Source organism: Balaenoptera acutorostrata, chromosome 1 (assembly GCF_949987535.1).
Source record: "Balaenoptera acutorostrata chromosome 1, mBalAcu1.1, whole genome shotgun sequence".
Lineage (NCBI taxonomy): Eukaryota > Metazoa > Chordata > Mammalia > Artiodactyla > Balaenopteridae > Balaenoptera > Balaenoptera acutorostrata.
The window spans coordinates 21,096,980-21,223,061 of record NC_080064.1 but is presented as its reverse complement, the minus strand read 5'-3'; the positions used below and the strand labels follow the sequence as shown (position 1 = coordinate 21,223,061).

Genomic DNA, 126,082 nt, shown 5'->3' with positions numbered 1-126,082 from the left:
CTTCCGCTCTGTTTCCTGTTTCATTTTCTGGCTGCTGCTCCAACTGGAAAACAAGGAAGCTGAATCTTGTGCTCTCAAAGCTCTGGCTTGTCAGAATGGAAGAGGACTAGGTGGGATGGGAGGGGTTCTGGGCCTTCAAGGCTGTGAGTAAGTAGTGGAGGAGGCAGCTCTCTCCGGTCTGCTTTTAGAGTCTGCAGCTAAAATGGAGCCTGCGTCTACACAGGGAGCCAGCTGAGCGGCCAGCACTGTGGGAGAGCCGGAGAGACAGGGACGCATCCCAGGGCTCCCAAAAGATTCTACACCGCCCAGCCACTTCCATAAAGAAGCAAATATGCCACACCACCAAGAAACGGTTTCATAATACAAATCCCAGACTAAATTAAACAATGTAAGCAGTGCATTGCTGTTTCTAGACTCCTAGAATGTAAGAGACTTACACCATTTCTGTTTCTGAACTTGCCTGGCTCTGCTCTTGCTGTTTCCCCTGTTTGAAATGCTTCACTGCCGACGACTCTTTGGCCAACGCACTATATTCAGGTCTCAGCTGAAATGTCACCTCCTTGGAGAAGCTTTCTCTGTCTACCCAGCCACAACTGCCACCCTGTACTATTCCATCACCCTGTTCTGCTTTCTTCATAGCGCTTATTACCACCTGGTTGTCCTGTCCATGAATTTTACTCATTTCATTGTCTGTTTTCCTCTTAGGGAATGTAAGCTCTATGAGAGCAGGGGCCTTGTTCACCAAAGTGTTACCAGCACCTAGAACAATGCCTTGCACATTGTGTGTACTCAATAAGGAACTAGTGAATAAATCCGTTTGTCTAACCTGATACCTGCACTTTATGGATGAGGGAACTAAGGCTCAGAAAGAAGTGACTGGCCTGAAGTTACACAGCTAGGGGCAGAGGTGGGATTTGAATTTAGGTCTTCAGCCTCCCTGGCTGTTTTGTTTTGTTTTGTTTTTTACCACCCCACAGTATTTTAATCTGTCTCAGGTTTACCTCTTTCCCTCTCTTCCTTTCTTTTCCACACAACTAAGAGTCTTTACGGGCTATGCTGAGAATTCTACATAAGGCACACCAAGTCTTAACAGCTCCTACCTACTCTTTCCTCCATTAAATTAGAGTTTTATCTTTTTGATTTATTCAACGAAATAGGAGTGCCTACTATGTGACGGGGATGAGGCTGTAACACCAAGCAAGACAGACACAGTCCTTGTCCTCATGGAGATGATAATATCATCCACCTTATGGATTTTATAGTGCTTGGCACAAAGTGCTTGATAAACATCAGCTGTTAGGGACTACCCTGGTGGTCCAGTGGTTAAGAATCCGCCTTCCAATGCAAGGGACACGGGTTGAATCCCTGATTGGGGAACTAAGATCCCACATGCCGTGGGGCAACTAAGCCCGTGCGCCACAACTAGAGAGCCTGAGTGCCGCAACTACAGAGCCCACACGCTCTGAAGCATGCACGCCACAACAAGAGAGAAGCCTGTGCACCGCAATGAAAGATCCGGCGTGCCACAACTAAGACCCGGCGCAGCCAAAAATAAATAAATATTTAATTTTTAAAAAAGGTGGGCTGTTACAACTCCCTGAACAAAAAAGGGGAGCAAGTGATTTTCCCACTGAAGATGTGAAGGAAGTTTGGGAGTTCTCATGGAGCACTCACTTTCCCTGGAGCAACCTGACGACTCATTTTTTTCTGTAGCTGCCTTGCTCTGCTGCCACATCTGGAGATGGCCTTGGCCATCTCTCAGTAACTCAGTTTCCAGACACCAAACTTTCCGTGGTCCTAATCCTAGGGGAATGATGGAGTAGCTGATCCTGATCTTGGCTTTGAGGCCAGGCCATTATGGGACAAAAGTGAGCACACTGGCCTCTGATTCTGTCACTGCCAGCTGTTAGCAGGCAGGGCTAATGCCTGTGATGACAGGCAGCTGTACCTTACCCAAACTTTATGCTACTTCTTTTCGTGGGCATTCGTTGGCAGTTTCCAAGGATGCTAGATGACACTTAATCCATCCTGAAACTAGGGGTGGCACCAATCAGGTCTTGGACATTTACCAGAAGCATCCTTTTTGGCTCTGGCCATACATATCACTTGAGGATGCCCATCCACCCTGGGACAAAGACCCCGCCCTTCTTCCCAATTTCAGGAGCCAAATGCTGATCATTTAAAGGCCACGGATACTAGGTGTTTTTCACCCTTTCTTCGGTGTTTGCCTTTCGGTAGTCAGAAAACCTTGACCCCACCGAGAGGCCCAGTGGGAAGGGCCTTAGCCACTTGGGGGTGGTAGTGGCCGCAAGGCAAAAGAGCCAATGAGGTTGAGAGTATTGTTTAGGCTGGACTTGGCTGCTCTCCAGCCTTGAAAGAAGGTTACGGTCACTTGCGGGGCTGGGGAGGGAGGAGCCTGGGAAAAGAACTACTTACTGGCCACACCCCTGGGTTCTCTACTGGCGAGGTTCTATTTACTTCTCAAAAGCAAATTACTCACAGCTCAGTGGCTAGCAGCTCTTTCGGCCTGCGGTAACTCCAATCAGAAACTGGACACCAGGCTAGGCTCCTCCTGCATTGCAGGAGAGCAGATGAAAAGAACCCAGGAAACCAAACTCCTAGGCAATGCTCCACACACAGCCCAGAAATGCAGTTTCTAGACTAGAAATTGGAGTTTCAGAAGCCCAGAGCAAAAATAGCCAATAGCAGTATTACTCACCAAAATATAGATATGAAAAGCTTGCCATTTAGTTTTTTCCAGAAGAGTCCTAGGAAGGCATCTTAGTTGACAAAGGTTAGCCAATTGTCTCTATTTCCCCCTCTCCCAATGGAGAAGTATGAATTATTCATTCCTGTCCCTGACCCAAATATTAACAACCACACTTAGTTTGATGAACACTTGACTGAAATTCCTGGGACAATTTTACCTCATGCTAAACACAGCAAAAAACCAATCTTGCCTGCTGTGCTCCACAGCTGGGTCCAGTTACTCCTGGTTGTCCTTCAACCCAGGAAGGAGGTGGAGTGTGGTGTATTAGGAAGAACACGGGCCTTGGAGTCAGGGGGACCTTTGTGTTTGAGCTCAAACAAGCTGCTTTCCTCAGCTGTAAAATGGGAGCCAGAATACTGACCTCACAGGCATGGGACTGTTGTGGAATTATTTGATGTACTATGTCTGGTACACAAGTAGGTACTTAATAGAAACCTTTTGTTTTGTTTTGCTTCTAAGTGTCCACAATAATAGCATTTTCTCTGTTACTGCTTCTGGTTTCTCCATTGTTTCCCTAAGGAAGGAGATGAATAGAGAAGCTATATATTGCAATATTAGCCTTATAAATGTAACTGCATCTGGCCAACATCTACCATTTCATTCAACAGCTACTTAGTAAGTGGCTACTATGTGCCAGGCTGTTCTGTAGGACAGGGATATAGCAATGAACCAACCCTGCCCTCAGAGAACTTACATTAGTTACAGTGGAAGACAGTAGGTAACTACAATATACAGTAAGCCAGATGGTAACAAGTGCTATAAAGAAAAATCAAGCAGAGAAGGGAAATGAGGCAGGGGAACAGATTGCTATTTTATTATTTTTTCTGGCCGCACCACGCGGCATGCAGAGCTTCCCCAACCAGGGATCGGACCCGTGCCCCATGCAGTGGAAGTGCAGAGTCTCAACCACTGGACCGCCAGGGAAGTCCCAGATTGCTATTTTAAATAAGGTGGCCAGGGAAAGATTCACTGAGCTGATTATTTGAGCAAAGACCTGAAGGAGATGAGGACTTGAGCCATGCCGTTATCTGGTGAAAGAGTATTCTGGACAGAGGGAACAATAAGTGCAAAGGTCTCAAGGTGGAAACAGCTCTGTATGGTGGAACAAGCAATGGGGAAGAGAGGACCAAAGAGGTAACGGTAAGATAGATAACTGAGGGCAATGTAGGTCATTACAAGGATCTGGACTTTTACTCAGAGTAAGGCTGAAGCACTGAACGATTCTGATCTTAGGTTTTAAAGGGAGCATTCTGGTTGCTATGTTGAAAATAGGCTCAAACACGAGGCAAAGCAGAAGCAGGGAGGCCAGTTTGGAGGATATTTTGAGTTCAAGAAAGATATGATGGTGTCTTGAATTACAGTGGTAGTAGCTGGACTGAGGATTATTTTTTGAAGAGAGCTAACAGACTGGATGTGGAAGTGAAAGGAGTCAAGGATGTTTTTGTCCAAGCGATGGAGTTGCCATTTCCTGAGAAAACTATGGGATAATCAGGTTTCTAGGGGAAGACAGGGCATCTTAGGCATATTCAAATTAAAAACTTTCAAGCAGAGATGTCAAGAAGGCAGCTGAGGGCTACCCTGGTGGCACAGTGGTTAGGAATCCGCCTGCCAATGCAGGGGACACGAATTCGAGCCCTGGTCCGGGAAGATCCCACATGCCATGGAGCAACTCGGCCCACACGCCGCAACTACTGGGCCTGCACTCTAGAGCCCATGCGCCACAACTACTGAAGCCTGTGCGCCTACAGCCCATGCTGTGCAACAAGAGAAGCCACCACAATGAGAAGCCCGCGCACCAAGATGAATAGTGGCCCCGGCCCCGCCGCAACTAGGCAACTAGTCCACACGCAGCAACAGACCCAACGCAGCCAAAAAATAAATAAATAAATATTTTAAAGATTAAAAAAAAAAAAAAAGGGCAGCTGAATGCTCTAGTCTGGAATCAGGGAAGAGAGCTGGTCTGGAGAAATAAATGGTTAAGTTGGAGGCTGACTCCAGATAATAGTCTTTTTAAATATTTTTAAGAAAAACAGAGATCCTCCCTTTGCCAGCTATTTCCAAAAGTTTTTTCCTAGAGTATCATCAATTTCTTTGGCTACTTAAATCCACTTTACTTCAAGAGGCTAACAAGCTTTTTATGCCTAGAACTTCTTCTTGCAGGTAAAATCATCTCTAGAGCTTTCTTGAAGTCAGACTTACACTGTGGAAGGTCAAGTGAATATGGTGCAGAAATGACAGGGTCCAGGATGCCACCATTTAGGGAGAGAGTATACCAAGGGGGACTCGCAAGAACAGGACTAGCTCCTCAACACCCCCAAAAGGGTCAAGATTTTAAACAGTTTAAAAATAAAAAGCTTCACAAACGTCTTACCAAGATTTAATGTACATTTATTCTTAACACGTGGAACATATAGTATAAAGATTTCATACTGAATAAATGATATTCATTAAGCCAAAAAAGGAAAAAAGGAGGAATTTACATCAAGTTTTAGCTACATTGTTTGAAATACAAATATGCAGATTTTATCACTGAAAAAATCTCAATTGTGTTTCTTCATCAGGAACTTCAACTGAACCTAGAACTTTTTCACACCTCGATTAGAAAGAAAACAAAACAAAACAAAAACCCAGAAAAAAATAAACTATAAGTTGATTGGCTGCTGAGACAGCAAGGACTTTTTACAGAGACCTGTACAGCATCGCACCAAGAGGGGCGATGTCTGGCAAGAGATTAAATAGCTGTGTCTCGCTTTGTGCAGGTCACCAACTTGTTAACTCGTCATACTATAAAGGGGTAGCTGGGAGGGGAACCAAACTGTGGGGATCCAAGGGTATGTGCAATGTACAACGTCATATATATACACACGTGGCAGCGCAGCCGCTGCAGCTAAAGGTTAAAACCAGTTCTAAGAGGTGATCTCAGGGTTATTCATACAATCAAGGAGGAGAGAAAGAGGTCAGGGTGTTGTAGGTTCACACATGATACTTTGGGGGAAAAGCCTTTTTTTTTTTTTCTCCTCAACGTTTAACTAAAAACATTTTTAAAAACTACAGCTTGCTGCTGACCCAGCGTTTTCTCTTGTTTCCATGTGAGACATTATTATTACAGTATGTTTACAGTATCAGGTGTACAGTACAGTACATGAAAGGGTCTACACTCTACTGCACAGGCCTCTCCAGTGAACAGGGTTTGTCCACAACTGCGAACTTCTCGGTTCCTGCAAGATTGTGAATGTACAACGATAAACCATACACAGTTCAGCAGTCACCATTTTTGTCCTTCAGGGTTTTTTTTGTTTTTTTTTTTCCTTTTTTTTTTGTTTTTTTTTAAATTTTTTTTAACCATTAAAAACATTATGAAATGTGGCATCCCCTTGATGCAAGGACTGGGAAAGCCATTTTTATTTTTATTTTTTTTTCCCCAAACTCACTGTAAACGACAGTAACTTTGGTTAAAATAAAAAAAGTCTTCTACGTAGGCAGAGCTTTGTCTTTTCAAATAGGGCAGGGTCCTGAGGGGAGTAAAGTGAGGACAGGGAATAGAAAGATGGGGAGGAAGAAGGGGCGAGAAGGAAGAGGAAAGAGAAATAGGAGAGACTTTTTTTCCAAGGGAGAAGCTGGACAGCACAGGGTAAACTGGATTCTGAGGTGGTTTTGCATAAATAAAGGGCAACAGTCAGTTTCTAAGTTCTCCACACACGCACACGCACACAGGGAGGGAGGTGTCCCACGGCTGTCATGACTGGCCAATCAAAAACAGTACATCGCAAATGACTTGTGAAACCAATGAGTTCATCAACGGTGATACCGAGATGTCCAACAGCCGTGACTCGTACAGCGTGAACTCCGAGTGGTTCTCGTCCACCTTGGCCAGGGCCAGCAGTGCACGGGCAGCCCGTCGCATCATGTCCACACTAGTTGGCTCAAAGGGCGGGTTCTGCATGTGGAGCAGGCTGGCCTGGCTCTGCTGGAACTGTGTGGCAGCAAGGCTATCCTCCAGGAAGCCCAGGAGGTTGCCGATGCTGCCTTTCTGCACTGCAATGGCACGGGCTGCCAGGCTGTCACCCTGTGCCAGGTTGGCTAGCAGTACTACAGCCATCTCCCGGCACACCGGGTTCTTTCGGTCACTGAGGAAGCGCACCATGGTGCTATACAACTTCTCCAGGCGGCTGAAGGGGGGTGTGGCCAGGATCAGGTCCACATTGTTGTCCTGGATGCTGAGTTTGCTGAGGGTTTCCAAGACCAGTCTCTGGGGGGAGAGGACGGCGTTGGGGCCCAGGGTGGAGAAGGGGTCCTGGGCTTCAGCTGAAGGGCAGACTGCCCAGTGTAGGAGTCCATCCAGGACAGGCAGGCAAATGCTCTCGGGGTATGGGGAGAGGTCCAACTGCCCCGAAATGTTGGCGAGCGTGACCAAGGTGTTTTCCCGAAGCATCTCCAAGCAGTCCCACCACCACTCCACTTTGTTGCAGCTCACCCCTTGGTCCTGCTCCTCCTCCTTCTCGTAAGTCAGTGGCGCCTGCTTCCGTTCTGGGTGCTTGTGGTGCAGAAGGATGAGCTTGCCCAGGATCAGCAGCAGCCCCGGGTGTTTGGACATCTCGAAGTCGTTGCCTGGTACAAATGACAGACTTCGGATGGTATTGGAGACACAGACGCAGCGTTTGGCAAGGGAATCCTGCCAGTCCAGAAGGGTACACAGTGGGGTCTCATCTTTACTGTGGGGTTCATCCTCTAGGATCTTGATGTTCCGATGGCTCTGTGCTGGGCTGATGCCAAATGGGAACTTGCTGCTTTCCTTGGTGGCCTCTACACTCTTAGCTCCCTCCTCGGTCAACGTGCTAGACCGGGTGGACAACATGTCATCCATAGTGGCTGTGATCCGTTTTTCTGGAGGGCCATCGGTCGGGGGGCCCTCCTGCTCTGTTGTCCCTGGTGTACCCGCTACTGCTGTGACATACTTCCGAGTGACTGGTGGGCAGGGTACATGAGGCCGGGAAGGCAGCAGCTCTGTTTTGCTCTCAAAGTGGGTCTGGATATGCTCAGTGGTGTCCCCCCCACCAATCCGCCAGTGCAGCAAGCCACTGTCAAACTCCTGCACGCGCCCAAGCTTATCTGAGCAGTCCACCACAAACGGGTCATTCTTTTGCACGATCTTTACTGGAAGCCTGTCAAACTTACTAATCAGTTTCTCCTCACTATTCTCTGAGGCGGCTTTGTCCTTGCCCGCAAAGGCCATCTCCTCATCATTTTCAATTACTTCCTCCTCTTCTTCCTCCTCTAGTTTAGGACCTAGAAGGTCTTCCTCCTCCTCCCCCTCCACAGGAGCTGGACTAGATGCTTTGCTGAATCTCCCAGGGTCCAGTAGTGTTCTCTGTCCTGGGTCACCCACCTCATACTCCTTTAAAATGCCAAAGATCTCAATCAGGCAACGTCGGAAATATTCCACAAGGAGCTCTAGCAACCCTGGGAGCTAGAAGAGAAAGAACAGGAAATAAATTAAGGGAGAAAAGTGGGCTAAGGAGAGAATCCTTGACTTGAGAGGCCTGCCAAGGTTTTCTATCTAATCTCCCCTCTTCCCTTCTAGGTCAGATGTCTGTATCACTGGGAGAGTCAGAGTTCTCCTTTCCCAAAGGCCCTCCACAAAGCAAGTCACTTGAACTCTCCTCTACTTAGCACAAAGTTCTTCCTTCTGCCCAAATAATCTTCACACAAGCCTGCCTCAGCAGATGGATCACTGACCAGCAACTCTGCACCTCACCTACGAGTGCCACCCACCTCTCAGCCTCACCTTTCTCAACCAATTTCTGCTTCTCTTCACCAGGCCCAGCTTCCTACCCGTTGGTCACTGCCATTGTCCCTCTTAGGACGCTCTCTACATTCCACTGCCAAGTGGAGCCCAAGGCTAGGCATGATGGGATAACACCTTCCAACACAGTGCAGGGTGGACAGATGTTCATCTGCTCTCTTCCCCAAGCTCCCCAACTTTTCCAGGAGGCTGGACCTCTGTGCATCATGTAACATAATGAGTGGGATGAGGTTTATATTCTCTAAACACTGTTCCAAGCTGGTGCTAGACAGACCCAAATTTCAGCTTAGATCCTGTACAGGCCATTTACTACTCCTAGCAGAAAACATTAATCTCCAGTCAGATTAATCTCTTGGCTAAAGAGTATAGCAGAAAGGAAAAAACAGGGCTTTAGACTTAAAAAAAGATTCAGGTTTGAATTTTGGCTTTTCTAGGAACTATCTGTATGATTTAAACTCTCTGAGCTGTAGCTTTCCTATCTTGCCACTAAAAATGATGCACATTCCTAAAACTTTACAGGGTTGTTCTAACGTCTAAATGGAATATGTCAAGTGCCTGGCTTATGGAAATTGCTCAATCAATATTTGTTCCTTTTCCTTCTCATGGGAAGCAGGCTTTGGATTCAGAAAGACTGCTAACAGCTGTGTGAACCTGGGCAAAGATAAGACTCTGAGCCTATTTACTCATCTCTAAGAGGCCACATCTGCCTCAGAAGGCTGCAGTGAGGATAACACAAAAGAAAATATGAAGTACCTAGCACAAAGTGAGGAGGGCACAGTAAATGGGAACTATTAATAACAATGCCCCCCTAGTCAACTCCTTAACAGATGGGCTGGTAGGTGCTGAGGATGATCAAAAGAAAGAGTAGGATATTGCAGCAGAAACTCTTCCCAGCTGAGAAAACTCCAGGTGCGTGTCTATGGAGAAAAGGTCTGGAAAACCACCTCTGCATTAACTGCCCCCCCCCAGCCTCCGCCCAGCAGCGTGCACTTCTTTACACTTCCCATTCTACACCTTAGGAAAAATGGGATCAAGAAAGACCTCTTCTATTCGGAGTGGATGAAGAAAGAAAGGGAAAATAAAGAAACTGCTCTACTCACTGACAGAGACCATAGGTTCTTCTTGGTAGTCTAGAAAATATGGTGTCCTTACTGACATCAACAGAATCTGCATTTCTTACCAACACCAACAAGTTTCTCTCTCTAAAGTCAATCCTGATTGACTAAATTACACAAATTATTATTGTTCTCAGTATTCTAGGCCCATGGCTGGTGGCAAAGTACTGGCAGAGAAGGTATCAGACAGCAAGTGAGAGAAAGGAGACCATGTTGGCCAGGGTGGCTTAATTCCCTGGTCACTTAGCATCATCTACTTCAAGAAGATCTCAGGCCCTCCCAGTCTTCCCCGGGCTCCTGTACTCACCTGACTGAGGTTGAAAGTCATGATGCTGTTGTCATCATACAGCAGGATGTTAATGGTGTCTAATGCCCACGTGCTCTCTGCCAGCAGCCCAGACTTGAGGGACATCATTACCCGCCATGCCTCCGGGGTTCCTGAAATAAACCTCCACGTCGTCCATCCACCAAGCCCAGGTTGGCAGGAGGCGCCCCCCACCCCAGAGCTGGCTCATCAGTCAGGCTACTCTGAAGAGAACACATGGTGAGAGGCAGTTCCAATCTGGGAGATGACACACATCTGCCCCTCATGGCTTCTAGGCTCTCTTAGGACATCACTGTGTGGCAATTCCTTTAGTAAAGCCTGACATCAGCTGATTTCTTCCTTACCCAAAGTTCTTTGGCTCTATTTTAGTCAACACTGGACCAGATTTTAATTCATCCAGAACATCAGGATGGAGACAGAACAATGAACAAGAGGTAAAGAGGCAGATTAAGCAACCCAATCAAGGAGGTCTCCTTACCGATGTCTTTCATCGTGAGCCGCCTCCTCTGCTTCAACACAGGCTGTGTTGCTTCAACAGAACCAGGTGGGAAGGTGATGTCCCGCCGAATCATAGGGGGCTGCACAGGGGCAGGTGCTATGTGTGAGGCAGGTACTGGGGGACCTGCCTTCTGCATCTTCATCCCAGAGTGCAGGAATGGAGACTTGCTAGGAGAGGTGCGGTTCTCCATTGGCCGGGGCAGGGGAGCAGGGCTGGATACCTGAGGAATGTGATTCTGCATGCTTGGTGGGGGCTGGTAGTTGGATGGAGGGGGCCTTGTCATGGGGGGCACGGGGGCAGAAGGACCATATGGGGGCTGGCGTGTGCCATGGGAAGGCCATGGGCCTTCATGGTTGGCTCTCTGATCCGTGTGCAGCATTTCCTCTGTTCGGTTCACGCCATGATAGGCAGCGCCTTGCGGGGCAGAGCCCGTGCTCTGCCTGTTGGCGTAATTGTAGGTCATGTCATTACGCCCCTGCCACATGGTGCCTTGCTGAGCAACCTCAGCCGATGCCTGTATGGGGCCGCCCATCATCTGCGGTGGCATGTTCTGTTGGGCACTGGAGCCAGGGGGTGCTGAGACACGGTCTCGGCCAAACTGGAATGGAAACTGGTTCTGGGGGCCGCCTGCTGGTCGGCGCTCAGTAGCAGCGGCGGCAGTGGCAGGATAGGCATTGCCATACTGGTTGTACACGTCTTGCTGAGGGGAAGGCTGAGCAGCTTGTTGCTGGCTGGCAGGCTGGGGCTGGGCCGGGGGCAACTGCTGCTGCTGGGGCTGCCCCTGCCCCGTGCTGTACGGCACACTGTACATCTCCCCTTCGTGCCGCTTGGCAGGAGGGCCGTATGTGCCATCCATCGGCCGCTTGTAATTCTAAGACGGGGACAAGCAGAGGAAAGGTTAATACTCTGCACTCAGGGACACAAGACCCACCGCTGCCCAGATGCTACACCAGACACCTGCTGGGCTTACTTCTGCCCCTCTAGAAGAGAGGACACAGACTCCAAGGGAACAAAGGAATCACCTTTATGAGCTATCTTTTGAAGTTGTTTCTGAAAGCAAGAATCATTCTCTATTCCCTCTGGCTCTCCCTTGCTCTAAGTAGAAAAATGTGGAAAAGTTCAAAAATCAAAATAAGGCCTGTTTCTAACCCTTTTGGAGAACTAGAGACGGGACTAGACTCCAAACAGGGAAGAGACTGAGGGCCTGGCTCTTCAGACAGAACCGGCCGTCGGGGTGGGAGAAGAACACCAAAGAATCTAAAGTGGGCTTCACAGACTGCACAACTTAGCCTTCTAACTGGCTCTCGGGGGAACCTGTGTGTCAGCTCACCGCTACCCTCCTCACCTGCTGCTGCTGCTGATACATTGTGGTCTGCTGGCTGGGGAAGGGGCTGCTGGAAGGGGTGCCTTGAGCGGAGAACTGATTGCCATAGGAATCATGTCTGGAGGAAGGAGAGAAACAGAGGATCAGGGTGGGAAGTGGGGAAGCCTGAGCCCCAGTGGCACTGAGACCAGGCTTTACTTACCGTTGCTGCTGCGGCTGCGGCTGCGGCTGCGGCTGCGCGGGGTAACGGCTAGGAGAATACATCCCCGAGTCTGGGTTGGAAGGCATGAGATTCGGCTGTGGGGCTGCAGTGCCCATGTTTCCCTCGGGTCCTATTCCGGGCTCCGTCCTAAACAAAATTGGAGAAGCAGGTTGAGTCCATGATAGCTGTGGGGTGCTGGTGCGGGATGGGGGTGGGAGGTGGGGCGTGCTTACCTCACTCTGTCATAAGGACCTCCATAGGGATAGTGCTGTCGCGGTCCCATTGCCACATTTCCCAGCCCAGGGCCGGCAGCTCGACTGTAGGGGTCCCCCATCCCGCCGTTAGGGCCCTGACCTGAGGACATGAAGGGATCACTCCCTGGAGCTAAGAGCAAAAGGGAAGACGGTGAGCAAACTGGTTGGTCAGTAGGTCTAGCAGCCTATACCTTGCCTGCCCCAAAGACCCAGGCCCTCTTCAGAGCTCAGGTTTGTTCCAACTAACAGGTCTTTAACAGAGATCTAAAAAGGCCCCAACCAGCAAAGAAGACATATTTATAAAGGGATGACAAGGTGAGGCCAGGGAGAGGGAGACAAGAAGAGAGGGTGGCTTGACAAGAAACCTTAAATCACTCTCAAGATTACCCCCCGCCACCCACAATTCCCCTGTCCTCAAGGACGTAAGGCCAACAGCAGTTGGTCACCTTTCCTCATGCTGCCATAAGGATCCTTATTTGGCTCGTAGGACATGCGCCCCATCATGTCAGAGGTATTCATACTGGGCTGGTACCCAGGGTTTGGAGTCATGGAATTCCGCTTTTGGAATGTGGGGTCACTTCCATCAGGAAAGGCATCCTGGATCCCGACCGAATTGCTCCTGCTCCAGAGTGAGGAAAGCCAATTAGACCCCAAATAAAGGAATTCCTCCGATAATGCAAGGCACATGGGAGTCACTGGTTGGACAGGCAGAGCGGGGACCGCCCTGGGCTGCACAGGAGCTCATACACTTCTGTCCAGGGCCCCCCAAACCACCTGTCGCTGCTCCAGGCCTTACCTCATGCCTGGCAAGGGGGGGATCTGGCTGTGTGGTGTGGATGCTGGAGTTGGTGGCTTCAGGTCTCCCCCTTCTGCCATGGAACTGCTGGTTGACTGAGGTGTCTGTGGCCCCTGCATTGACCCTGATCCCGCTGTGGACAGAGATGCAGGGTGAGCAGGAAAGTGTCTAACTCTCACAGCAACACACAAATGCCCTAGGATCTCTTTGAAGCAGATCGCTATAAGGCTAGAACTAGGGTTCTTTAAGACCTAAATAACCCTTCTCAAGAGAGGATCTGCAAGGCCAGTAATAAAGAAGGAAAATAGAGAGCGCTATCGCTTTTTGCGGCTGTTCACATTTGGAGACCAGGAGTGGTGTGGCGATGCCATCAACATGCTGGTGATTCCTTGAGTCTGTCAGCTTCCCTGACTACTTTTCTTTACTTCCCCCAAGGACCCTACCTAACCTATTACACCTTGTAATGCTGGTACACAAGCTCCCAGTAAGAGGCCCTGGAATGCTGGGTGGGGAGGTTCCATCTTGCCCCAAACCTGCAGAACACTGTAGGAGCCCAGGAACTCCTATTCTCAAGCATCTAACCCAGTGTCACTGTGCAGTTTCAAATGTTCCCTTAAGCTGATGAGCACAGAACTACCCATAATTAATGTCTCCATTAGCTACCATTCCCAGCAGCAGATATCCCACTGCTTAGGCCTCCCCAGCTGATGAGTCATCTCAGACACTCACTATACCCTCAGAGGTCAACACCAGGGCGCATGTGTTTACACCCACCTTCTAGGAGCCCTGGCCTTCTTCCCTCCCCATGCTTGTCCAGGCCCCATCCTCCTCTCAGAAAGGAGGGTGGGCAGAGGCACTCCCAGCAGAGAGCTCCATTCATGTTCCCTCCCCACCCCCTCCTTCCCATTCATTACCATCTCAGCTCCCTGGGGAATTCAGGGCTCTAGTCTGAGCTGCATTCTAAGGCGCTGACATCAGTGAGCCAAAGCTCCCAGATGGCCCTGCCTCACTGCTATTTGTCAGATTTCCCGACTCCTTTGGTGTCCCTCCCACTCACTAGTTTACAAACATTTGGCAAGATGCCAGGTGCACAATGAAAATTAAAACTTAAGGGCTGCTGCAAACTATCTCCCAAGGGAGTCGCCACTGCCCACTCTTTAGTCTGCCAACCTGTTAAGCTCTGTGGTAGGACAGGGCAAAGCACACATCCCTGGTGGCAGGCACTGGTGAATAAGAAACCTGGACCCTTGAATGCTACCCTTTTATTTTTTTCATTTTTTTAAAACATCTTTATTGGAGTATAATTGCTTTACAATGTTGTGTTAGTTGCTGCTGTATAACAAAGTGAATCAGCTATACATATACGTATATCCCCATATCCCCTCCCTCTTGCGTCTCCCTCCCACCCTCCCTCTCCCACCCCTCTAGGTGGTCACAAAGCACCGAGCTGATCTCCCTGTGCTATGCGGCTGCTTCCCACTAGCTATCTATTTTACATTTGGTAGTGTATATATGTCCATGCCACTCTCTCACTTTGTCCCAGCTTACCCTTCCCACTCCCCACGTCCTCAAGTCCACTGAATGCTACCCTTGAAGGGTGAGCCTTGGTGAGGCTGCTCACCCAATCCTTACCAGGAGAGGGAGGCTGGATCTTGGGCTGGGACTTCTTGGAATCAGCAGCTGCAAAGATGTCTGGGGGAGGGTCTTCTCCCCGTTCGATCTTGCACTCAAAGGCATAAAGACATTGGATGTACTGCTTTTTCAAGGAGCTGGCAGCACTGCTCGAGGTGCCGACATTGAGGTTGGTCGCAAGTTCCCGCCATTTTTTGTTCTTGTTGACCTGTACAACCAACCAGAAGAGTTGGGGTACATCTTCCATCTGGTCTTCCTGCCCACATACCCCAAACCCCATCAGGCTACCAGGTACTCATCTTGTGATATCACAGTTCTCAGTTAACCACAAAAGTTAACCTTGCTTGGTGGAGAGTCCACAATAAACATTAAATCCATGGCTTCCCTCTACTCTCAGCAGGTTTTATCCACAGATCACTGCAACTGTCAGACAGTGCTTATTCAAAATAGGGCAAACTTTACATCATTATTAGAGAGAATGGAATTCAGAAGGTATGGGCTTTCCTTTACACAAGTGTACTGATGAGAAATGATGTGCAAATCACCATCAGATCCAAATCATATTTTAAATGCTCTGATAAAAACTAACATTTTATAAAATGGAGACGTGTGGCAATATCAGCGACCACCCTGCTTGACTTTTACTTTGTCAAACCGGGGGTTTTCATATCTGATTTTTTTTCTCAGTGTGGGGCTCCTTGCAGATTTGATATTCTTGCATCACTGCTCCCTGCATCTCAATGACATAACTACAAGCCCCTTTCCCTCAGCACTGTCTTGATTGTCCGGGAGATGCTTCAGGCCCTATGACTTCTTTGCCCCTTCCCAGCGGCCGGCCTACAGTTCTGCCTCCTCTCCTCAGCTTCAGCACACACTGAGCAAGACCAGTCCCCCAGTCCCTACACTAGGTCTATCTGCTTTAGCCAGGCAGGTCTCCTTCTTCACGTATTCTTTTTTTTTTTGGCCGCGCTACGCGACATGCGGGATCTTAGTTCCCCAACCAGGGATGGATCCCATGCTCCCTGCAATGGAAGCGCAGAGTCTTAACTACTGGACCGCCAGGGAAGTCCCCTTCATGTACTCTTATGTTTATTCATCCACCATGTGATAAGCCTGTCTCTCAAGGTTAGAAACACTGGCTTCCCAGTCCCAATCCACGAGGAGTTCAATATGTTTTGATACCTGCTGGTCTGGTACCTGTGACACCAGAGAAGAGTGATAAGGAAGCAAAGAAAGGAACAACCTAGATGAACACTTCCTAGAGCAGGCAATATCTGAGCAGAGTCTTGAAGGTTGGAGGTGGCACTGGTAGGGTATACTCCAGACTCTTTCCCATCAGCATGCCATCTGGGCCAGTCAACTGGAATGGCCCCCGCCTCTACCTAAACCCTACTGATCCTTCAGAAAAGCTCAGGGCTCATCTTTTGCCTTCTTGGAGCCTTCAGAAACTAACTTGTAACAGCACTCTTTCTCCTCTGAACTCTGTCTTTAGAGTTCAATCACATCACTGCATCTAAAAGGTTGGCAACCTTCTGCAAACTGGAAGACAGACCCAGGCTTTGGGATTCCCTCTATACCTCATCTTAGGTCCAGTGAATCCAGAAGCCCACACAATCAACAGTTTGCCAAACCTAACCCAATGCCCCCTTTCCCTACAGGTAGAAGAGCCCTGACTACAAGAGCTCAATACCAGGGAGAATGGCAGGAATGAACCCAGGGTCACCTCAGAAGCCTGCTGTGGCTCGGCTTCCCACGCTCGTTACGTGGTGGTGTGCACGTGTCTTGTTTTATTTTGTTTTCCTTTTGTGGGGGAGGGGAATAAAGCCTGAGGGAGAAGGAATTCATAACTGACTGTTGGTTGGCTTCATTCCAATCATTTTCTTTTCTGCTGGTGACAGCTGTTTTCTCTTCTGATTTAGAAGGTTTGGAATACACCCCTCCCCACGACGCCTCCCCCTGAGCTCAGCCACACACTCAGATTCAACAGCAGGCTCCTGGTATGATGACTACAGAACATACATAGGAGGAAAGTTTGCAAGGCACAGTGGGCTGTCTGCCAGCGTTGCCTCACCTGTTTGACTCCTGGGTTGAGTGTAAAACAAAGATATAAGTTATTAGGGCAGGCCCAAGGCTCAAGGTGGTGCTCAGTTCAGAGGCTTCCAGTGGAGATTAACCCAATCACTTAAGTCTCCCATACAGAGTGACTAAACACAATTTCCCACCTACTTCTTCCTTCATAAACTATTTCTATTTAATAGCTCCTGAAATTCCATCTCCATTGGGAAGCTTTCTAGAATGAAAGAATCAGCAACTACTCTGGCTTCCCTTGTACCATCTTGTAGACCAATTTATGTGGCAGAAATCTTGCTGAAAGCTTTGTTTGATTATCCCCAGCTTTCGACAGTCTTAACAGGATACACACTGTCCCTACATTACAAATAAGAAAAACGAGGGCTCAGAGTAGTTTTACACCTTGATTAAGGTCACATGTATCGTAAGTGGCTAAGAAAGAATTCAAAACCAGACCCATCTCTGAACCTTGCCCTTGTCTACTACTCCAAACTGCCTGCCATGGAATCAGAATGCCCACAGACTTGCCCGATTTTTGCAACCCAGGGGGACTCTGGACACATGGTAAGTTAATGCTAATACTTTACACTACCCACGGAGGTCTCAGCCTCCTCCCTTTGCCTTATCTTCTGGAAGGCCCGAGCTCTCTGGTCTGTCAGTATGTGACTCAGAGAGCAGCAGGGGAGGGTGATGTGCCTGCGGGATGCATGGCACCAGCGATGCCACTGAGTACCTAGAGAGAGGCTTGTCGCAACCACAGGGGAAGCCAAGTGCCAGGCACTCACCTGAGTCAATCCACCAATTTCCTTCACAGACACATAGAGGCGGTACAGGTCCAGAGGTTTCCTACCCACAGCAGGCAGATTTGTCATGCCCATGGCCTTCTCCTCCGTGAAGGCCAGATAACGGTCCACCCACATCTTCCTCTCAGGCTCACCACCCAGCTCATACAACTTGGTGATCTTCTCATTGGTTGTAGTAGAAGAACTGGATTTCTGAAAGGGGCAGGTCAAGATTCTTAGGAACTGGTCAGATTCAAAGCCTATGCTAGGGGTCTTAGAAATCCCTTGATTAGGGCAGCGGTAAAGCTTCTCATTCTGGGGTGGTCACTAACATCTGCACTGCCTTCACAAAAACCAAAAGGGAGCTAGATGTTCCTGTAAAGAAAGAAAGCTAACACTGCTTATATATGTTATGTATTGAGTGCTGTGCTAGAGGCCTTTATACATTAGGTATTATAAATTATTCTTCTCTTAAAAGATAAGGTAGCAGGCACAAGGAGGCCATGCCTAAGATCTCATAGCTCTTAAGTAGCAGGACTGAGAGTCAAACCCTTGTCCACCTGACATCAATGTCACTACTCCCATACTACTACCCAGGAGCCTGGACACACTTTTACAGACTGTTTCAGAGAACTCAAGAAACACAAAACATGACCTTGAGACAGACAACTGACTAAACTGAAAATGAACTCTTCCTCCTCTCAAGAAAGGAAGGGTCCTGCTTGAATGGCTTTGGATATCCTATCCAAGACATGAGGATGACTAAAAGAGTCTGGAAGCCAGAGGTGAACGTCCACAAGAGGTGGCAGCTATGATTTTTATTTCCCCTACTTTATAAGCTGGGGAAAATGAGGTATGACAAAGGGCCGAAATATTTTAAATGACTTAAATACTGAGCAGGTCCCCAGAATGCCACACAGCCCAACCAATCGCACACTCAGGACCAACCTAAGAGAGGCCAAGGACCCAAACCCCACCTGCCTCGTCTCCCACTTTATAGAACGTAGGGCACCAACCATTCCTGCTGTTCTGAGTAAGGTCCAGGAAGAGAAGAACTAGTGCCCCATGGCATACACCATCTATCAGCGCATAAGGACAGGGGTCACAGTTTCAGAGAGAGCAGTGCAGAGAATTCTACTCTGCAGGTCTGGCATTTCCTCCATATCAGACAGCTGTGAGAACATGTTATTTACGTTAGGACCCCTTAGGCTAATTCAAACCTAATTCAGTGAACTATTATCCTGGGACCCTTCATGGTAAGAAGAGGCGACAGCACCCTTTTCCAAGATTATCTAGTTGGTGTCATAAAAGGCTGGAATCTAATCACCCTCTCTTCTTTTTCCTTCCCATCACTGAAAGGATGGGACAGAAAGTTGAGGGGTCAAGATATAAATCATTACCTTGGATTTAGATTCCGTCTTGGGTGTCCCATCTGCCTTGTTGTTCATTTTGGTGGCTGGAGTTAACTTGACATCCCCAAGACCCATCATCTCTGGGCTGGCTGCCATCCCTATAAAAGAGAAAAATGTCCAATAGGTTGGTGACATGAAGATCACTTTGGAAGAAATCCCTGGGGTGAACAATGACTAGGACTTACCTGCTGAATTGTTGGCCATGGTTCCACCCATGGGATATGGGGGTCCCTGAGGGTTGATCATGCCAGCCATACTATTAATCCCTTGTCCATAGGGAGGTCCAGTTCCCATTATGCCCCCTTGATTCATATTGGGGTAGCCTGGTGGCCTGAGGAAGAAGATGCAAAGCGTGAGAGAGAGACAAGAGTTAGAGACACTAAGCTTTCAGATTTGGACTTGAGCTAAATAGGGCTGTGTGAGCCAAGATCATCTAGTTAGGCTTACAAGGAAAAAGTTTATGGCTCCCGCAAACCACAAACATGCACAGAGATATTCTTATCTTCTACCACCCACAAACGGTTCTAAGAGGGTTCAAGCTCCCAAAAGGAAATCATAGCTCAATTTTAAAGGATACACTCCTTGAAGAATGGAGTCTTACGGTGTCTCTTAAATACTGCCTCCTTTTAAGGCATCTCCAAAGTCAAGCTGTGTTTGCATTTAAGGGCCCTCACTATGGCAAAAGGCCTAGATTAAATGCTCAATTTTATTACTCTTGTCATGTCACTCCAACCAAACTCACAGCATGGCACCTGTAGGGGCTTTGCATTCTTTATTTTATTTTATTTTAAAAATTATACCTCAAAAAACCCTTATTTATTTATTTTTTGGCCGCGTTGCACGGCTTGCGGGATCTCAGTTCCCTGACCAGGGACTGAACCAGGGCCACGGCGGTGAAAGCCCAAAATCCTGAACACTAGGCCACCAGGGAACTCCCCTTTGTATTCTTTCTTGATGGGCCTACTGCAAACTTTGTGCTTCCCTCATTCTGAAGTACTACCAAATCCACCTTTTTATAGTCAATCACCCTATTCTACCGTGGTTCATCAACATCCCAGGAAGAGTCACTTTAAGAACTGTAGGCACCAACAATGGGGTACACAGACGGAGTCCTCAAAAACAGTAGAATCACAGTTACTGAAGTCAGTGGCCAAGGAAGAAGAGATGAATCTTGAAGTCATTAAACCAAATCACATGAGCCTTCTGCACTTTTGCACCAGAGTCAAATACACAGGACCACACAGAAGAGTAGGAGAAATGGCAAACCACAACCTCACCATCCTCCATTTCTTACATTGTAGATCCAAATCACGTGAATCATTAAAAATCCTTTTGGAGGGCTTCCCTAGTGGCGCAGTGGTTAAGAATCCGCCTGCCAGTGCAGGGGGCACGGGTTCAAGCCCTGGTCCGGGAAGATCCCACATGCTGCGGAGCAACTAAGCCTGTGCACCACAACTACTGAGCCTGCACTCTAGAGCCCGCAAGCCACAACTACTGAGCCCACGTGCCACAACTACTGAAGCCCGCGTGTCTAGAGCCCATGCTCCGCAACAAGAGAAGCCACCACAATGAGAAGCCCGGGCACCGCAACGAAGAGTAGCCCCCATTCGTTGCAATTAGAGAAAGCCCGCGTGCAGCAACAAAGATCCAACGCAGCCAAAAATAAATAAACAAACAAACAAAGAAATAAATAAAATTGCATTAAAAAAAATCCTTTTGGAAACCAAGAAGCTAGACTGGCAGAAGAAATAAACTCTGAAGACTTATTTTACTAATCAAAATAATGTATACTTTATAAAGTCTTTTACATATGATATCTGGTCACGTGACATTTGATACCAATCTAAGATGCTTACGAATCAGCATTTCTGCTGTATTTTTCACTGTAAAGAAACCTGGTTTTCTAAAGAGCTCTCAATAAAATGCATATTTACCAAGATAACATGATTTAGGTCCAGAAGTATCTCAACAACCTAAATGACTCTACAATGAGTTTCCTAGCACTGATACCCTCCCTCTTCACTTCCCAGGCCTTACCTGTTCTGGATAGAGTTGGCAGCAACGTGCATGGCGACAGCAGTTTCTTGAGTTTTCCGGTTCATGCCCCCTGGTGGGGGACACATCCCTGACCCAACCTGAGGTGGCATATTGGCCATGTTAGGGCCATAAGGCCGGTTGCCCATGGAGGCATGACTCATTCTCCCTGGAGGGAGTGTGCCGTAAGGTGGGATGCCAGGCTGCCCATGCATCTGACCTCCAGCACCCATAGGGTTCATGCTTCCAGCCATGCCTGCACTGGGGTAGTTAGCATTGGGCAAGGCATTATAGTTTGGCTGCCTGGGGTAGCCTCCTGGGAGGGGAAGGAGAGAAGATGCAGAGACTTGGTTAGTGACTCACTAGCAACTCACTAATAACACTCAACTCTAAAACTCCAAAGATAACAAACAATGGGAATCGTTCAATATTTGGTCTGGAAAGAGACCGATTTCATGGTCTCTTTAAACAACAACAACAACAACAACAACAACAAAACTTCATGATCCATTTAAAAACAAAAAAAGTGGGGGGGTTGGGGCGTGGGGCCAGGAGTATTTAAAGGCAGGCCTCGGTCGTCCCCTCATCTTAGGAAAGGACAGCACAGCACAGAGCAAGGCTGTCTGGCAGGCAAGGCTGGCTATGCTGCTATCCAGGCCCTTCAACTCCCAGAATTCTTTCCTTTCTACATACTTGTCTTCCATGCTCTGTGTAAGAAATTCAGCTTTAGATCCATATAGGGCTGAGTTTGAGCAAAGATCTACTCTAGTAGGACTAATTTACTCAAAAAAGTTTAATAACCAATAATTACCATTTACTAAGTATCTGTGCTCAGTCTTGGGCTAAATACCTTATCCCCATTTTACAGATGAAACAGAGGCTCAGAGATATTCAAGGACTTCCCCATGATGACAGTCCTGCCCTACTTTAGGGCCTGGCCTTGGTGGATTTAAGGCAAAGGATAGTTCTACTCTAATAACCCAGATAGCAGCATATCAAACAAGGAACTCTTTTCTCGTCTCACCTCCATGTACTCCTACGGTAGTATACTCACCCTGTGGGCCGTACTGACTCCCCTGGGGACCATAGCTCCCCATGGAGTTCTGCTGGTAGGAGCCCATGCCTGTGTGCATCTGTCCTCCAGAAGGCTGACGTGGAGATAAGGCCGACCCGGGCTGGGGGGAACTGTACTGGGGCATCTGGGGGTTCCTCTGCATGTAACCTATTTGTGGGTAGTGTCCATACAGTTAGTACCTCAATACAATGGGAACAAATGCTCTCCCTTACCCTAGGACTTCACCATCTATGTTTTCTTTAGCAAATACTTGCACGGGGGCTCTTATTTGCTGTATAATTATGTGCTCTTTTAGGCACCCTCAAAAGTGACACAGCCATTAACCAGGGCATACCAACTGTTTCTACTAAATGGAGGTTTGAAAAAACAAACAACAATGACCCCACTCTCCCCCCAAAAAGAGGTAGGATTTAAAGGGTAAAGATTCAGTGCTGAGTATTTAGTATTTGCTGACCAAATTAGGCACAATGTAGGGGGGAAATCCATCAAAACACATGACCAACAAAGAATGACTGTGGGGGCACATAATTCTGGAGCCACCAAGATGGCCAAGCCCATCCTAACTTCACAACCTGCTGCTGAGATTGTCCTAAGCTTCATGGTCATACAGTTCTCCAAAAGCTGTTGCACAGATAATCAATCAAAGGTCTGCCTCTGCCCTGCTCCCCCCTCCCTTGAAGCCCAGCCTCTCACCTCGATCTTGGGCAATGCTTGATTGGTTCATAGAAGGATGCATGATGCTGTCCGACTGGCCACTGGGTGGCCGAGGTGGCATCTGGTTGCCTGCTCCAGAAAGAGAGAGAAGTAAGCCAATTATGGCTAAGCCTGGAAATTCTAGCCAGAAGGTCAAGTTAGAACTGGAAATGGCTTCTGAGAAGGCCAAGAACCTCCCAGCATCCCATTCACAAAAGGATCCAGCAAAGGGGCTCCCATCTCCCTTCTCCAAATGCTGAAGGGAGACTCTCTGCCAGTGGAAGGCTGGGGCTCCCTAATACTGCTGGGGGCCAGTCCCCTTTCCCTCTCCCTGAAGGTCAGCACCCGAGGGTACCTGGCACTGCAGCAGGCGAGAGTGGTCCTGAGCGAGACTGAGCAACACTGGCAGGAGAGCCGACTGGGGACGGGGAGGGGCCTCGGATGCCAGGCAGGTGAGGGGAGGTATGGGGAGAAAAAGGAGACTGAGCTGGATTACTCTGCTCCCCTTGGCTGCTTGAAATCCCTGATGTGCTCACTCCAGGGCTCAGAGCTCCTTCTGTCCCCATGGGGAGATCGTCTATTGAACCAGACAGATCCTGGAACATACACACAAGGACATGGATTAGCAGTATTAGGCAGAAAGATTCTTTTTTCAACAATCCTACTACATGATCAACATTTTTCTTAAACAACCCAAAGTAAATATACTGCACACATTTATGCAGTCGTGATACTATAGCTTACATACAGCAAACTCTCTATTAAGGGCCAGAGAGAAAATACTTTAGACTCTAAAGGCCACACAGTCTTTGTCACAACTATTTGACTCTGCCACCAGAGTGCAGAAGCAGTCACAGACAACACATAAACAAATGGATGTGACTGTGTTCTAACAAAACATTATTTATAAAAACAAGTAACTAGGGACTTGCCTGGTGGCGCAGTGGTTAAGAATACACCCGCCAATGCAGGGGACACGGGTTCGAGCCCTGGTCCGGGAAGATCCCACATGCTGCGAAGCAACTGAGCCCATGTGCCACAACTACTGAAGCCCGCGTGCCCAGAGCCCGTGCTCCGCAACGAGAAGCCACCGCAATGAGAAGCCTGCGCACCGCAACGAAGAGTAGCCCCGACTCACCGCAACTAGAGAAAGCCCACGCGCAGCAACGAAGACCCACGCAGCCATTAATTAATTAATTAATTAATTTAAAAAAGTAACTAGCCCACAAGCTATAGTTTGCTGACCCCTGGTCTATCTACCAGAAGCACATCTAGTACTTTCATCTTCTTTCCCAGCCCCAACTTCTACAGTCATAAGAGAGCAGCTCTTTCAGTGAGCCTTTAGTTCTTTTCCAACGGGGAAACTTAACAAAACACTGCCAGGACAGCATCAGGAGCTATAAGAAAATGTTAACAAGCTTGGGCAACGTTCACAGATCCCCTCTCCATCAAATTATTATAACCTACATTTACCAAGAACTCACTCCAAGTTACCATACTTTAAAACATAAGGGGTAGGAGGTAAGAAAGGGATATATTGCACAGACAATTCTTTAACTGCCAAGAGGGTCTGGAACTACATTCCTAACACCTGGCCAACAACAGGGATGAACAAATGTTTGCCAACTGAACAAACCCAGTTTTTTTCCCTAGTTTTAAGTGTTTCAATGAGAATTTGGTATTTATTTGGAGGTTGTGCTTGTCTTGAATTAATCGGTAAAGAGTTCACTCTAGGTCAGTAAACCCCAAGATTAGCAATCAGGAGCTCAATATGAAAAATATTTTAAAAAAGAAAAAGGGACTTCCCTGGCAGTCCAGTGGTTAAGATTCTGCACTTCCACTGCAGGGGGCGCGGGTTCGATCCCTGGTCAGGGAACTAAGATCCCCTGTGCCGCGTGGCACGGCAAAAAAATAAAAAGAAAAAAAGAAAAGTATTCACCCCAGGAAATGCACCCCCAACCCACCCCCAGCCCCAAGTTCACTCTCTAGCAATACCATGGGCTCAACATCACGCATTAACTTCAGGCTGGGAACTAACTGTACCTTGAAGAAAGAATGAAAGCTTTGGGTACGGGCTCAGGTCTGTGAAAACCCTAATACTCAAATAGTTAAGAAAAGAGTTCTCTTAAAGAGACACATCTGAAGAGGAAGGAAATCCAAAATGGCCTGATTTGAGTCTATTCCTATTCCCACAACAAGCTCACCTTGGAAAGATCAGTTCGAGGTGATTCTGACCCTGGAGTCGGACAGTAACATTGGAGATCAAAGAGCACCTCTTAGGCTCTCCCCTAAGTATCCAGGTTGGTTGGACCTTTTGCAAACCAGTTGGTTATTTCGCTAGGCTGGGAGTATTTCTGCTGAGTTCTGTGGGAACAAAGCTTGCCTTGAAGGCAAGGCAGGTAGGTAGGTGTGCATTTGTGTCTGTGTTCAGCTCTCAGTGTTAGCTGAGAAGTCAGAAAATGCTAGCTTTCCTACAAGAAGCAGACCCAGTACACCATAGCATGCTTTCAAACTGCAACTAGAATTAGTCCCAGCATGGAAGAGAACTCAAGAAGCCCTCCTCTAGGTAACACCAGAGGGCCTCTTTCCTCTCAAAGGACTAAAGTACCTGGAGCTATGAAGAACCCTGAGTTCATCCCGAGAGTGGAGGACTCCTTCCCCACGTTGAGGGCTAAGCTGTACCAGGAACACCTAGCTTCTGAACCAAGGAGAGTAAACTCAAACAGGCAGCAAGATGACAAGAGGAGCCAACTGTGTAGGCCAGAAAAGGCCTTGAAAGCCACTTGTTAAGCCCTGGTTTATAACAGAAACCACAGCCCAATGCTCTGTTTTAGGCACCAGTAGCTTTCCTCAGCATTCCCACCTGCTGTCTCCATTCCTTACCAAACCACCAGCTTCTAGTAATAAGAGCTACTTGCTTAGAGGAAAAAGAAATCAGCATATTTTGGAACAGAACAGGAATTGAAGGTCTATCCATAAGACAAGAACTCTTCAAATGGCCTTGAAAAATTAAGTGTTTTAAACATTTCTGTTTTTGATTAAACAAGTAAAACATGAACATTCTCATGGTAAAAACAGTTCAGATAGTATAGGTAAACTTAAAGTCCCCTTTGCTCTCTCTCTGCTGCCTTCAATAGAGGAACCCCTATGCCATCTGGTGTACATCCTTGGAGACCTCCTGAGGAACTGAGGAAGAAAAAAAAACAGGATGTTCAACCTCACTAACCATCAGGAAAATGCAATTCAAAACCACAATAAGCCTCACGTCTGTTAGGATGGCTATTAACAAAAAGACGAAAAGAAACAAGTATTGTCAAGGATGTGGAAAAAAGGGAACCCTCATGCACTGCTGGTGGGAATACAAATTGGTGCAGCCACTATGGAAAACAGTATGGAGGTCCCTCAAAAAAAAAAAAAAAAAAGGAACTACCACATGATCCAGCAATTCCACTTCTGGGTATTTATCCGAAGAAAACCAAAACACTAACTCGAAAAGATACATGCACCCCCATGTTCACTGCAGCATTATTTACGATAGCCAAGGCATGAAAGCAACCTAAATGTCCACTGACAGATGAATGGATAAACAAAATGTGGTGTACACATACACACACACACACAGACGAATATTATTATTCAGTCATAAAAAAGAATGAAATCTTGCCATTTGTGACAGCATGGATGAACCTTGAGTGCACTATGCTAAGTGAAATAAGTCAAACAGAGAAAGATAAGTACCGTATGATCTCACTTACATGTGGAATCTAAAACAAAACAGAACAAAAACCAAGCTCACAGAGAAGATTGGTGGTGGCCAGAGGTTGGGGGGAGAAATCAGAGAAGGGGGTTAAAAGGTACAAACTTCCTGTTATAAAACAAATAAGCCATGGGGGTGTAATGTACAGTATGGTGACTGAAGTTAATAATACTGTATATCTGAAATCTTTAAAAAGTTCTCATCACAAGAAAAAAAAATTCTGTAACTATACAGGTGATGATGTTAAGTAGACTCACTGTGTTCCTCATTTCGCAATATATACAAATACTGAATCGTTATACTGTACACCTGAAACTAATATCATGTTGTATATCAAATATATATCAATAAAAAAAAATAAAAGGAAAAAACCCCACCAACCCACCAACCACTGCTATGGGGTCAGGGCGGGGCCTACAGATGCTCCTTCAGCCACACGTCTGTTAAAAACCAGACTCTCCAAAGATACACAAGCAAACGTCCTAGCCCAGCTGAGGAACCCCAGGAGCCTGAAAATAACACTGGCAGCCGCTGGGGTTGGGCTCTCAGGACCCTGGAGGCACCTGTGGTGGCAATGTGGTAGCTTCCTTCACAAGAGGCATTCTGAGGAGAGCTGTCAGTTTTGGTAAAGTGCCCTGAGCCTCATAGAAAAAAAGTACTAAGTAAACCACTGTCAACAGCAGTCCACGTGGGCTGGGATGCCTGGGCACAGAATAACTGGAGGGGAAGAATCAGCATTAATCTTCTTATCTCTCTCATTTGGTTGGTTTGAAGCCAGTCTCTCAAACTGTCATTTTCATCAGATGGCAACTGGTTAGCATGGGGGGAGTTGATTTAAAAAAATATTAAGAACCAGAATGTTAGCATAGGAAGTAACAGATCATTTATATTAATACTAACAGTAACTATCATTTGAGCATCTACAATGTGTCAGGCATTTTATGGAGTTACTTAATTTTCTACAATTCTTGGAAGTAGGTACTACCACCACTAACATGTTGAAAAGGAGCAAGCGGATGCTGAGAGACGGGGTTACATGCCCAAGCCATCCAGCCAGTAAGTGGCAGAAATTAGACTTTGAACCCAGATCTGCTGAACCCCAAAGCCTATGTTCTTTCTCTTTCCACTATGCTGTGATACTATATAGACTGAGGAAAAAGCATCATAACCTTGAGTTAGGAGACCAAAGCCCAGCTCTTGGTACTTATCAGTTGTGACCTCGGGCAAGCTAGCAACAAGCTGGGCTTCAGTTTTCTCACTTATACGACGAAAGGACTGGACAAATCTGAGTCTGTTGACGCCCCTGTGGCATCTGCAAGAAACTCTACCGGCACCATATAGTCAGGGCCATATGGAAAATGCAATACCAGCAGCAATACCCCGAATGAGAGATACAACTGCACAAGGCAGTATAAGATATAAGACATACCCATCAATCTGAGCGGCTAATCACAGTAAATGTTTTTATTGGGAAGTGAGAGGGAATGGTAAAGGCAGAAGACTCCAAAAGAAGTCTCCCTCCTCTATCTACATGAACAGATATTGCTCTGAACTCCACGTCCTTTTATTGCACAGGACACACCTCTGCTTTCTACCCTACAAAAAGCCAGTTTTTCAGGTCTTTTGTTCCACAAAAAGCCGGATGTCTGGTTGTTGAGTCAGACTTCAATGTGCCTAACAAGTACAGCTTTCTACAGCACACATATCACACAGACAAAGTTCAATCAATCCAAGCCCCTACTCTCTCTCCCTGGTGGGGCGACCTTTAGCATTTCAGGACTCAGGTTCTCAGTTCTCCCAAAAGAGCCCACCTAACAGGTGTCTTCTAGGAGGACTGCTGAAAGAATTGTAGCAATGCCCTGTAAGTGGAAAGATCTCTTTTCCCGGGCTTGCATTCCGCCAAGCATAATCCTGCTGAGAGATAGGAGGTGAGGATCAGCCCACTCAGTGCCCTGCCAGTTCCAAGGAAGCAGCAGGGCCAGGGAGAATTTCCTCACGTGTTTCCAACGTGTTTCATGCATTTTATTGCTCATCTACCATGCAGATCAAAAGCTCTGGAGCAGGTCCAACTATTTCACACAGAATCTCACACTCCAGGCTGGCTACAGCCCCGAAAGCCTTCGTTTCTTCACTTGAAATACTGCCCAATGTTATTTTGGGATGTGACCTGATAGAGGAAGCCCATAGGGATTCCATGACGATAACTGTTCCAGCTGTGATTGGTTGCCCAGCCCCAGCGAGTGCCAGCATGGGTCTGTCAGGCTCTGCTGACAAAGAGAACTCAGCAGCTAACACCTCTTCACACCACAACAAAACCATGCCCGAAATCACACAGTCCATACCTCACTGGGGGTGTGTGGGGGGGTGGGGGTGGGGGTGGGGGGTGTTTGTAGTGCTCTCACAGGAAGAGCTACAAATTCTAACATGAACTGGCTGCCTGATTAAGTACATTTTCAAGCAGGAAGATACCAGATCAGGGTTACAGAAGGGGGGGGGCGGTTAAACAATCTTCTGACAGAGACTCACAAGGATGACATCAGCTCATTTTGCTGAGCAGATTAAGCAACATCAATAAGGAAGTCTAAAGAACGAGCTCATGGCGATGCTCAGATTCAGGGTTTTCTCATAAATTTGGCTGAATCCTCGAGAAATAGAGCTTTTGTTAACCCCCAGATGGAGTCCTCATATTCCTTCAGTTGTGAAGAGCTTTTGCAAAGTTGTGCTGACTACTGGCAGGGAAACCATCCACCCCAGGTAAATTCTACACACATACTTGCTTAGCCTAACAGATCCACGGTCACTGTGGGAGGCTGCTCCCAGGCTGGAGAATGGGAGGAAATCCTGAAGAACACAGAAGAGGTTGGGAAACTTAACCTTTGATGAAAGGCAGATGGTAGGAAAGGAGGCAACAGTTTTAACAAACTTCAAGGAAAAAGACAAACTTAATTACTTCAGAACTACTTAAGGCAAATAAATTTTGGGGAGAGCTGATTTTTTCATAAAGCCTTCTTTAAGCAACATATTTGTCAAGGGTCAGGGGAGGAAGAGGCTACCTCTATCAAACACTCACAAAAAATATTCAGTACAATAATTCTCTCTTTCTTCTCCTCAGTCTTTGCTAAATGTAAAGATGGGCGATCTGACCCACCCAGGCTAGAAGGGACTCCAGAGTTACAGGACTGCTGCTCTGTTGTTCTAATACATGCTCTTAGTCCAAGAGACCAAATGCCATCCCTCCCTTGAGAGCAGGCTAGCGGTGCTGGCGGAAATGCCAAGAACGAATCAACACACAGAAGAGGCTGCCTCTTACTTCCAAGTCAGGATTTAAGCAGGTGGTAAGGAAGGGGAAAGAAAAGACACAGAGGCTGGCAACTATCCTTGCAGCTTCGGACCAAGCGCCATCTCCTGCCTGGACTACACTCACCGTGTGGGAGAGAAGAAACTGCTCTGGGAGAGGCTCAGAGAACTCGTATTTCTTAACCCCCCACCCCAAGTTCCCAAAAACCCCTCACCAAACTCCCACTTCTCTTTTTCTACAAGCTTTTATTTTGGCGATGGTGAATCATTTCTTCTTGGTACCTTCTGGCTGCCTGGTGGGAAATGCACAGTAGAGAAAGGTCAGACTCTTCTTGTCTCTAGAATGCTTTTCAGGGGCCCACTTGCAAGACGAAATCCCCTACACATACGCATCAAATTTCATAAAGAAAGCTCGGGGAGACCAAATCTCCAAATTCAAAGGATGTTGGAAAGAGGAATAAAGCAAGTCCCTTCGTGTCTCCCTCTTTAAGGGACTCAGAACTGACACGAATACGTGACTATCATGTGTTCAACCCTAAGGTACGTGGCTGTCTCACATTTCATTCTCACCATCTTCTGAAGTAGGTATCATCCCCATTTTAACAAAGCAGCAAGAGGCTCAGAAGTTAAATGACTTACCCAAGGAGAGAAAGCTATTAAACAGAAGAACTGGGTCTAAACCCATATTTTTGATTCCAAAGCCTGCACTCTTTCCACCGTAAGGTGGAAGTTTGCCACTATCAAAGGCTAGGCTCCATGCTCCAAACAAGGTGAGGCAACAGTCTGTCTCCAGACACAGCAGGTGATTAGCTACATGACTCTAAGAGGCCAACCTCACTAGGCATCACTTAGTTCTTCTGCAGAAGGAAAGAATAAAACTAGATAATCCAACTCTACAAGTCTACAGTGCTATGTGTTCCTCTCTTTCCTAGCCACTCTTCCTTATAAATCACTCTTCCTTTCTAAACTTTCTTTCATGGTTATTTCAAGTCAGCCTATAACTCACTTAATCTAAACCTACTTTTTCTATACTAAAGGGTATAGTACTTTTCCTCACCTCTGGGTCCTTAGAAGGATACTTAATGTACAGGGGTGAGGAGGGAGGAGAGAGTGACTTAGAATCTAGGGAGATAAGCAGGAAGTTAAGTCCCATGAAAGTAGGTGTCTGATCTTTGCTGGTATTCCTGTGCCCTAATCCTATTACCAAGCATAAGGGTGTGGCCCAGAGAGAGAAGTCAAAACACTCCTAGCCTCTAGGCGGCCTCATCTCGGATAATTTCACACTTTCTTCCTCACCCAGCCCTGCAGCCACCGTTGCAAACTGCAGAACAACTGGGTCTTGTTTAGGAGCCCCAACTCCCGAACTACTCCTTTCCGGGGGCATGAGCCAAGCAACCTTCAACCCCCTGCCCACAGCCGTGCTCCAACAATGGGGCAACAGAACTCTCCTCTAACACAACAGCGTAGCCCATTTCCCAGCTATCAAAGAGAACTGGGTGGGAGGAACAGTTGCTTGAAGTTGCACTATAGGTGTAGCAACTATAGACTAAAATTGTTTTCTGCCTTGGGATCTTCAAAGATGAGAACAGCTTTGTGGGGGCAAAGCCTCCACAATCACAGTATAACTACCCTGACCCCTCACCCTCGCTCCGCAGGCAGAGCCCAGAGTCCCTTCAAGATCCTCTAGACCCAATGTTCAGGACTGATGGTACTGTGCTGAATCTGCCTTTTTCCTCATTAGCCCGAGGAGCTATATTCTCCTATGTTGTTAGTGACCAGAAAAATGCTAGGCACACAAAAGACTATAAATGCTTGATAAATATTACTCAAAAGCATCCTCTTTAGACCCAATCTCTATTTAGTCTCTTTCCTTTAATAGTCATTCCCCCACCCTAACCCTGCACACCTCCACTCTAGACCTCCACAATGAAGGAGGGACTCTTGGGTTTTGTCATCAAGGGAACTGACTCTCCTGCCTAGAACTGAGAAGTGCAATCCTGAAAGGGCCTCAGCCACTTGATAAGAGCTCTTGATAGAACTGCAGTGCAGGGAAGGAACGTCTGGCAAGGAGGCTGTCGGGAGGCGGGGCTCTGTGTCACTGGAGAAATTTCAATCTAATTACAAAAAACAAGAACCTGCTGTTCTAATCCACCTCAGCAAAATCTCTTGAGGTAGGTCTGACCCTTTGGGTGGAGGCTGAGGGCGCTGCTGAGGTAAAAAGCAGGGAGAAGAAAGAGTGCTGGGCTGCCGGCATTCCTGCAGTGGGCGCCCCTTCAAACAGCAGCTCGGCCACTGCAGCAGCCATTGATTTTCCAGGGGTCGATATTCTGCTCCCACAGATCTGCTCGGCTAGAGGTTTAATCACATTGAGTGCTTCTGCTCAACATCTCCCTTGCACTTCCCCCTCCCCAAGCCAATAAAACAAACACCAAAAACACAATAAGAGTTGGCAACAGATAGATGGTGTTTCCCACAGCTGGCCCCTAAACCCAGAAAAATTGTAAGCACCAGCTCAAGGGAACCAAAGCTACATGGGCAATCCACAAGAAGCTGCAGGGGCAGACCCACAAGCCTCAGAGAACCTTTTAATCCATTGCCCAGCATCCCCATAGAGACCTTTCTAATAATTCAGATGTTTTACATAAAAAAACCCAGATTCCCAACTTGTGAAAAGAACAGATCCTAGAACTCCCAGAGGCACTGATCGATTGAAACCTTGCTTTCTAGTTTGTCACAGACCCCACCAGGTCTGTATAATACCCATGTTACCTACCTGACCAGCCTTCTGACACATACCCTTCCCCTGCCAAGGTTTCTCACTTAGGCATTTCTCATTAGAGAATGTCTCATTTAGCCAGAAACCACCTCTTGGCCAAAAGTGTACAGAGTGTTGTAAGGGTCACTAGCTGCTAAGACTCAAATCTGAAAAAAAATGAAACTAGGTCAGAGCTGGGCCTGAGTTAGAGCAGTCAAGATCAGTGCATATTTATGGAATAGGGCTATTCTAATCCCAGCAGGAAATGAGTACTGTAAAGCTAGAGAAGGCAAAGAAGTTAAGAACCCCCTACTTTCTCCAAGCTTGCATTCCCTGTCAGGAAGGCCAATCACACAGACCATGTTCCATCATGATCATCAGCTTGGATCCTAGAACTTGAGTAAGGAGAATAGGAAAAGGGGGAGAGGAAAGGAACACAGAAAAGACGGCAGAATTCTAGATCTGAGAAGTGTAAGGGGGAGGGGTACTGCCTTAGGCTTCACCTCATTTGGCTGCTCCTCAGAAATACAGCAACCAGAAAGCAAGGAGGACGTAATGTGCACAAGTAGGGAAGGTAAAGTTGGCACTGTGCTGAACACAGCGTAGACCAAGGTCTAGGGGGCTGGATGGCCTCCTTGGTTTGATATTTAAAGCCCTAAATTTATATTTGCCAGTGGTCTTCCCTACCATGACCTATGGGTCTAGATAAAATCCAAAGATTTGGGGGGAGGGGGTGGGACAAAAAAATCTGAGAGTGGGAAATGGATAGACTCCTAAACCAGAAAAGACAGCCCTGAAGGCCTTTAAAACCAAAAAAAAAAAAACAACAAAAACAACAACAACTCTGTACACAGGGAAAGACATAGTCAAGTCCTAAAAGCAAAAGACGAGGAGGGAAAAAAACGAATATTCTTGATGACAGTTCCTCTGAATACAGATGCAGTGAATTTATTTGGAACTTGGTTTCTCTCCTACCTTCCCTCAAATATCAGGAAATTACCTTCACTCATCTCAGTAAACAACAGTCAATATTCCTCCCACAACACAGCTGGCCTTAAGGGACAGATTTGCTCTCAGTCTGAACCTTCAGCCTCTAGTTCCCACCTTCAACAAAGCATGGCTTCTTAGCTCCCTTGGGAAAGGTCAATGGGAAGCAAGCTAACAGCTTGGAGATGAGCTCCGCCTCACGGCAATCAGAGATGATATCACAATACCAGCCAATTCCATGCTGACACCAGGTGGGGAGGAGAAATAGGTTCTGGCCACGGAAGTAGATGGAGCAAGAGATCAAGCACTGGCCCCCAAAGGGACAGCACTAGATCACATACCAGTTTCATCACAACTTTCAGGTAGAACACCAAATATCTTAGAAATATGAGAAAAAGACAACAGAGCTGATTCCATGCTTGATTTACCAAGTATGTTAACATAGTTCACACCTATGGGCCCTCCTCTCTGGACCAAGATTCTCACTCTGGTGCAGGGGGGCCCTAGTGGTTTCTGTAAGTATAGCATTTCTGGGAGGACTTTGTTCAAAAAGCCCAAGCTACCCCTCACCCACCTTCCCCGGAAAGACAAGAAACAGCTGGGCAATCCCAAATCTAGGGGCTAGCTTTTGGATTTTGGTTGGTCTTCTTGGAGAAGGACAATGGCAGAACCAGGGCATGTACTTCACCAAGGTAGTCTCCCAGACAGCTCTGCAGGTTATAAAAGCACTAACAAGAGAGAAGGAGAAGGGGAGATAGATGGAGGAAAGCTACTGTCACCTAGGCAACTGAGTTCATCCATATGTTGACTCAGGAATTTCAAGAAATTCTAGCTTTTGAGGTTTCTTCCTTCCAGAGTAAATGCTTCCTACATCTTCCTATGGAGGAGACCCAAATCCAGAAGGTACAGTATCACTACCTTTGCCTAGAAGTCTCAACCCCACATCTCTCCATACCTCCTCCTTCCCTTTCCCCAAAGAGAAGAAAATATGGAAGACAAAGTCTGTTTTGTTTTTTTTCTTTAATTAATTAATTAATTAATTAATTAATTATTTTTGGCTGCGTTGGGTCTTCGTTGCTGTGCGCGGGCTTTCTCTAGTTGCGGCGAGCGGGGTCTACTCTTTGTTGCGGTGTGCGGGCTTCTCATTGCGGTGGCTTCTCTTTGTTGCAGAGCACAGGCTCTAGGCACGTGGGCTGCAGTAGCTGCGGCACGTGGGCTCAGTAGTTGTGGCTCATGGGCTCTAGAGCACAGGGTCAGTAGTTGTGGCGCACGGGCTTAGTTGCTCCGTGGCATGTGGGATCTTCCCGGACCAGGGCTCGAACCCGTGTCCCCTGCATTGGCAGGTGGATTCTTAACCACTGTGCCACCAGGGAAGTCCCCAAAGTCTTGTTTTCTGAATATGGCACTCTTCCTTCCCTTAAAGGAGCTTTTTACTCACCCTTTATAGGAGTTTGTCCTAGTAGTAAAAGCAATGGGCTTTCACTATTAGGAAAGCCCATGTTCTCATTTACTGAATGACCTTGGGCAAGTCCTTTAACCTTTCTGGGTCTTGGATTCCTCATATATGTAAAGAGTGGGGTGAAGGGGGATGGTGGTGTTTGTGTTAGTGTGGTGAATATGCTGTGGAGTAGCTCATGCTAACTTCATTCTACTCTTTTCCTAATTACAGAGGTTAAAAAGCTAAAAACTACATTTCCCAGAATCCCTGCAGATGGGTTTTGGCTATAATTCAGGTTCTGCTAATTAGAATCAGACTCAAGATTAGATCAAAGTATGGCAGTGATCATACTTCTATCTCCTTCACTTGTTTCTACAGGAGTATTTTGGTGTCATCTTCCAGTTAACTGGGTGCTGGTTCTGGTAGCAGCAGCTGCTGCTTCTTGATTCCAGCTTACTGACCCCTAGATAGCAGATTTAGAGCACTCAGTCTGATAGTGACTCACAAGCAGGAGTTCCCTTGGTGGGTCAAATCTAGGTCTAGATCCCGATTCCTGGAGGACGAGCCTAGAACATACTCCCCTCAATCCTCTTAACAATTTTTAAGTCCAATTCCCTATATTAAATCCTTCTCTATTAAACATACCTAGGGTTTAGCATGGCCTAGGTTCGGTGTAGAAACCACTCTATCTGACACAGTACTGTCAGATGATCCCAAGAGAGTAGTTGTGAAGGAGAAAGAAGAGAATTATTCACAAAGCATATTCCCTGAGTCAGAGTCTTCTGGGGAAAAATGGGCAAGATGGGGAAGCCTAGAACTTTAAAATACATTTGCCCAAGACAACCTCCTTCACTTCTTCCCTTTTTACAACCTGCCTGTACTTTCTCCCTCCCACTCTAAGCTCTGAGGGGTGTTGAACTGCTCACATAAGTAGGAAGGTTGAGTCAGCACATGCTTTCCTTTCCATCCCTATATTCTCTGTAAGCTTTTACTCTGCTGAGGAGAGCATTACCTGCCCAAGCCCAAATAAGTATTCTCTGGGCTTGGGCTAGAAAGGGTACCAACTGTCTTCCTCAGCAGCAGGAAATATGTTTACATACTCCAGGTGGTAAAGAACCAGGGCACAACAGTCCTGACAGCCCTGCACTGCTAATGAGTGAAGACACATTTGGCCTACAAGATCCCAGTTCTTATACCAATTTCTGGTTGAAGTAACGAACCACCAGCTTCCTGTAGCAGGACTGGGGACAAACTGAAAAACAAGGTCAAATCCAAGTGACATGCTTGGTGGGAATGGGGTACTTCCCACCAGTCCTCAGTAACGTTAACTGAGCCCAGGAGCCATCACACTAGACATAAGGCTCAGTTAGTTTTCAGAATGAAGTTGTTCCGAAGAAAACAAAAGGTTCCAGCGAGAGGAATCTGTGTGAGACACACAGGCAGGAAGCAGAGCTGAGCCACCAGCAACTAGAATAGAAACAGGAAACGGGCCCAGGAACAAGCATACAGTAATCTGCTGCAAGCAGCACAGGCTCCAGCAGGCGCCAGGCAGTATCAGGGCCAAAGCAGCGTGACTAAGATGGAGAAGCAGATTGGCTAGTCCTGCCAGAGAACCGGCGTTCTAGAGAAGGGACAGCTACTTGCACAGGGTACAAGCTGCTCTGAGCAGTCTGGGCAGATATGTGAGAGGGGGGTGGGGATTTCCTTTCTGAGACTTTCTAAGAGCACCTGGATTACAGTTCAAGGGGAGAAAGCATAGATACACAGTCAGATTTAAAGAAAACAGGTCACCAACCTCAGAATGGCCCAGCTTCTCTGGGTACCAAAATTGCTAGTGACATTTTCTGTTATCCCTTTAAAAATAAGCCATCGAAAACCTAGGCAAAAACCGTTGGTCCTGCCTCCTTTTACCATGAAATGTGACGAAAGGAAACACTAACAGTGTAAAATTAAAATCCTTCAAACATTCCAGTTTTTTAAGCCTTTAGAGAATTTCTGTCACCTCCCCCGCCCCTCACCAATAAACCTAGACAACAAAAAGCTGGTGCCCAAGATCAGGTAGGTAGCAAGAACCTAGGGGCTAGTCAACAAAGGTTTACTAAGTATTTGCCTAACACAGGTATTAGACACAGGCCTGAGTGCTCAAGCAGAAGTACCAGCATAATGCTACGCCAACATGAAGAAAATGGGAAGAAGTCCCAGAGAAGGTATTTCACAGCTAGGTTTTGAAGCCAAAGTAGGAGTTTGCTGGGCATTTAAAAAAAAAAAAAAAAAGTGGGGCGGGGGGGTGGGAAGCAGAGATCACACACACACCTTAAGCAAAAGGACAATGGCAGGAAGGACCACGGCTTGTGAGGAGCTTAAGGCACACCCGAGTGGCCAGAGGTGAGGTTGCAGAGGTATGCTGGGAGCTGCAGATGGCCCCATAACAGGGTCTGGACTGTAGGCACAGGGAGTCAGGGCCCCAGAGTACCCACAAAACAACTGGTTTACTAGACACGGTAAAATTTATTGTATTCCAAAGTCTCTGGCATGATATTTTATTTGAAAATATTACTCTCAGCTTTCAGGGCCTAACTCCTCCTTGCTTCAGAACCATAAGACACATGAATCACCTGGAGATCCTGTTAACAGTGTTGGATTCAATAAAGCTAGTGTGGGGCCCAAGAATCTGCAGTTCTTGCAAGCTCCCAGGTGATATCTGTGCTGCTAGATAATGGACCACATTTTCCCCAGTACCAAGGATCTAACTGATTAAAGTTTTAGCATTAATCAGGACACTGTTTTTATAAAAAGGCACAGGGACTTCCCTGGTGGCGCAGTGGTTAAGAATCCACCTGCCAATGCAGGGGACACGGGTTCTATCCCTGTTCCGGGAAGATCCCACATGCCGAGGAGCAACTAAGCCCATTAACCACAACTACTGAGCCTGCGCTCTAGAGCCCGTGAACCACAACTACTGCGCCTGCGTGCCTCAACTACTGAAGCCCACGTGCCTAGAGCCCGTGCTCCGCAACAAGAGAAGCCACCGCAATGAGAAGCCCACGCACCACAACGAAGAGTAGCCCCCGCTGGCCGCAACTAGAGAAAGCCCGTGCATAGCAATGAAGACCCAACGCAGCCAAAAAAATAAATAAGTAAATATTTTTTAAAAATAGATTTAAAAAAAATTTTAAAAGGCACAGAACAGGCTCCCATACAACACAAGGAAACCGAAGAACCACTTTTGTCAACTTTTCACTGTTTGAGGTGATTCCCTAGTTGGTTAGTTCCTCCAGCAGGCCTGACCTATAGATTTGGCCATCTTCCCTCCCCCACTCCTCCCTGTGCCTTCAGTTCACAATTCATCTATGCCTCCATCACAGGCAGGTCTGGGCAAAAAAGGGAAATGGAAATCCATTTATACTCTTCTTTTAGGACAAATCTAGTAAATGTTAAATGACAAAGGGTTGAGGCTTTTGGCTAAACATTAAGAGAGAATCAGATTGTCCATGCCTTTCCTCTGCTGGGTGGGATGCTAAAGGAAATATTTCATCTAAAATATCAGAGAAAGCTGGATTCAAATCCCAATTCCGAGCCTTAGTTTCTTCTTATGTAAAATAGAAGTGATTATTCAACTTAATACATTTCAATTCCTGCCCTTCCAGGAAGATTCGTTTTGGCTGTAGATCCTTCCCTGGCTTCACTCCTGCCCTCTAAGATTCAGATTCTACAAGAGTTCCCTCCCATTTCCTCTTTCCAGATCACTATAACCCAAGCTCTCAAGATTTGATAACATCACAGTAGTAAAGCATGAGTGCTAATAGCTACTTTGTTGTTAAGTAGAAATCTAAAGAAGGGCTTGGAAATCCAAGCGATACAACAATATCTTTAGATAATTTAACAGACATTAAAAATCCTACTCCTGTTCACCTCACTCCTGGCATCAACAACTTCCACTCCTATCTAACCAGAGCAAACAAATATGGTTGAGATCTTCAATGGCAGCCTCCGAGACTTTTTCAGTCAAGGATATAGTGTCCCTTTTAAGCTAACCCAGTGTCCCTGATTCCCTTCTCTCGCAACTCCTGGAAGACGTGCCTGTTTATACCTTCCTCATGTTCTGCCAGCAACTTCACCATTCTATACCACCTATCTGCTTTATACACATGTGGGTCTTGAGATGAAGCTGAGGAATTCAGGCCGATTCAGCTGCCTCCTCCTTCCATGCCTTTCAAGAGTGCTCGCCACCCTTACACCTTTCCCTTGCTCATTTCCTTCCCTCCAGCCCTCAGAAATCAGGTCTTCTCCCTACCTCAGAAGGATCCCAATAGCCTGCTTCATGACAAATCTAACTTTATATTCCTTGAAAATACTTTAGATGCACACCATCTTTGTCCCTTCCTTGGCTTCCAGAAATATGGAAATATGACACAATCCTGGTCCCCCTCCAATCTCTCCAGCTACGTGTTGGGCGCTTCTACTCAGTGACCGCAGGCATTGTCCAGGGCTCCATCTGGCTCCTCTCTCCATGCTGCATGGTCTGGGAGGTTTAACTATTCCATGGTTTAACTTCATTCCATGGTTTAACTATTAACCACTATGCAGACAACTCTCAAGTTCTATCCAGACTCAGCTCTTACCCAAGTTTCAGTCTCCTATCTCCAACTAGTAACTAAGCATTTGTTTTCCGATATCTCACTATATGGAACTTAACTTCTCCTCAAAAATGAGTTTTCCCATTAACCTTTCTATTTCTGTCAATGAGATCCCCCCACCCCCGCCCCAACCCAGTATACCAACACTGTTAAATTTTCCAGCCAGTAGAATGCACTTATTCTCAGTTCTATAGATTCTTTCCCGTGCATCTCACAACTAAGACTAGGTGGTTATGTAAATGAGACAGAGGGGTAGAACTCCACTGAACACCAGAACTATTTCAACGGTTGAACTTATCCCCTTGCTTGCAGACTATCCCCTTTTCAAACTATGCTACACACCAATGGATCATTTTTGTAAAACATTAATTTCATCATGTTATTGCCCTAATTACATATCTGCAGGCCTATGAGATCAGATCCAAATGGCTCACTTATCCTACCAGGGCTCCAGCCCCTGTGATCTAGCTTTCCATCCTGTTTGTTACTCCCCACCCCAGGAAGCCTGATCCTGACCAGCCCCCCTAAGTGTTATCCACACTGCATCCCACCCCCACCTAGCCTCTGCTCAGGCTGTACTTTCCTTTCCAACCACCCCAATACATCTATACCTAGTTCATTCTAACTGAACTTCTGCCATGATGTCTTCCCTCTACTATTTAGACAGAAATGGATCACTGAGTTCACCAAGCCCTGACAGCACTCACTGTAACATTCAGGCACACATTCTTCCATCTATTTTACTAATGAAACAGAGGAGGATCCTTGAGGGTTGCAACCATGTCATATTCAGAATCACCAACTTAAGAGTTCAGGTTACCTCAGAGGTCATCAAAGTTCAACCCTTGTCTAATGCTTATTCTGCCTCCTCTATGACAACCACAGCAAACAGGGTGCCAGGTTTTACAGGTAAGACAGGGAACTTACCTACTTTTTTCTTTTTAAAATATCCTCAATCCTCCAGATCACAAAGGAACTTGTATGTCACACTTGGGCTTAAACCTATAGGCAACAAGTACCCAGAGGTTTTAAAACAATAGTGTAACTTGCCAAGGTTGATTTTTTAAGATGATCACTCTGGTGATTATGTTGAGGACAGACTTGGAAGGAAAAGAAACAGGTCAGGACTCTAGCAAAACACCTGGTGAGAGATAATGGGGGCCTGAAAGAAAGGCAACGAGGAAGGACAAGGGATTTAAAAGCCATTTCTGAGGTAGACTAGGATTTGGTGAACAACTTATACAAGGGATCCAGCAATGAGTGCCACAGAGCTGAGAGCGCCCAGGGTGTGCTGGCAACGCAAGGGCTGCCCTAACCTCGGAATAAACTGCAGGGGGCACAGCTGCAGGCAGTCTGTCTCTGCCAAGTCTCTCTTCCTTCATTTTCAACCCACAGTCTTCCCGCCAGATCAAGAGTCAAACGACAGTGCAAGTCACCACTATTATTCAAGTTGCCACTGTGGCTTCCTAGTCTAGCCATTTTTTTCTTCCCTTTTCAAAGGACTACCAAAGCTCATTGTTATTCAAGTATGGTCTTTAGAACTACAGCACCACCTGAGAGCTTCTTAGAAATGCAAATTCTTGGGTCCTACCCCACAACTACTGAATCAGAATCTCTCTGGGTAGAGGTCAGTAATCTTGTTCTAATTGATCTCCAGATGATTCCTAATGCATGCTGAAGTTTGAGAAGCAGTGATATAGCTAACCTCTACCACATCAAGGCTTTTAATCCTATATCCAGTTTGCACCACTGAATGGAAACTCTATCCCAGGTACGCTTTCAAGACTAACATGTAAATTTACAAATGCGCTGCAGTAAGAAAAATTTGGGAAGCAGTCATTACTCCAAGGGAACCACATACACTTGAATGAATCACTTAAATAGAAGCTTTTCAAGATGCAACTCCGAGTCATTCTCAAAAATGACTATAATCAAAAGTCAGAAACCAATTTACAGATGACTCCCTTACAGATTTTGACCCAAAATAAAGAAAACTGAAGACTTAATGAAACACCTAGAGATTTGCTCACCCACCCCTTACAAGAACCTTCTTCCTTTCTTTCTTTCTTTTTTTTTGGCTGCACCGTGTGGCATGCAGGATCTTACTTCCCCTGACCAGGGATTGAACCGTGCCCCCTGCAATGGAAACACAGAGTCTTGACCACTGGACCGCCAGCAGGGAAGTCCCAAGAACCTTCTTAACATAAGGTGAAGTGGTAGCTATAAGATAATGACAAACCCCAACCCCACTTCTTCCTAAGGCCACTGTCAGGAAGCACAAATAAATTAATCTATCCTCTAAAATGAAGTTTGGGCATTCCCATAACAGTCTGTGATAACCGCCTTGCACTAGCAGTGAAAACAACAATCTGGCAATATGGTCATGCTGTCCCCTCTCAGCCATACACTTTTTGGATGATCAATGAATCTGCTCAGGTTTATTTGTTCAATGAGTTGGAACCTACTATATGCCAGGCACTATGATGGCACTGAGCAAGACAAAGCAAGTCTACTCTCACTAAGCTTGGAATAAGTAATTGAAATTACCCTTGAGATAAGCACTGACAAGAAGCATGGGCACTAAGATGGTCTATTACAGTAAAGGAACCTGACATAGTTTGGACTAGTGGATCTCTACAGGGGCTGTAAATCAGAATCACCCAGGATAGCTTCTAAGCATACCAAAGCCCAAGCCTCACCCCATATCAAACAAATCAGAACTCTGTGAACCCTTGCCATTGGTTTTAAAGATCATTTGCTTCCCAGGTAATTCTAACATGCAGCCAAGGTAGAGAACCACTGGTTTTGGGTATAATGCGATAGGTGTTATGGGCACAGGGGTCAATAATACAATGCCTACCCTCCAGGAGCTTTCTGTCTAGTGGAAAAGACCCAACAACGTAGAAGTATCAGCAAAATACTCTAGCAAGATGGAGCAAAAAACGCTCAGATACAGGATAGTGCTTCTCGGGGCACAAGGGTGGGGAAGTGATCCCATTGGGCTATATAAGGTGCTTTTACCTGTGTCAGCAAGGTTTGGTTTCTAAAGATGGGTACTCAGGCAACTAATTATTTTTTATACCTTTTCATATATCTTAAATATTGCAGGCTTTTAAAAAAATAAAATAAAAACTGCCTTTAGGGACTTCGCTGGTGGCACAGTGGTTAAGACTCTGTGCTCCCATTGCAGGGGGCCCAGATTCGATCCCTGGTCAGGGAACTAGATCTCACATGCATGCTGCAACTAAGAGTTCACATGCCACAACGAAGGAGCCTGCCTGCCGCAACTAAGACCCAGCACAACCAAATTAATTAATTAATTAATTTTTAAAAAACTGTCTTTAGTCAGTGAAGGCATCATAGAAGTTATTTAAGCTGAGTTTTGAAGCTTGATTAGGAAGGAGTTTTCTGAGGAAATTATCTTGAAGATGTAGTCTGAAATATGAACGGGAAAAGTTAGGAGGAAAAGTGTATTAGGCAAAGGGAAGATTGTGTGCAAGGGGCTGGAAGCAGAAAAGGCATGGGGCCTTACAGAAAGTGAGAGAGGGCAGACAGCAAAAAAGGATGAAGCAGAGGTTCTCAAAGTGCCATCCTTGGTCTAGCAGCATCAAGAATTTGTTAGAAATGCAAATTCTGAGACCTCACTCCAGACCTACTAAACCAGAAAGGGGGGGGCGGGGAGGGGGGCGGAGAATAGCCTTCGTAATAATAAGGATTTTGGATTTTATTCTAAGATTAATGAAAAATAATTGAGAGGTTTTAATAGAGGGATAACATAATCAGGATAACAGTAGCTGAATGGTTTGGCATTAATAGCTGAGCAAAAACTCCTCAAAATCTAATTTTTGTAATAATCAGGATCAGAAACCATACTGAGCCTTTAAGTCAAGGGTCACAATCGTAATGCCTTTAGGGCTAAGCCGGAAAGGCGAATGAGTGAAAAGAGAGACGTGGAACACTGATGGGGCTGCCCTCCAGTCAGCATAGCATCTGCTCTGGAGTCAAACAAACACGTGCTGAGTGGAGGGATTCACTGGCGAACTTAGGGCTCCCTTAACACACTTGCTTAAGAAAGGAGTGGGCCCCTTGCAGGGAATCCAGCCTTCTCCCTTCTTCAGATGTGACTATTTCCCCAGCCTGGTTAGGCAAATCTGGCATCAAACCAAAATTTCGAAGAGTAAACCACCTTTTGTTTCTTTGTCCAAGTAGCAGAGGGATAAAAAGCAGTTCAACAAACAAGATGCCAATAACCCAGCCAGCTCACCTCTCACACGGAGCTTCTACTACAAAGCAAATGAACCATTTGTATGAATCTACAGTAGAAGCCTGAACCTGGGAATGCTCCTTGTGATAGGCTAACCCAAGAACAACCCTCTCCTGGGCCCAAGAAGCTACCAGTGTCTTTACTTCGGAAGGTCAAATCAAGCTCTTGGATTTAACAGTATAAGGCCCTCAACCCTTAAAAGACACACTACATGTTTGTATGCTAGGTTTCTCAGGACTGAAAACTATCAAATACAGTTCAATCAAAAGGTCACTAGAAACAAGCAGAAATTTTTTGATGAGGAGCAACTTACAGCACTGGTAGAAATCCACCGATCTGGATTCTTGCCACAATAGTACCTCACCCAGATTCAGCCACAGACCATAGATGATGAGGGAGTGGTTACACAGTTCTGACTGAATCAGGTTAAAAAGCACATTCCAGTGAAGTTCAGGATGCAGAAAAGGATTGCAACAGACATTAATGAGAAGGGAACAAAGAGTGATTGCCTTATTCAGACACTTCCTCCCCCAATTCCTCAGCTGAGAAAGTCAACAGTCTCAGAAGTCCCATCTGACAATAACTATTCATCCTGGCCTGGGAAGCCTGAATTACAGGTGCTGAGGGACTCCACAGACCTTGCCCTACCAAGGTTATGGCTCACAGATCTTCAGGGGAAGCCATGGAGGCTTCATGATGAAGTGAGTTCCTGCCTCCCACCTATTCCTTAAAGATCCCAAAACCATTTTCTCCAAGGTCAGGATAAATGAAGAGACAAGCTTCAAATCCAAGTAGAATCAAAATTTCAAAAGAATCTTATTTGCACCTGTGGCTGAATTTCCATTTCCTAAACTGAAGCCAGATTTGTAATGAAGGGTTTGCTACCTGCAGTCTTACTAGATTTCAGAACATCCCATTTTATTCCTGTGCCCAGCCTAAGTGACTTGCTCACGTGTAGTGGCAGAGCTAAGACCAAAGGTAAATGTTCCCAGAACCAGCCTACTATTAAATAGTTGGTGTTAACTGCCTTTGAGTATCAAGTATAGTCCCTCTAAGATGATGATGATAACAGGTGACATTTATGGAGCACCTACAAGCACCAGTACTCTCTTTATATTAACTTATTTAATATTAACCTCTCCATGAAGTGGGTACTTAAGAGGTTCATTTCACAGATGCAAAAACTAAGGCATGGAGAGGTTAACTGACTTGCTCAAGGATCCAGAGTTAGTGGCAGAGTCAAAATGCAGACCCAGGAACTCTGACTCTAGAGCCCAAGCTCTTAATCAGCAGACCACACTGTCTTTCTCAGGATACTGTCAGTCCATTCTGTAAACACTAATCAAGCATCTGGGCACCAAAAACTCTACTGGACAAAAGCACCTATTCACACAAAACAACTAGAAAATTTGCTTTTACTCCGCCATGCTCAAAGTGACAATCCATGCTGAATGCACCCCAGATCCTACCTCCTAGCTTACCGCTCAGACAAACACCTAAAAATTAAGCCCTCAAAAGTAAGATGAACAAACAAAAAAACTTTAAAACAGTGTTTAGATCTCTAAACAGAGATCACACACATATTCTTCCCTGGGCAGGCAACCAAAACAGACATTCTATAAGGTCAGTCCATAAATTCCTATTCAGAATTTTGAGCCTGAATTCAAGGAATAGCTCGTCATTCATTTAGCTCAATACCACCGAAACATCCAATCAGAAACTGGTTTTCTTTGCTTTTCTCTCTGCCCCCATCATCTTTTAGAGGGTGGCAGAAATACTCACAGGCAAGCTTGAAGGTCTTGACTGAAGACTCAGGTTCATATCTTCTTGCCCTCCCTTACTGGAGGTCATTGAGGGGGCTGAGGATGCCTGAGACCCAAATGAATCTTGAGATAACTCCTAAAACAAGAAAAACAAAAGCCGTGAGAGCCTGGTATTGATAAACCAGGCAAGCTTGCTTCATGATGAAAGGCCTATGGGACTCTCTCAAACAGGGGAAGCTAGGTGTGAGAGACTGCCCAATCACACACAATATTATCCAAAGGCAGAAAAAAACAAGTTGTGGCTCTTAAGAATGTCAACAGTGGACATAAGACTCTCTGATGGCACTCTTGACCATTTATCACCACCCACAGAAAGCTGTTTCTTGGGGATAAATGCTAAAGTCTAGCTAACTACAAGTTATATCTAACAAGGAATGAGACCACCTGATTCAAAAACACCAACAAAACACTCACACTAGGACCTCTGCATTAAAATGAGTACTGCTTCCTTTAAAGATATTTATTCCAACAATGCCACCAATGCACAAAATCTTTAATGGACCTGTCATCACTCAGTCATTCTCCTTTTTTTGCTCCTTAAAGAATAAAGCCCAAATTGTTATTTTTAGACTTTATCACCTACCTTGCTCATAGACATGGCTACAAATGAAATTTAGCTATTTCCCAAAATCAAATCCACTCTCAAAAAAAATAAAAGGATTTGCTACCACTGAGAATATTCTAAAGAATGTGATGTCAGCTCTGACAGCAATTTCAAATGAAGGGCTCCAAAATATTTTGAGCAATAGCAGAATGGAACGGCAGTTGGATGAATGTACAGTACAGCCTCCCAAAGCGACTGTTTTAAAAAAGACCAAACTAACTTGGATGCACAAGTTCTGAATTCTGAGTTAAAAAAAAAAAAAAAAAAAAAAATCAGTACCGTTATCTTTATTTCTTTTCTGCCTATGCAACTTTCCATTGCCCTATTTCATGAGTATGGAGAGCTACAGGTTTTTATGCAGTTATATCTTAATTAGTTCAATCAGAGAACCAATTCTGTATGGCAAAGTTCTCATGACACCAACCCCCAAAGTCTGCGGTCACACGTAGGGAAGGGCATGAGGAAGAGGCATCTTACCTGTGGTGGAGGGAAGCGCTGCTGAGAATAGGCAGTTTGCTGTGACTGCTGAGACTGGGGCTGAGGGTACGCAGCCTGCTGGGAAAGCGTCGAGGATGCTGGCTGCTGAGGTGGCGGCTGCTGGTAAGGAGACTGTGCCTGCGGCTGTGAGTAGGGGGGCTGGCTCTGGGGGTGCTGCTGGGTGGTGGACTGCTGGGTGGGGTACGGGGTTGGGGACTGCTGATGGGGGGGCTGGGATGGCTGCTGGGAATACGGAGGCTGAGAGGACTGGAGCTGCGGTGGCTGAGACTGAGGCTGCTGCTGATATGAAGGCTGGGCGTGAGGGGTCTGGGATGGTGGCTGCTGGGAGTAGGGCTGCTGCTGCTGCTGGGGGTGAGGGCTTTGCTGGTTGTAATACGGAGCCTGGCCCTGCTGACCATACCCGCTGGGGCCTGGCTGTCCATAAGGTGGAATCTGTAAAAGGAAAGGATACTTTTAGCACTGACCCTTCTGGATGAAGAAAGGTGATTATGTCAGAAGCCATGCCCTGAAGGTGGGTATACAACAAAGCCAGCAAGCCAAGCCTCACAGTTAGAAGGCCCAGGGTTTTTCTACCAACCCTGTTAAACTGAGCCAGGAAGGACAGCCAGGCTGGGTTCCTATTTGGTTTGTTCTGAAGTGGACTACATTCATTCGCAGAAAATTTACACTATTTAATAAAAATCTGGTCAACTTACAAGAGTTCAAGAACAGCTGTTTTCACCAATGAGTCTATTCTTTTTATCATGGCCCAGACTGTTTTTATAAGCGCTAGGAATCTGTATCCTAGCCCCAACAAAGAGTCAAGAGCAGGCTGGCTCAGCTGACTGAAAACCTAGGGTTTAGAATCCAGATGGTATGCCAATCACTAAACTACCCTGGTGCTCTTTTTCATTTAGTCTTCATTCAAAAAGTATCTGACAGCCTACTTGCTTACTTGTACCAGGCACTACTCTAGGCACCAGGGATACATCTGGCAAGGAGGGGGGAAAAAAAGACCAATAATATCCTTCCCAACTCGCCTCCATTTTCTCATTGAAAAAAAAAAGTGATTTTATATAAGGGCATACTTTGCTTTCAAGTATTAGAAGTAAAGTTACATCTTATATTCTATCCCTCACCATTTTCAGTATGAATATCACTCACATATAAATGGTAGAAAATGCTGTCAAAACAAAAAATGGCCATAAAAAGATGATGGTGCGGATGGTCAGATAAAAGGAGATGAGTAAAATCTTAACATCTGCAATAGCACTGTTAGCATCTTTACTGCTCAATCTTCCCTTTTCCTGCTACTCCCAGTCCCTTCTAAACATTCACTGTAAACCAGACAGCTGTATGTTGAAGGCCTTGAGAACATGTAGGGCCTCTTCTCTCCCCAGGGCACATGGTATGAGTGGTTTTTCTTGGTAGCAGTGGATTGGTGCTCAGCCACTGCCTTTTTCTTTCTTCCCACTTCCTTCAGAGATCGCCATTCAGTGGGTACAAGCAGGCCGGCCAGGTCAAAGAAGACAGATACGTATAGCAGGTGGCCAGGGAGCAGTTTTTCCTTCAAGCATACATGCGATGGCGACCACAACCTTGGCCTTGTACGTAGCACAGTGAAACTAACTGAGTCAGTTGGCCTATGTTCCTTTCAAGAGGTTTGGAAACCAAAGACACATTCTGATTCTACAGCTGAAGACCACATCTTGGACAGCAACAAGGATTAAGGTAATCGGAGTCAACATCTACCTGCTGTGCGTAAGAGAGGCCGCCCATGGTACTCTGCGCTCGGCCCTGCATGGTCATCGGGTACCGCTGCGGGGTCTGGGACCCATATGGCTGCCCTGGGTACCCATGTCCTTGCTGCGGTCCTGATGGAGGTCCCTGTTGTTGCGAGTATGGGTTAGTCCCGCCGTATGGCTGAGGTCTCATCTTGCCCATCTGATCCATTGGACTGGATGGCTACAAAATAAAGAGCATTTCATTAACCTGAAGCTTTGATGTCCTCTAGCCAATATGAACACAAACCTTGGCATACAGGTCTGTATGCCATAAAGGAAAACAGTTACTATGAAATAAAGTAATGGTACAGACCTAGTAACCCTTGAGCAAGTCATTTAACCTTCCTCAGAACCTTGATTTTGTCATATGTAAAATGGAAACACCACCAGTTTGTGAAAGCATCTTCTAAGCTATATACTACTTTATAAGTGTGGTACTACTTGAGATCCAAGGAACGGGCCAGGTGTGGAGCAATGAATACACGTACTCTATGGTACAGAAAAATGAGAACAAAGGCCCTTCAGCTGGGAGGGGATGGTGCTGCTATACTCTGCCATGATCCTGTTCAATAACACCAAAACTGATGCTTTAATACTGCGGTAGGGAATTCAAATACACAAGCATCTAGATGTTTTTATTCTTTAAATAGTGGAAACTTATTTCCTTGCACATCCAGAGCCCAGTTGTGCTATGGCACGAGGACTTAAATTTATGCTTTCTTCCAATTGGGTATCATAGCTAAGTTACAGTTGTTGAGGGAATTTTGACCTTGAATTTATTTAGAGCCTTGTACAACTCAACTGAAAAGTTCACCTTCTTTAATATTCAAGAACTTGAGGGTATAAGGCGGGTAGAGATTATGTCTCTCTAAAAGACAAGATACAGAGGTACCAATAATGGAACCTCAAAGCTCATAGGTATTTGGCTACAAACATAACTTCTAGCTCTTTGTGGTGCAACAGGATCAGTCAACTCATTCACTTTCTGACATAATTTTATCTTATTGGAGCTACGTAGAACAGAGGCCCAGCACACTTTCCCCTCCCAGAGATGCCTACCTATATCTATTGGTGGTGAGAAGGGAAGGAGGGAGTATCTCTAAGCACTGAAATAGATACACCCAAGTTGCCGAGTAGGCCTGGACCTCACGTAAAACTTGAAAACTGAATTTTAAATTGGGGATGGGGAGTAGATATTAAGGAATTCAGTGGTTCTCAAACTTCAGAATACATCAGAATCAGCCGGAAGGCTTGTTAAAACGCACACTGTTGGGACCCATCCCCAGAGTATGACTCTGTAGGTTGAGGGGGGTGCCTAAGATATGCGTTTACAGCAGTTCCCAGGTGATGTTGATGCTGCTGGTCCAGGGACCACCATACTTTAAGAACCACTGGCCTCGATTACACCTAGGGTCCCTTCTGGTTCTATCATTCTGTAATTAATAAATTATTCTAACCTTAAAAAAACAACAACACAAACCCCTCCAAAATAAGGGGAGGGGGACACTCAAACAATTGGTTCTCTGTATGTGTGTGTGTGTGTGTGTGTGTGTGTGTATATATATATATATATATATATACACACACACACACACACACCTTTTTTTTTTTTTTTTTTTTGCAGCACACTACCTAAGTGTTTTATAATAATGAGGAAGTCGAGCTGTCATGAGGAAAATGGATAAGATAAAAAGCCACAGAGACTATTCTTCTAAATACTAGCAGAAAAAAAGCAGAAACGAAGTTCTCTCTTAGGCTGCAGCTGAAATCTCACCTGAAAAGGTTAACACTGAAACCTCCAAGTTTCTAAACTACGAGAATCATAGTAAAACCGTGTCCCAAATCACTACTACATGTCAATATTATTAAAGTGCTATTTCCAACAATCATAACTAAACAATTTTTGCCCAGACCTGCCTCTGTACCAGAAGCTCCAATAACATTCCCGATCATAACTTTGGAGTCACGTGGATTCTTTTGGGCCTGTTTAGGAAGTTCAAATTCAACAACCGAACTAGTGAGTAATAAATAGCATGTGGTCTTCCCCAGATACACCTGGCAATGGAGCCAAAACATCACCATTCTCTCCTACAAAAAACTCAGGGGCTTACACGGCCACATCATGCCGCAAATAACAAGGAGATTCTCATCTTGTCCTAGACTGCAGCTGCTGTCCATGTGGCCCCCAGGTGAAGAGACTACATTTGCTGAACAGAGACCAGCCCACTCTGGGTATCTCTGTCAGTCTAGATCTCCTCAACACACAAGGGGCAGTCATTACCATGGTTACTACGGAGCTTCTAGAGCAGCAGCTATTAACCACAGCTACAGATCAGATGTGAGAAGCTTCACAAATGCCCGGGCCTCTCCCTAGAGATTCCAATTTAGTGGGTCTAGAAAGGCTTGGGCTCCCTCCCCCTAAACCCCTTAAGATCCTTGGATGATTCGTTTGTGTGTGTGTGTGTGTGTGTGTGGCAATGCATGGCTTGCGGGATCTTAGTTCTTAGTTCCCCAACCAGGGATTGAACCCAGGCCACGGCAGTGAAAGCGCCGAGTCCTAACCACTGGACTGCCAGGAAATTCCCCAGTTCTAATGTATATTACTAGCTGAGAACCAGTGATCTAGAGAAACACTGCCCAATAAAATTTTCTGTGTTGTGTGACTATTAAGTACTTGAAATATGGCTACTGTGACTGAGGAACTGAATTCTTTTTATTTACTTTTAATTAAATTCAAATAACCACATGTAGCTGGTGGTTATATTGGATTGCACAGTTTTAGAGCAATACTCACAAATCATTTTCACCTCTCCCTGCTCAACAACAGCCCCAAACTTCGTACCTACTACATCATGTACAGTATCAAATAGAAAGAGCAAAGAAAGTAATAAATCGATAGACTTGGGTTCAAATCCTAACTGCCTGACCTTGAGCACATCAATTCTTTAACTAAAATGCACATAACTGGGGCTTCCCAGGTGACGCAGTGGTTAAGAATCCACCTGCCAATGCAGGGGACACGGGTTCGAGCCCTGGTCCAGGAAGATCCCACATGCTGCGGAGCAACTAAGCCCGTGCACCACAACTACTGAAGCCCGCGCACCTAGAGCCCGTGCTCTGCAACAAGAGAAGCCACCACAATGAGAAGCCCACGCACCGCGACGAAGAGTAACCCCCGCTCACCGCAACTAGAGAAAGCCCACGCACACCATCAAAGACCCAACGCAGCCAAAAAACAAAAACAAAAAAAACATAAAACGCACATAACACACTTCACACAGTGCCTGGTACTTAAACGCCCAATGAATAGTAGCTATTATCAATAATGATAAATAGTGCTTCTGCCTGGCTCTAAAGTCTGCCACAGTGCTCCGGTTCTACGCATTTTTCAGCCTCATGCCAGACTTCCCACATGTCCAGCTCTACGCAATAGTACCCTGCCCTGCCCTCCTGTCCACAATGGCTTCCACCAGCAGAAACCCAACCCTTCAACATGAAGCCACTTCCCACTTCTTTAGCACATTCTGTTCTTTCACACTTCTAAATGTCCTATTGTAAAATTAGTCAGAATCATAGGTTTAGCACTTAGTTGTCCAGCTAACTGACTGCATCTCTCGAGACTAAGTTCTCGGAAATCGGAGATCAGGTATTTTATCTTCAAAGCGCCCCCAAAGACCCCAAGTGCAGAACTAGGGCTCAGGAACTTCACTGTGCCAGGCTGCCCTACTTTAAGAAGTGGGTAGGGGATACTATGGGAAGAAAGCCTAGATTAAACCACCTAGCCAAAGGGCCAGGGACACCCCTAAGCCAGGTTATGACTTTGAGGGTAGAAAAAAATGGGGACTGAACTGAAAAAGCAAAGGGGAGGGTAGAACAAACAGTCAAGGAAGAATGAGCACACCTCTGAGGAGAATCTTAAGCGCCATCCTTAAGTGCCTCTCTCCTACAACCAGAGAGGTCGTCAAACCACACAGGCATCCACAAACACACTGCTTAAAAACAAAAGGCTAAAGGCAAGTTACTCCCCCCTACCAGCCACCCCCGCCCCATCTCTCACATCAGGATGCCTGCACTCCCAATTGAGGACAGCTACTAAAGGGTTCAAGGATTCTTCCATTAACTTTAGAAACTCCTTGCAGACTAAAAATAAACGCAAGTTAAAAAAATTCTTATTCTAAAAAATGAAATTAAGACATTTCCCTTTCCTGGACATCAGATTTCTGACCCTTTCCCTTCACTAAAGGGTTATAATAAACGGAATACACAGCTTAGCAACTAAAATATATTCAGTTCAACCAGATTACTCTGGTCTCATGTCAAAGTTAAACATCTGCTCATATCAGAAGGGGAGGTAGGCAGGGACTGAACTCACACTTCTGACACTTAAAACCACTGTGAAAGATTTGTGATTTGCAGTTATAGATGAAATGTCATCTTCCAATCTTTCATAACGGAGAAGGGGCCTTAAATCTTCACTAATCAGTTTTTTTGGAAAGTAGCAATTTCAGACCAGAAAAATCCCTACTACATACAAGATGGAAAAACCAGTATCAGCAGTCTGCAGGCACCAAGGAAGAGGCAGAGGATGGGAAACACCAAAGAGCCAGAGATTCCACTCTGGGAAAGACAGAGAGGAAATCCCTTCAATGGGAAACCACAGGAGTAGATTACTGTGATTACACTTCAAAAGCAAAGGCTCTGCCACAAAGACACATAATTGAGAGGAAAATGCTGCCCCCTTGATCAGGGAAGTCGGGCCCCCTGCTATATACTCTCCTGCATTCATAAAAAATAAAAATAAAAAAGAGGAAAAGAGCCATAAGAAAACCCCCGTCTCTATTCACCACTTATCTCTTTCCAGATCACTGGACGTGTTACAAACTGCCTGCCAAATGAAATGCATCAAAAGTTGCAGTTTCCCTAGGCATCAAAGGCAAGGATGCCTAGCAGGCTGGTCCCTTTGAATATATTCAGAACAAACAGCTTACAGACTAACCACTGCACAGAGTTTCCCTGCTCTAAGCAAATGGAATTAAAAGCCCCTCCAGATCAGAGGGCTAATGGAATCCCTTACAACTTCTTATTGCACCAAGGAAAGCCATAACGACCTAAGGGGTTGCTGAGATATAACACACTGGACTTCAAATTCTCCAACGTCTGATCACAACTGATTGAGAAGAGAGCAGAGAAGGCGGGGCCAGGGACTCCAACCTCAAAATGAGAGATACTGTTCACCAAAACGCACCACACCACATGCAGTGGCACCAGGAAAGAGAAACTTCTTAATTTTCTTGAAATAAAAGTCCAACTGAGGAAAGTTCCAGGCTTCAGTCCCAATCCAAAGATGCAGAAAGGAAGTGACCGTGTAGCAAACCAAAGGAGCCAGATTTGGTACCCAAGGACCAGCAAGAACATGACTGGAGAGAGATGGACCAGGCTGCCAAAAATGTGTCCATCAGAAAGCAGAAGTCTTGACTACCACTTTTCCTGTCACCCTAAATGCCAACTAGTTGAGGCCAGTAGAAACCTAGAATATTATTTCTTACTCATTGCGCTTTCAATTTATTCCTGGCCAGATTTGTTGTATGACTTTTAATAATAACAATTAAAAAAAGCAACCCTGGCTCTTTAACCAAAAGAACCACCTAATTGATTCCCACAGTAATTAACCTGCATTTTACCTCAGAGAGCGGTAGTTAAGGAAGTCGGCACTGCTATTTATAACTCATCTCAAATTGAGGGCAGACTGCCTAAAATCTAACACATCCCAGCTGTACTCCTGTTTGAACTGGGGCCAAGGGAATTTTTTAAAGCAATCTTGGCACCGAATGAATGACACCAACAGTATGAGAGCTCGAGCGGTTGTGTTGTGGTGACGTAGCACTGGAGGTGGAATGGGAGGGGGCCAGTGTACTGTGATCCCTCTCGTGCACGCCTGCTGCTTGCTGAGTCCCAGTACAGTAAGCTGGGAACCGCCCACTGAGAGCCAAACACAGGAAAAGGCTTTTCCTGTGGAACGCCTTGAAGTGAGAAACACATGGCTAATCTGCATAAACGCGAAGCCACACCACCCCTGCCAGGAAGGTTAGTGCTCGTAATCTCTGGCCATGAAGCTGGCTGCCTGGGAGGACTTGGACTGGCGCCTGATAACCCAGAAAGAGCCGAAAGAACAGATGGGTAAGGACCCCGGCAGAAAACAGCCCCAGGTCACGTGACTCGCCACATGGCCCCGCCAGCACAAACTATTGTCTGGCTGTGGAGCTCCCATACAAAGGCACCCGGCCTTGGCTTCCTGTGATTACAGGGACAGGCGGCAGCTGTTGATCCAGTTCCCCTATGGGACGCTCCCCTATTGAGGAGCATTCCAGGGAGGGATAAATACAAAAGTTAAGGCCTCTCCCAACCAACATGCTCTCAGCTTCCTGCAAGCTCCACGTGGCCCCACACTCAGTCTGAGGAAGGACAGAGTAGATTCCATAGAGAGAACCACCCTTTGCACCCCGATACACGTGAGCTGACCAGCATAAATCATTCTCATAGTGCCCCCCCTCCCCAGCCACACAGACATCTGTATCCTCATCCTGTTTTTTCTCACTCCTCCAGTACACTTCATGGCTTTGAAGACTGGTCTAGGGGCCCAACCCCAATCAAGGAAAAACTGCCCAGAAACCTGCGTTTAGTTCTATCCCAGACCCTGCCTCCTAAAATAAGGAGATTCCTTCCCTTCGTTTTGTTTTGCATTTAAACAGTCATGTGCCCACTGTTTATGTGACCCAGGATAATAAGAGATTCTTCACTTCCTATTTGGCCTCACCAGAGACATCACTAACGATCTCCTGAAGCTATACTAATGATAAGAAAATAAAAATCTCTCATCAGATGTACCAACACCTGACCCAGGAGATCAACCCACTCAGCCTATGTTTCTTACCATTCATAACCTGAGAATAACACCCCATTTTTCTACTTCACAAGAGACTGAAAACAATTCTTTCATTTTAGTTCTAGTTCATTCCAGTTCTCAACAAACTGGTCATATGCCTGTGGTGAGAGAGGAATTACCAACAACTAGTTTACAACTACCACCCGAAAGAGTTTTTTAAAAAATTCTTTCAACGTTCCGTAAGTGTCCAAGTTGAATATAAATAAAGAATCCAAAGTCAATTAAAAGTTCTATCTACCCCATTCTGTTTACAGAAATGATTCTTGAAGATCAGGGCACATTCCCCTTTGCAGCCTTAAGAGCCCATTTCAAAGACATTACCTGAAGCATCAAGCTGACCGAACTCCTAGGAGGGGCTGCAACCTGACAACAGACTCAGGACCTTCCAACCCACACTGTCTCTAAAGTGATAGAGAACAAGACAAGATGCCTGGCTCTCTCCCTGGCTCAGAGATATTTAGGCTACTGTGCTCCATCCTTCCAGACCAGAAAGTCAGAAAAAAACTCACTAAGGGTAGAAAAAAAGAGACCAAAGGGGGAAAAGTCACTGAATCGTCCACAAAACTCAAACAAATGATGAGAGCCAACCGTAATAACCACCTCGCAGCTGTCCGCCCAGAAGAGGCGTGACAGAAAAACCACAACCAGGTGGCTGGCATTTCTTTATTTCTTCGTTGGGTCCTGAAAGAGCTCTTCAAATAAAGCAAGTAGAGCACTAAAGTAATAAATTCCCCAACAAATGATAAAGTTCTTCTCATCCAGAGCACTTTCATTAGCCACCTTTCAAAGAGAAAGTGCTCTTCCAAAAATGATGATCACTTTTTTGGAAGACCAAACTTAGCTAACCAATTTTTCCCGATTTCCAATGAATTACAAAAGCCTCTAAAAAAGACACATACCTTCTTGAGAAAGAATTCTTCAGGTACTACTTAAAACCCAGGGATATAATATATAAAACAGTAAGGCCCCAAGACAATGATTAAACAAGAATGAAATGCCACTTGATAAAATTAAACATCCCCTTGTTTACAGCTTTTTAATCTCAAGAGTAAGGCCGCATTACAACACGGTGAAAAGAGTACACTAGACTGAGAGAATGCCTGGGTTTCAATCCCAGTTCTCTGACCAGCTGGGGAGAGAGGGGTAGGCACTAACCAGGTTGTACCTTAACCTCCTCAGCTACACACTTGAATCCCGCCCTCTAGATTCTGAATCAGCAGCTCTGGGATGGGGCCAGGAATCTCCTCAGGCAATTCTCATGTCCAGTCTGGGAGCATTTGGGCTGTATGGCCTCCCTCCAAATCTCCTCCCATCTCCAGCACAGAATGACTCTAGAACTCAGATGCACGTTCAGCTTCCTTAGCCAAACTATGGTCTGAAGAGGGCAGTGCCTGGCCAATAGAGAAAAACCAGGAATGGACCTCAGATTCCCAAATAAGCAGCATTCTCAAAGCCAAGATTTCCCAAATTCTTATACTTAATTCCCGACTGTCTTGTTCACCTGACCACCTATTACTAACAATACTATATGCTTTACTTATTTACCTTGTTCACTGTCTGTATCCTAGACTAGAACATAAACTCCGGGAAGGTAGACATCCGTGTGTAAAACAAACTTTCCTACTTTAAAAGAGGAAAAGAAAGGGGACTGTGAAAGAGAAAGTGGAATTCTAGAGGTCTTGGCAATTCCTAACCTCTTTCATGCTGAGAGGAAATGCTTTGGTTCAACACAGTAAGTCCTAAGAGCTCTGCCTCCACAATGCCTTCAACTTCTCTGTCCCTCAGTTTCTACATCAACAGAATAGAGATGGCAGTAGTAGCACCCTTAGGGTTGAATGAAGTAAGTTAATACATTAAAATGAAACAAAACATTGTTCTTCAAACCAGCTGGACATGCTCCAGCCTCAGAGTCTTTGTATTCACTGATCTCTCCACCTGGAATACTCTTTCTTCTCTCAGGTATTAGTATAGCTCTCTCACATCAAATATCACTTCAATTTGGCCTCCCCTGGTGTACCCATTTAAGATTTCAATCCTGCACACTTCTTACAGTTGTTCCCTGATTAACTTTGCTCCTGAGCACATATCACTAAGCATACTATATGCTAAAGTTTACCTATTTATCTTATTTAATGTCTATATCCTAGACTAGAATATATAAGCTGCAAGGCTAGAATACAAGGTATGTGTCTGTGTTTGATTGCTATATCCTCCAGCACCCAAAATGTTAGCTATTATCATCCTACACAAGTCCCAAATTTCTAAGCAATAAAGCTTAGAAACCAGACCAAGGTCTGGTCCCACACACTCAAGACCAGAAACCCAAAGTGGTCAACTAGAAGTTAACTAACAAATTAATTACTTCCCCCTCTCCATATTCAATAGGAGAAAAAGCAGAATGGAGCTGAAAGAAGTGTCAAAATACCCACTTAAAAAACAAGAATACAGGACTTCCCTGGTGGTGCAGTGGTTAAGAATCTGCCTGCCAATGCAGGGGACATGGGTTCGAGCCCTGGTCCAGGAAGATCCCACATGCCGCGGAGCAACGAAGCCTGTGTGCCACAACTACTGAGCCCGTGAGCCACAACTACTGAGCCCGTGTGCCTAGAGCCTGTGCTCTGCAACAAAGAGAAGCCACCACAATGAGAAGACCGTGCACTGCAACGAAGAGTAGCCCCCATGTGCAGCAACGAAGACCCAACGCAGCCAAAAATAAATAAATATTTTTTAAAAATAAAGACTTAAACACAAACACACTCACACACACACACACACACACACACACACACACACACGTTAGACACCAAAAGGGTTGACCAGTCCAGTTCTCAAGCTCTACCTACTTTCAGTCTGTTCTCCCAAAGGAATCTGTTCAATAGCTCCTTCCAAGAATCCTGGCAGTAAAGCCCAATGGTTTTCAACCAGGGCAATACTAGCCCTGAAAAGTGTTTGGAAACAAAGTACGAAAGTGCCTTTTCGGTTATCACAGCGATTCTGTGGTATTACTGGCATTTATTACCTGGGGAGCAGGATGCCAAATGTCCTGCAATGCATCTCCACACAAAGAAGAGCCTCACTGAGAAACAATGGACTCTAGCCCATTACAAGTCCAATCTGAGATGGAGAATTTCCTGTAACACTTGACCCTGGAGCAGTGATGGGAAAGGGAATCAGAACTGACTGGTACCTATCCCAAGAGCCCAACAGTACAAAGTCACCCACTAGCCAAGGTAACCATAAATAAAAATTTACTTTATAAAATAGTTGGAAAATAATTTACTGAAGGCAGTACTTCCCCAGTGCATTAATTACAATTATAATTATATAGTTATTTGTAATTATTTATTTATATCTTTCCCTACTAGAAAGTACTCCATGGCATTATGAATCCTGTTGCCTGATACATTGTAGAAGCTCATTAAGTAGCTGTTACATTACTGTAAGCAACTGCCAAATGGTAGGTAGGTACTCACGTGTTTTTCAAAAAAAGTTTTGCCACAAGACTTCTTACCAGACTGGCAAGTCCCAACTATTGTATGCTTTAAATTAGACAATATTTCAGTAACAGGACTGGACAATTAAGTGAGCTAAAAAAAAGTTCTTATCCTGAAAATTCTTGAGAAATGGGGCATATGATCAAAGTCCAAGAAAACTTGATGGTATACAAGGAAAATAGGTTGGTATACTGCCTTCCAGTATATGCTTAATAATTAAAAACTTAACAATATACAGACCTTACTACCCACACGAGGTGTTACAGGTTGACATCAGAAAAAAGTATTTCCTCCCACAAACAATCCTTTGGTGTTTCTACTAGGGAAAGGACCTTATTGTGAATGGACCACAGCCCAACTGAGTAGGTTAAGAATGAAGCACTAAGTAGGTTTAGACATTTTCTTCCCTACCTATTTGTCATTAATCAGGAATTGATACGGTACACTTAAGGGATACATGGAGAGGCAAGGGTCACATAGCCTTTCAAACAGAGCTTTACCCAGGAGAGTGTATATCAACTTTTCAGTGAAGACAACACTTCTAAATCACACCTAGTTCTTTTGACCTAGTTTCTAAAATACTACTCCCTCTTCCATATGTTAAATTGCTTTACAGATAACTGCTCAAAAATAGACAAAAAAGGCAAAGGCAAAAACTGCTTCTAGCCAAAAAACTTTAAGGCCTCCTTGCCTTCTCCTTTAAAAAGCTCTCTTTTCCCCCATTCCTTTTACTTTATCTATAATTCCAAACTTGGTCTGGCATGGGTCATATAAAAAGGTTCTAAATTTCTCTAAGTGCACAGTTCTACATTCTGCCAAAGTTTTTCCTTCTATACTAAAAAAGGTATCTGTGACACATCACTTAGCTGTAGGAACTTGACTTACATGCAGTAGGGGAATCTGTTTGCCATCATGCTTTGATTGTAATCAATCCAATCAAGTACTATATTTTGATAAAGACACTGAGAAGCAGCAGCCATGGCACTTTCATTAATTCCTAGGTCTGCCCTGGACCACTTTCCAAAAATGCCAGCCTTTCCCTTGGTCCCCCTATGTCCACTATAACAGGCACAATAAAATAAGTTAAAGAATGGCCAAGGGCACAGCCAACCTTGTTAAGATTATAGATGCTTCCAAATCCTCAGGCTTTTTTAAAGTCAGCAGTTCCCTGAATGAAAAGCCATAGAGTACTATAGATTCTCCTATTCTTTTCAGAGCTCCAAAAGTACATTGGTACCAACCTCCTCTACACCACTGTCCACACAAATGTGTACAGAAGAGCCTGGCTTCATCATTTATACCAGAAATGCATGAGACTAGACCAAAGTTACCAGCTGTCTTTCCTGCTATCTCTGGCCAGTATAATCAAATTGGGATGAATACTTGGCACGCTAAGCTACGGAAATCTAGCTAATATTTATCCGTACCCCCCCACCAAGTCTGTTTTGGCTCATACACTCTTCTGAGATTGCTGTGTTCACTCACCCAGACACATTTACCAAAGGGAAATTCTGTGTGCCTTGAATAAGGCAATCTCAATCTCATTTTATTTTAACCCAAAATACCATAATGAGACCACATATTGGTCACTTGAGGTTTTATGTAGGGGTTTTAAAGAAGCCAATTCAAAGCTGCACTGGGAAAGCAGAAGATTCAAATCACAGACTAGAAAGAAAAACAAGAATGTTACAAATCTGTCTTAGACCAACAGAACCCCCAAAACAGATTAAGGAAGGCTAAGAAAGTCTCCAGACCAAAGGCAATAAGGTGAAAAAAGAGAAGAGGGAGAGATCATCTAGGAAACTTCTGTTTCTTAGTTTATTAGATAAAGACACATCCTGCCTCTAGTTAGCCAGGCCATTCCAACAGAGGTAAGCAGATACCAGGAATCTTCACTGAAACGATGTTGATCTGAAAGTGGTATAAATGGCCTCTCTGGTTCTCTTAAGACATTTTATCAGCTCTGGTGTGTTAAAGTTACTGAAGTCTCCATGTGCTTTGCATTCTACTAACAGAGTTAGAAACCAAAGGAAAGAATGAAAAAGGAAAAAAACAAGAACAGAGAGAAAATAAAGCTGAATGGCAGAGGGATGATAAAGTGAGTCTAGAACACAAAAACACACACACGGAACATATGACTACCAGAGTATTGTCTGTACATACAAATATCAAATCACAGATCAAACTGTCAGCATTCTGCCTCCTGGAAGCCTCTGCCTTCATCGCAGCCAGGTCACAGTGATCACAGCTTCCCTTCTCAGGCAGGAGGGAAAAGAGGTCTGGTACAGGAAACATGTTTTCAATGGGAAGGATTCAGAAACCACATCAGGTTTTCAGAAAGCCCCCATGCACTACAACACTGGTTCTCCACTTGGTCTTTGCATTATTAATGTTTATTATCTGACCATTTCTGTAACTTCCATTTCTGTGCCAAGCACAATCCTTATTAAGTCATACAACTAGGGACAGGTTTTGGCTCAAATGTCCATTCCTCAAAGAGACCTCATCCACTTGAGAGATGGGGTAACTTGTCAGGAGTCTTCTTAGAGGGTTTATTTACTAGGACTTCACAACAAGGGACACAAGGAAAGGAATCACAGCAAAACTCAAGGTGGCCACTGGGGCACTGAGGGGTGGGGGATGAGAGATTGAGGGAAGTCATTAAGAATTGTCTACTCAGAGACCACCAGATTCTCAGATCAGCTGGCCATCAACGAGCAGAAAGGATATCATGGCATTTAATTAAGGTTTCCAATACTAGCCTCTGAGGAGCATTTTCAAGAATGACTTTTTGGGCAGTTTTCTCAACTGGTCATACTTGGAGGCCACCATAGGCCATCATCCTAAAATGAGCTTTTCCACCTTCATCAAACCAGAACCATCCTCATGCCACGCCACCAAAGAGCTAAAAGAAAGAGAAACAGAGGGCAAGGAGTCCCCAGGTCCTATAAACAAACAGAGTTTGTCATTACTGTATAGAAGATCCATCTCAAAAGTATTTTCTTTCTTCTCCCCCAACCCCTAGCACTTTTAACCTTTTCTCCAACCAATAACACACTTTCAACATCATGGGAAGGGCAGATACATCTGAAACATTAGCCTTTGGTATAATTTGGAAGAAACCCCTCAGGTATTTCAGATATATTCTGTAGCCTAGTTGAGCATAAATCCAGTAGTTCTCAAACTTGAGTGTGCATTATAGAGGCCTGGAGGTCTTGTTAAAACATACTGCCAGAGTTTTGGATTCAGTAGGTCTGGATGAGTATTTGCATTTATAAACAGGGCCCAGGTAAAAATGCTATGGGCCCAGGTAAAAACTATGGGATAGGGCTTCCCTGGTGTTGCAGTGGTTGAGAATCTGCCTGCCAATGCAGGGGACATGGGTTAGAGCCCTGGTCTGGGAAGATCCCACATGCCGCGGAGCAACTAAGCCCGTAAGCCACAACTACTGAGCCTGCGCGTCTGGAGCCTGTGCTCCGCAACGGCAGAGGCCGCAACAGTGAGAGGCCCGCGCACCGCGATGAAGAGTGGCCCCCGCTCACCGCAACTGGAGAAAGCCCTCGCACAGAAACAAAGACCCAACACAACAACCAAAAATAAATAAGTAAATAAATTTATTTAAAAAAACAAAGAAAACAAAACTATGGGATAGCTTTTAATTCAGCACAGACTAATGCTGTCTGTCTTTAACCACTCAATTCTATCCCCCTCTCAAGCAGGGGCCTCTACCAACTAGGAGCTGTGTTCGAATTTTATTGGATAACAAGTAATACTTTCATGTATGTTATTTAACGTTTACTACAGCTGCAAGTAGATATTTTTCCTTATTATACAGTTGAGGATACAGATTCAGAGAAGTGACTTGCCTGAAGTCACACAGCCTAAGGGAACTTTAAACCTCGCTTTTAGAGCTGACTCTGACATGAAACTGTGTGAGGCACTTAACCTTTACGTGTTCACTTCCCTGAAGCGGAAAATTAAGACAATAATCCTCATCTCTCCAGTGAGTGCTCCAAGTTCTAGAAAGTAAAATCACTCTGCAAATATTTTCATAATGCAAGTTACTCTCATTTAGGCCACAGTGAAGGGCTCTATCTTTGAGCCTGAATCCTACCGCTATCCCCATTCTCAAAGAGAAAAGGGCCTAAGGACCAAATCCTGCCAATTCTTACCATTGGGATCATACAGACATTCATCAAAAACCTAAATAAAATTCTAAATGGAAGAGATGGATGGGACAGAAATCTAGGCATAATGTCAAACTGTAACTAAAGGCTTTTCAGTCTTTCACCCCATTTAAGAGTTCTAGGGACTTCCTTCGTGGTCCAGTGGCTAAGAATCTGAGCTCCCAATGCAGGGGGCCCGGGTTCCATCCCTGGTTGGGGAACTAGATCCCACATGCACGCTGCAACTAAAGATCTCGCATGCCGCAATGAAGACCCGGCACAGCCTAAATAAATAAATAAATAGTTTTTAGAAAAAAGGGTTCTAGACTATTGCAAAAAATAATGTCTCAACGAGGTCTAGTGCTTGAATAATTTATTTTGGAGAAGCAAACTTAGTATTGTATAATGTTTCACAGCTCTGGAGAATCAGACAAACCTTGATTCAAATCTGAACTCTATCTTTTACTAGTTTTTTGTCCTAGGGCGAATTTCTCATTCTTACTCTACTTCCTCATCTGTAAAGTGGGAGGAATAATTCTAGAACCCATCTCTCATGATTGTGAAGATTAAATAAAGAAATTCCTGGAGAGACCCAAGCTTAGTGCTTGGCACATAGCAAGTACTCAACTACATGGTAATTATCATTAATATTCACCCCCAACACACCATCACTTGAAAACAGGGAACTCAGTGAGGTCCTTGGCCTACCCCTGGCCCAGGACAAAGTTGTGGACAAACTACCTACAGAATTGATCCCCAAATCCTTACTAATATCTTTGGCAGCCCAGATTCCTAAACAGGTAAAAAGTTAGAAGTCTGGAAACGAAAGGCAGGTTATCCAAATCTGAATCAAGAGTTTCACACTCCTAAACTAATGCCATGAAACTCCATCACCTTCCGACCAGAACAGAATCTTGTCCAAAAGGCAAGAGAGAAAGCCATCTGTATTCACCAGAAAAGATGTAGTAACAAAGAGCAACCAATTCCCAGCATTCTGCTCAGGTCATTTGTTCTCTAAGAACAACAGAAAGCTGTAATAAGGTCTACCCCAGAGAGAGGGGAAATCACTGGGCAAGAAGAGCCCAAAGACATATCTGTTTCCTCTAAAAGGAAGCACCCAGCATGATGTAGCCTTTAATCCTCTACCACGTGGCTGAACTCACACTCTTCTTAAAGTCAAAGTACACCAGGCACCAGTCAGTTGAGAATAAACAGCTGGACCCAGATGCACTCATGCAAGTTGTGACCTCAAGGAAAACAGGAGGCAAAATAAAAACACTAAGCACACAGCAAATGGGTTTTCAAATATCACACCAATCCCTAAACTCCCCTGCTGCCGTCACGCTGGTGCTAGATCTTGAGGGGGGAGTTCCTTTTAACAGAGATGTCTATAAACAAGCAAGCTGAAAGCTAACAAGTTTAAGAGGGAAAAGCATACAAAAATCTTGGCTGCTGGTGATGAGCCACAAAAAAATCATGAATGTGCCAGTGCCAAGGGAGGAGGAAGTCTAATACCTAACATTGCAGACTTAGGAACCCAGAAGCAGTGAAGCCATAAGGAAGCCCAAATGCAGAAGAGAGAAAAAAAGCACATGGCACATTTCCTCTTCATATTCAAGCAGCACTCTGGGCCTGCAGAGCACACAGCCCAGTGCCCCAAGCCCCTTCGTATTTCATACCAACATTAACTTCCTGGAGGACGACAAAAATCTGTCCTGGATTACTGAGTGATTTCTAATATGTACCATAACCAACACTAAGTCAACATTTTAGGGATCAAATTTCCTACTCTGCAGCATGTTGGAATGCATTCTTGGCATTAGACTTCTTCCCACTGCAGTCCACCCTTAGAAAATGCAGAAGCCACTGGGAAATACAGACTCAACCTGTCCCAAGACCATCTTCTAGTATGCACAAATGACTAACAAAAATAAAAGTTCACTCAGATGTCCCTTCAAATTCAATAAATACTAATGCCATCCATTTAAATAGGGGGAAGAGCAAGTTCAGGGAAGAATACTCAAGGCAGTTAAGTCAACATTCACCCCAACTTGGATTCTTAAAACCTGGACTGACTAAGGAGTTCATCTCAAGCCCCTACACACTTTCTGGTGAACCACTGTGCCCAATTCTGAGTTACTGGAAACTCACTTTTGCAAAATGCCAGAATGGTAAGGTAAAGATGGTGGAAGAGACATTTCCAAACTAGAATCTGCATTCAAGACTCCATATGTTTATACTGGAACAGTGCAACCCACCCTCCTCTTCCAGGTGGAAGCGCTGCAGTAGCCTGGTACTGGACACTCCATGCATCTTCAGCTGTTAAGCATCCACTTACCATTTGAAAAGGGCCAGAAACCACATGTGATCCAATCACACATGGACTAGCAGGTAAAGAGAAACCAAAATCACTACATTTCAGAGGCTCCCATAAAGAATAAGCATGTGTTTGCAGCATTTATGAGCTTCTTGGCCACAGGCAACCTAATCAAAAACAATATTAAAGGCCATTTCTGTGAACAGATGGGCAAACTGCATATGTGCAGGCTTACCCACCCAACAACCCTCAATATAAGGTCTGATCCAAGCAACTCAGCTTGAGCACAGCTCCCAAACCTTCAGAAACAGCAGCAGCCTGAGTCCAGACAGGTACCTCATGGCTCCTGTTTTAAGAAAGGTCAACTAACTTTGCCGGAAAAGAAAAAACTCAGGCTCTCTAACCAAAGTTGAACTGTCACTGTAGAGTTGTCCAGGGCACACAACTCTGAAGGTGACACAACCTTCCAAACCCAAAATTACTACCAAAGAGCCTCTGAACTAGCCAAGAACTTGGCAGGTTGTACTAAAGGCCCCACATAACCACAGGAACCACTAAGACCCTGAAACCACTCTCTTTCATGGAACTGGTTACAGTCCAAATTCTCAAAGTCACCAGAATGAGACAACTACAGGTCTGGGGGTGGATGTGTAATTTGAATTCTGTAAAGCCCATGAAACTCAGAGTAGCATTATGAAAAAGCAAATTAATATTTTAACTTTCCCCTTCTTGGACATTTAACTTCACAAATCACTGCCTCTGAAAAGCTGTCCCAGGTTTACTCTGCCCAAATGTGATTGCTCCTTATTCTCAGATTCCTTCAGCCCATACACTTAGTTTGGTCTGTATCCATTTGTAAAACCCTGCTTTGCAAGTTTTCCAAATGTGTACACATAAGCATGCTTCCCAAGAAAACTAAATTCCTCTGAAGCAGATATTGCCTCTATCTTTTAAGTCCCTCCCTAGTATCTAGTAGGTATGTTCACAAAGAGCTACTTCCCACCCCCCTTTGAATCTCCAGATCCCCCTGAGCAAGAAATCATGCTCTCAGCAACAAGCTTGAAATTCTAATACCCTCCCTACCACCATACTGGGGAAAGGCCTGGGCAATCAATGTCAGTGTCAACCCAAGTTTTTGTATCTTGTTTTAAAACAAGCTGATAGCCTTTGGTAAGTTAGCTGAACCTAACTAAAAATTATGGTCAGGGCCATAATTACATTCATACTCCCTACTACTATGCTGAGTCAAAAAGGCACTTCCAGGACTCTGGTCTAAAAGACGTTTCTTGCGAAGAACACTGGTGTCAGAGTCAGTGGATTATGTTTAAAAAGAGACTTTGAGAAAGTAAATCCGGTCGTCTCACAAGGCTACCAAGGGAGAGTACGATAGGCAGACAGATAGAACACTTCTAAAATACCTCCTCCTCCATAAAAAGAATGTTTCACCAGAAGAACCAGAAACGTTTTTAATCCTAAAATGGCAATTTTAAAAACAAAGATTGAATCTACCCACATAACCCTTCAGGCAGGACTTAGCGAGTCCGCAAACACTGTACTGACCCAGGAACCTGGGGCATTAATTTTAATATAAAATTAAGTGATGCACAGGAGTCCAGTAAAAGCTATATAAATTAAACCCAGCCCAGGCTTCCCTGGTGGCACAGTGGTTAAAAATCGCCTGCCAATGAAGGAGGGGACACGGGTTCGAGCCCTGGTCCAGGAAGATCCCACATGCCGCGGAGCAACTAAGCCCGTGCCACAACTACTAAAGCCCGCGTGCCTAGAGCCCATGCTCCCCAACAAGAGAAGCCGGCGCACCACAACGAAGGGTGGCCCCCGCTCACCACAACTAGAGAAAGCCCGCATGCAGCAACGGAGACCCAACGCAGCCAAAAATAAATTAATTAATTAATTTTTTTAAAAAATTAAACCTGGCCCTTGGAGGAGTGGGCTTATAATCCTGAGAGCCAAAGCAGAAGAGGCTGAGGACAGCACTGAAGTTGTAGTATCTTTTTTTTCCTTTTTGGTATTCCAAAAATGCAAACCCAACCCTAAAAACATCTCACCGAACTACAGAAACGTTCTGAAAGAACAATGCTTTAAATTTAAAACTCACAGTCTCATAAACCAAGCTTTAGGAGCACACTTACTTCACTAACTGAAACTTAGGAGCTTCTTTCCAAACTTCTGTTTATTTTCACTCTGAAACTGCAACCGATTTTAAACAGGGCTCCACGTGCCCTGAACTCAGCATGGAGCCAGAACCAGGGAGGTTTCTCTTCCAGGGCATCATCTTTTCACTTCAAACCTCTTTTAGATCATATCTTCTCATCTCCATGCTCTCCACCCCCACCTCTACCCCCCAGCGTTACCCTCTCTTCCCTACCCCCAAGTCTTTTTCTCCAATGTTATTTTATTCCACCACGTGAGAAGAAACGAGCATTATCTTTGCTTGAAAACTGTTTATTAATTTGCCTGTCAAACATTCTATAGAGCCGTTTACATCTTACTATAGAAACCTCCTGGGTACATATTGACAGCTCAGCAAGTATTTACACAAAGCTCTGAAACACTTGGTTCCTTCAGAGAGAAGAAGCTGCTGTGTCAAGCAGAGAATTATCAAACACCTTTCCCTCTACCTTTTTCCCTCTTTCATAAAGGGAAGCTTCCTTCTAACACACCTCTAAGAGATGCCTAAATTACACTTTTTAACTACTAAACCAGGAGGAGAAAAATTGGAAATTCTGGTATACTGGAGAACAGCTGAAAGAACAGCATTTCCAGGACCAACTGCAAACCACACAACATAGTTTAAAAAAAACAACAGGGGTATGAGAAATGGCCATACACCTATGAAGTTGACCCTGAGACGCTTAGCTTTTCCTGTTCCTGTTCCAGTCTCAGGAACTTTTGCTCCTCTCTCAGCAAAACTTACAGGGCAAGTTCAGGCACTCAGGTTACAACCAACTGCCCAAACCAGACCTAGACCTGCCCAAACACCAGAAGAGTCTGGAGAGCTTAATACTACCTCTCCCCACCTTCCTATTCACCCCCCACCAAAGAAACAGTGTTAATGTTGAATTTATGAATATCCACTCCTCACCCCATCCCTAATCTACCCAAAATCCCCTCATGGAGATTCTGAAGGAACTATTTTTCAAGTCTTGCTCTAATGAAGTCTAATTTTTCAATTACTGTTTAGTGTATTAATACCACCAGCCAGGTGAAATGACTAATGACAAACAGATTAACAGTCTCAAAGCAAAACAATCTGGTAGGGCTTTTTCTGTGAAGGACCACAGACCACAGTGGCACCCAACTATTTAGAGCTTGTTCTTGTAAATCCTCAAGAGAAAACAGCCTTGAGTTCCTTGAGCCCAGGGAAAGAAAGATGGTCTCAGGATCCCTATTGAAGAAGGTACAGGAAGAAGCTGCCCTCCTAACAAGCCAGATATGGAAGCACAGACAGATGTGTAGCATCAGAGAAGGTTATGCAGTTCACCAGCTTCACTTTACCAACGAAGAGAAAATGAAACAGAGGAGGCAAATGCCCTGCCCAAAGTCACACAGCTTAATCCAGAGCTGCATGTGGAACCAAAGCTCCTCTTCCTTCTGAGTCCTGTGCTCTTTAGTGCTCACTACTATACCACACACAACTCAATGTACATCAGTAATGATAATGACCAATCTAAACAGGGAAAAACCCAGAAATGAAAGCCAAGGGAATCAGTACTCCATTTCAGAGACCAAGGTATCATCCCATCTCACTGGCAGGAAAGAACTATTCAGTGCCAATTTATTTTGAATACCATATTTTAGCCATATTTGCATGCTTCAGTTGCTTGTAGAATTTTGGGATTTGAAGCCAATCAATACAAACTTTTAGGGGATGGGAATGGGAAAAGACCCTGACCATTACTTTGTTAGCTTATTTCCACGTTTTAAAAAAGGTTCACTGGGACTTCCCTGGGGCGCAGTGGTTAAGAATCCGCCTGTCAATGCAGGAGACATGGCTTCAATCCCTGGTCCAGGAAGATCCCACATGCCATGGGGCAACTAAGCCTGTGAGCCACAACTACTGAGCCTGCACTCTAGAGCCTGCGTGCTGCAACTACTGAAGCCCGAGCACCTAGAGCGTGTGCTCCACAACAAGAGATGCCACCGAAATGAGAAGCCCACACACCACAAGGAAGTGTAGCCCCTGCTTGCCACAACTAGAGAAAGACTGCACGCAGACCAACGCAGCCATAAATAAATAAATACATACATACATACATACATACAATAAGGTTCGCTAACTTTGCAAAAGGGTGACTGTAGACTTCACACCCTACAGGAGTCAATCTAACATATGAATATTTAATGCAATCCAAATCATCTTGTTACAGCAGGTGCCACTTGTCATGGTTACTCTGTGTCACACACAAGGGAAGGAACCTTAAAAAGTCCCCACAGGGCCCAATACAAAGAAGCCAGCCTTGGTCCTGACTGCTTTCTCTCTTCTCTCACCATCATCCCAACCTTCATCACAGCAGTTCTCTCATGGAAAGCAGAGAAACATGAAGCCCTCACAACTAAGTGCCATCTCAGTGTGGTTTTCCTGATCCCTCCTACTTGAGAGAGCTCCAAGAGTCCTGTGTTTCAGCCAGCCCAGAATTTCTGCCAGTAGGCATTCCCATAAGCCCAGGATTCCTGTATTTGTTTCCCAGGAGTCGGAAATATCATTTGATATTTCCATAGCAGGAACAACAGCCAAGCTTCTACAATCAAATCCACCTTGATCCTGAACTACATAGTCTATTGGATTTTTTACTTTGATGAGCGTAGTCTACCAGCTCAAGGTACTACAGCTAAAAAAAAAAAGCTTTACACGAGGTTCAAGAACATAGGTGACTGAAAAGTATTTCATCAGTAGCAGGATTCACCACCTTGAGATACAATACTACTTATGGAAAGGCATAAAGAAAAAGTTTGTTTGATGGGATCCAACCAGCTCCTGTGAAAAAGACAGAGCCACAATACACACACATACCTAATCTTTATTCCATAAAGATTCAGAGTCAAATGAACATTACCACCTTAGCTGTGTTAATCAAGTCCCTGCAAAAAACTTTTTTTTTAACATCTTTATTAGAGTATAATTGCTTTACAATGGTGTGTTAGTTTCTGCTTTATAACAAAGTGACACTTGGAAAAAACTCTCAATTCAAGACTGAGTTAGGGAAAGAAGAGGACAAAGCAAGATCTTATTATTTAAGAATGCTTAAGGGCTTCCCTGGTGGCGCAGTGGTTGAGAATCCGCCTGCCAATGCAGGGGACATAGGTTCGAGCCCTGGTCTGGGAGGATCCCACATGCCGCAGAGCGGCTGGGCCCGTGAGCCACAATTACTGAGCCTGCGCGTCTGGAGCCTGTGCTCTGCAACAAGAGAGGCCGCAATAGTGAGAGGCCTGCGCACCGCGATGAAGAGTGGCCCCCGCTTGCCACAACTAGAGAAAGCCCTCGCACAGAAACGAAGACCCAACACAGCCATAAATAAATAAAAATTAAAAAAAAAAAAAAAAAAAAAGAAAAACATGCCTTTAAAAAAAAAAAAAAAAAAAAGAATGCTTAAGAATAGGGCATCATGGTCTGACAAGTAGTTTATCCTTAAGTAACAAAAAGGAATTCAGAACGAAATTTACCCACCTACAACCTTCATCTAGATGACACACCTGAAGCAACCCACAAAACTGGAAGTTGCACTGTCTCTTCTACAAGTGAATGCTCACCAGCCCATGCTCTGGGTCTCAGGAGAACAGGCAACTGAACTGAAATCCAACAGGAATCTATGTTGTGTGAAGTGCTAGGCCTGTTAACGTTAAAAGGGAATAAGAAAATTCGCACAAAGGCAGCACAGACAAGCTTCCAAACAGGGACTGTATCTACCTTTCCTACCATTTATCCAGCACAGAACATAGTGCCTAGTACATAGAAAGTGCTCAAATATTTGTTTAATGACTGAAAAACAGAAATTACTATACGGCAAAAATTGGTTTTACCAAAAAAAAAAAAAAAAAAAAAAGAATTTGCTTGAATATCTCCAAGCTGAAAGAATTCAAATTAATTTTTGTTTTTAAATGAGCCATGACTTACCCCAAATTATTTCCTCTAATGGTTTAAGAAAAGTAAATTTCTTAGCCTCCTTTCCCCCTCACCCCCAAAAGGGAAAAAATGAGGGGAAAGAGATAAACTATAGAATGACCCAGAAAGAAGATGTTCTAAGACAAAATTTCTCCTCCAGACACTAGGAATCTAATTTAAAATTCCCCTATTTCTTGCCCAGATGTAGAACATCATGGAAGACATGGAGTCAAGGCACAGACCTCTAAACCTGCTACCTGACATAAATATTTTCAAAATTCCCAGCTCAATGTAAGAGTAGAAAAGCAGTTCTAAGATGGGGAGGGAATACATCTTAATTAGGCCGCCGAAGTGAACAAAATGTGAACAAAATCTCATAGGACAAAGGTACAACTGGGTACTGCTGGGAGAGGGGCAGACATGAAGGAAGACTTTTTCCTGCTTTGAAAAGATAGATGACTCCAAAGAATACCCAATATTCCTGACCAAAACACTGAACACAGAACATGATGAAGAGGAAGAGCAAAATAAAACAGAATGCGTAAAAACACACCTAAAAGTTGTAATTTCTAAGCAAGTCTTAAGTATCATTGTAGGTCATATCTTTGTTATCCTGGAAGATAGAAATAAATGGAACTTAAAATGCAAAGAAAAAAACTGGTTGCCCTCTATTTCAAAGCTGTAAAATGAATGACGACAAAATAGAAAACTAGGCTTTTTGATATTTCCGGGAACAAATGATAAATTTCACCAAGCCAAGCCTTTACAAAACAGTCCCTCTCAAGATCAAGAAAGATGTCCTTCCCTTTAAATTGAGCTGCTCTCCCAAAGTTCAATTAACAAAAGTGCTAACATGTAAACAAAGAATGAGGCCAGCCTTCCTTAAAACAGAACACCTAAATATGAAATTCTCTTTCAGAAAGCTTCCAGTTCTCAGAAAGTTTTTTCCTACCCCCTCTGATAAAGATCCCACATTTGCCACTCAATAAAAAGGTCAGTAAAATAATTTCAATTCTGCAAAGCAAACAGGGTCAAAATTACTCAAGACAAACGCATCTTCAGAGCCATCAAAGAAGTCATTTATACCATCAGGAAAGTCACAAAACCAAAACAAACAGCAAACCCATTGTAGAGAAAAACTCAGCTACTGTTCTGACAACACAGAATCTATTTCAGTCTGCATAAAACATAACAAGCAAAATAAATCCAAGGTACAAGCAAAATGCCACTGCCTCCTCTTTTGTTTCGGACACAATGTAACAAGGGCAGCCTGTCTTGGGCTCTGCTCCTGCTGATAACAGTATTGCTGCTTAAACCTCCCTCCTCAAGGTCACAGCCAATTTCAGCTCTGGAATAAAAGGCAGATAGTGGCAGCGATGGTTTGGGTTATCACTGGCAGAAAAGCAGAGTGTAAAAGTTTATGAGCTCATCAGGATTGTTGTACCATTACATCAGAGGCAATTATAAATGGCCAAGAGCAGGAGATGGGGAGCCAATCAGATCACAGATAGGATGTCAACCTAAGACCAACTGTCTCCTGGCTTTGACAGAAGGATTTTACCTCCATAATTCAAATCCCAAACCAAAGCAATCTGCACTTACTACTCCAATCACTCAGCTGTTTACCAGCACTTCCAGGGAGAAGCCCAGGCCACTGGGCCGACGGAGACTAAGACAGGAGACGGCCCGGGCTGCCCTGGGTGGACCGCAGCCGGCCTCTAGCTGCTCCCAAGCAGGCCCCGGCCCTCCCTCGAGGTGCCCCCGAGCCCGAGGGGCCCCTCCTTGAAAACACAGATGGGGACCGGCCTAGAAGAAGGTGGGCGGGGGGGTGGAGCAGAGAGGAGCGGCAGGTGAGCAAAGAACTGTTCACTCAACTCCAGACCTCCTAGCACTGCCTATACCCCTAACCTGACCCCCCAGCACCCCGTCACCCCGGGCCGGGCCCTTTCCCGCACACTCTGCTCCGCACCCCCTGGAAGACTCCCAGGGCTGGAAGGGACCAGGGTAAAGGGAGAAGGGGAGCAGGCACCTCAGGGAAAGCCCCACACAAAGGCTGAAAGAGGGAAAGAGAGGAAGGCAGACAGGCAGCCATTTTAAGAGGGAAGAGCGAGACAATGGCAGCTCCCCAGCAGTGGGGGCCCCGGACTGGGGGTAGCCCACGGCTGTGGCCTGCTCCCCGCCGCCGCCCCCCACTCCCAGGACCCCGCTGGCCCCAGCCCCCTCCCCACTCAGCCGTGTACCTGCGGGGTCCGGACGAGCGGCTGACCCCCGCCGCCGCTGCTCCCGGGGCTCATGGGCGCGTGGTGGCTCCTTTGTTGGGCTCCTCCCGAGGCGGCCGCCGCCGCCGCCGCCGCCGCCGCAGCAGCCCCCCAGCACTGCGAGGCCATGTCCGCCGGGCCCTTGCCGGCGCCCCCGTCCTGGGGCCCGCCGCCGTAGTCGCCCCCGGGGTAGCCCTGGTAGCCCCGGGCCGAGCTGGGCGACGTGAGCAGTTGGTTGAGGGTGGGGGTGGCGGTGGGCTGGGGGGTTCCCCCTCCGGCCGCTGTGGGGCCGCCTCCCCCCATGGCCCCGAAGCGCTGCTGAGCGAAGGACGAAGACGACGAGGAGGCGGAGGCGCTGGAGGAGGGAGGCGGCTTGGAGCCGGCGGCCGCCGCCGCGCCGGACCCCGGAGTGCCACCTCTCGGGGAGCTCAGCGCGTAGGCCTGGGGGGGCGGGGGGTAGGCGCTGCGGTTGGGGTAGTAGGAGTTGTACTGGTGGTTGGGGAAGCCGTGGTCGTGCGAGTTCTGCTGGGGCCCCGCGTAGGGCTCCAGGCCCCCGCCGCCGCCGCCGCTCTGCAGCGCTGCCAGGCCAGGGCTTTGTTGTCCGCCATGTTGTTGGTGGAAGACGGCGGCCGCCGCGGCGGCGACGGCAGACGGGCTCCGGCCGTAGGGTTGCCCGAAGCCGTAGGCTGGGGGCGGCAAGGCGGCCGCGGCTGAGTGAGGAGGCGCCCCCACCCCGTCGCTGCTGCCGCCACCACCGCCGCCGGGCGGCTCCGTGAGGTTATTGTTCAGGGCGGGCCTAGGGCCCGCGTTCCCGTTCGAGTTCTTCAGGTCCGGCTCCGCGCCGGGCCCGCCACCGCCGCCGGCTCCGCCGCCGCCGCCACCCCCATTGCTCTCAGCCCCGTCCTGCAGCTCCTTTCCCAGTGGCTGCGGCGGCCCCACGGCGGGGCCCTCGCTTTCCTGCCCGGCGGCTGCCTTCATTTCCCCGCGCTCGGCCGCTACCGCCGCCGCCTCGCCCCCCGCCTCCTCCCGCTGCTGCTGCTCCGCTTTCTTCAGCTCCGAGGGCGGCGGCGGCGGGTTGCCCAGGCTGCTGGCGGCGGCGGGGGCGACCTGCGCGGCCATGATCCCCGCTGTCTCGTCCGCGGAGAGACCCGGCCCTGTCTTCGTCTTCTTCCCCCCTCCCACCCCGCCCCGGGGCCGAATCCCCCGGGCTGCCCTCCCCTCTCGCCCGGGCGGGCCTCGCGGGGCTCCGCTGCTGCGCTGCGCTCGCTCGCTCCTCTCCCCCCCGCCCCGCCGGCTCAGGCTCCGGGCTGGCGGCGGCGGAGGAGGAGGAGGCGGCGGCGGCCGAGGCGCCGGCGGCTCAGCTGCTCCCGGCTCTGTAGGCTCGGGACCCGGCTCTCCCGGCTCATTCCCCCCAAGCCCTTGCCTGGGAATGAGGGGGGCGGTGGAGGCTCCGCTCCCCAGGGCCTGGCCCCGCTGTGACTCTCCGCTTTCTGCTGCCGGAGAAAGGAGGAGGGAGGGAGGGAGGGAGGGAGGCAGGCGAGGGGGAGGGGGCGGGGAGGGAGGGAGGGAGGGAGCTGGGGGAGGGGGACCCGGGACGGGCGGGCTGGAGGGCGCGCGGCAGCAGCCCAGGCGCCGGGAGGTAGAGTCGGAGCGTAGGCCGGGCCGGGCGCCCTGCCTCCCTTCCCCGGCCGCGGCGCGGGCTGCGGTTGCTGCGCGGCAGCGGGCGGGCGAGCGGGCGGGCGGCCGGACTGAGCGGCTAGAGCGCCCCACTCTCCTCCGAGTCCCCCTCACTCCGACACGAGGCTCAGCACTGCCATTTTACCCAGCGCCGTCGCGGCCGCCTGGCAAACCCGGAGCGGAGTGCGGAGCGGGCACAGGCCATGGAACGGACTCGCTCCCGTCCCTTCACAAAGGAGGAGGGGAGAGAACCAGCCGCGGCGGCGGCAGGCCCTCTGCCGCTTTCGCTCGGCAGCGCCGCCGCCGAAGGCTTCGGGGAAAACCCGGCCCGGAGCTCGCGCCTCTCCGGAGCCTGCGCCGCCTCCCTCCTGGCGTTCCTACGCAGGTCGGTCCCCTCCAGGCCGCGCGTAGGGGAGCGGGCAACCATGAAGTTTACTCGGGGCTGCAAAATTGGCCTGAGCCCGAGACCGCGGCCGCCTCGGCCCAGGCCTGACCCCCTGGCAGCGGGCCTGGTCTCTTGGCTGCTACTTAGCACCTCTACAGCACTTTGCTTCTTCAAAACCTTTTACAAACCCGCTCCAAAGAACCAGCTGAGCCTTACAGTTTATCCCTTTGCAAGGAATGACAGATCATTGTTTTAGACTTTCCGTTTTCCCACCCTTCTGCCCTCATTAGCCAGTCCTCACAAGGCCCTGGGGGCATGAGGTCTATTATCTCTATTTTACAGAATCAAGACAGTGTTAGGGGACTGCCCTGTCATTTAAAGTCAGAGCAGAGGAGGGTGGCTTTAAAAAGCAGCAGAGTCCCCACAGCTGCCCCTAACTACTTAGCATTAAAAACAAACAAAAAACAGTGGTCAAGGGCTTCCCTGGTGGCACAGTGGTTAAGAGCTTCCCTGGTGGCACAGTGGTTAAGAATCCGCCTGCCAATACAGGGGACACAGGTTTGAGCCCTGGCCCGGGAAGATCCCACATGCCGCGGAGCAACTACGCCCGTGAGCCACAACTACTGAAGCCCGCGTGCCTAGAACCCGTGCTCCACAACAGGAGAAGCCACAGCAATGAGAAGCCCGCGCACTGCAACAAAGAGTAGCTCCCACTCACGGCAACTAGAGAAAGCCTGCGCACAGCAACGAAGACCCAATGCAGACAAAAATTTAAAAATTAATTAATTAATTTAAAAAAAAACAGTGGTCAAGTTGTGTCATATTCAACAATGTGATCAGAACATCAGAATGGGTTTGCGATCAAAGCTGGTCATCTCAACACTGGCTTAAAATAGTCACCACTGAAGCTACTTTGAGGGCATATGACAGCCTTCTAGCGGGAGAACACAAGCCCCACCTTTGCCCACAATGACCAAGAGCCCCAGTCTCCAAAGACAATACCTGTAAGACTGTAAACAGATCACAGAAGAGGCTTCAGGGACTGGAGGAACCTAAGTGTTCAAAGAAACCACTGCAGAAGAGGGATGACCAAATGGAGGAAACTGTTTTCTCCTTAAAGAGAGAAAAGGTGCAGTCTAACAGGTCACTTAGAAAATAGATGCAACCCAAAGTTGTTTTCTGTCCTACACTGTAAAGAATCATCAAAGTTTACCATTACATTCTAAGAGATGCTGATTGAGCTGGAGGCATACATAGAAAATTCTAGATCCACAGGCCCCAAATCCCAGCAGCAGCCTTTTCCTCCCCTGGCTGACTTGGAATGCTCTGACATGACAGGCTTCAAAAGCCAGAGAGGATCCCAGCTCCTCACCAAGCCCAAGGCTGCCTTGGGAGAGGCCAAGCCAGCTAGTCACTAGACACCAGGGCCTTTTCCCCCTTAGATTCTGTAAATGGAGACTTCACGGCCACAGAACCATTACCTTAGAACTTCCAGATTCTGCAGGCCCCTGGAGTTTTGGCCATGCCACTGGTCACTGTGAATAATTCCAAAAACCTGAACTCATTCTTACCCCCAAGAAAACCTAAGAGCATCTTACACTAAAAAAGCAAAAACTTCCTACTGGTGTTTTCTTTCCCCCCAAGCCAAGAACCAAACCGGCCTACCAGGATCTGACTGACTGGAATGGACCAGTGCCCTCCTTTCACTCACAGTCCTCAGGGGCAACAACTCGCCGGGTGCATTAGGTCCTAGAAACCAGATTATAGGTTGCCTCTTAACTGGAGTTTGGCTATTTAATCAACTGCCTCTGAGCTGGCAAACAGTCTTGAGTCCTGCGCACAAATGAGGAATTTTTTACATGCAATTACCCTGCCATTTCCCTCAGAGGTGGAGTATAATGAGAAACCTGGAGCCCAGTAAAAATCTGGAAGCCAGAATGAATTTGTCTCCAGAGGAAGCCCTCATCCCCTTTCTTCAATGGCTGTGAAATTTGGAAAGTGCCAATATCCCTGTCCGACACGTGGGCAGGCTGTTTTGAAAACAGCCACCATTTTTGTCTAGCAATAAAGTGCACAAAAAATCTCTCCACCTGGGTTGAAGGAGGTAGTAATGTCGGATTTCTCCTTTCCCACTTTTTTTTTTTTTTTTTAAATCTCAAATCCTTTAGGGTCCTCTTCCACCCCTACCCTTAGAGCCCCACATCACTATCCCGAGTTGACGGGAACTTTCTCAGAAACTGGCCCATTAGCTTTCCCTAGGGGTAATGGCTGCGGGAAAGGGGGGGAGGGGAGGAACTGGGCACGTGGCTGGCCCGAGCTCCGAGACCCGGGTTTGGGGCTGTGGTTCCTCCCGTTGGTGGAGTTTTCTCCCCCACGGCCCCTGCCTTTTAACCCCACACCTAGGCAGCTCAGGAATCCCGGCGCCGATTGGAGAACTAGGACTAGGACAGCGCTACCCGCACGAAAGCTCCTTTGCCACCAACAGCCTGATGGCAAATATGGACTGAATCGTTGACATGGAAACCGGACTAAAGTCTCGCTCGCTCCGTCACAAGAGAGTTCTTATCGCCGTCCCCGACCGCACGGCACTTGGCAAACGTGGACTGGATCCCCGGCCCGGAGGATCAGGCGGAGTTTTCTGCGCGCAGCATTAACTCCCGCGGCTGCCGCAGCCAAGGAAGGGGGCAGGGCTGCCAGGACAAACCGACTGAAAATGGCAGAGAATGTGCTCTCATTTTATCTGGCTACACAGTGTGCATGGATTGGGCCCGAGAGTAAGGGAACAGCCTATTAAAATCCACGCAGTCAACTGCAAAATGTGGAACCGAGGCCTGGAGGGTTTGCTAAGAGAGGGAAACGTTTGTAGGGAGGACAGCCCTTCCTCTCTGGCAATTTGCTTCCCCTAAGTGTCCGAAATACAAAATTCAACAAACAAACAAAAGATCGGGCCCGGCTCCTTCCTTTCCCCACTCTTTTTGAAGGAAGACGTTTAAGCCCAGGGACCCAAGTGAAGGTTTGCCTCGGTTCTGCACTAGGGCGCGGCGAAATAGGTGGAGCGCCGGCTTGTAGCCTCACACGCGTCCCCGCCGCGCCGAAGCAAGCAGATACCCAGCGGAGCTCTCCCGAGTGCGAACTGGAGCTGCGAGTTTGAGCAAAAGGGCAACTATGTCAGTTGACGGAAGCCAGAAGCAGAGCTCAAAGCCTGGCGTGGATTTCCGTCTGGAGCTGTCTGTTTCTTAAAGTTTGTAACTCTGTGTTCTGAAACAGCCCCAGCGGAGGCTTTGGGAGCAGTGTGAAAGTCTAGCAGTACCATCTGACAGCGAGCTGAAAAACTTTGGACTGCATATTAAGCGAGGGAAGTGGATTGAAGCAAGAGTCAAGGCAATTCATTACATTACCGGCTTCCAGGCGGGAGCTGTAAGATACGAACTGGATCGCCACGGAGAAAAATGGAATGGAGTCCGAATGGCGCTCAACAGCCCTGGTAAAATTGCGCTTGCCCAGCACCTAGAATTCCAAAGGAGCAACCCCAGAGGTATCAAGCATGGTGGGCGCTCAACAACTGCTTGTCTAGATCCTTCTTCCACTCATCTCAGAGTTTTAAAATAAACAATTTGAAGGAATTTACATTTCAGAATAATAAGGAACACATTTTGAGAAATGTTAATTTCGGAATGAGGCGCTTTTTTTTCTTCACCAGAAGAGTAGCTCTGCAAAAAAACCCTTAGGTATAAGTCAACTTGCTTTTTTTGTACCAAAATAAAATAAGAACTACCCTCACCATCACCTACCCCAAAACTGAAATCTAAAATAAAATTAAATAAATAAAGGTCCAGGCTAGTTTGGTTTGTGGTGGGTTTCAAACAAAGCAAGCACCCAGAGTCAATCTAACATGAGGGAAAAGGCACAAACTCTCTCACACTAATACACACATTTTCCTTATCCACTTATCTCATTGGTGAGCTTGTTGACGATTCTTTTGTAGAAGATAGAGTAAAACTATTAATAATATTTTAAAGACAAACAAACCAACCAAGACTGGAGTTTTATAAAACCACTGGACAGATCAGGAATTTGGCATTTCTGCTGAGCCTCACTGAAGGTTTGTGTTCACCAACTGACACAAAAATAGTGCAGATATGAAAAACCTACTTACAAAGAAGCTTGAAAGCCACTTTACAGTCCATCAGAAGAGACACGACAATTTTGTGTTTGGTACTTATTACACAAAGCTGTTTTTAGATTTGAAGAGCTAAACACTAACAACACTACCAAGGAAAGATAAGGTCACCAATCTTAATACTGAAGGTATTGCTCAGAAACAGTAAAAGTCTGTTTTCTTTGACTTCCCATATTAAACCAATACAGGCTGCTTTTGTTCTGCTTTATTCTTTAAAACCAATCTAGAAAATTTCACACATGTAAAATGATTGTAGGGGAAATTTTTGAAAGTTGAGAGTAGAGAAGAAAATCAGAAGGAAAATCAAATATTCTAGGTGGGTATTTCTTTCAGCCCTGATTGCATAGAGCTTTCTTACACTGCCATTTTACTGAGATAGGAAAAAAAGTCAGAGAGTGGGGAAGTTTCTCATAGTAACTCTGGAATGGATCTGGAATGGAGTCTTTTGCTCCAACACAAGTCTGTAGAAGAGAGGTGGAAAGAGAAGGAAAAACTCAGTGAGCACTGACAAAATGGAGGGAGGTAGGCATGCAGTCCTGTGAAACAGGATAGGAGCCCAGAACAGCAAGTGTGCAACACAGCCGCCTCAAGAGAATACTCCAGCATGATCATCCCAGGCTTTTTATGTAAGCATCAAGGAAAATCCAAAGGAACTTATTAAGCATAAGGCAGGAAGTGAATGACCGTTAAGGGAAAGCATTCTGACTAGCTTTAATAGAGTGTAAATCCGTCTATCCCTACTGAAAAACAGCTTCTTCCAAAGATGAAAGTGGACCAAATGAAAAAGTCTGCTGAGGGGTACTGTAGTAGTAGTGGTGCGGTACTCCAGTGAAATGCAGAACTTACCAATGACACCAAGGGAAAGCTGCCAGGAAAAATTACAGTGGGTTTTGGCACTTTTCCAAATTATCACTTTCTGCACTGAAATTTAACAACACTGAAACTGGATTCAGAAGCTACCAGAGTGGCTGGGGGTGGGGACCAGCAGGTTGGTTCTAATTGGCCTACCCTTCCAAAGAGACTACTGGAGGCCTGGGTATAAGTGTGTTGTTCTTCCAGTCTTACTGTGGAGGGAGAGAACAGGAGACAAAGGTGAAATAACCTAACACATTTCATCAAGCCTACCCAACAGGCCATTTAAAAACAGCACTGAAAAACACACACACACACACACACACATTCCTCTCCACCACAGTGTGTTTTCATTAATAGAGTCCATCTACAAACTATGTTCAAACAAAAGAATACACAATATCACACTACATTAGGTACTATTTTTGCCCCAAACACCAAGATCAGGATATAGAATACACTTTTTTTTTTTTTTTTAGAATACACATTTTTGAATGCGGTCCCTTTTGACCTCAGAACAAAGTCCAAGAGCCCATTTAAGTATTTTTTTTTCCCATAGTCAATCACGGTTACTTAAAAATATGGCACTCTGTCCAGAAAAACCTGGAGTTCATGGCTGATGTTGTTCCACTTTAGCCCAGCTAAAGTTGGAAGTCCAAAGTATCTAGAAAAGAAGGATTCTAGTTGACTCCACACGTACTCTCTGGTTTTTTATGAACTAGCAGCCAGTATTTCCAAGATGCAATCATAGGAGAATTGAGATACTACATAGCCTTCATAAGATATTCTCTAGGAAGATGCTTAGAAGTAAGGAGGTCGCAACCTGATTGGCTACTGAGGATTTTTAGTAATCCATTATTAGCACAATTGGTAGCTATTACAGAGAGTTTAGGCAGAAACTGTTTTATAAACTTAACCAATGGCACACAGTCTCCACGTTGAATATTCACCTTTCATGATGAAGCAACTTTATGCACCTGCCCTTCTTCAGCAATCCTTGAGTTGCATGTGCTGTTCTAACCCAATTTCCACCAAAAAGAGTCTTCTACTTAGGCTCAGTACTCCTGTGAGCATGTTATTCTTTCAACTAGAAATTAATAGTATGACTATTGCCAATAAGATCAGTCCAAAGCCATATTTATAAACTTAATTAAGTAACTTGTTCCTTGCTCTAATTATCAACTGGAATACTTATTAATGCTATCCTTGGCAGTAGACATTTCTAAAGTCCCACAATAAAATTCATAGGGGAGCCCTGCAGTAGCAATAGTGCTAGGAGTAAATACAGTAGCAAACAGAAGCAGTCATGCTGAGCCATAGCCATTCACTGACATCACCTTTTGACTACCAGTGAGTGATTCATATCCTCAGTGATCTTCTAATTGAAGATTAATTAAATTTAGTAAATTCTTCACCACTGCACACATTGTACTATCTAACCTAGTCTTTCCCTCACCTCTACCTGCTCACCCCCCCCACACACACACACCTCTGACATCATGTTTTGGTGTGTGATGCCAAAATATGAGAAATGCTTAACAGGAACAATACAAGAAACATTTTCTTTTTTTATTTTTAATTTATTTATTTATCTATTTTTGGCCGCGTTGGGTCTTCGTTGCCGTGCGCGGGCTTTCTCTGGTTGCGGCAAGTGGGGACTGCTCTTCGTTGCGGTGCGCGGGCTTCTCATTGCAGTGGCTTCTCTTGTTGTGGAGCACGGGCTCTAGGCATGTGGGCTTCAGTAGTTGTGGCTCACGGGCTCTAGAGCGCAGGCTCAGTAGTTGTGGCTCACGGGGGATCTTCCTGGACCAGGGATCGAACCCGTGTCCCCTGAATTGTCAGGCCATTCTTAACCACTGTGCCACCAGGGAAGCCCTCTATTTTATTTAAAGTTTTTACTTCTAGGGAATTCCCTGGTGGTCCAGTGGTTAGGACTCTGTGCTTCCACTGCAGGGGGCAAAGGTTTGGTCCCTGGTCGGGGAGCTAAGATCCTGCATGCTGCACGGTGTGGCCTAAATAAATAAATAAATAAAGTTTTTAGTTCATACTTTCAACCGCAGAACACACACACACACACACCCGTGTGTGTATATATATATATATATATATACATATTTTTATATATATTTATTTATATATTTATTTATATATTTATATATATATATTTTTTTATTTTTATTTTTATTTTTTTTAAAGGGATGAAAAATGCTGGCCAGGACTAGGGTTATACCAAACATATCCTACACTGTCATTTTCCAAACTACATGAAACAGAACAAAAACATGGAGAAGAAGGAATTTACAGGAATGAGGTACTACAAAGACATTGCAAACTCTGTTAGAGATGTTCTTCTTGGGAGTGATTGGGGGTGGAGGATGAAGAAACGGAAGACAAGAGTTAAAGGAGGATAACCTACCTAATATTCAAGGCAAAGAGCCTACAATTTGATAGTCTCTCAACCTTTGAGACAAAGGTCCAGGCTTTCATTCTAAGTCAGACTTCCAAATGGCTATATCCATTTATAGACTGTAATGATCAAGATTTCAGATTTACAAAATCTAATCATATGGACTATGTATGCTCTGAAGCATCAGAACAGAGGTTCTCCATGAGTCAAATGACTGTCCTTTCACTGTGATGCTTTGAAACCAGTCCAGAAGTTTCCACTTTTTGATTTTGGATGTCAATCCTCTCATTCAGTTTACTGTAAATGGAAGGTTCTCTGACAATTACCCTGCTGTGATGTACAACATTGTAATATACACTACTTTTGTGCCTCCTATAAAGTACAGTGTAGGATGATGTCTAACTAACAGGAAAGATAGGCCTTTTTCCTTCAAAATTGATAAGTTCCTAACTCTCAGGGCAAGATCCCTCATTTTCTAAGAAAGTTGATGAATAAAGAGGAAAGAGGAACAGGGAAAAACTTAAGACATGGCAATTCCCATTCTATGGGACCTTAAAGAAATTTTGGTGAGTACAAAGAAAATAATGGATGTTAAAAATACTTTGAGATCACTGGCCTAATTATCAAAGATATTATTATTAATATTACTAAAGCTCTTACACTCAGGTTATATTTTAGTCATTTTCCCCCCTTGGGGAGAATAGAATTAAGATAACTTCTCTCCTCCTGTTCATCTTCTCCTACTCTCTTTCTGTTTGTGTCACATAGGCTCTCACGATGGGTAATTGTACTTGGACTAAATGGCACAAAAATGTCCACAAGGCACAATCTATGCCACACTGGCTGCTCTCAAAGCTCAGGCTCCTGTACATAACAGTGCTCATGCCAGGGATTCCTGCATAGACTAGAACCCAGTCCTCCTAAGGCAGCTATGTGGAATTATGAGATATTTGTTTTACCTATTTGGCTGACTCTGGGTTTAGAATGGTCTTTGGTCTTTATAACAAGAGAAACAACTGTCCACCAAAATGAATGGCTAAGATGCACCAAATGAAATAATGTCCTTAATTGGTCGGATAAGAAAGGAAAGAACAAGCCGACTTAAGAGTCCACTTCATTGCAACTCTTCACCAGAATCCTGGTGCTAGATGAGGAGACAGGATACAGCCTTCCAACCTTTTGATCCTTGCTGTTGAAGAGAAGAATTTGATCTTTAAGATCAGTGTTTAGGGGGTTTTTCAAAATTAGTGACCTGGGAAGTCCCCAGCCAGCAGCTAGCACTTCCTCACTCCATGAACACGTGACTGTCCCTTTCAGGGGGCTGGTGTTTCCAGTCCAGCCTTTCTGAGGCCCTCATGCAGCAGTGACACAAAACAGAACAGTTAACAGAAGAAATCCTAAATATTCAAAGCTGCACTGAAGACATAGAACCTCTTGTTTCCTTCTTCAAATTTCAAAATATGTCTTCAACACAATTCTCCCTAAAACAAAATTTTTGATTTGTTTTTGCATCTCCAAAACCAGTTTTCTATTACAGTGTTTACAAAAGTTAGAGTGATGTTTACCTTAAATTCTAAACATTTACCAGCTGACAGCATTACAGTCTTCTATAATTTAAAAAACAAATAGAGAAGAAAACAAGTTCTTAAGTCTCCATACTGCTTAGGCCTTCATATAGCTAATGCTGAGTACACAGTGATAGAAAGGTGTTGGCAAGGGGTTAAATTTACAAAAGTGTTAAAAAAATTTTTTTAAAAAAACACAAGAATGATTTAACAAGAAGGAAGAAATGAATTTCACTAATGCTGTATGCCAGGAACTTGCCAGTAACAATTAGTATTCGCTACATATTCTTCCAGAAACTAGGAAAATCAAGGAGATAAAGTCAGCCTAAAAGTCCAAAGAATATAGAAACAAAAGGAAGCAAATACATTGAGCAGCCCCTTGCAAGTCTACAACATTCAGACTGTAGCCCAAGTATAACATGGAGGAACAAGGCACCTGGGTGCTTGCCTAACACTGTAGTCCATGGACCTCCCAGGTCAGAGCACCACAAGAAGAAGAAGCAGCAGTCCTCACTCTAATCCAAGCTGTGTGCCTGTGATGTCTTGTCATTTGTGGCAGGAATCCCTCTTCCATGGGGAGCTATTGAGGAGTAGCCTTGTTCCAAAACAGGGTTTTCCAAATTGCCTCTCTCTGTAGGCTTCCCTGAGGGCCAGGCATTAGAAGAACTTGCCTGCTGTACCCATAAAGGAAAAGGAAAATAGCAGAGGCCCTAAAGTGAAATTGAGTAACTCAGTCTGAAAATTTTTTTCAACAAAAATATGTCATTGATGTTGAATTATTCCAGCTTAACACTAGAGAATCAGGGAGACCAAAATTCCTTATTAAATATCCTGAACTTTTTCTTTGAATCTCTTAATAAAAGAACAAATCCTCCCACAAAAAAGAAAGCACACATCTACGTATTAAAAATTATATTCCGTATGGATTTTACCAGAGCTCCAAACAACGCCTTCTTTAGGCAGATAAAGAAAAATAATCTTAGAGAAGCATCTCCCACACAACCAAAATTTCAAGATTTAGGAGATTTTAAAGAAAATATGGAGTGATGCAGATGCGAGAAGGAAAGTGTGGTAGCTCTCCCACCTCACACAAATATGATGACAATAATAGTAGTTATCTCAGGAGTGAGTATAATGTGTGTGCCATGGTCTCCAGCACTCACAAAAATCCGCTGAGATAGGTATTAGTATCTCCATTCTATACACAAAGAAACTGAAACTCAGATAGTCCAAGGCCATGACATTGGTTAATGATAGAGCCAGGATTCAAACCCAGTTCTCTCACAATTCCAAATCCTGAACTTTTCAATAAAAATGGATAATAAATCCCATAATGTTAGTAATGTACTTTTTCAAGATACCTGTGTTAACTGTTGTTAATAGAAGTTGTTGTTAATAGAACTGTTGTATATAGAAGCATCATATATATGTTAAGCCACTAGCAAGTCAAAACAAAAATATTTACTTGGCATTTTAACTTCAGTACAGACCTGACATAATACTAATCCCAATCAAAGAATAAATATAATTTCAATGAGTCTCTTAGAGTCTCTCTATTCAAAGTGTAATTCTAGGACCAGCAGCTTCAAGATCACCTAGGAGTTTCTTAGAAATGCACAGTCTGGGCTTCCCTGGTGGAGCAGGGGTTGAGAATCCGCTTGCCAATGCAGGGAACACGGGTTCGAGCCCTGGGAAGATCCCACATGCCGCGGAGCAACTAGGCCCATGAGCCACAACTACTGAGCCTGCGCGTCTGGAGCCTGTGCTCCGCAACAGGAGAGGCCGCGATAGTGAGAAGCCTGCGCATCGCGATGAAGAGTGGTCCCTGCTTGCCACAACTAGAGAAAGCCCTCGCACAGAAACAAAGACCCAACACAGCCAAAAATAAATAATAAATAAATAATAATAATTTCTAAAAAAGAAATGCACAGTCTTAGGCTCCACTTCAGACCTTCTGTAACAGATTCTGCATTTTGACAAGATCCACAGGTGATCTGCATGCAAATTAAAGTTTAAGAGGCACTGGCTTAGAGATGGGTGATTCCAGGAAAAGGCATGCCTCTCATCCCTATTGAAACCATCGGTATTCAAAGGACCAGGGAGGGAGAGGAGGGTTAAGAATGCACTCACGGGCTTCCCTGGTGGCGCAGTGGTTGAGAGCCTGCCTGTCAATGCAGGGGACGCGGGTTCGAGCCCTGGTCTGGGAGGATCCCACATGCCGCGGAGCAACTAAGCCCGTGAGCCACAACTACTGAGCCTGCGCGTCTGGAGCCTGTGCTCCGCAACGGGAGAGGCCGCGACAGTGAGAGGCCTGCGCACCGCGATGAAGAGTGGCCCCCGCTCTCCGCAACTGGAGAAGGCCCTTGCACAGAAACGAAGACCCAACACAGCCATAAATAAATAAATAAATAAAATTTATAAAAAAAAAAAAAAAAAAAAGAATGCACTCACGTTATAACCTTTCCTCTCTGGTTTTAACTAAATATTCATTTTTTTTAAAGTAACAGCTTTATTGAGGTTTCATTACAATTCCTCCATTAAAGTGCAAAATTCAATGGTTTTTAGCTTATTCAGAGTTGTGCAACCATCACCACAACCAATTTTAGAACATTTCATCAACCTAAAGAGAAACCCCATACGCTTTAGCAGTCACCCCCTCTTTGTCCCCAGTCTCAAGCCCTAGGCAACCACTCACCTACGTTCTGTCTCTATAGATTTGCCTGTGCTGGACATTTCACGTAAGCAGAATTGTACAGTACACGTCTTTTGTGATTGGCTTCTTTCACTTACCATGTTTTCAAGATTCATCCATGTTGTTCATCTGTCCATCTTAATCCTTCCTCGTAAGTGGCAGTTATTCCTTTAACAGACGTATGGGTGCCAGGCAATGTGACCTCATCACCCATTCCTCCCGGTGGAGCTCCTGGTGCCACCGCTCCCCCAGGAGAAGCCTTTTTCCTTCCATCACTAACTACCCTAATAAGGAGGTCTTTAACAGAGTTCCCCTTTTCCGTCTTTTCCCTGGGACTTAGCAGCTCAAGCACAGCTGGCCCTTGGCCAAGTTTCTCTCCACAACACCTGCAGGCACTACCAGTGCTGCCACCTTATGCCCATTTCTTGAAGTAGTGGACACTGGGTCGGGCACTGTCTTCCTCCCCGAGAGCCCAGCTCTTTGCTGTTTCCACAGCACTCAAGGTTGTGACTCATGACAGAGTGTGACCAGGAGAGGTCGAGGGTGTGCCATGTGGCAACGCATGCCTGGCACCTCCAAACAACCAAAAGGCAGAGAAAGAGGCAAATGCAAATGCACTTGGGGCTAAAGGGGGCATGTTTTGCAATCTCTCTTCCTGATTCTTGGCTGTTTCTTCAGCTCCCATTTCTCTTCCTCTCCTCAGTTCACTTTCATTTCCCTACGTTACTCTTCACAGAACAGGGAACCTAAACATCTTTTCCCGTTCATTTCTACCTGGATTGTTTTCTCTTGCCACCTCCAGCAGCATAACAGTTGTGTACTTAGACATTTGGGTATGCTAAGTTACTTCTATAAAAAAGAGAGTCGGTCTAAACATTCTGCCCTACTGAACAGCAAAACAAGGAAAACGGTTTTCTGTTCTCCAAAATCATGATGTTCTTCTTTAATAAATGAAGCTGCCCAAAGCCAAATTTCTGTTATGAAACATAAATTATCAGTCCCAAAGAAAAACTAGCATGGTAACAAAAACATTTTCCCTAGGTGCCTGTGCCTGGATTTGGGACCTTGTCTGAGTTCATTTGGGGGCATATAGTTCCATTACAGATTGTTGTACACTGCGCTGTACTCCTTGAGTAGCTTATATATCCCCAGGTCATGCCCTTATGCCTGGGAAATGCTTTCCAAATTAAGGCTCCAGTTACCTCAAGTTCTCATTGCCACTCTATCATGTTCATTTAGGAAATGGTTGGATACTACTACATGCCAGCCCTGTGCTGTACGCTGTACGTAAGACAGACAAGGTTCAGCTCTCGTGGGGTTTTGCCCTGGAGGGGATGGGAGGGAAGATATATAATGGTCGACTGCAGCCCTAACCAACCTGTCATGTGCTTAGCTGATTCTCTCAGTGTGTCTTGAAGAGTCCTGCTCTTCCTGAGTGAATCAGGCAAGAAAGACCCTGCTGTCTTGGACAGTAAGGAAGAAAAGCAGATAGATTCATGTGTTCCTGGCTGGTAGTCTTGCAGAACCTTCTGCTTTCAACTTACTTTGACCCTTGAATAACAAATAACCCCCTAAGAGCCACAGAGGTATCTCGCAAGGTGAGAACAATAGCATTAATGGACTTCAAGATATTATTGAATTCTTAAACAATAGCTTATATGTATTAGGAATTGCTTAGAAATTGTTCTTATATATAATCTTTGTTCATTTATATAGTTTCATATTATTCAACAGTATAAATAATTTACACCGTGGGTTTGTTCATATGATCATCCTTTAATCCTTGGGAACTCAGAACAAGGTGTTACATACCTTTCCTATTTTCTACTCTTTTTCTCTTCCACAGGGCTGGACATACCAATGGGAACTTGTTACACTTTTACCATTAGTCAGCTTGTAGAGGAATGCATTATTTATTCTCTCTTGCTTGGGGGTCAAAGCAACCAACCAGATCTAAAGACACATTTAGAAGACTTGTCAACATAAACAGATGTGTATTTATTCTGACTTTGCTATTACAATTTAGAAAATCTTCATTTATCTAACACTTTTGAAGGACGTGAAAATTCTGAATTAGTTTTCTAATTAATTTAAACTAATCCCCTTAACTATAAGATGTTAAAAAATCTGCCTTTAATGAAATATTATTTTAGGGACTTCCCTAGTGGTCCAATGGTTAAGACTCCACGCTTCCAATGCAGGGAACATGGGTTTGATCCCTGGTCAGGGAAATAGGATTCCACATGCCGCGCAGCGCGGTCCTCCCACAAAAAAATTATTTTAAATAAAATAGATCCCTGCCTTCTTGAAACATATAGCAAATATACTTTAAGCTCTTCTTATTTTCTTGGTCATTGTTAGCATTAAGAAATAGAGTGCAAAGTAATGCATTTTGGGAAATATCAAAATATACTTGGGACTTGCCTGGTGGAGCAGTGGTTGAGAATCCGCCTGCCAATGCAGGGGACATGAGTTTGAGCCCTGGTCCAGGAAGATCCCACATGCCGCGGAGCAACTAAGCCCGTGTGCCACAACTACTGAGCCTGCGTTCTAGAGGCCGCGAGCCACAACTACTGAAGCCTGCGTGCCTAGAGCCCGTGCTCCGCAACAAGAGAAGCCACCGCAATGAGAAGCCCGTGCACCACAACGAAGAGTAGCCCCTGCTCAATGCAACTAGAGAAAGCCCGCGTGCAGCAACGAAGACCCAATGCAGCCAAAAATAAATTTTAAAAAAAGTTTTAAATTTAAAAATAAATAAATAAATAAAAATAAAATTGAGTGTCCACTATACGCCAGGTGTACATATTTTCTTTCCTATACCTTGAACAGTGCTGTGAAATATATAACAATCTTACTTTACACCTATGGAAAACTGAAGCTAATAGATATTAAAGGAACTTAACTGGGTCACAGGAGTGTTAAGTTTAAGAGCTGATATTCAAATCCAACCCTTAATCAAGAGTCTGTATTCTGACTAATAAGAACCTCCTGTATAAAAAAATAAATAAAATAAAATTTAAAAATTCAAAAAAAAAAGGAGTCTGTACTCTTTTTTTCTTTTTTAAAATGAGAAAACAGAAGTTTATTTCTCAAATAACAGTGTGGAAGATGCTGAGCAGCAGGTAGCTCTGCTGCACCTGGTCAATCAGAGACTTGGGTTCCTTTCATATTGTTGCTTTGACCTCTCTTAGGATTTCACCTCAATTGCATGGTCAAAACTCAGTCACATGCACATCTGGTCCAGCTTGCTCTGGAATGGCAGTGGTCAGACTGGAGTGGGTAAGGGACCCTTCAAGTCCTGTGTATTGAGGGAAAGGAGAGATAGGGAATCTGGGTGCCCTGGGTAAATAAGGAGGGTTAAGGACTAGGGGTGCCCATCTCTCCACCTCCACTCACCTCCCTCTCTCTGGTTCCCAGATCTACAAAGCTACTCTCAAATTCTGCATCCTTTCTATTAAGTCAGGTTGTCTTCCTTATACTGTTGCTAAGAGGTAATAATAAGAGTATTCAGCATGTATTCAGCAGGGTAATTGAGGCCAACTTGACCATGGACCTACTGGTAATAAATGTAACCAACCAGCTGTGTTTGTAATCATCAGTTATCATTAGAAGATAAAGTGGAAGTGGTTCTTCCCAGTTGCTAGAATCTCCCTCTGAAGGAGGGGTCAGGAGACCTGGACTAGCCCAGCTGGGTCCAAAGGCCAACTTGTTTAAAGGCCAAGGTTGGGTTCCATAAGAGCAGATCTAAAGCCACCTGATGGGGGACTTCACTGGTGGTCCACTGGGTAAGACTCTGGGCTCCCAATGCAGGGGGGCCGGGTTTGAACCCTAGTCGGGGAACTAGATCCTGCATGCATGCCACGCAACTAAGAGTCGGAGAGCCGCAACTGAGATCCCTGGTGCTGCAACTATGACCTGGTGCTGCAGCCTAAATAAATAAATAAATTTTAAAAAGCCACTTGATAAAAACCAAATGGCCAAATATTAGGCAGTTAGGGATATGAACACCCCATCCAGAGTGCAAAGGCAAATGTTGAACTGATATAGTACAGCGTTGAGACTTTGGTGAGAACAAGTACAAGCATAGTTCAATAAGAGGAAATCTTAGGCGATTTCCTAAAACAATTGTTATTGAAAGATATGTAGAGGGGTCAACCTTGCTTAAAGGGGACAAAATCTTCTGTGATGATACTAAGAGATGATTTGAATCGTAGGAGCCATTTACAAGCTTTGTCAGTCGGTCAGTGGCATAGTCCATAATGAATGAATGACAATGAGAACTGTGCTTTTCTGAGTTCTTATTTAATATTTACAGCAACTTTTAAAGTCTTTAATTCTTTAGTTTTTCTTCCTTTTTTCCCTTTAATTGTGACAAACACCAATTCTAGTGTGCCTCAATTAATTCATGGTCTTTCTTCCATTTTCTGTTTCTGCTTTAGGTTAGTTTTATGCTATAATTAGTTATCTATCAATATATATCTATGTCTACTGTATTAGAGTTTCTGCCCAAACTGCTTCTACCCAGTTGGCTATGCCATTCCATGATTCTCTGGCCAACTCCATCCTTGGGTGGGTTTTTTTTACTACATTGGGTTCTTCTGAAAAGTCTGATTTCAGCAAGCTTGCATTTGAAGATTCATACATGTGGTAGTCAGCCTCCAAGATGGCCTTCAATGGTCCTTACCTCCTGGTATTCGTGCCCCCCTCATGCTGATAGGGATGACCTCTGGAACCAGTAGGGTAGTGGGGAAATAAAGATATACGAGTTCTTTTTTAAAAAATATTAATTAATTAATTAATTTACTTATTTGGCTGCACCGGGTCTTAGTTGTGGTGTGGGGGATCTTCGCTGCCACGTGTGGGATCTTCGTTGCGCATGAGGAATCTTCAGTTGCGGCTTGTGAACTCTTAGTTGCAGCATGTGGGATCTAGTTCCCTGACCAGGGATCAAACCCTGGCCCCCTGCATTGGGAGTGCAGATTCTTAACCATTGGACCACCAGGGAAGTCCCAGGTATACGATTTCTGAGGCATAAAAGACTTGTGGCTTCTGCATTACTCTCTCGAATCACTCTCTTTAGAGGAAAGTAGTGGCTATGTCTTGAAGACAAGCAACCCTATAAAGTAGTCCATGAGACAAAGAACTAAGGCCTCCTGCCAACAGCCAGGTGAATAAGCCATCTTGGAATTGGCTCTTCCTGCCTCAGTTAAGTCTCAGATGACTGCAGTCCTGACTGACACTTTGACTACAAAACTCATGAAAGTCTCAGAACCACAACACTTAGACATTCCTGAACTCCTGACCCGTAGAAACTATATGGAATAATAAATGTTTATTGTTGTCTGAAGCTTCTAATTTTGTAAATTATTTGTTATATAGCAATAGATAACATACAATATGCTTGGTGGCTTTCCTTCTTTTTTTAAAAAAATATTTATTTATTTATTTATTTATTTGGCTGTGCCAGGTCTTAGTTGCAGCATGCGGGATCTTTAGTTTCGGCATGTGGGATCTAGTTCCCTAACCAGGTACCAAACCTGGGCCCCCTGCATTGCGAGCACTAAGTCTTAGCCACTGGACCACCAGGGAAGTCTCGTTATTAGATAAGTCTATCTAAATTCCTTGTAGTTTTGCAGGACACCTTGAACTTCTCTTCATAGCTTTGAAAAGATCGAATTCTACATTTTAAAATGTCTGTCTATCTCCTTCATTGGGGCAGAGACCACATGTAATTTTTCATCAAGCACAACTCCCAGCATACAGAAGGCATTAAAATATGTTTTAGTAAATATCTAATAACAAACAAAATAAGGAATCCTAAACCCAAGAATGATTTGTTCCCAACATTTTGTATCCCTAAAATATATTATAGTGGTCTTTCCCAAAATAATTTTTCACATAATATTAAAACATTTACGTGCCTCTATTGTAGCATTATCACACATAGTAATAGTTGGCAGTCTGTGAGCTCCATGAGGGCAAGGACCTTAGCTTATTGCCTTTGTAATTCCAGCATTTGCAAGTGCCCGCCACAAGGGTGTTCAATAAATGCTACTGAGTGATAAACTAAGAGAAGCAAACGGGGACTTCCTTGGTGGTGCAGTGGTTAAGAATCCACCTGCCAATGCAGGGGACACGGGTTCGAGCCCTGGTCCGGGAAGACCCCACATGCCGCGGAGCAACTAAGCCCGTGCGCCACAACTACTGAGCCTGCGCTCTAGAGCCAGCAAGTCACAACTACTGAGCCCATGCACTACAACTACTGACGCCCGCACACCTAGAGCCCGTGCTTCGCAATGAGAGAAGCCACCGCAATAAGAAGCCTGTGCATCGCAATGAAGATTAGCCCCTGCTCGCCGCAACTAGAGAAAGCCCACACACAGCAACGAAAACCCAACACTGCCAAAAATAAATAAATAATAAAATAAATACATTTAAAAAAATTTTTTTTCAAAAAAGAGAAGTGATCAGTCTGTGGAATGACTAAAGATGGACTTCCCATGATACTATTCAAGATTTGAAGGTATGCCATCTCACTCAATATTGCAGTTTTGGGGATTCTTTGCTTTGTTGTGGAATCATCACTTATACTGAATTTTTTCAAAAGCCTTATTAAAAAAAAAAAGTCTTCTAATAATGCCCCTTGACCAAACCAAATTTAAGTAAGAGGTTCTATTCAGAGAGACAGTAAATCAGAGGAAGGATAGTAACATCTTCTGGTCCAAATGCTGCTCCAATTTGGCAGATGGCGAACACAGGAAATACACATTCCATAAGACATGTGGATCCATAGACTAATCAATTCATGTTCATGCTGAACCAGCAAATCCAAGGATACTAGGCACAGATTCTGCAATTAGAAGGGCTCCCTCGAGAGAGATTGCCATTCAAAATACTAGAAAGTCCAAGCGATAACCGGGGAGTTGGATGATTCATGATACATGGAATAGTAAAGCCCAGAGCAAAATGCCTTGAAACTGTATAGTATTTACAGTAATACTCATAAACAGCTATGGGTGCAAATACCATTATTACGGTGTCAACAAGTCAGCAGACACTTTTTAAACTAATTTTTATTTTATGTTGCTGTGGAAATTTACAGTAGAACTGTTAAAGTCATTCTCAGTGGAAAAAGTACATCTAGGGCTTCCCTGGTGGCGCAGTGGTTAAGAATCCACCTGCCACTGCAGGGGACCCGGGTTCGAGCCCTGGTCCGGGAAGATCCCACATGCTGCGGAGGAACTAAGCCCGTGCGCCACAACTACTGAGCTTGCGCTCTAGAGCCCGCGAGCCCCAACTACTGAGCCCGCGTGCCACAACTACCGAAGCCCGTGCGCCTAGAGCCCGTGCTCCGCAACAAGAGAAGCCACGGCAATGAGAAGCCTGGGCACCACAACGAAGAGCAGCCCCTGCTCGCCGCAACTAGAGAAAGCCCACACACAGCAATGAAGACCCAATGCAGCCAAATAAATAAATAAAATAAATTAATTAATTAAAAAAAAAGAAAGCCATTAAGAAAAGTTAAAAAAAAAATGTACATCTAACGTATCATGTTAGGGACTTCCCTGGTGGTCCAGTAGCTAAGACTCCGTGCTCCCAACACAGGGGGCCTGGGTTCGATCTCTGGTCAGGGAACTAGATCCCACGTGCCACAACTAAGAGTTCGCAAGCCGTAAATAAAGATTCCACATGCCGCAACAAAGATCCCGCACACCACAACTAAGACCCAGCGCAGCCAAATAAATATTAAGAAAGAAAGAAAGAAAAATAAAGTATCATGTTATACTAGAACATATCAAACATGATCTGTCCTGACTGCAACCAAAGCTGCTTATACAAATTATATAATAAGTATATTCACTAATTAAAACTAGCAAGAGTATCAGTTGATTTAGGGATGACTGAGAGTTGAAACAGTTAATTTTCTTCTGTTACTTACAGTTCCTATTGCAATGACTACTAATATAACTTATTCATACTAATGTATCCATGTAGAGTTCTCATCAAAATAATGAGGTCATGTTTTTCACTAGTGGTCTTTCTTACTACTGATGACCTTCTCATCCCATGTACAAAGAATTGCCATAAAGCAATAACAAAAACAAATCTGTCTTATATTGCCAAAGTATAATGACCAGCATGAAACACAGATCTTGGTTAAAAAAAAAAAAAAAAAAAAAAAGCAAAGATAACATTTAAGCTGGTACTCCCATATTCAAACATTTTCGTTTAGATCATATTGTATTTAGCCAAAAAGAAGAGGCCATAGTAATGCCAGCAATGGATCACACAACTTTGAAGAGGATCTCTCAGCAAAGTCAGAGGAGCCACCAATGTACACATGTTGTTTAATGAAACATAAAAGCACAATGTTCTAGCACTGGGCTATGTTTACACGGTGTTGATATAAAGACCATCTCAGCTCCAATTATGGCTTGCTCACCAAGAGTCTTTCGTTGCAATGGTCATGAGGGAAGGAATTTTGTTAGCTGATAAAGCTGACAAAGCTGTTAATTAACAGTTCCTAAGAGGTAGGAACCATGAAGGCCTAAATTCTAACTTTCACAGAAGTAGCCAAGTTGATAATATCCCAATTTAATATATCTAATTTCATTATATATTCTCAAACTACAATGGCAATCGTTCATTCATATATTTTTTAAAAGCCTATGATTTGCCTGGCAGTATTTTACGTATTAGGGAAACAGAGGTGAACAAAGTGGACAAAAGTCTCTACCCTTAAAAACTTACATTTTAGTGAGGGGAGCTAGACAGTAAAAAATAATTAAAATATAGGTATAATACGCCAGATGATTTACTGGAGAAAAATAAAGCAGGAAAGGGGGAAAGAGAATGCCAGGGTTAGGCAGGATTGCAATGTTAAATAGGATAGAGAGGAAACACCTCAGTGAGAAGGGAACAGCTGAGCAAAAACCTGAATGTGGAGTGTGTTAGTCAATTCCGGCTGCCTAACAAAATCCCATAGGCTGGGTGGCTTAAACAATAGACATTCATTTTCTCAGAGTTCTGGAGGCTGGAAATCAGAGATCAGGTAGTCAGCATGGTCCGGTTCTGAGGAGAGCTCTTCCTGGCTTCCAGAGGTAGCCTTCTTGTTCTGTGTGCACATGGAGACAAAGAAGGAGAGAGAGAAGGAGGTGGGTAGAGGGAGGGAGAGAGCTCTCAGGTATCTCTTCTCACATAGACATTAATCCTGTTAGATCAGGTCCTACCTTCATGACCTCATTCAACCTTAATTACCTTCAATAAGGCCCTATCTCCAAATAGTTATATTGGGGGTTAGAGCTTCAACATATAAATGGGGGGGGCCCATAGCAGGTCATTAGTAATACATATATCTGGGGGAAGAATGTTTTAGGCAGAGAGTTTGGGCCAGAGATACAACCTAGGGAGTTGTCAGCATATAGATGATATTTGAAGCCCTCAGGCTGGATGAAATCACCACTAGAGTAAAAGTAGAGAATGAAAACAAAGCCAAGGGCTGAATCCTAGACTGAAAGGAGCAACCAGTGAGTGAGTTAGGAGAAAACTAAGAGAGTGTAGTGCCCTGGAAGCCTAGTGGATAAAGCATAGTATTTCAAGAAGGAGGAGGTAAGAGTTCTGTCAAATAAGAATGAAGGCTGAGTCTTGACCATTGGATTAACAACATGGAGGTCACAGGTGACCATACCAAGAGCAATTTTGGTGGCGTGGTAAGGGCAAAAGCCCGGCTGGAGCAGGTTCAAGAGAGACTGAGAGAGGGACTGCCCTGTTTGGCCCAGTGGTTAAGACTCCACGCTCCCAATGCAGGGGGCACATGTTCGATCCCTGGTCAGGGAACTAAGATCCCACATGCTGCATGGTGCGGCCAAAAAAAAAAAAAAGAGAGAGAGAGACTGAGAGGAGAGGAATTCAAAACATTGAGTAGACAAGCAACAAAAGAAAAAAAGAGATAAATTGGACTATATCACAATTAAAAATCTTTTGCTATGAATGATACCATCAAGAAAATGAAAAGACAACCTACCATATGAGAGAAAAATTTTTACAAATCTAATAAGAGACTTGTATCCAGAATATATATTTTTAAAATTTTGTAACTCAACAATATAAAACCAAATGACCCATTGTTTTCAAATGGGCAAAGGACTTGAATAAACATTTCTCCCAGGAAGATATGTAAATGGTCAATAAGGACACAAAAAGGAGTTCAGTATCATTAGCCATTAGAGAATTGCAAATCAAAACCACAATGAGGTACCACTTCATACCCACTAGGATGCCTATAATAAAAAAGACAGATAATGTTGGGGAGGTTGCAGAGAAATTGGAACTCTCATGTATTGCAGGTAGGAATATAAAATGGTCCAGCACTTTGGAAAACAGTTTGGCAGTTCCTCAAAAAGTTAAACATAGGATTACTCTATGACCTAACAATTCCACTTCCAGATATATATCCAAGAGAAATAAAAATATATGTCCACACAAAAACTCGTATGCAAAAAGATGTACATGAATGTTCACAGCAGCATTATTCATAATAGCCAAAAAGTGGAAACAATCCAAATGTTCATCAACTGATGAGATCAATGAAAGTGGTATATTCAAACAATGGAATTCTTATTGAGCAATCAAAAGGACTCAAGCACTGATACATGCTACAACTTGGATGAACTTCAAAACATTGTGCTAAATGAGAGGATCCAGTTAAAAAAAATCGTGTAGTATAATTCCTTTATATGAAAAGTCCAGAATAGGCAAATCCATAAAGACAAAAAGATTAGTGTTTGTGTAGGGTTTTATAGGATAGGAGTGATTAATGGATGGGGGGTTCTTTTTGAAATTATGAAGATATTCCAAAATTGATTGTTGTTGCACAACTCTGTGAATATGTTAAAATCATTAAATTGTACACTTTAAATGAGCAAATTTTACGGTATGTGAATTACATCCCCATGAAGATGTGGTGGTTTGTTGTTGTTTTTTTTTTAATTGCATAGTGATGACTTCAGGAACAGAGAAATAAAACTCTAGTAGATACTTAGCATCACCATTTGGGATCCAATTCTAAGTGTATCTGACTCCAAAGACTGTGTGTTCTTAAGCACTCTGCTATACTGCAGATAACCTAAGGGTTATTTCCTTAGGTTAGATTCCCAGAAGCAGAATTAATTACTGAGACAAAGGATCTGAACAATTTATTGTTAAGGGCTGAAGGAGTCCATGCAGCCATCTGGGCTTGCCAGGTACATGGACCCCTTCTAGGCAAAGTGATCCAAACTGTTCTTTCCTGCTCAGTTGTAGGACTCAAACAACCTGTTTTGAATGACATAAACCCAGCTATCACAGCTGATTAACCAGTGGCTAAGACACAAGCCAAAGGCAACTACATACAGGCTAGTCAACTGCCACTGAGGCAGTAGCAGTAGCTTAGACACTTAGTAGCTTAGTTCAAAAGCAGCACTTGGGACTTCCCTGGTGGTCCAGTGATTAAGAATCTGCCTTCCAATGCAGGGGGCGCGGTCTCTATCCCTGGTAGGGGAACTAAGATCCCACGTGCCTCAGGGCAATTAAGCCCCCAAGCCACAACTACAGAGCCCGCTTGCCACAACTAGAGAGAAGCCCAGACGCCACAACGAAAGATCCCGCATGCCGCAACTAAGACCCAATGCAGCCAAATAAATAAATAAATATTAAAAACAAACAAACAAAAGCAGCACTCAATACTGAGTAATGGCAAATCAACCCAATCAAGTTATCTCTTTAGGGATGGATGTGCCAGGTGAACAAAGAAAAGGCAAATAACTCAAGCCCAAGGTGTTAAGCTTTTAGCAGCTGTGTGCTAAGTATAGAAAATGAATTATTTGTGGAGAGTTTTCAGTTGTTGTCCAAAGAGTGAGCCCAAACACCTCTTTTTTTTTTTTTTTTTTTTGTCCAAACACCTCTTGAAGAGAATCTTACCCCACTAGGAACCCATGCAAAGCACACTGATACCAAGTTAATTTTACTAATATAATTATATGAAGCATTTTCTAAGGATAAAGGAGTTTTCAAAGGGAAACAAAGTCATTCCATCAGATTGAATCATTATATCAATAAGAATTTTAAATAATAAATAAATTATCTTTTGTTCCAAGGTGGGGAAAATGAACATAAGCTAGAACATCTAGTCCAACAAGGCCTCTAAACCTTCTATATCTTCATCTGTCCTCAAACCTTAACACCCCTTTCTGCCCTGCACTCAGCTAATAAGTTTGCCTTTATGCCACTGGGAAAATATAGGCAACCAGATAAGACTTTCTCACCCTCTCACCACAAATCCACCAACCTATCTGCATCAGCACATATATTCTCTGTTTTCTCTCCCACGACAAAGGGAGGAGTGTCCCAGTTCTTATTAAAGGCCAATTATCCCATTTAGGCTTTGCATCCCATTCCCTCTAGCCTAGTCATAGACTTTGCTCCTAAAATTTTCCTTAGTAGCTCCTGCATCATCAATTCCTCCCTTTCTATTGAAAACATGCAAACATGCTCTAGTATCTCCTGCCCCATACTTTAAAAACTCTCCTGGGAAATTAAAAAAAAAAACTTTTGGAGTGGGGACAGTTTTCAAAGTATGACACAAAACTCAGAAAAATTCAACTATGTAAAAATTTTAAAATTTCTGCAGAGAAAAATCAACATAAAGTGAAAAGACATATTTGCAATTCATATCACAAAGTGAAGCCTAATGTGCCTGATATATTAAAAGCTCCTACAAATCAATAAGAAAAAGACCAATAACCCATTAGAAAGAGGAACAAAAGGTAAGAAGAGACAATTCAAAGAAAAAGAAATACAAATAGCTTTTAAACTTTTGAGAATATATTCAACCTCACTGGAAGTAAAAGAAATAAATGAAAATTTAAAATACACCAAGAGGGGGACTTCCCTGGTGGCGCAGTGGTTAAGAACCAGGACACAGGTTTGAGCCCTGGTCCAGGAAGATCCCACATGCCACAGAGCAACTAAGCCCGTGCGCCACAACTACTGAGCCTGCGCTCTAGAGCCCATGAGCCACAACTACTGAAGCCCGCGCTCTGCAACAAGAGAAGCCACCGCAATGAGAAGCCTGTTCACCTCAACGAAGAGTAGCCCCCGCTCACCGCAACTAGAGAAAGCCCGCGCGCAGCAATGAAGACCCAACACAGCCTCCAAAGAACACCAAGAAACCATTTTTCACTTACTAGATTGGCAAACATAAAAAAAAAAAATTAATAACATGATATGGGGAAACAGGTCTTCTCATCATTGCTGGTGGGAGAGATATTGGTACAAATCATATTGACGCATTCTGGAACCATATCTATCAAACTCACAAATGTACTTACTCTTTGACTCAACAATTAATCATTTTACCCTACAGATATGTTGCCACACATGTGAAAAGACTTATGTATAAAATTATTCATTGCAGCTTTGTTTGTAATAGCAAAAGATTGAAAACAACCTAATATTCATCAACAGGAATCACTAGGGGGTTGAATAAATAAATTATGGTATAACAACACAATGCAACCATCAATAAACTGGAAGACCTTTTTGTATACCTATACGGAACAATCTCCAAAATATGTTGATAGTAGAAAAGTAGGGGGCAGAAACAGTGTGCACAATGAGCTACCATTTGTGTATTTGTTTAAAAGGAGGGAAAGTGGAAGAATATATATATATTTGCTTGTACATACACAGAGTATTTCCAGAAGGATTCTTAAGAGACTGGAAACATTGGAATGAGGGAGGAAAACACTGTGACTGGGGGAAAGGTGTGGGAGTGAGACTTTTCACTATATACCCTTTTGTACCTTTACAATTTTGTACCATGTAATGTAACCTATTCAGAATTTGCTTCTATTAAAAAAAACATTTTAAAAGTTTTCCCTGACCTACCTCCCCTCCCAACTATCATCCTAATTCTTTACAGAACCACTCAAAGGGTTTGTCTATATTTGCTGTCTCTACTCTCTCAACTTTATTCTCTCTTCAATCCATGCAAACCTAGGTTTTGTCCCCACCATTCTACTGAAACTGCCTTCTTCAGGGCATTATAACCTCCATCTCTACCTTCATCTTAGCCTCTCAACAGTATTCAACACTGTTGACTACTCTCTGATTGAAGTAATTTCTATTTATCTATTTATTTTTAAATTTATTTATTTATTTTTAATTTGGCTATGCCGGGTCTTAGTTGCAGCACGTGGGATCTTCATTACCACGTGTGGGGTCTTCCTTGTGGCATGTGGGATCTTTATTTATTTTTTATTTTTTTGCTTTTGCTGTGTATAAGGGTTTTTTTTGACATCTTTATTGGAGTATAATTGCTTTACAATATTGTGTTAGTTTCTGCTGTATAACAAAGTGGATCAGCTACATGCATACATATATCCCCATATCCCCTCCCTCTTGCATCTCCCTCTCACCCTCCCTATCCCACCCCTCTAGGTGGTCACAAAGCACCAAGTTGATCTCCCTATGCTATGCGGCTGCTTCCCACTAGCTATCTATTTTACATTTGGTAGTGTATATATGTCAGTGCTACTCTCTCACTTTGTCCCAGCTTACCCTTCCCCCTCCTTGTGTCCTCAAGTCCATTCTCTATGTCTGTGTCTTTATTCCTGTCCTGCCCCTAGGTTCGTCAGAACCATTTTTTTTTTTTAGATTCCATATATATGTGTTAGCATACAGTATTTGTTTTTTTCTTTCTAACTTACTTCACTCTGTATGACAGACTCTAGGTCCATCCACCTCACTACAAAGAACTCAATTTCGTTTCTTTTTATGGCTGAGTAATATTCCATTGTAGATATGTGCCACATCTTCTTTATCCATTCATCTGTCGATGGACACCTAGGTTGCTTCCATGTCCTGGCTATTGTAAATAGTGCTGCAATGAACATTGTGGTATATGTGGGATCTTTAGTTGAGGCATGCAGGATCCTTTTTAGTTGGGGCATGCGGAATCTTCAGTTGCTGAAGTAATTTCCTTTCTCAGCTTCTAGGACACTTCTTTCTCCTAGTTTTCTTCTTGCTTCCTTGGGCACCCCTCAGTCATCTTGGTGGGATCCTCCTCTTCCTCTATCTAATTTCTAAAGATTGGTTCTTTCTTTGGCTCTTTTCTTTTTTTTTTGAATTTTTGAATTTTATTTATTTTTTTATACAGCAGGTTCTTATTAGTCATCCATTTTACACATATTAGTGTATACATGTCAATCCCAATCTCCCAATTCATCCCACCACCCCCTCCACCCCCACCCCTGCCACTTTCCCCCCTTGGTGTCCATCCGTTCTCTTTGGCTCTTTTCTACTCCATCCACAGTCTGCCCTAAGTGATCCCATCCAGTCTAATAGCTTTAAATACTACTATTGACCACCTAATTTATAATCCAGTCTCGCTTGTCTCCCTGAGCTCCCAGGCTCATATATTAAATATACACTTGAATATTCACTGGGATGTCTAGTAGACATCTCAAACTTAACATATGGGAATTCCCTGCTGATCCAGTGGTTAGGACTCGGCGCTTTCACTGCTGGGGCCAGGTTCGATCCGATATTGCAAGTTGCATGGTGTGGGCAAAAAAAAAAAAAATAGGACTTTACTCCCTCAAACCTCTGTCTACTCAGTCTCCTCCAGCTCAGTAAAAGCCTCTTCTGGATATTCACAGTTACTCAGATTCAAAACCTAGAATCATCTTTGATTCCTCTTTCCCTGATACCTATATCCAATCATCAATAAGTTCTTTCAGTTTTACCTTTAAAACATAACCCAAATTCATTCACTTCTTTTGTCTACAGCTTCCTAGCCTGAGGCACCATCATCTTTCTAGTGTGTTACTCATCTTTTTGCTACTATTGGTAATTTAACATTTCTACCTCCTCAAATACAGCATGAGCCTCTCAAAAGTAGGACCCACATCTTAGTTATTTCTGTATTCTGTTATAATGCAGTGCTTGGTACATTACAGCTGCTTAATAAACGTTTGTTGAATGAATAAATAGATGACTGGAGGAACTAATGAGTGAATGGTGACAAGTAAACCATGACTCAGGTAACTAACAACACCCACATCTAGTGCCTCCTGTCATTTCCTTGCAGTTCTTTGCTGGAAAGGCCACATCTTTATAAAATTTCATATAGTAGGCATCCATTAGGTTTTCTGTTCAGCATCATATTTTCTGTGAACTGCTTTCCCCACCTCCCACAGCACTAAATTCACCTTATAATGGTAGTGGGTCCTTGGTACCATTTTGTGAGATCTTTATACACCAAAAGACACCATAAACTAAATCAAATGGAAGAAAAACCACTGTAGACAAAAGGCTAATACTATTAGTGTAAAAAGAACTCATATAAATTAATAACAAAATGATAAACAACACAGCAGGAAAAATACTGGGCAAAGAATAAGAACAGGCAATTTATTAAAGATGAAATACAAACGTCAAAAAACAAAACAAACAAACATACAAAAAAACCCAGAAGATGCTCAACTTTACTCGTAGTCAGGGAAATACAAAATAGATTTATTTTATTTGTTTTATTTTTTTAAATTATTATTATTTTGGCCATGCTGAGCAGCTTGCAGGATCTTAGTTCCCCAACCAGGGATTGAACCTGGGCCAGGGCAGTGAAAGTGCCGAGTCCTAACCACTGGACCACCCGGGAGTTCCCCAAAATAGATTTATTTTAATTGTGGTAAAATATACATAACATAAAACTGATCATTTTAACCATTTTTAAGTGTACAATTCAGTGGCATTAAGTACAAGTACAATCACATTGTTGTGCAACCATCACCACTATCCATCTCCAGAACTTTTTCACCATCCCAAACTGAAACTCCCAAACACTTTAAGCAATAACTCCTAACTCCCCCTGCCCCAAACCCCTAGTAGCCACTCTTCTACCTTCTGTCTCTATGAATTTGACTATTCTAGATACCTCATATAAGTGGAATCATAAAATATTTGTTCTTTTGCATCTGGCTTATTCACTTAGCACAACATTTCAAGGTTCATCGTGTTGTAGCATGTGTCAATACTTTATTCCTTTTTAAGGCTGAATAATATTCTATTGTATGCATATACTACATTTGGTTTATCCATTCATTTGTCAGTGGACACTTGGGTTACTTTCCACCTTTGGCTATTGTGAATAATGCTGCTACAAAGATTGGTATACAAATATCTGTTCAAGTCCTTGCTTTCAATTATTTTAGGTATAATATACCCAGAAGTGGGATTGCTGGATCATATGGTAATTCTATTTTTAATTTTTTTGAGGAACCACAAAACTGTTTTCTAAAACACTGTAACATCTTACATTCTCACCAGCAATATACGATGGTTTTAATTTCTCCACATTCTCACCAACACTTGTTATTATCTGTCTTTTTTGATTGTAGCCATCCTAGTGGAAATGAAGTGATATTTCATTGTGGTTTTAATTTGCATCTCCCTATTGATCAGTGATGCTAAGCATCATTCATGTTCTTATCGGCCATCTGTATATCTTCTTTGGGGAAATATCTAATCAAGTCCTTGCCCATTTTTTAATTGGGCTGTTTGTTTTTTGTCATTGTTGAGTTGTAGGGTTTGTTTTTTTTTAACATTTTCTTTTTATTAATCCCTTATCAGATATATGATTTGAAAATAGTTTCTCTCATTCCGTAAGTTACCTTTTTACTCTGTTGATAGTGTCCTTTGATGCACAAAAGTTTTAAATTTTGATGAAATTCAATTTATTTTTCTTTTGTTGCCTGTGCTTTTGGTATCATATCCAAGATATCATTGCCAAATCCAATGACATGAAGCTTTTCCTCTATTTTTTCTTCTAAGAATTTTATAGTTTTAGTTCTTACATTTAGGTCTTGTATCCATTTTGAGTTAATTTTTGTATATGGTATAAGGTAAGTCTTTTACATGAGGATATCCAGTATATGAGGATATCCCAATACTATTTGTTGAAAAGACTGTCCTTTCCCCGTTGAAAGGTCTTGACATCCTTATTGAAAATCATTTGAACATCTATGCAGAGGTTTATTTCTGGACTCTATTCTATTCCATTGGTCATGTTTTTCTTTATGAAAAATAGACTTTTAATATACCATTTTTAACTCCTCAGATTGGCAATATATCAAAACATTGATAACATTCAGTACCGGAAAGAATACGGGGGGATGAGAACTCTCATACATTGCTGGGGGAAATGATAAGTGCTATGACCATTTGGGAAAGTAATGTGGCAGTATCTTTTAAAATGTAGTATACCCTCTTTTTTTTTTTTTTTTTTTTTTTTGGCTGCACCGTGTGGCATGCGGGATCTTAGTTCCCCGACCAGGGATCGAACCTGTGCCCTGTGCATTGGGAGTGCGAAGTCTTAACCACTGGACTGCCAGGAAAGTCCCTAAAATGTAACATATCCTTTTAATGCAGTATATGGGATCTTTTCTATAGAAATAAAAATACCAGTACATAAGCATATGTGTACAAAGATATTTATTGTGGCATCATTTGTAGTGGGAAAAGGCTGAACTGGAAAATAGTCAGGTAGCTTTCTCTCCATTAATCTTTCTTCCCTGGGATCACATGCTTTCTCATCTCTCTTTCTCTCTGTATTTCTTCCTGGACTTACAGATGGACCAACAAGGTCACCAGACTTGAATCTCTGATCCTACAAATTTCAGTGCTCACCATGTCTCAGTCTAGAGTTTCTATTTTGTTCATTTACAAAGCTGCTATTTTTTTTTTAATGTCACTTTTTATAGTTTCCAGTTCTCTGCCAAATTTTTCAAGTTTAGCTTTTATCTCCTGGAACATAGTAAACAGTTATTTTATAGTCTGTGTCCAGTCATTGTAACATCAGAGTCCCTGTGGGTCTGTTTCTATTATGTGTTATTTCTCTCCTTCCTCATGGTGTCTTGTCTCCTTATGTTCCTGGTTATCTTTGTGCTCGACACTGTATTTGAAAAAAAAAAATTGGGAATCCCCTGGCAGTCCAGTGGTTAGGACTCCGTGCTTCCACTGCAGGGGGCGTGGGCAGGGGCACAGGTTTGATCCTACGATCCCACATGCCACATGGCAAAATATATATATATATATAAATAGTTTGATGCCAACGATGATGATATTTTCCTCCAAAGAGGATTTTTATTTGCTCTTGCCACTAGCAATTAGGGACAGTTTAATACAAGTTCAGGCTTTTAGATTTTTCTGGGCCACTTAAGAAGATATGAAGTCAGCCTGCAGTCTGTATGAGGGTTAGTTAACTTCTAGTGCTCCCTTATACCTACAGTGCAGTGTTTTAAAGTCCTGAGCCAAAGCAGAGGGTGGTATATCAGAGTTACCACATTTTATGGCTCCTAGACTCCAAATTTTGTTCCCATAAACTCTCGAGACTGCCAAAAGTACACTTTAACTTCCCAGTCACTTCTGAATCAGTAAATGTCTCCAGACAAAAGCAGCATGAGTGCCAGGCTCATCACTCCAAATTCCTTACCTATTGAGAATTTTGGCCGAGTAATTCCTCACTGTCTTGTTATTTTATGAGATGTTTCTAGAAGATGCTTTTTAGGTTTCATCCAGGTTGTTTAGCTGTCTTCAGTAGGAGGGTTGACTTGAATTATATAGTCTACCATTACTAACAGTGAAAGTCTATTCAGTTTCCCTTATTCCTGCAAGAGAAAATTTCATTAGTTCCAGTCAAGGCTGATTCCCGGTGATGTGGCCAATGGTATAGGGTCATTCAATATATAGAGTATTCAATATATATTAGCCTTGAGAAGGGCAGATTCCTAAGAAGAGGATGTGAGCATAGGAGAAATGATTGACATCTCTAATATAACTAATTACTTGCTGTTCTCTAAATATACTCTCCGATGTCATATTCCTGTACTTTTTCATATGCTATCTCCTCAGCCAGCATTTCATCCCCTCCTGTTCACTAGGCAAACTACCATTTCTTTTCAAGTATTGATACCTCATCTCAAAAACAAGCAAACAAACAAATAAACAAAAAGGCAAAGACAGACATCCCTTCCTCTGCATGCTCTTTGTAATGTGCAAAACTTTTTCATAGCAATTTTTCTATTCTTCAGGATAGGAATTATTTTTTCACCTATGTGACCTGACATTGTATCAGGCACATTCAACAAATATTTGTTTAATAAATGAATGACTGTGAGTAAAGAACAACTCTTTCTAAGTTCCCTCAGATCTTACGTTCCATGGTTCTATAAAATTCCAACTCCAAAAAATAACTTACTTCAGTGGTTTGTCATTCACAGGACCTTAACACTTACAAAACCCTTTTTCTCCTTTATTCTAAGAATACAGGTATGTTTTCAGAAAGAGTAGATAATGATATCATTTTAGGGACTTCCCTGGTGTTCCAGTGGTTAAGAGTCTACCTTCCAATGCAGGGAACATGGGTTCGATCCCTGGTTGGGGAACTGGGATCCCACATGCCGGGGGGCAACTGGGCCTGTGCGCCACAACTGGAGAGCCCACACACCACAACTAGAGGGAAGCCTGCACCCCGCAACAAAGATTCCACGTGCTGCAACTAAGACCCAAAGCAGCCAAAAAAAAAAAGAAAAGAAAAGAAAAGAAAAGATATCATTTTAGAGGCAATTTCTTAACTACTTTTACCCTACTAGATTTGGTTTTCTCAGATTCTTAATCTTTTTCCTTATTTTCATGCCTGAATGACAAGGCTTCAAGCTCATTAGCTGGCTTTATGACTAATTCACACTTTAGCCACCTCCCTCTCCATTCCCACAAAATCCTATTTTTTTTCCTTCCACATTTTCATCCCTTCTCCCTTCTAACATTTCACTCCTTCTTCCATACAAGGACCATTCACCATCACACTACTGGTCAAATGCAGCAAAAGAAACACACAACTTTATATCTACACAATTCTGTAACTTCTATGAAAATCAGAGAATAAGGAATGAAAGCAATTACTAACAAATTTAGAGCATTCCTCAGGGACCTGTATCAACCAGTTCTAACAGTTGCACTCCAAGGGAGAAATGGCAAAATGTTTGTGAGTACTAAGAAGCCACCTTTTGAAGATTTTTTTTTTTTTTTTTTTTTTTTTTTTGCCACACATTGTGGCATGGAGAACTTCCCCACCCAGGGATCGAACCCGCACCCCCTGCAATGGAAGCATGGAGTCATAACCACTTGACCACCAGGGAAGCCCCTGAAGATATTTTTGAGAAAGATAAGGAGAGCAGTGTGACCAAACAGCCCTCCCATTAGCAATCACCTTCACCAGGACAAGGAAAACAGAAAGCATCTGTTCAACCATACTCCCCAAATAGAAGAGACTAGGAAGAAAACAGACAGAAAACTAATAGTAGCTCTTTGAGGAGGAACAAAAACAGAGGTTGACGTATGACCAATTGTACAAAGCAGGAAGGATGCAAGAAAACAATACCATTAAGAAGTTGCTTTGGGGGCTTCCCTGGTGGCGCATTGGTTAAGAATCCGCCTGCCAGTGCAGGGAACACGGGTTCGAGCCCTGGTCCGGGAAGATCCCACATGCCTTGGAGCAACTAAGCCCATGTGCCACAACTATTGAGCCCGCGTGCCACAACTACTGAAGCCTGCGCGCCTAGAGCCCGTGCTCCACAACAAGAGAAGCCACGGCAATGAGAAGCCCGCGCACCGCAACAGAGTAGCCCCCACTCGCCGCAACTAGAGAAAGCCCGCGCGCAGCAACGAAGACCCAATGCAGCCAGAAATTTAAAAATAAAATAAATAATTTTTTTTTTAAAGCCATAAAGTAAATCATGAGGACAATTGGGAAAATTTAAATACGGATCATATATTAGGTAATCTGTGTATCTGTGTTAAATTTCTTGAGGATGACAATTGTATTGTGGTTGTGTAGGTGTATTGGAAAGAATGGTAGCCCCCAGAAAGATATACCCATGTCCTAATCCCCAGAACCTTTGAATGTTATTTGGAAAAAGGGTCTTTGTAGATGTAACTAAGGCTGTTGAGATGAGGAGATCATCCTGGGTTATCTGTGTGGTCACTATATCCAATGAGAAGGATTCCTATAAGAGATACACAGAGGAGACAGAGAAGAAAAAGAGGTAATGTCACCACAGGAGCAGAGACTGGAGTGATGTGGCCACAAGTCAAGGAATACCAGCAGCCACCAGAAGCTGGATGAGGCAAAGAGGATTCTCCTGTAGCGTCTCCAGAGGGAATGTGGCTCTGCAAACACTGTGATTTTAGAATTCTGGCCTCCAGAACTGAGAAATAATACGTTGTTGTTTTAAGTCACCAAGTTTGTCGTAATTTGTTACGGCAGCCACAGGAAACTAAAACAGTAGAGAATGTATTTTTTCTTAAGCAATGTATGCTAAAATACTTAGCATATTTAAGAAATGCCATGATGTCTACAACTTGTAACTTACTTTTGAAAGGATCATAAAATAATATTATTAAAGTATGTATGTATATATTTTTAAGATATATATACACACACATATGTAGTAAATAAGACAAAATATTAATGTTATCAATTGATAAATGGATGTTGTACTATTCTTTTTTTTTGGCTGCGTTGGGTCTTCGTTGCTGTGCACGGGCTTTCTCTAGTTGTGGCGAGCAGGGGCTACTCTTTGTTGCGGTGCGCAGGCTTCTCATTGGGGTGGCTTCTGATGTCGTGGAGCACAGGCTCTAGGCGCGCAGGCTTCAGTAGTTGTGGCACGCGGGCTCAATAGTTGTGGCACATGGGCTTAGTTGCTCCAAGGCATGTGGGATCTTCCCGGACCAGGGCTCGAACCCACGCTCCTGCATTGGCAGGCAGATTCTTAACCACTGCATCACCAGGGAGGTCCCCTGTTGTACTATTCTTTCCATTTTTATGTAGAATTGAAATTTGTAAAAAAAAAAAAAAAAAAATAGAAGTTTGGAAAAAATAATAAAAGAGTACTTCTCTAGCTAAGTAAGAAAAAAAAGAAATTTTCCTGGCCACGGGGCTGTCAGTTCTTAAAAGCAGCATCCACAGGTAGAAGGACAGTTATTGCAGAAAGCTTCTTGGAAATCTCAAATCAAAATCAGCAAAATCTGCTGCCTTATACCCTCCACCCAACCCTCAAGATGGAAGGGCTATGGAAACTATCTAATGCTTCTGAATTGCAGAGCTAATGCTCCATATCTTACTTATAAACTGGGGTGACAAGGAAAAGGTAGAGTGGCCAGTTTAAGTAAAACGAGAAAGAACTTAGAAAATGAATTTGTTTCTCATCTTCCCTTTCTTCAGATTCCTGATATGAAGAAATAATTCCACCTGCACATATGGGTTCTTCCACATCCTGCCTTTATGGTGCTAAATACAGAGACCATTAATTTGAATGGTGCTAATATGATTAAAGCCCTCTGAGGAGGAAACAAACCCAAGGTAATTGTTTTTTAAAATAATGTAAGTATGATAAGCAGTAATCAGACAAAACAAATTCAGACACCCAGTTAAACTCTTTGCTCTCAAAGGTGAAAGTTAATGAGAGCAATTTTTACAAGTAAATCAGGAATATAAATACTGTGGAAATGAGGAGAACATGGACTAACCAGCTCAATTCTGTAATGGTATATGACCAAACGGTACCTGTACAAGTGACAGATCACAAAATAAACCAACAAAAGTGAAAATAATCTTTGAATATAATATACTTTTTAGTTGCAAAGATGTTGATCTGCACTCAAGCTAATTGAGTGCATTACTAATTTAAGGAGAGAACTAAGCAACTGTCTTTCTGGAGCTTAAAGAGAAAAATATTATCAATTATTTCAATTTAATTTTCCACTCATTCATTCAAATATTTTTTGAGCACCTGCTATGTGTGAGGCACTGGGGTTGGTGGCAGGTGGTTGTTGAAAATACAAAGGAGAAAATGAGCTCTTAACTTCAAGATATATATGAATACATATTTTTTAATTGATATAATTCACAAACCATAAAATACACCATTTAAATTTAAGTGTATAATTTGGTGGTTTTGAGTATATTCACAAAGTTGTGCAAGCATCAGCACTATTTAATTCCAGAACATTTTCATCATCCCTAAAGGAAACCTTGTATCTATTAGCAACCATTCCCTGTTTCCCCCTTCCCCTAGCCTCTGGTGACCACAAATCTACTTTCTGTCTCTATGGTTTTGCTTATTCTGGACATTTCATATAAATGGAATCATGCAACATGTAGCCTTTTGTGACTGGCTTCTTACACTTAGCATAATGTTTTCAGGTTTTATCCCTGTTGTAGCAAGTACCAGTACTTCATTCTTTTTTTATTTCTGAATAGTATTCCACTGTATGGATATACACATTTTGTTTATCCATTCATTACCTGACAGATATTTAGGTTGTTTCCACTTTTTGGCTATTATGAATATTGATACTATGAACATTCGTGTACAAGTTTTTGTGTGAACAAAGTTAATACAGAATGATTAATTAATGTACTAATTATGTATTAATTAATACAGAAGTAATGGAATGTGGTAAGCATCATGTAGTGGATTTTTATTGGTTTTGGCTGCCCAGCATCTATTCCTCCTTCCCCTTAGAAACAGTACCCATATTCTCTTACGTATAATCATAAAAGGAAGCTTCCAAGGAAGCTGACTTCACACCCAAGACCAGGATAGACCCTATTTGGCTTAAGCAGAGTACATCCTATCTCCATGGACGTTGATTAGTTCAGTGATGGACAAGTGATCTTTTTTTTAAAAATAAATTTATTTATTTATTTTATTTATTATTTTTGGCTGCTTTGGGTCTTTGTTGCTGTGTGCAGGCTTTCTCTAGTTGCAGCGAGCAGGGGCTACTCTTCCTTGCGGTGCGCGCGGCCTTCTCATTGCAGTGGCTTCTCTTGTTGTGGAGCACAGGCTCGAGGTGCGCAGGCTTCAGTAGTTGTGGCGCATGGGCTTAGTTGCTCCCCAGTGTGTGGGATCTTCCCGTACCAGGGCTCAAAACTGTGTCCCCTGCATTGGCAGGCAGATTCTTAAACACTGCGCCACCAGGGAAGCCCCTGGACAAGTGATCTTGATTCAGGACAATGGGATATGGAAAGACCTTTGCTGGGGCTCCTAGAAAAGATGCTTCCTTGTTATTCTGAAATAGCTTCCTTGAGAGATGTTCTCTTCCCACTAGAGATGAGGGAAGCACATGCAGCCCTCCTAGAAACTGCTACAGCCATACTGAGATCACGAAGGAGGAAACTTTAGAAAATCAAATATTTTAGAAGATGAAATGGAAAGAAACCAGGTCTTTAGTAGTATCATTGAGCCTCAACACTGAGGACCAAACTTTGAGTTTTCAGTTGATAACTAGTAAATTCCCTTAATTAAGTTTGAGATGAGTTTTCTGTTGCTAACAATCACAAGATTACATCATAATATGAACAGGAACTAAATTTTTATAGCACTTATAGAGTGTAACTTCAAGCTGTGTGAATTCAGTGGTGGACACACTGGCTACTGCCTGTGGGAGTCCTGAAAGGCTTCATGTGGAATGTAACATTTGAATTACAATTTGCAATTAACAAAGTATTTACTGAGTACAATGGGCTAAACAAAGTTAAGCAGATTTCTCTTACTGCAGATGTTCTCAGAGACTTTAATATTCATTCATAATTATTCATAACATGAATCATAAATATCTCCAAGAGAAAGATATAATATACAGTGTTTACTAAATTTATTTCACCCGGAACACCTAGTAATATTTCAAGGAATTGGCCAGCTTGGGAAACACTGGTATGTTTAATGTGTTAATGGATGGCTAGAAGTGAAGAACAAGAGCATCTTGGCCACCTTATTAGGAAGTTTTTATGAAGATGAGGGCATTTGAAACAAATTTTAAGAGATTGATAAGTCCTGACCAAGTAGAATGGATTTAGGTAGCTTCTTGACTAAGTCAAGTTCATCAGCAAAGCTTTCTAGTCAAGAGGAAATCTGAAAGGTTAGCCAACGGTGAGTCACTTTAAAATTTATCAGTAACACTCTTTTTTTCTGGAGTCCTGCAGCAAATTCAACAAATAAAAGATAATAACTATTACTAAAAAAAAAAAAGCTAAAGTGAAAATTTTTTTAATGTATTGGCCACTGTATTTATAGGACATAGTTGCAGAACACAGGCATGAGTAACAAGCAACTGATTCTTTTATATTTGATAAAGGACCTGGTAATGCGTTTGTCACATTCAGCTTCACTATATAATTGTGAATGTACCCTGAAATAAATACTACATCTTTTCAGCTCTGCTATCCAACAGGAACAATTGATAGTTGGAGAAAACTCTGCAAGTTCGTAGGGATAAAATTAGAGAATTAGGGTTGTTACTTTATTAAGACAGAATCATTAAGTTTCTAAAACTCACAATTTTTTTTTAACATCTTTACTGCAGTATAATTGCTTTACAATGGTGTGTTAGTTTCTGCTTTATAACAAAGTGAATCAGCTATACATATACATATATCCCCATATCTCCTCCCTCTTGCATCTCCCTCCCACCCTCCCTATCCCACACCTTTAGGTGGACGCAAAGCACGGAGCTGATCTCCCTGTGCTATGCGGCTGCTTCCCACTAGCTATCTATTTTACATTTGGTAGTGTATATACGTCCATGCCACTCTCTCACTTCATCCCAGCTTACCCTTCCCCCTCCCCGTGTCCTCAAGTCTATTCCCTATGTCTGCGTCTTTATTCCTGTCCTGCCCCTAGGTTCTTCAGAATCATTTTTTTTTTTTAGATTCCATATATATGTGTTAGCATACAGTATTTGTTTTTCTCTTTCTGACTTACTTCACTCTGTATGACAGACTCTAGGTTCATCCACCTCACTACAGATAACTCAATTTCGTTTCTTTTTATGGCTGAGTAATATTCCATTGTATATATATGCCACACTTCTTTTTTTTTTTTTTTCTCAAACATCTTTATTGAAGTATAATTGCCTTACAATAGTGTGTTAGCATCTGCTTTATAACAAAGTGAATCAGTTATACATATACAATATGTTCCCATTTCTCTTCCCTCTTGCATCTCCCTCCCTCCCACCCTCCCCATCCCACCCCTCTAGGTGGTCACAAAGCACCGAGCTGATCTCCCTGTGCTATGCGGCTGCTTCCCACTAGCTATCTATTTTACATTTGGTAGTGTATATATGTCCATGACACTCTCTTACCCTGTCACATCTCACCCCACCCCCTCCCCATATCCTCAAGTCCATTCTCTAGTAGGTCTGTGTCTTTATTCCTGTCTTGCCACTAGGTTCTTCATGGCCTTTTTTTTTTTTTTTTTTCCCTTAGATTCCATATATATGTGTTAGCATACTGTATTTGTTTTTCTCTTTCTGACTTACTTCACTCTGTATGACAGACTCTAACTCCATCCACCTCATTACAAATACCTCCATTTCATTTCTTTTTATGGCTGAGTAATATTCCATTGTGTATATGTGCCACATCTTCTTTATCCATTCATCTGTCGATGGACACTTAGGTTGCTTCCATGTCCTGGCTATTGTAAATAGAGCTGCAATGAACATTGTGGTACATGACTCTTTTTGAATTATGGTTTTCTCAGGGTATATGCCTCTCACTTACAATTATTGATGGTAACTCCATTAATTCCAGATGAAGAGGTCTTTTTCTTCTACATTTTTCCAAATCACGTCTATGAATAGCAGGCCAATTAAAGCTTGAAAGGAAAAGAGACCATTAATATATATCCATCCTTTATTTTCCAAAGAAAATTGTACAATTTTGGGCTTCTCTGGTGGCACAGTGGTTAAGAATCTGCCTGCCAATACAGGGGACACAGGTTTGCGTCCTGGTCTGGGAAGATCCCACATGCTGTGGAGCAACTAAGCCTGTGCACCACAACCACTGAGCCTGTGCTCTAGAGCCCACAAGCCACAACTACTGAGCCCGCAGGCCACAACTACTGAAGACTGCACGCCTAAAGCCCATGCTCCGCAACAAGAGAAGCCACTGCAATGAGAAGCCCGTGCACTCAGCAAAGAGTAGCCCCCGCTCACCGCAACTAGAGAAAGCCCACACGCAGCAATGAAGACCCAATGCAGCCAAAAATAAAATAAATAAAATAAATAAATTTTTTCAAAAAGAAAATTGTACAATTTTGCCATAAATTGCTTTCAACAAAGGCTTAGTCTACACATAAAAAGATGGTAGGGAGGTGAGCACGGGGGTGGGCTGGGGGTGGGAATAAAGAGATTAACTAATAAAAGAAACCCAAGGACTATATCTAGAAAAGCTACATGGCAGAAGAAAGAAAATATAAACACTGACCTTTCTCTTTAAGAGTAAATCTTCCACTGACTTCTTACATCCATCAGTCAATGCTTATCCAAACTCCAGGTTGAAGTATTATCTCATATAAGGCTCACCTACCAATAGAAGGCCAATTTTTCCCAAAGTAGGTAAAGCACCCAAAACCAAATTTCTGGGCTGCAAGATGCAAATGCTGACTAAATAAGGTGTTTACAGGGTACTTCTTATCAATAGCTAAGTCTTTAACGGTAGAGGAGGGACTTCCCCTGGTGGTCCAGTGGGTAAGACTCCATGCTCCCAGTGCAGGGGGCCTGGGTTCAATCCCTGGTCCAGGAACTAGATCCCGCATGCATGCCGCAACTAAGAAGCCCACATGCCGCAACTAAAAGATCCTGCATGCCACAACGAAGATCCCACATGCTGCAACTAAGACCTGGAACAGCCTAAATAAATAAATAAATATTTTTAAAATAATAATAATAAAATAAAGGTAGAGAAACCTGAGATACTCCTCAAAGTACCAGATTCATACACCAAACATTCACTCTGAAGTTTTTCTACTTATTGGCTGAGTCTCTATCTGAACTGTCTTAAAAATACATAAGTTATAAAAAAGCAATTGCCTCTGCTCTGCCCTTTAAAAATTGTTACAGTATTCCTAGGACCCAAAGACTTGTCCATTATCCTAAAATCTTCTGCTTCCCTCATGCTAAATAATTTTTTCTTGATATTTTACTCTGCTCCCCTGAACATGATTCCCAAAGGTCTTTTCAAATAAACAATTCAGTATTTTAGGAATAAAGATAGGGTATATTTTCAGCAGAGTCAAAAGGTAATTCAAACACTACTTTGTGAGGTTTAACAAAACATCACTCATTCATTCAAAAAAAAAAATTCTAATTCCGATTCCTTTCCATTGTTTCCACTGGGCTATGGTAGTTTTTATTGTAAAGACAGATATTATCAATCACTATTTTTTCTTAAATTATTTTCAAAATATTCTGTAAGTATAAAATAATACACGGGCTTCCCTGGTGGTGAAGTGGTTAAGAATCCGCCTGCCAATGCAGGGGAAATGGGTTTGAGCCCTGGTCCAGGAAGATCCCACATGCCGTGGAGCAACTAAATCCGTGCGCCACAACTACTGAGCCTGCGCTCTAGAGCCCGCGTGCCACAACTACTGAGCCCACGTGCCACAACTACTGAAGCCCGCGCGCCTAGAGCCCGTGCTCCGCAACAAAGAGAAGCCACCGCAATGAGAAGCCCGCACACTGCAAGGAAGAGTAGCCCCCACTCGCCGCAACTAGATAAAGCCTGTGCACAGCAACGAGGACCCAACGCAGCCAAAAATAAATAAATAAATTTTTTTAAAAATAAATTTATTTTTAAAAAATCATAAACACACAAATATACAAGGGTATCTTTCATTATCTTAAAATAAAACTATCCCAGCTACTCCCCCATGGTATCACCCCAGGAAGTAAAAATCAGGAAATACAATTATTTTTTCACCATTCATCAATGGCAAAGATGGAAAGAGAAAGAGAGTGCATAAGCTAAAGTTGCTCTTGAATGGTAAAAAGGCAAAAATGAGGAAATAAAGAAGATCCAGGTGACTGACTGACATGAACTGAGAGCTAAGGAAAAGATAAGGGGAGGAAAGAGAGAGTGAGATTGACAGATAGACCCAAGTCCATAAATTGGACTGTAGAAAATATAAGGTAGAACATGGTAGAACATGGATACTGAGATGGAAAGACCACTATCCTGGGAGTCAGGATATTGCATTCATGCCACATCTCTGAGATATCAGCTTTATGATATTAGCCTCTGTTTCCTCATCTGAAGTATAAGGAGACTGAACAAACTGCTTCTGATATTCTATCTCTAACTTTCTATGAATTGCTGGATGGATCCCAGGTGGCAGAAGCTAATATAAGCCAAGATGGAAATTTGGAGTAATTTGAAGCCTAGAAAGAATCTCACAGAGAGTGACAGGACAGAGGAACAGCCAGGGTAGGAAAAGAAAGTGAGAAGTTGAAGATTAAAGAGCAGATACCACATGAACTATCTCCATTTTTCTACCAATTCCATAAGAGACGAGAAAACACATCACTACCTAATAATATGCTTACTGCTATCAGGTTGAGCCATATGAAATTGTTGACATTTAATTGTTACTTAATATTTTCCATTATCTCACTTGGAGACAAGGCATCCTCACACTGATGACAGTTAGCTGATTTACACTGATTTACATGGAAAATGATAGATCTGATTTCTTAATTTTTTGATAAAGCTGATTTACTCAGTAACTAGTAAAACTAGTAAATGGCCCCCACCATCTATAATCGTGGTTAGATTAATCTCCATATTTTAAGACTATAATTCTGAAATGCTATATTCCCTTTTTTTTTGGCATATTATGTCTTAATTTTCCACCAATTAAGGAAACTGAGTCATAGAACCACAGAAATGAAAACATACAATTTTATTTAGAATAGACAATATTGAAGAGACCTTGAAATGGAGTGGCCTATGGAAAGAAGTTTAAACAATAATACACCATCACTCTATGGGGGACAGGGTACAAATAATACCATATAAAAGAAGCTGACCATGTACAGAAAAAGACTGGTGATAAGAAAGATGTTAAACCTACAAGAGGAAAGAGATATCCCAACTGTACAGCTCAAAAATTTCAGATTGATCCTTGCCTAATCATGAAGGAACTGAAAGAAGCATTTAGTTATGTTAGTCTGGTTCTCTAGTAGAAGGAACTAGCTCTAAGGAACCAAGAAACTAAAAAGAGAAGTAAAAAAGGGGTGGCTCAACCTTTGCCATCCAAACAGAAACACCAAACAATTCAGTTGGTGTTGTAAAAAGACGACTGACATCTGGAGATCTGAGTTTTGGCCCTAACTCTGTCACTAACTTGTGTGACCTTGAGCAGTCTTCACCTTCCCAAATTTCAACTTTCACCTCTTCAGAGTGAGAGGGTGGAACAAATGATCTAAAGCAATGTAATTTCAAACTTACAGAAAAATTTCAAGAGTAGCAGAAGGAACTCCCCTAAGTCCTTTATCCAAATTTTAAAATTATTTACATTTTTTCCATTTACTTTATTATTCCCTCTTTATATATAGACTTATATGTATTTTTTCCTAAACCATCTGAGACTTACAGACATCATACACTTTTTAAACCTAAATACTTCAGTGTGTTATTTATTAAGAACAAGGCCATTCTCTTATGTAACTACAGTGTGTGTGTGCGTGTGCGTGTGTGTGCGCGCGTGTGTGCGCACGTGTGTGTATATACAAATTAGGACATTTAACATTGATACAATATTATTGTCTAACTTACAGTCTATATTAAATTGTGTAAATTATCCTAAAAACATTATGTAGAGATATATTTTTTCCTAGTTCAGGATCAAATCTAAGGTCACACACTGCATTTAGTTGTCATGTCTCTTTTGTCTCGTTTAATCTGGATCAATTCCTCAGGCTTTCTTTTGTTTCCTGACCTTGACATTTTTGAAGAGTACAGGCTAGTTATTTTGTAAAATGGCCCTCCATTTGGGTTTGTCTGACATTTCCTCATGATTAGATTCAGTTTGTGCATTTTTGGCAGGATTACCGCTGAAATAATGTTTGGTCCTCAGTGCTTTTTTTTTACATCTTTGCTTTTTATTTACTTGTTTATTTATCAATGCATAGAACTGATTAGCTTTTATTCATGTTACAAAGAGTTTTCTTTACAAAAATTATCTCTCTGTCTTCTTTTTTTTTAACATCTTTATTGGAGTATAATTGCTTTACAATGGTTTGTTAGTTTCTGCTTTATAACAAAGTGAATCAGCTATACATATACATTTATCCCCATATCTCTTCCCTCTTATGTCTCCCTCCCTCCCACCCTCCCTATCCCACCCCTCTAGGTGGTCACAAAGCACCGAGCTGATCTCCCTGTGCTATGCAGCTGCTTCCCACTAGCTATCGGTTTTACATTTGGTAGTGTAAGTAGTCCATGCCACTCTCTCACTTTGTCCCAGCTTACCCTTCCCCCTCCCCGTGTCCTCAAGTCTATTCTCTAGCAGGTCTGCGTCTTTATTCCCGTCCTTCCCCTAGGTTCTTCATGACCTTTTTTTTTTTTTTTTTGGATTCTATACATATGTGTTAGCATACGGTATTTGTTTTTCTCTTTCTGACTTACTTCACTCTGTATGACAGACTCTAGGTCCATCCACCTCACTACAAATAACTCAATTTCGTTTCTTTTTTATGGCTGAGTAATATTCCATTGTATATACGTGTCACATCTTCTTTATCCATTCATCTGTCGATGGACACTTAGGTTGCTTCCATGTCCTGGCTATTGTAAATAGTGCTGCAATGAACATTGTGTTACATGACTCTTTTTGAATTATGGTTTTCTCAAGTAATATGCCCAGTAGTGGGATTGCTGGGTCATATGGTACTTCTATTTTTAGTTTTTTAAGGAACCTCCATACTGTTCTCCATAGTGGCTGTATCAATTTACATTCCCACCAGCAGTGCAAGAGGGTTCCCTTTTCTCCACACCTTCTCCAGCATTTATTGGTTGTAGATTTTAAAAAAATTTTATTTTATTTATTTATTTATTTTTGGCTGCATTGGGTCTTTGTTGCTGTGTGCAGGCTTTCTCTAGTTGCGGTGAGTGGGGGCTACTCTTGTTGTGGTGCACAGGCTTCTCATTGCGGTGGCTTCTCTTGTTGCAGAGCACAGGCTCTAGGCACACGGGCTTCAGTAGTTGTGGCTCGCAGGCTCTAGAGTGCAGGCTCTGTAGTTGTGGCACATGGGCTTAGTTGCTCCACAGCATGTGGGATCTTCCTGGACCAGGACTCGAACCCATGTCCCCTGCATTGGCAGGCAGATTCTTAACCACTGTGCCACCAGGGAAACCCTGTTTGTAGATTTTTTGGTGATGGCCATTCTGACTGGTGTGAGATGATATCTCATTGTAGTTTTGATTTGCATTTCTCTAATGATTAATGATGTTGAGCATTCTTTCATGTGTTTGTTGACAATCTGTATACCTTCTTTGGAGAAATGTCAAGTTAGGTCTTCTGCCCATTTTTGGATTGGGTTGTGTTTTGATATTGAGCTGCATGAGTTGCTTGTAAATTTTGGAGATTAATCCTTTGTCAGTTGCTTCATTTGCAAATATTTTCTCTCATTCTGAGGGTTGTCTTTTTGTGTTGTTTATGGTTTACTTTGCTGTGCAAAAGCTTTTAAGTTTCATTAGGTCCCATTTGTTTATTTTTGTTTTTATTTCCATTTCTCTAGGAGGTGGGTCAAAAATCATCTTGCTGTGATTTATGTCATAGAGTGTGCTGCCTATGTTTTCCTCTAAGAGTTTTATAGTGTCTGGCCTTACATTTAGGTCTTTAATCCATTTGGAGTTTATTTTTGTGTGTGGTGTTAGGGAGTGTTCTAATTTCATTCTTTTACATGTAGCTGTCCAGTTTTCCCAGCACCACTTATTGAAGAGGCTGTCCTGTCTCCATTATATATTCTTGCCTCCTTTACCAAAGATAAGGAGACCGGGCTTCCCTGGTGGCGCAGTGGTTAGGAATCCGCCTGCCAATGCAGGGGACACGGGTTTGTGCCCCGGTCCGGGAAGATCCCACATGCCGCAGAGCAGCTACGCCCGTGAGCCACAACTACTGAGCCTGCGCGTCTGGAGCCTGTGCTCCGCAACAAGAGAGGCCGCGACAGTGAAAGGCCTGCACACCGCGATGAAGAGTGGCCCCCGCTCACCGCAACTGGAGAAAGCCCTTGCACAGAAACGAAGGCCCAACACAGCCAAAAATAAATAAATAAATAAATAAATTTATTAAAAAAAAATCCTATATTTAAAGATAAGGTGACCATATGTGCGTGGGTTTATCTCTGGGCTTTCTATCCTGTTCCATTGATCTATATTTCTGTTTTTATGCCAGTACCATACTGTCTTGATTACTGTAGCTTTGTAGTATAGTCTGAAGTCTGGGAGCCTGATTCCTCCAGCTCCATTTTTCTTTCTCAAGATTGCTTTGGCTATTCGGGGTCTTTTGTGTTTCCATACAAATTGTGAAAGTTTTTGTTCTAGTTCTGTGAAAAATGCCATTGGCAGTTTGATAGGGATTGCATTGAATCTGTAGATTGCTTTGGTTAGTATAGTCATTTTCACAATGTTGATTCTTCCAATCCAAGAACATGGTATATCTCTCCATCTGTTTGTATCATCTTTAATTTCTTTCATCAGTGTCTTATAGTTTTCTGCATACAGGTCTTTTTTCTCCTTAGGTAGGTTTATTCCTAGTTATTTTATTCTTTTTGTTGCAATGGTAAATGGGAGTGTTTCCTTAATTTCTCTTTTAGATTTTTCATCATTAGTGTAAAGGAATGCAAGAGATTTCTGTGCATTAATTTTGTATCCTGCTACTTTACCAAATTCATTGATTAGCTCTAGTAGTTTTCTGGTAGCATCTTTAGGATTCCTCAGTGCTTTTTATTAAGAGGTACATGCAGTCAGTTTATCCCAGTATCAGTGATGTAGGCTTGATGACTTGGTTAAAGTGGTGTGATGAGGTTCCTCCACTATTGCTCTGTAACTATTAAATAATTTATGGAGAGATACTTTTCCATGTAAATATCCTGCTCCTCATCAAACTTTCACCCACTAGTTTTAGCGTCCATGAATGAGTTTCTTACTCCATCATCCCATCTGTATTTATTAGTTGTCATCCTCCTGAAAGGAAACGCTTTCACTTTTCCTGCATTTATGTAATGATTCATTTACTTATTTATAACAGTGTGGATTCAGGGATTCTTATTTTATTCAGTGGTTTATAACCCATTACTAATAGTATTTATTTTAATTAAAGCAGGGGTTCTTAATCTTTCTTTGTACCATGGATCCCTTTAGCAGTGTGGAGAAACCTATAGACCTTTTCTCAGAATAATGTTTTTAAATGCATAAAATAATTACAGAGGATATTACATTGGTTTACAGAGGAAACCTAATATATTGAAATAGTTATCAAAAATTTTTAAATGTATGATACATTAATAAATGTATTTCTTTTTTTAAAAAACTAATTTATTTATTTTTGGCTACGTTGGTTCTTCATTGCTGTGTGCAGGCTTTCTCTAGTTGTGGCAAGCGGGGGCTACTGTTCGTTGTGGTGCGCGGGCTTCCCATTGCGGTGGCTTCTCTTGTTGCGGAGCACTGGCTCTAGGTGTGCGGGCTTCAGTAGTTGTGGCACACGGGCTCAGTAGTTGTGGCTCGCGGGTGCCAGAGCGCAGGCTCAGTAGTTGTGGCACACAGGCTTAGTTGCTCTGCAGCATGTGGGATCTTCCTGGACCAGGGCTCGAACCCATGTCCCCTGCATTGGCAGGTGGATTCTTAACCACTGCGCCACCTGGGAAGCCCAATAAATGTATGTCTTTATTAACACATTAAATAACAAGATCTCCTAGTAATGAGTACAAACTATATCAATGTGTCTGCAACAACTGCAGTGTGATATGAAATTATCTGTGATTTCTATCAATGACAATCACAAGTACGGTACTGCTAATACAGTAGTGCTGTGGTTTTGTTACTAACATTCAAACTAAAAAGAAATGTTAAATTTCAATTACAAATTAGTGAAAATAAAGATGTGATTTCCCCCAATCCATGTTCATGGACCCAATGCATTCTATCCTGGATGCCAGGTTAAGAATCCCTGAAATAGTCTCTTTGTTCCCCTAACCTCTCTAAGACCTTGCCTTAACATCACATTATTTTTGGAGCCCAAAATTTCAATCCCTCAGTGTAAAACTTCTCTCATCAATGTATAAAAGCTAAATAAGACTAGAAAAGACAGATTTGAGTAAAAGAAGAAATTACTTTAAAAGTCCAGGGTCCTGCAGCACTAAAGCAAAGAAGTAACCTTCTGGAGAATGACCTGGAGCTGGTTGTGGGTTCAGCAAGACCCAAGGTAGAGAAACTGAAGCCCGAATAAGAGGAATGACTTACCCAGGATCCCAGAAAGAATGGAGTCAGAGGCAGTGGCCAGAAAAATCATCTTTAGAAAGCTTGATGATAAAAAGATTTAGCAGGCATCTATTCAAACTGTGGCTTCTAAAATGACTAAAGAAATGGAAGCCTTATGACTTCCAGCTTGGATGCAAGACCGACAATAAGGATCTATTTATGCTCTATGACACAGAGTTTGACAATAAAGGGGAAAGCAAGGCCTGAATTCCATTATGATAAAGCTGATGACTGTGTCAATTTTTATATAGGTTTTAGTCTATAGTATGATTTTCCCTTAAGAAATCAGATAGTGCCACTGTTCTCCCAGTTCAGTGACAATAATCCACAGCAGTTTGACTCTAATGCCTATGGGGCACTGCTGCAGGTTATGAATAGCAATACAGTCACATACAAGAGTTCAGAGAATTATCCCTAGATTTAATAAGAAGTAGTACATTTTCACATGTAATTTCTTCATTTTACTTAAGAAAGACTATGTTCTTGGGGTTCTTACAATTTAACTTCTGAATCTAAATGTTAGAATAGGATTGAGCTGAAAACCTAGTTACACTATCTTATAGCACCAACACCATGAAAGGTATCAGTTTGCAGACCAGGATGTAACAGCAAGGTTGCAGTAACTCTGGAAGCAGAAGCAGGAGCCCAGCAGAAACATTTAGAGTAGCAGAATGAAGCTAAAGCTTATAAAATCACTGTAGAAGGGAAATTTGAATAATAAAGTTCAAATGCAAGGCTTTCTAAATTGGTCAAAAAGTATTTAGATTTAAGTTATATGTTTAATCTCAACTGTAAGTGATTTTCTTTAGGGGTGGGGTGGGTAAGAGTTTTGGTTCTGTCTAACCTAAATCAAAGGATTCTCCCCTTCTCCTACTATAGGAAGTTGGAATTCCATTGCAAACTAGATTTTTTCTTCTTTATCACTAGTCTTGCTTAAAACTCCTCACCAAGGAATTCCCTGGCGGTCCAGTGGTTAGGACTCCACACTTCCACTGTGGTGGGCACGGGTTCATCCCTGGTTGGGGAATTAAGATCCCACATGCTGCGAGGCACGGCCAAAAAAAAAATTTCCTCACCCAATCTGTGCACCTAGGCAAGTGCTTAGACTTAGATGCAAGACTATTTCATCCTTCCAGAAATAAAAGCTACATTTGTGAACACTCACACAAAGTTAAACAGCACATAATTCCTAAGGCCTTCCATCCTTTTTCAGTATTTAAAATCTGAAGACCTGGACATCCTTACACTTACACTTCTCTTTCTTGCCATTCCTACAGTCTTATTTTTCAGTATTGAACTGTGTGATTATTCATATTCCCATTAAATCACTGCTCACTCCTGATCCTTTCTGTTTAGATGCTTCTTAGCTCTTCATTCCTCCCATCCCTCAATCTACATGTTCAGAACCTGAGAACTGCACATGAACAAGGGGAAAAATTTGGGGAAACCTCAAATCAATATATAACTTAAGTGGTTAAAAAAAAAAGTTAATCTAGAAATAACAATGACTTTCTACTGATTTGAGCCTGTGGTGAAGAATTTTATCTCCACTACTAGGTTGCTTCTTAAGAATAGCCTTATCTTGTCCACCTTTATATCTCACAAAAGACCTAATATAGTGCTATGCACATAGAAAATATTTATTTACTGAACAAAAGTTCAGAAACTGTTATCATGCAACACTCAGTCAACTTAACAAAAAAATTGCCTTGTAACAAACATGGACTGGTTCTTCAGACCATCATTGTGCTTAGAAGACATCAGTCCAATAGATTATTCAGAAATATTTGCAATAGAGGAAAATCATGATAAAAGTCATTTAAAAGAAAACAAAATAACAAAACAGACCCATATTTACAATGCTTGGAATGAGACTCAAAACATTTGAATCTGAAATAATGAATCGTTAGATATACATAAAAGTACACGTCTATTTCCTTTCATTCCCACTTATAGCTTTAAAGTTTGTGATACACAAAAAGTTTACAGAAGCAG

General features: G+C 43.7%; 1 protein-coding gene across 4 annotated transcripts; it reads right to left on the bottom strand.

Moving 5' to 3' along the window:
- Window positions 1–5,141: 5,141 nt before the first annotated feature.
- Window positions 5,142–75,796, bottom strand: ARID1A (AT-rich interaction domain 1A). Of its 4 annotated transcripts, none has more exons than XM_057547414.1 (20): window positions 73,891–75,796; window positions 48,578–48,790; window positions 46,826–47,278; window positions 45,704–45,820; window positions 23,142–23,382; window positions 22,787–22,879; window positions 22,073–22,240; window positions 21,022–21,334; window positions 19,170–19,315; window positions 18,973–19,082; window positions 17,576–17,785; window positions 14,721–14,928; window positions 13,089–13,221; window positions 12,739–12,914; window positions 12,272–12,422; window positions 12,039–12,185; window positions 11,858–11,954; window positions 10,492–11,383; window positions 9,996–10,126; window positions 5,142–8,237 (listed from the first exon to the last, which is right to left on the bottom strand). In XM_057547414.1, the coding sequence occupies exons 1-20, from the start codon at window positions 75,025–75,027 to the stop codon at window positions 6,507–6,509; spliced, it is 6,867 nt and encodes a 2,288-aa protein (XP_057403397.1). In that variant the 5' UTR covers window positions 75,028–75,796; the 3' UTR covers window positions 5,142–6,506. The 4 variants fall into 4 exon arrangements, with proteins under 4 accessions (XP_057403397.1, XP_057403386.1, XP_057403380.1 ...); XM_057547403.1 differs by having other exon boundaries at window positions 12,739–12,911; window positions 73,891–75,725; XM_057547397.1 differs by having other exon boundaries at window positions 22,787–22,876; window positions 73,891–75,725.
- Between the last annotated feature and the right edge of the window lie 50,286 nt (window positions 75,797–126,082).

Coding starts and splice junctions, on each gene's coding strand:
- ARID1A (XM_057547414.1), bottom strand. CDS start 75,027: ATGGCCGCGCAGGTCGCCCCCGCCGCCGCCAGCAGCCTGGGCAACCCG. Junction 22,241..22,786: donor AAGCATTGCCCAAGATCGAG/GTGAGAGGCTGG, acceptor ACCCACAAATAG/GTTACATGCAGAGGAACCCC. Junction 21,335..22,072: donor GAGTCAGTACGGCCCACAGG/GTGAGTATACTA, acceptor TTCCCCTCCCAG/GAGGCTACCCCAGGCAGCCA.